The following is a 114653-nucleotide window of genomic DNA, read 5'->3' as shown; positions in this document are numbered from 1 at the left end:
GCCACAACAAACGAGCGGAGCCAGAGGAGATTGTGGTCCTCTCGTATGCTTGGCGTTGGAGCGTTTGACGACGGGAAGCATCAAGTATCTACCTCCCACCGATAGAGATAGAGCTGCAGTAGGCGTGTGGTTTCGGCATTATATGGCTAAATCGATATATACGAGACGCTGCCTACCTGCATCCGCGTTATAAAAATGTCCATAAACAATTGGTAAGTTTATATACTTTTGGTTTGAAAATGTTTGGTTAAGTACCTAGAATTCAATAATTTGCTGTTTGTAGGTTTTAGATGTGTAGAAAGTGTTGTTGAGCAAATGTTTGGTTTCTGCAGGTTAATCTCAGAAGTGAACTGCGTGAAAATGATGTATGGCTGCAAAAGTTGATTCAATAGTTTAATTGATTGTTTTTTGATTGTTTAATTGATTTGTAAAGTTGATTCAATAGTAGATGATCGGAAATAAGAATTATTGCTTATTTTTTTATTGTTTAATTGATTTGTAAAAGATGATTTGTAAAAGTTGATTTGTGTAATTGATGCGAATATAATTCTTATTTGTGCTTGTTTAATTGATTGAATGTAATGGTTGATTTTGTTGATTTCAATCTGCATTATGTTGAAGGCAAAATTGACTATCGCAATGCGAAATGAAAATCGCAATGCGAAATGAAAATCGCAACGAGAGAATCGCAATGCGAAATGAAAATCGCAATGCGGAAATGAAAATCGCAATGGGAGAATCGCAATGCGATTTAATTTCGCATTGCGATTCTCTCGTTGCGATTTTCATTTCGCATTGCGATTTCATTTCGCATTGCGATTCTCTCGTTGCGATTTTCATTTCGCATTGCGATTTTCATTTCGCATTGCGATTATCTCGTTGCGATTTGCATTTCCGCATTGCGAAATGTAATGGTTGATTTTGTTGATTTCAATATGCATTATGTTGAAGGTAAAATTGACTATCGCAATGCGAAATGAAAATCGCAATGCGAAATGAAAATCGCAACGAGAGAATCGCAATGCGAAATGAAAATCGCAATGCGGAAATGAAAATCGCAACGAGAGAATCGCAATGCGATTTTCATTTCGCATTGCGATTCTCTCGTTGCGATTGTAATTTCCGTGTTGCGATAGTCAAATGCATGCCTAATAGTGATAACAACTGAATAACAAGAGTTGGTTAAGTCAAAATGGTTGGCCTGAGTCATTAATTCAACTGAAAATGTTAAAAGTTCACACATAAAATCCACATAATACAACGTTTGCATTTAAAAATTACCTAAGTTAACAGTCCCAAAAGGTGAAGCCAATTGTGATTGGGATTTTGAAGATGGTTGCCTTTTGCTTGACACCATATGAGCTTTGGATTTTGATGAGGATCCATATTTTGGTAGAGGAAAAGATGATTTTGATGGCACTGGTGATCCACATGTCAACCTTGTATGACCACTTTCCTTGCACCGACTACATGTCGATCTCTTCTTCTCTTCACCTTAGACGGTATACGATCGTGACTTTTTGGTCGGCCAGGTAGCCTTCTGTCCATGGCTGGTGGCAAAACTGTTTGTAAGTCATCTGGTATGTCCCACTCAGAAGGATGTGGAATAGGGTAGACAATCTCGGCATAAGTCTGTCGATAAACTTCTGTAGTGTAGCAATCCATAGCGTATGCGCTTGAATCATCTTGGTTTAAATGAAGAGCAACTTTTATAACATGGCCACACGGATAACCAGATGTTTGCCATTTCATACAACTACACGTCTTTGCATTTAGATCGACTAGCCCATTTAAGTTATTATCCAGTACTTGAAACAAAGTGTTTGAACATGGTTCAACTCTCCATGACGTTGACTTCACAACACGTTTCGTTATCTTTTTTTCAGTCCATGGTGTAACACGATGTTCCAATGTTCCTGTAAATTTAAATAAACAATACTTAGTAAAATATAAATATGATAAGTTACGAATTCAAAGAAATAATACCTGCATGGTTTCTTTTCTTGTAGTACCACTGTTGAATAGAGGCTCGAAAAAACTCCATTAACATAGTAATGGGTAATTTCCGGGAATGACGACTTAGAGCGTTGATTGATTCTGCACTATTAGACGTCATGAAACCATATCTTGCTCCAAGTTGATGTACTCTTGACCATCTTTCAAACCCGACATCTTCTAGTTTGAGCACACTGAGGCAAAACACGTCTTAAACAATTTATATGCTTATTGAAATCCACTTCCCGATAAGCTTTTACAGCCTTCCAGTATGTCCATTTGTGCTTTTTTATACCAGCAGACCTTGATTTTAGATTTCTATACAAATGAACACCACAAAGTCCATGAAAAGCATCTGGGAAACACCTTCTAACAGCGTTGTCAATTGAGTTTGCCCTATCGGATATGATTGTCAGATTGCTAATAGGACCTATGCAATCCCTAAGATGCCCCATAAACCATGTCCATGAATCAGAGGTTTCAGATTTGCCAACCCCGTAAGCTATTGGCAATATCCCATTGTTAGCATCCATGGCTACTGCTAATAAGTTTACTCCAAGGTATCGACCTTTCAAATGTGCTCCGTCAACTATAATAACTGGGCGTATGCAAGTAATAAACGAACGAATCTACAAAATAATATACACAAGAATATAATCATTTAAATGTGAAATGCATGTAACTAACAAAAATGAGTCAACAAAATTATATTGATTTACTAACCGTAGCACCAATGGCGATAAACAGCAACTCAAAGCGTCCATCTCTATCTGTTTTGATATGAGTTACCGACCCAGGATTTTTCAGCTTTAAATTGTGACAATAAGCCGGCAGTTGGGCAAACGATGCTTCTGGCGACCCCCTCAACAATTCCAAGGCATAACATTTGGCTCTCCAAGCTTGAGAATATGATATACTAATCTTGAACCGAGCATTCATGTCAGTCATAATTTCATGTCCCCGATATACCCTGCCATTCAAAAACATTAACTCAGCCAGAAAACCACCCAACACCTTTTTGTTTGCCTGTCTATGGTGAGGAAAAACTTGGGTTCTTGAACATGTATGTTTATCAATAAAAGTCCTAACTTGAAACATTTTGCAATCTTTATTCTCTTTGCAATCATACGCCACGTACAGTTTTTGTCAATCATACACCTTGTTTTGAAACGATCTTTGCTTGATTTGTTAACTTTTAGTTGATAGCCATCTTCCACACATTTCGTATACAAAGCTATCTTCAAGTCTTCCTTTGTATCAAAACAATCATCTTTCTTGACACGAATAACTTTTGTGTAACAATCAACTGCTTTCTTTGCCAACTCTTCTTCCGGTAACTGAAGTAATTCTGGCATATTCCAGTTATACTCCCGTGGCATTTTCTTTTCTTCGGGGACTTTTTCTTCTTCTTTTTCTTCTTCAGGATTATATGAATTACAGAATGGATGTTCAACATGTTCATTCACAGTCGTAACTTCCTCCTCATTATCATCAACAACATCTTCCTCGGCAACGGGTGTTTCATCATCAAAATTCGGGTATTGACCAATATTAAAATCATTACACACATGGTCTGTTTCTTCTTCTGAAACATCATCAAAATCCGTGTATTGACCAATATCAAAGTCCGGATATTGACCAAGACCAAATTTCGAATACTGACTAGTACTCACAATTTTTTCTGTTGGCTCATCATCGTCTAACTGGTCAATACGAAAACCGGAATTTGGTGCTGAAAGTTGATTGGGATTTGGATTAGAGAAAGGTTGTGGGTTTTGAGAAAAACTTAGTTGATTACTACCCGCTACTGACCCAACAATACTACTTCTAGGTTCAACAACATACAATGTAACATCATCTTGTGAAACACTAATGTAAGCAATGAATCGTTCAACATCTTCATTGTCGGTTAACAAATAAACTTTACCATTTCTCTGATAAGATAGCCTAAATCCACTTAGGGGCTCTAAATTCAATTTATTTGAAACACGTAGCATTAGAGTTTCATAAGTTAACTTTTGTAAAGACAATTTTAGTTGAAGATTCATGGGTAAAGGCATATATTGTAAAACACCATGAACATTATCCCATGACCCTCCAAAACACAAATCTATCCAAACATGATCAACATTAGATGATTTCATGGTTGTAAATTAATTTACTAAACAGACGAGCTGCGAAACTAAAACCTGTTGCCGGATTGGGAAGGATGTCGTTGGATATAGGAACGGATGTCGCCGGAGAGAGTGATAGATGGAGATGGAATGAGTTGCGATTTAGGGATTTAGTTTATGATTTCAGTGTTATATACCCAAAATTTCAGTGTTGTGATTTACAGATTCTCGTTGCGATTTACGGATTATCGTTGCGATTTACAGATTCTCGTTGCGATTTACGGATTATCGTTGCGATTTACAGATTCTCGTTGCGATTTACGGATTATCGTTGCGATTTACGGATACGCGTTGCGATTTACGGATTATCGTTGCGATTTACGGATACGCATTGCGATTTACGGATACGCGTTGCGATATACGGATACACGTTGCGATTTATGTGTTCGCGTTGCGATTTTCATATTCGCTTCCAAAATCGCAATGCGAATTTGTACTATCGCATTGCGATTTTCAAGAATCGCGTTGCGATTTTGGAAACTGATTTGCGATTCTGGGGATCGCGTTGCGATTTTTATTTCGCGTTGCGATTTTGTTGGTCATTTTGGCAAATCCAAAAAAAGTTGGTTAAAATCGTATATTATAACTTTTTTTTGGTCACTGAGGCGATTTTCTCTAAATAAAAAGGTTAATTTAATTTCAACTATAAAATTTAATTAAGATATACTTTAATTGTAATTCTAAATAAAATTTATAAATTATATAATATCAAAAATTCATTCATAACGTTTATTTTAATAATTGTTTTAACCCTTATTATATATTTTTAAATATTGGCCCTCAACATTTTAATTAAGTAAAATGACTTTTTTTTATAAAAATCGTTAATCAATCAAATGTCAACAGGCAAAGAAACCGGCGGGACTGCTGCAACCATTGCTCATTCCGGAACGTCCATGGGAAAGTATTTCCATGGATTTTATAATTGGTTTGCCCAAAACTGATGGACTTTCAAGTATCATGGTTGTGGTTGACAGGTTTTCGAAGTATGCGACGTTCATACCTGCATCTAAGGTGTGTCCAGCTGTAGAAGCCGCTCGACTTTTCCTTAAGCACGTGGTGAAATACTGGGGAATGCCGAAAACCATCATTAGTGATCGGGACACACGGTTCACTAAGAGGTTCTGGACGGAGTTGTTCAAACTGATGGGATCGAGCTTGAACTTTTCCACCGCAGTTCATCCACAAACCGATGGGCAAACTGAGCGAGTGAATGCTCTGTTAGAGATCTATTTGAGGCACTATGTGAGTGCCAACCAACGAGACTGGCCAAAGCTGTTGGATGTGGCCCAATTTTCCTCGGTGATACATTCACATATATTTATTTATTGAAATGGAAAATCATGTCAATAATTTTTATTTAAAATTTTAATTTTTATAATTATAATATAAAATATATTTATAAAATAAAATGATATACAACAACTGTGTTTTATTTCAGAACAAGTCAATTCCTAATTTTATTTCAGAACTTTTATGTTTCTTTACAAATATGTTGACATTCCAATCAATTTCTTGATATACAACAGCTGTGTTTTAATACTAGTTCCCATTCGGAGGTCTATTCTATCCGATACCTTGGCAAGCAAGAATGTTCAGAGCCATCGAGAATCATGTAAACCCTGGTTATGCACGGTTCATGCTACGAAAATCATGTAACATATGACAGGAACCGAACCTGTGCCACCGGTTACCGGGATTTATGTATTCGATATCTGTTGTTTCGGCTCCTACAGAAGATGCTGCAGGATGGTGTATGTCGTCTCCTCTCATTGCAACAAAATTTGATTGCCTATACCTGATATAGGTATACTACCATCCTCACAATGCTGCAATCCTAAAGTGAGAGAGACGTTACTTCCACTTCCGAACCTCCGCAATTCCGACATGTGGTAAGAAGTGGTAAGGGATTTCACAAAACGATCACTAGTGCCATTGGAATGAGAAACTGAATCAGAAAAGAGACTAGAGTCATCCACATTAGGCCTCTGGTCCGTCCTCAGCCTCAGTAAGCAATCCTCGGTTTCAGCTTCTCCATGCGTGGTATATTGGAAACCAGCTCCGGTAGTTGATCCTGCGATATTTACGTCTGGAATGCGGTCGGATTTGGAATCTACCAACTGTCCAGTGTTACATCTCTCTGTGGCTGATGAACTCCCACTTTGCTGCAGATCATCACCCCTGTCCTCCAAGGTCCTTGTATCATCTTTTCCTGCTTTGATTGCATTTTCAGATGAAGAAATGGAGTCCATTTCTGAATCCGCAAGTTCTTCCTTGTACATCTCTTCCACCATAGGCTTCCAAAGACGCACTCTCGCATTTATAAACCAATTCGAAACCTGAATAGATGTAAACATGTCATCAAGGCAACAATTATGTAACATACAAAAACGAGCAATACGAAAAGAAAAACGGAAGATATGGCTAATATGCCACAGTTTGAGGCTATGGTCTAAAGAGATGCTTATGAATTCAAGCCATGTTTACAAATGGTATGGTAGTAGGATTTGTTTGTGATTACCTGACTTCTAGTTAAGCCTGTTTGTCTTTCTAGCATGATCTTCTCGGAATCCTTCGGGTAGCTGAACAACAACAAAAATAGCGAATAAGTATGATCGAGTTACAATGGCATCGGGATCTTTTCAAAAGATGGGAGTATCATGTTAAAACGTACGGATGAAGAAAATGCTCAAACAGCCAAGCGCGGAGAATCGAAACAGAGTTTTCGGGCAGCCCTCTCTGAGGCCTCCATGCATGTTGTTGCATGATACGGAGCTGCTGAAGAGCTTTCCGTTGTCTCGGCTGCTTCTCAACATAACGCAGACGAGCAATTCCTTCTCCTTTACCATTTTCTAAAGCATCTTGCTCCCTGAGACTTTTACGTGTTACCCGAATTTGACCGTTAATTGCATCCTTCAATCGTCGAAAATGACGGGATATAGTCTGCAGTGCAACTGCAGTGTACGGCTTAGCAGCTCCACACCCGGCTAGCACATCGAATGATAACACTACGATCTGCATCTGATGATAATACTGCTTATACCTACTATCAACCTGCAGCAACAAGTATTAAGCATCAGACACTATCTATCAAACAACAAAAATAACAAAGTGATCCGAATCCGATACTAACATTATCCAACATGAACAATAGCTTTGTTAACTTGCTTTTTTGTTCTCGTCTTTCGGCATGCGAAATCTCATTTTTATCGGAGGGTTCTTGCTGGTTCGAAGGTGCATTCTTTGATTCTGCATCCTCCTCCTTGTAACTCGTCGTCCGGTTATCTTGTGAGCTTCGATTTCTCTCCTCATCCGGCTGCTTTAAAGCCTTTGGAACATTAACAGCTTCTTCAAGCAATTCTTGTGCTGCCTTGAGATATTTGGAAGTCGGAATCGTCCTCGACGTACTCAACATTCTGTATGCATAGAAGTCCCCTTTATTTGAGCCTTGATTAGCTCCAGCAAAACCATATGGTAGATATTCTGCATTTCTTGATTGTTCATCTCTAGTAGAGCTGTTCCTGTTGCCACTGTCTCCCGTAACCGACGGATTAGGACTCAAGAACGAAGTGAAACCGCAATTGGGATTTCGGTATGGGATAGAGGGCATTCGAAATCCAAAGGGAATTTGAGGACCAAGGCTTAGTGACAATGCTTGACCTTGCAAGTTCTGACCATTGTGAAGGATATTGGCAGCACCATCCTTTGGATGCATAACTAGAATTTCATTTCTGCCATCTCTCCAAGCACCGAAATCATGTTCCACGACTCGTGATCCGTCGAGGCTCGACAAGATTTCTTGCTGCTGCGAAGTCGAATCCGAAGCCTCCACGGCCTGAATCTCGATGCAGTTTTTTCGTTGCTGAGGATTCCCAGAAAATGCCCCTGAATATGACCCGGAATTCATATACATCATCGTATTTGCCGGAAGAATCGGTGCCTCTGAGTACAAACCAGGCATTGATTCTATCGTATAGATCATCGCAGCAGTGTCTCTTTGGTTATCAGAACCTGTGTAATAAGCAGACATATTTCAACTCAGATTACATGGTAACCCCGATTAACTGAAAACTGGCAATTGAAATTACTTCCATTAGAAACAATTTCAAACACAATTCGTATATTTATAAATGAAAGAGAAAGTCAAAAATTATATATACAACATATATAAAAAAACTTACGGAGTACCTTGGAACCAGCAACATGAATTCTCAAAGGCACCTGCGTATCTGATGATGGTAACAATAGTCTCAAAAGATCAAACACTGGTGATCCCAAGAACCCAGAACAACAACTACTACTACAACCTAAAACAATTCACTTTTTCATCAAACTTTTTGCAGACTTCAAAAATTCATAATATTAACTTCTTTTCAGTTTGTACTTTGTTGCTTCAAATCAAATGTAATGATAATTTCAAACTCAAAAGGGTAGAGAGAGAGAGAAGGAAAGAAAAAGCAATGAATGAAATTATATCACTTTTTTCTGCTCCTTTTTCACTAATCATGCATGCATTCTCTATCCATCGTCATTTCCATCAAAACCCCACGTAAGAATTACACAAACTTGAACCCACTATATATACGTATATAGTTTCTTTTTCTTTTTTGAAGTTCTTTCTTTCTTCTGCTTCTTCCTCTTCTTCTTGTTAGGGGTTTTGTAGAGGATATGTGTTTGGTTAATGAGTTTCTATCTCAATAACTACCAGTTGGTGGAATTTCTCCTTCTTCTTCTTTGGGTTTTGTTGCGGGAATTTCTATCTCTAAACTACCAGTTGGTGAACCTAAAAACCTCCTCCAGGCTCATGGAAGGTGCGCTCTCTCTAGTTTTTATTTACTGTGCAATATCCACCATATAAGATTATTAACCCATATTCTACTCTCTTATTTGCTACGATATAATATAATAATAAAATTTAATAAATTTAGGGGTAAAGTATAGCAATGGTCACTGAACTTTTATAAAGCTTTCATTTAGGTCTCTCAACTTTTAAAACTTGTAATACAGTCCTCTAACATTTAGTCCGTTTGCAATATGGTCCCCGACCATTACACTGTCGTTAGTACATTTGCAATATGGTCACTGAACTTTTCAGGCGCTTGCATTTAGGTCCCCCAACTTTTAAAATTTACAACACAATCCTTTAATTTTATTCTAAACCCCAAATTCCTTTTCGATATCGAATTTCCTTTTTTTTTCTCTCTTCTCATTTCCAGCGTAATTTTCAGCAGGGGATGCATGGGAAATTCTAATCTAACTTTGAATTATGTGTAGGTGTTGACTTGAATAAGGGTCCATTGAGATAAGACACGACCAAATGACTATCGGGACCATCAATGATTCAAGGTGTAATGTTAGATACATGTCATCTCAAGTGAAGCATAGATGTTCGATGAAATGCTTGTGAGAAAAAAATGGGGTTAGAAATGCAAAGTTGACAAATACTACTAAAATGAACTAAGTATCATTGTTGAAGTCACCCACAAAGATTAAATTATTTTGTATAAATGGCATATAATAATTTCTTTGTTTAATCCTTATGGTTAAAGATTTTCCAACAGATGATCAAATATAATGAAATCCCAAACAACACATTCACCTCTCAGTCTTTTTCGCTCACATGCACTCTCGTTTGGTTTTTGTTCTTCAACTTTCCACAATGTAAAATTATAAACCTAAGCAGTGCACCATCTTTCAGCTTTTTTTTACAAAAAAAATGAGGAAGAATTAATGGAACGTATATTTAGAGCAGCTACTTGATATGTTGCCCGGTCATTGCACATTTGCACCTTCATTTCTGGCATGTATATGTTTGTTGCAGTGTCCTCTATGTTTTACAATGTATTTTATTGCTGACATGCCATGAATTTACAAGAATTATGAGGTTTTATGATTTTAGTTCCGCTATCTGCTTTAGATTCTCATCATGTTTAGCTATTCAGGAACATTAAACATGGAGCATTAGAAGTAATTATATGTTAAAAGGGTAGGCTATTAATGCATTTGCAACTGGTAATGTTATATTTGAAATCTAATGTCTATCTTAAACAACCCTCCTCCAGGCTCATGGAAGCTGCGCTCTCTCTAGTTTTTATTTACTGTGCAATATCCACCATATAAGATTATTAACCCATATTCTACTCTCTTATTTGCTACGATATAATATAATAATAAAACTTAATAAATTTAGGGGTAAAGTATAGTAATGGTCACTGAACTTTTATAAAGCTTTTATTTAAGTCCCCCAACTTTTAAAACTTGTAATACAGTCCTCCAACATTTAGTCCATTTTCAATATGGTCCCCGACCATTACACTGCCGTTAGTACATTTGCAATATGGTCACTGAACTTTTCAGGCGCTTATATTTAGGTCCCCAAACTTTTAAAATTTACAACACAATCCTTAATTTTATTCTAAACCCCAAATTCCTTTTCGATATCGAATTTCCTTTTTTTTCTCTCTTCTCATTTCCAGCGTAACTTTTCAGCAGGGGATGCATGGGAAATTCTAATCTAACTTTGAATTATGTGTAGGTGTTGACTTGAATAAGGGTCCATTGAGAGAAGGCACGACCAAAGGACTATAGGGACCATCAATGATTCAAGGTGTAATGTTAGATACATGTCATCTCAAGTGAAGCATAAATGTTCGATGAAATGCTTGTGAGAAAAAATGGGGTTAGAAATGCAAAGTTGACAAATACTACTAAAATGAACTAAGTATCATTGTTGAAGTCACCCACAAAGATGGAATTATTTTTGTATAAATGGCATATAATAATTTCTTTGTTTAATCCTTGTGGTTAAAGATTTTCCAACAGATGATCAAATATAATGAAATCCCAAACAACGCATTCACCTCTCAGTCTTTTTCGCTCACATGCACTCTCGTTTGGTTTTTGTTCTTCAATTTTCCACCATGTAAAATTGTAAACCTAAGTAGTGCTCTATCTTTCAACTTTTTTTTACAAAGAAAAAAAGGAGGAAGAATTGATGGAACGTATATTTAGAGCAGCTACTTGATATGTTGCCCGGTCATTGCACATTTGCACCTTCATTTCTGACATATATATGTTTGTTGCAGTGTCCTCTATGTTTTACAATGTCTTTTATTGCTGACATGCCATGAATTTACAAGAATTATGAGGTTCTATGATTTTAGTTCCGCTATCTGCTTTAGATTCTCATCATGTTTAGCTATTGAGGAACATTAAACATGGAGCATTAGAAGCAATTATATGTTAAAAGGGTAGGTTATTAATGCATTTGCAACTGGTAATGTTGTATTTGACATCTAATGGCTATCTTAAACAACCCATTAAACACTGTCAAATGGCAAATTCATGTTCAAAATTCCAAAACACTTCAATTACATTCTAAACCTCAAATTCCAAAATACTTTAATTACATTCTAAACTCTAAATTAAAGTATTTTAAAATTTGGGGTTTAGAATATAATTGAATTATTTTGAAATTTAGGGTTTAGAATGAAATTGAAGATTGTGTTGCAAGTTTTTAAAGTTGGGGGACCTAAATGCAAGCGCCTAAAAAGTTCAGTGATCATATTGCAAACGTACTAATGGCATTGTAACGGTCGGGGATCATATTGCAAATGGACTAAATGTTGGAGTATTGTATTGCAAGTTTTAAAAGTTGAGGGACCTAAATGAAATCTTTAAAAAAGTTCAATGACCATTACTATACTTTACCCTAAATTTAATTATCACTTTTATAATATTTAAAGATTATTTTGTAATTTAATAATTATTTTGTAATTTTTAAAAATGTAATAATAATTAAAAAAACAACATTTGAATATAATTTAACGACTTATTTGCTTCTTTCACTTTATTTAATTTCTCTATTATAATTTTAAGAAAAAATAATTCATATAAATTATAATTAAACTATTCCATCCTATACCCTCCGACGGTACATATAAACATCAAAGAAAATAACCGAAAGGGAAATTATGGAGTGGGGACAGAAAGGGAATTTTTTACTGATTATATTTTTTAAAAAAATCTAAAAAGAAAAAAGAAAGCAAGAGGGGAGTGCAACAATTTGTTATCCTCATTGGGAATACTCGTCAACTGGATGCCAGAATCTGTTGAAAAACCACATAGAATCAGCTTCGACGGCATATCCGTCATGGTTACGGTGCCAACTATAACGAGCATGAGTCCGATTCTTTATATCGAAAATGGCATGTCCGAAACTGGCTTCTCGATACGCTGAATACTCCGGTTGGGGCTCCGTCATGCTACGATTGCAGATAAAAGAGAGATATTCCGATCAAAGCCTTGCGACAATCATGCATGAAACAGAAGGAAAAATGTATGATATGATAAAAGAAAATTCTTTACTTGTTTGCTAAGCCTTCAATGTTCCCCCCATCACCAATAGTTATGTATATAGGTGCGGATTGATCCTTCACGGGCCTGCATTGACCATTTACGATATTGTATGCAATGTTCGATATACGTTCCTGTAATGTACAAAAATCAGTACCGAAGCAATTCGGAACAAGCCTTTCGATGAGAACGATAAACAAATCAATTTAAAAGACATGAATGAATTAATCATAGTCGGTTTTCGGAATACTAGTGCAGATATGGTGAAAAGACAGCTTACGGATCGTTCATAAGCATGGACATGACCGGCAAGTACGATATCGACTTTGTGCTCCACAAACCATTGCTCATACATTACTCTCATGGTTTCTCCTTCCATGTAGTGGTAGTTGTAGCTATTGTACCATGGGGAATGCATAAGAACGATTAACCATGGGGTTTCGCTCCGGTTAACTTTTGGTAGCTCTTGTTCAAGCCATTGGTATTGAGGGGTGCATTTACCTGTGGGAAAAATGATTGCAGATATTTATCAGATGAATCCAACATACGTCTCTGCTATATCAATCAAGTCCACAATTATGCAAAAAGATTGATATTCTTTACCATAGGCTGAATATGAAGATAACACTATGATGTAAGCAGAAGCTCTCTTGATTGAATACCAAAAGGGAGCAGTGCTTTGTGATGCTCTATACGGAACATGATATCGATGAGTGTAAGGCTTAAAAGGCTTGGTTTCACCCTGCACCAGAACCATAATCATGTTATTGTCAATTCACCCTGCCATATTATTCGAGAGTTCGAGAACAAAGAAACAGAAAATGCAGATAAACACGAATCAGACACAACAAGGTACGATGTTTACAAGCTAATCACACTAAGAACAAAATGCTTACAATTTCAGGGGCGAAGTCAATTTCGTGATTTCCAGTAGTCCATATCCAGGGTTGATATGCAACATTTCTCTCAACAAACCTTGCCCATGTATCCCACCTTACATTGTCATGATTCGGATGGTTATCGGCATACGAAAGATCGCCAACAAACAATACCGCTTGACCATTCTTCGGGTTTCTTTCATAGTGAGTGAGTGTGATATTCGAATCATAAGTCTGCCCAAGATCCCCTGCATAACCATTCCCAATGTCAAATTATCAATTGATCGAAAGACAAACAAGATAACCCCAGAAATATTGCACTATCACTTTCCTAAGTCGTTGCAGGCATTATTTTCATATGCCGGTTTGCAATGAAGACGCAAATGCAGCCCATACAAGTCGTCACTGTGCCGACATTCGGATTGTGACCCGAATGTACAGCAATACTAATACCTTAACCCAATTAAAGCAGTAAGCAAAGATTCATTTACCAATTATACCGAACGTGTAAGGGACATCAGGACCAACTGGAGGAGGAGTTGTAAACCAGAACTTTCGCATCGATTTACGATCACCAACCACGTAGTAATACTTAGTGTCATACTGTAAACAAACAAATACAGAGACTCAATCAAAATGCGGACCAATCAAAGCACGACGAAATAAAACCTAAACGTAAATCACTGCTTATATTTACCTCCAGATTTCTGATGGTGCAGTGATGAATGAAACCAGAGGTGTAATTGTAGAACTTATAAGTATAGACTTTCCCCACAGCCTTCTTCGCTTTGCAGTTCTCACTCCAGTAAACCACTGTATTCGAACCGGGTTCATCCGGGGTCACCCATGAAACAATCACGGCCTTCCCCACATGGTCGCCTTGTGTTATATGAACCTTGAAAAAACCAAAACACCGACATCACAAAACACACAAATAAATTGAATTGTCTGGATTTAAAACAAAACCCTCACCTGTTGGGGTGCGTTGTAACCGGGTGGAATTTGAAAGACGTCACTGTGAAGCGGCATCTCCACAGTTTTCTCCGCTTTCCTCACATAGATACTGGTCTTTCCCCCATTGCATGTTAACAATGAATTGAGAAGTAAAACAGAAACGATAACAACGAAACAAAACGAAGAAGAAGAATCCATTCTTTCTTTCTTTTTCAACGCCACGCTCCTTAGCTACTGATTTGCCGAATTTATACTGCTAAGAGTCCAAATTCAAAAAGAAAGGTCATCTTGATTTAATAATTTTAGTCACGGGATTCTGTAATTTTCTCAGTGAACTACAAAGAATATTCCTATGCATATATAGTAATACAGATTATGTAGTATTGAATCTCAACATCATGACAATTTAATTAATTTTTTTATACTAACAACAAAATCAAGTAAATTAAATGAATGAATTATTTTAATTATGTCTGTTAAAATAAAATTGAATTATTTAAAAAATATTATTTTTCATTCCTAAAGTAATTATTATGAATAAAAAATTATACATATATAACTCCATTGTTTTAATAATTAAATAATGTTTACACTTTTTGTTCGGAGCTTAAATTACACCCCTATTCTAATTATGGAAAAAATGTATATAATAATTTAATCACATTCAATTACAGTCGAAGTGAAATATTTAATTTTAGATAGAAAATATTATTATATTAATATTAATAGTTATTCAAATAAATATTGTATTTTCTGCTTTTTTTTTCAATTCACTTTCTTTTTTCAACTCATGTCCATTTGGACAATTTAAATTAAGAATTTAGACATTTAAAGATGTCTGATCGGTTCTTTTATTAATTTAGATTTTATATATTATAATAATTTATGGATTAAGATATTAAAATTATTATGAGATGTGAATTAGGGATGTATATTGATACACCTTCAGAGTTTCATTCCATTATTTGAATAAGTATTAATTTTATAGATTTTGGTATTTAAATTCACTTTTAATTACAAAATAGATAATTTATTACTTCTAATAGATTTGAATGGGTTAATGTCATAATTAGTCCTCCAATGTTTACTAAAATGAAGATTTTGGTCTCTATTCTTTTCTTTTTTTAGAAGTAGGTTGGCCCACCATTTCATTTTGGGGCAAAAAATCCTTCTGTGAATGAAAATCCTTAGATATCACACGGTTAACACTCTAAAACATGAGTCTTTTTACCCTAAAATAAATTGTTGAGGGTCAAAACGCTCCAGAAAAAATAATAAGAGCTAAAGTGATTATTCAGTCAAACGTTAGAGCCTTACTGCTATAAAATGAAAAAATTGATGCCAAAATGCTCTAGAAAAAAATAATAGAGGCTAAAACATCCATTTTGATAAACATTGGATGTTAATTTTGACATTATGCCAATTTAAATTTTGGTCATTCAACTTTTAATTAATCTGACTTTATGCGAATTTTGATATTCAAAAGATTATTTAAAATTTAAAATTTAATTGTTAGTGGATACGTATGTCTAACAAAGTAATATTATTTAATGATAATGATTAAATAATCTACAAATAAAAACTAAATTTAAACTTTTAAATAAATATATAAATTCAAATGTTTTTAAAATTTATAAATATTCAACCCTCTACCCTTCCTATCTGTACGAAGAATGTGAGTTAAGACTTAAGACGCTTTAAGAAGTGATAAAGCAAAGTGAACAAGAGGAAGGTGGGCGGGCAAGCCACGAGCAGTGGACCAGAACCCACTCGTTGACTGACCAGATTGGCCGGTCCATGATCGCTCGCCAATCACAATCACTTCACGCTCCTTCCTTTCAACGTGCTTTCGTATTCGTTTTCTTCTTCACATTTCGATTCCATTTCCCTACTTCACGTTTCTCACGCCTTTGTTTGTTTTCTCCTTTATGCATGTAGCATATCTAAGATGCTTTAACATTATTGCAAGATTTTTCGACCACACAACTCTATATATGATAAATATTATTATATATTCAGATATTTCAAGAGCAAATGATAAAATTAAGAATTTTATATTAAAGACATATAAAATTTAAAATTTTGTATTTGAATGATCTAATTTAAATTATTAATTATTAGAGAGGAGTAAAAGTATAATTTTATCGTATGAAACAAGAGAGATTAGAATATTTACGTATTATTCGGATTTGAACCGCTAAAATTTATATATCATATTACATATTAAATCAAAGTTGATATATAGTTTTTTAAACTTAATCTATTAAATTACATTAACAGTGTATTGGTGATATTCCAGAGGATATTTTCAAGGATCAGAAGTTATCATTTCGTGGTGGAACTTAGGGCTGTAAATGAGACGAGACAAATCGCGAGTTACTCGAGATCGACTCGATCAAAGATCGATAAATACTCGGATCGAATGGACTCGACTCGAGCTCGAGCTCGACTCGAGTTCTTAACGAGCCAAAACGAGCTACTTGATATTCAACTCGAAAAGCTCGTGAGCAGTTCGAAAATATAATATATTAAGATTTTATTTTTAAAAAAATAAATTAGTAATAATATTAATATTTATGTATTGATTTTTTTTAAATACAGTAAGATTTTCATGTATTTAAGGTTCAGGTTTGAGTTTGAGGCTTCAATCGAGTTAAGTTTAAGAATTTTTTTTCATTTCGAGCCTTTTCGAGCTGTTCACGAGCTTCAGTTCATGATTTCGAATCGAGCTTTAAAATTTTAAGCTCACGAATTTTCAAGTTGAGTCGAGCTCAATTTCAGAATTTTCGAGTCGAACTCGAGTATAGTCGAGTTCAACAATACTCGAGCTCGACTTGGCTCGTTTACACCCATAGTGGAACTTGCCTTCGAATAGATTAAAGATGACCTTAGCCCTAAACAAATGCAAAAGTTGGCACAAAGCTAAAGGGTGAGGAAAAGAGAAAGCTGTAAACTAAAGACAAAGTTCTCTTTCGCAGAAATATTATACATTTGTGTGTAAAGGGCTTTGAACCCATGACCTAATAGTTCCTTGAGAAACATTATACATTGATAGCCAACTCATACGCGATATGGGCCGGAGATATTGGATGCGGTCTAATCTCTAAAAAAATCATATAAATTAAATATTTTTATATTTTATTAATATTTAATTTTATATTTGTAAATTGTACATAACTTTATCTAAAACGTCGAGAATGTTAAAGAAAACAAAACTATGACCCACGTTGCACATAATTCCATGTCTGCAGTGTCAACAAGAAATAAAACGAAGCAGACTCGACAAAGGTGACCCAAAATCCACAATAAAAAAACCCAACATTACCATTTTCAAGGGATTCAATTATTTTATACGCTCAACCGACCCAACAAAACCCAAAAGCAACTGTCATTCGATCCTCACACTCCACTCAACCACGTGGCTTTTCCTCCTTGGCCACTCTTTCCCTTGCACTAAAGCAAACCTTCCAAGCCCCAAATACCCCCCATGACCGTTAGTTTTGATCTCAGTCAAATTCTGATTTTGCTCCCTCTAATATACTTGAAGTAAAATTTAATCCTTGCACTTTAAATCAACACAATTCGACAGTTTTATTTTTATAATGTTATTAGGGAGTTCGAACAATCAGAAAAGGAAACGTAAATTTATTTTATGACATATGAACTTAGAAAGTTATATTAGAAATATGATTGTATCCTTTAATATTCTCTCAATCCATTCCCACACGAACTATAATTGATCGAATAGTAAAATATAATTTAAGAGATCGAGATGATTTAAGATAGTGACATACCTTGACTAAAGAAAATACCATATTAATATTTTATTTGAAGTAGCTAACGGTGTTAATTGTTGAGATTAAATGATGACAATAGTAAAATAGAGATTAAATTATATTAAACTAAAGAACAAGGATTAATAATTAAGTTTTAGCATAATAAAGGGACTGAAAACGATTTTAACCTTTAGAGAACCGCCTCGATAACTATGTCAGCTATAAATAACGCACCTTCGTATATTTCCCTTTTTAAAAAAGAACGAAAAATAAATGGCTCATCACATTGCGTTTTCTCTGTTTGCTATATCCTCCTTTTTATCCGTTAGCTTGATTTCATCGGAGACTTTCTCGGACGTCGGATCGGAAGTTGATCCATTGATCAGGCAGGTAACGGACGGTCAGGATGGAGCCGAGCCACAGCTTCTGACCGCAGAGCATCATTTCTCTCTATTCAAGGCACGGTTCAAGAAATCGTACGGGTCGAAGGAGGAGCACGATTACCGGTTCAAGGTTTTCCGGGATAACCTGAGACGAGCAGCGCGTCATCAGAAGCTTGACCCGTCTGCGACTCACGGTGTGACTCAGTTCTCCGATGTTACTCCCCGCGAGTTCAGGAAGATGTATTTGGGATTAAGGAGATTGAGACTGCCTAAAGATGCGACCGAGGCACCGATTTTGCCTACCGATAGTTTGCCTGAAGATTTTGATTGGAGAGAAAAAGGAGCTGTCACGCCCGTCAAAAATCAGGTTTTTTTAAATCTGTAATTTGTGTATTTTTTAAAAAATAAATGAATTACATTTGAAATTTGTTTATGTTTGTTTGGTTGGTTAGGGTTCATGCGGATCATGCTGGTCTTTTAGTACGACAGGAGCCTTGGAAGGTGCTAATTTTCTGGCAACTGGGAAACTCGAGAGCCTTAGTGAGCAACAGCTCGTAGATTGTGATCATGAGGTTTGAATTCATTTTACTTGCTTTGATGTTCTTAATGTTAATGTATGCTTCGACTTATGGTTTTAGCCGGATTGTTACTTGTTTCGATTTCAAATTGATGTTCATTAAAGCTTTTTCCCTTTAATTTGTACTAAATGGTATGCATAATTTAAGATGTTAAGTCTCATTGAATTTGAAACATGATCAAAATTATTGCGTTGACTTGTGGATGATTAGTAAAACTACCTTGTAAGTTTGCAATTTGAAGAATTGCATTCGAAACTTGCTTGTTAATTTTTTTTTCATTGTTTAACAGGATAATGACATGGATATTATGAATACTTGAGGAACTTGTCACAAGAAAAAGAACCGATGAACTTTTAGGTTCTAATTATAGGATAATTGTTTGGTATAATGGCGTTCTTGTTTGTTTAATTTCATAAGTGGGAATAAACAGGCACGGTGGCATGATTTTATGTCAGGGGTGCGAACCTAAAAATTATATTAAAAATCTAAGGATACGAAATTACAAAATTTCAGGGGGTGCGAAATTAATTCATCGATAGAAAATACAAAGAAAACACCTAAATTAGATAGGAATTTGAAATTTTCAGTGGATGCGACATCACCCCTCGGTCCATCATTGGGAATAAGAAATTGATCATTTGACTTATTCATTGCTAAGAAAGTATGTAAATCTTCTTTGGTTTGTAGTGTGATCCGGAGGAAGCAGGTTCTTGTGACTCAGGATGCAATGGTGGGCTCATGAATAGTGCTTTGGAGTATACACTCAAAGCTGGTGGACTCATGCGCGACGAAGATTACCCTTACACTGGCACTGATCATGGGACATGCAAATTTGACAAGACCAAGATTGCCGCAAAGGTGGCTAATTTCAGTGTTGTTTCCCTTGATGAGGATCAAATTGCTGCTAATCTAGTGAAGAATGGCCCTCTTGCAGGTAAATCGATACAATATTAACCCTTCTTTTCCTCTTAAATAATTAGAAAAATCAAACAAGAAAATTAAAAATAATGTTACTATTACAGCATGATGGCTTTGAGGTGTGAAGAACATTTCTTCAAGACTTGATACAACATATCCCTTGTCACTCTATGCTGACTAGTGAAAATGACTAATAGAAAAATATTCTATTTAGATAACAAATAGATTTATCTTTTAGTAAGATACCCGTTCATTATCTGGTTTATTTACTTTTTCACTCCCTATCGATTTTGATATTAGTGAAATTAAGCCCTGATCTAGGAACTTTCTGGTAGTCATAATCTTCATTTTTTTTCTTTAAATACTTCTTGGGAGGTCCCTGCTTAAATTTCAACTGGTTTTATCTGACTGACATCATTTTTCGTTGATGGATTACGGGTTTCCATTTCGCATCGTTAATTCTCATTCATCTGCTTCTTTTTCAATGGCACAGTGGCTATAAATGCAGTGTTCATGCAAACGTACATCGGGGGTGTTTCTTGCCCATACATTTGCTCTAAACGTCTTGATCACGGAGTATTGTTGGTGGGGTACGGCTCGACAGGCTATGCTCCGATCCGGTTGAAGGATAAACCATATTGGATCATTAAGAACTCATGGGGACCAAACTGGGGAGAGAACGGGTTCTACAAAATCTGCAGGGGTCGCAATGTTTGTGGGGTTGACTCATTGGTCTCAACTGTTGCGGCTGTTAATACCAACTCTGAATAGTGTGTCTGCACAGACTATTTGGGAAACTTGATGTGTGTTTTTTACATTAAGCTTTGTGTGTTTCATGTCTCTGGATTGTGTTAAAATATATTCTTTTAGCATTTTACAATTTATATTATACTCAATGTATTTATATTTATTTTTCCACTAATGGAAATGATGATATGTGTCCCTTATTGGATGATATTAATTTAATTAAAAAATTGAATGATATTCATTTGTATTCTTATTGGAAGTTAAAAAGAGCGATGAAATTGGCATTGGCAATTAGACCAATACGAATTATGATTTAGTGAGCTGACGGGTATGACTGTAAACGAACTTAACGCACACGAACGGAGGTATGTTCATGTTCGTTCATTTAATAAATAAACGAACATAAACGAACACGAACATAAATAAACAAAATTTTTTGTTCATGTTCGTTCATTAAGGAATATAGTTGTTCATGTTCGTTTATTTAAATGATAAACGAACACAAATGAACGAACATAAACGAACAACACAAATACAAAAAACAAACTTATTCAAACACAACAAATGAATGTAAAAAAAAAGTAAACAACAAGAATAACAACTTAAAATTCATTAATATAACCTGTAACTTTAGAGTTAATTTGTTCGAATACGACAAAAACATACATAAATCATAAATAAGCTATATGAACATAATAAAGTCTTAAAGTTAATTTGTTTAACAAAACAATCTTCTTGAAATCCAAACAACTTCAATAATCTTCGTAACATATTCAACTTGCCCTCTGTTTGAACATAAATGAACGAACATAAACGAGCATATAATCGAACGTTCACGAACGTAAATGAACGAACGTGCCCTTTGTTCGTGTTCGTTCATTTAATTAAACGAACGCAAAATCTTGCTCGTGTTTGTTCATTTAATAAATAAACGAACATAAACGAACTTCCCACCTCACGATTCATGAACGGTTCGTTGAACGTTCAGTTCATTTACAGGACTACTGACGGGGCAGGGCGTGTAATTTTGAAGTGGAAGATAGGCTTTTCTCATAGCCCATTAATTCTCAACTAAAACGAGACGAAAAGACAGCATTATTAGGCATCACTAAATCATAAGCCCATGGACTGGACAATATATTATTAAAAAATAAATTAAATATATGTTTCCCTATAAATTTCTACACTTTAATTGTTAATTAAATGGAACCATTTTTAAAAATAGAATTCATAAACTTATACATATAATTTATATACTTTTAGTATATAAATTTATTTACAATATTTTTTTACTAATTATCAGTTAGTTTAATGAGATAAAACGTTTAGTATTTTGAATAAATTAAATATTTAAATTATATATTATAAATGGAGAAAATTATATTTATAGACACAAACAATATTAGTGGATCAATAAATCAAAGATTAATACTGATGAAAGAAAATGCTTTTAATTTAAAAATATATTTAAATATCAAAATTTTAATGGGGATGTATGTTTTTTAATAAATAAATTAAATTGTACAGATTCGGATGAAATAATAAATCAAAAAAGCCTTTGCCCGTGAAACCCTGCAGAATCAAGGGGAGGATTAAATAAGCATAACCAGTGGATTGTACATCAAAGCAGTGGTTACCAGAATCTGCAGGTTTTAACCATTTGCCATCAATGACCTTGAGCTACTTTTAGGGGATAAATACAAATAAAAATATATTTTTTAAATTCAAATAAAAAATTGAATAGTAAAGATATAGAATAAAATTGGTTGGGTGGAGGTTGAATTATAAAAGTTTGGAGATAAATTAGATATTTTCTATTCAAAATGGTTAAATTGAATTATTAATTTTTAAAAGCGACTAAAATTAAAATGTTTACACTTAATTAAGAGTTTAAAACACTTCAATTGAATTTATAGTTTTTTAGAGGAGCTAAAAAGTATTTTTTCCCCTTTTAATCAAGAGGTCTAACATCATTATTTTTTTTAAAAAAATATTATTTATTTCGTTAACCTTATTTATCTATTTTTAAGGATTAATATTTGATACAATAACAATTTCTAATTGTGTATATCATCAATAAATTAAATAATGATATGTCCACATAATTTTAAAATTAAATTTGCGCTAATTTTAATTTTATATTTTTTCATGTACAATATGTGAGTTAGTAATTTATAATAATAAATTTTAGTTAAAGAATTACTTAATATATCAACTAATGAGAGTTACAAGAGAGATATATTGACTTTTTTTCTGATAGTTGGAAAGTTGAAATCTTGTTGTGTCATAAAATAAATTAAAAATAGAAAAATCTGATGTTGATAAAAAAGGGATTAAATTAAAAAAATAAGTTTAGGGACTAAAAGTTGATATATCCATTTAAACAACCACTTTGAGCTACAATTCAAATAAAGTATATTAGAGATTATTAAATTATATTAAAATAATTATTCTGATCAAATTAAAATTTTAAAAGTTGTAAAATGACCAACTTCATCAAATTGTTATAAAATTATCATTAAAAACTGTTATAAAATAATTATTAAATTTTATCAATTTATTATAAAATGATCAATAATAAATTTTTACTTCCCTGGTAACTCTTTTTTTTTTTACTGTTATGACCCCGGTTCTAGAAAGCAAAGGGTTTTGCTTACGTACGAAATTAAATCGAGTCGGAATTTATTTTGAAAGATAAATTTTTTGAGTCATTATTTGATTTATTGACTGATTAATTTGGATTGACTATTGCATACATTCATTTAGGAGGGGCAATCGTTCCAATTCACAATACCGTCGTTAAATTTTTTATCTTGCTTAAGAGATTTAGTATTTTATTATTAGATGAATTGGTTCAATCAATGAGTATTTAATTAGCACTAGAGGTTCCTTAATTAATTAAGGTCATGCACCAAAATGTATGGTTCGTCCACAAGTTTTGTTTTATAATTATTTCGTCCACCTTTCGAACTATAAAAGGAAAGACATCCTAGAAATAGAATATAGGGAGGAATCCACCCCATATGTTAAACTTTACGATGGAATTACTTAGATTCTAGATGCATTCCACTTTTAATTTTCTATATTGTTTTCTTCAAGTGTTAACAATTTTTCTTTTGGCTCGAATCTTACGTTATCTTGTAATCACATGAGTTTCGATAATATGTAGAGTGTAACATGATTGAAGCTTTAAATTAAAGCATAAAACTCTTCTAAATTTAATTCTTCATCTATAAAATTCGAATCGAGATATTACTTAAATAACATCGAATCGAGATTCGATCTAAGAGATGTTGGTGGCGGCATCAACGTTTTCATACATAGAGTTAGTGTGACTGTGTCTTTACCATAAAGAATCAAAGCTTGTATAATATTGCTTTCAAATTAATGTCATTTATCATTTAAAAATCTATATAAAGATGATTCTATATCATAATCTTTTTTATCAATTTAATTAAAAATATATCGTATCTAACTAAAATTTTATATTGATTTAACTATATCAAACTCTGTAAAAATCTATTGTTTCATTATCAACGTGTGTTGGCACAAGTGGTTGAAATTTAGGAATTTCAGCGTGTAAGACCAAGTTCGAATCTTACCACCGTCACTTTAAGTGAGTAATCTGTAAAGTCCTATGTAAATCTCAACTGAGTCTTAAGTATGCCCTGGACTAAAGAAACCATCTCTTCACTAAACTTTTATGTACAAAAAAATCTATTATTTCATTTACAATGTCAACGTTCAAATCTCTTATCTTACTGAACCGACTAGTAATGGATAGGTTTTATACTATATATATATATATATATATATTATTACACACAAACACACATTACACATAGGAAAGATCTCAGAAAGTTTGAGCACAAATGCATGGAGATGGAGATAAACTTAAAGAAACATTACACAATTTCTTAAAAATGAAACTTAGCAAACATCGAGTTCTTGCAAATAGTTAATCGATCATATTTCAAGAAATAAACTTGAATGGTGTTGTTAATATCAAATTCCTTATCACCCCTCAACGAACATTGTCAGTTACCCTAATTTTGATTCCTATGCATTGGGAGATTTAAACAACACAGAACCTTAAGAATATTATATATATGTAAGCTGATCATCTTAAGCATGTTAACAAATGCTTTAGTTTTGTTTTTGTTAGGCGGTAGGGTGGTGCCTAAAGCAGCAAAGAAACGGGAAATCTGGGAAAAAGTGGGCAGTGGAGTTGATAATCAAATCAACAAAGATATCAAAATGCAGATTCAAACTCAAGTTCACGTGAAAATATGAATAAAATAAGTGAAGAAGAAGACAAAACAGCTAAACCCCAATCTTTAATATATTACAGACGATCAAATGATTGCAGGTTTTGGGGTTTCAAAACAAGATTATATAGAATTTTAAATCATTTAATTACTTTTTTTTTCTTTGGGTTTTAGGTTGAATATATCAGATAATGCAACCTCAATGAGCTGCAATGGTTGAAAGTGGAAGAGAAGAAGGGTTTTTTGCTTAAGATTTTGGGTGGAGGAAAAATGGCGTACCAGCCAGGTGAAACGAAAGCAGTAAAAGGAGATGCATAAGGGGGAGGAAGAACAGTAGTCGTGGTGTTAGTTGTAGCCATTGTTAGATCGCCGGCGGAATCGATTTGATTCGGCTGCTGCAACCACGGCGGCTGAAGAGGAGTCTCTCTTGAGGAGCATTCTCCGAGCGAGTAATGGCCACGATCCGGTCCTTGATCATAGAGAACACCCTTGAAAACATGTCCTCCAATCATCACCGCCGTTCGATACGCGTACTGGTCGGCCATGTCTTCGATGGAGCTCACTCGAACACATCGAAATGTCACCGGCGATGTCACTTCGGCTGGAAAATCCACCATTTCCAACCCTAAAGGAAACAAATCAAATCAACCTACACCAATGAATAGTTCATGACTTCATGCACTTCACTTCCCCAAAGTAGAAAGCTGCTAGGGTTGCTGTAAAAAGGCAAGCTGGTGGTGGGTTAGGGTTTCACCTGAAGAAGGATTGTTTTCTCTAAGTCTTTTAGGGTTTCGTTGTTGCTGATGATGATGGCGGATTCGCCTCCGGTATACCGGAACCCAAGTGCTCTTTATGCGTGTTTGGCACTCGAATCCTTTGCTCCGGCAACAAGTCCGGCAACTCATGTAAGCACAATCTTTCTTGGCTATGTTCCCACAATCTTGACACCTTGTGCCCCCAAGTCCACCTTGCCTAGTACTAGTACTCGACATCATCGTCATCATCATCCCTTGTTTCAGCTCCTCCTCCTTCTCCTTCTCTTGCGTTCTTATATATACAAATATAGATGTATGTATGTATGTATGTATGCTACACTGAAGTGGCAAGGTGTAGGTAAGTGGTGGAAATGATGGGTTGTGGTTTATATTGATGAGCTTTGTCTATTTGGATTAATTAGACTGAGTTCATGGCTCATAATTTTTCTGGGGAAATATCTTTATTTAGATTTCATTTCTTATCATATGCAGAACTCAAGAGATAAGAAATGGAATCACAGTAATGTTTTAAAGGCCATCATAGGATCATCACCGGGGTTTTAAATCACAATCCAAAAACGTAATTTTATTCACGAAATAGTGGTTTCGCTGCCGTCGAAGATACGTTTAAGAATATTAAAATCTGTACCATAAAAGATGTAAGTCAATCTAGGTAAACAAGTTGTTAGATGGTTTAAATCTTTAATTTTAATATTATGAATGAAAGAAAAGATAAGCTTCAATTTAATTTAATTTAAATATGTATATAATTAAAATTTATGTAACTATCTAATATCAAAAAGGTAATAAATAAAATACTTGAAAGGAATGGTCCATATGCTCCCATAGCTTTGAAAACAGTACTAAGTGAATTTTATCATCAGTTTAAGAGTCTAATATGATTTGATTTAAATATAATTAAAATTTGTATGGTTATTTAGGGATGATAATTTGATTTGAATCTGACAGTTTCTACTCAACCCGACACTACATGATCATTAAAAAATATTAGGATTGGGTTGGGCCAGTGTTGTAAAAGATGAGGTCGAGTTGGATTTTAGGTGAACAATTTCCAATTTAACTCGACCTAGAATAATAGTATAATTTTCTTCTATATATATCTAAGGATAATTACTATAATATTCATTTCTCTATGATTTTTTCAATTGTGTTCCTATTTTTCAAAATAAAAAATCTATATTGATATTAGATCAAGTCACATTTGAGTTTTCACCCAAAATTTAAATCAATATTTGAATCGAATGTGATATCTTAATTTAAGTTGAATTAGATTCAACTGAAAAAAATAAATTTCTTGAATTGGATTGACCGAAAATCTAACATGTTAGCATCTTTATGATTACCACGTAGGCACGTACTAGAAATCGACAAAGAAGAAGGAGAAGGAGAAGGAGAAGGTCCATGCTCCATATGCTATGGAATCAGTCTCTCATGTATACATATAAAGAAGAGTGGGGCGGGGGGCAAATATTAAAGAAGTGAGCTGACATATTTCACCTGTGGAAATGTGCTTGCAACCCCAAAAACCCGCCTCTACATCCCATCCCACCATATATGACCTCAAATTATGGCTACATCCCCCCTTCACTGCCCCTCCAAATTTTTTACCTATATGCTTGTACCATCTAAGAGATAGATTGGTACCATTAATGGGATTTCCTTTTATATATAAAAATAATAATAAATCTTAGTTATCTATTTTCACTCATCTAATGGTATAAAATATATGTAAAATTAAAGAGTTTTATATTGTGTGAGTGGATATATGGATTAGGTTCCACTCGCACAATGCAAAACTCTTTAGTTTTACATAAATTTTATACCATTAGATGATCGAAAATAAATGATTGTGATTGACTCCATTTTTTAGTGAATATATTATGATTTCCTAATATAAATTTCAGTCATCTTTTTACTAATTCAACGATCCTAAATATGTGTAAAACTATATATATATATATATATTCTATTTCATTTAAATTACTGAAATGTAATTATAAAAGATCAAAATGCTAGGAATATATTGAGATAATAGAGTATCTTTTTCAATGAAACTGAAGATAATTTAATGAATGAAATGATTTATTTATTTTTATCTAGTTCTTCTACTTCACTGATATTGCAAATACCAGCCTTTCTGTTTTGATTTATGAGAATTTAATCATCTTACTTTATAAAAATCAAGAAGCTGAATTATTTATGTAAAGTTGTTTAATTTTATCGTTAAAGTTCATGCCAAACTCTGTATAGGTTTAAAGTAATATTTTTTAAAAATACATTTTGGATTAACTTTTGCAAATATGTAAATTTTTATAAAACATTAGATATAATTTTATTTAAAAAGGAATGTACTTGTAAATGTATAACTTTTAAGAAAATGAAAATTAGGTTAATATTTATAGAATAAACATAAAAAATAATGAAGGAAAAAAAGTAAAGTGAAATATAACCCATGTGAAAATGTCTGAAGATAACTGTACACACGTCACCATTTCTTTCTATTTCCTTTTGTTTCTTTAGCACACCACCATTTCTAGCAGCAAGCTACGTTGGACTGTCACGTATTTATCCAAATAAAAAGGAAAACATAAATAATGGTGGCAAAATGAGGGTAAACAATTTTTTTTCTAAATAAACAATTATAAAATTATGTACTTTTTGTGAACCATGACAAAGTTATAGTTTAAAATAATATTTATATCATTATTAGAATTAATTTTCATAAATGGTAAAATAGATAAGAACGACCCTTTATATTTCTTTTTATAAGTTAAAATTTAAAATTATATAATAAAACAATCTTGAAAATGGCAAAATGAACTGAATTGTGACAGCTGATGTTTGGATGAGCTCAAAATTGCCAAAAAAGTGGGCAAATAGTACGGTCAATTCTCCTAGGAAAGGTTTTGTCTCCCGATTATGTTGTCCATGAAAGAAGAAAAATCCAAAATTCCCAAAATTGTTTTTTACATCTGAACATTATAATGGAAAACAAAAGGCAAAAATAAAAGTAGACGGTGCGAATAAATGAAGTCGATATCAAATTACCTGCAGATGGGAATCAGTCGTCGTGATTGATTCGGCTGCTCAAATGACGAGCAATATTGAAGGAACAAGCCTCGATCAATGCCAGCCCGGTCATCGGATTTGCGATGGAGAACAGAGAAGTCCTGAAGCATCAGCTCCAACGATGGCGAGATCACAGACCGTACACAACTGTCCTTCCTGGGTAGGCACGAAGCGAGTGGTACAGTAAGGGCAAGATACATCCTTCTGTCCTCGGTAAATAGGAACATAGGTTGCTCCACATGGGACAAATGGGTTCCTGAAATCATAGTTCAACTGGGACGCATCGGTCATATTCCTCTCGGCAGCCTGAAGTACTTGCCTTGCCGTCTTTGAATGGCTCTCGTTTGTGGGGTTTGTTTCTAGAAGACGCCTGGCGAAGTTAGCTGCCGTAGCCAGGTTCTTTGCCTTGTAGCAGACTGTCATTGCGTTTAGCAGAGCAAGTCTGAGATGAGGCAATTGAAGGTTGCAGTGGGTGAAGTAGGCAGCAAGCTCCTGTTGGCGTACCAGATTGTCTTTCAACTCTCTACGCTTAAGCTCCATCTGCAGACCAAGAACATACTCCTTGGCGATGATAATTAACTCTTTGACTTCATCAACTTCCCTCCTTGACTCCACGACAACTAATGGAATTGTATAAAGAATGCAGAGGAAAAGCCGAAGAGCATCGGTAAATTTTCCAGCTGTTGTGGACTTGTATCCAGCCTTCAACTTTTCATCCAGCTGAGAAAAATTGAATACTAGGGCTGGTGGACCCCTGACATTAGGACTAGCAGACTCATTCCATCCCCTCTCGACCGCCAAGCTCACCACTGGAGCAGATGCAGATGCCCAAAGATAGCTATGGCTGCCAGTGTAGAGATCGAGAAACATGGATTTTAAAGGAGCAAAGTTTTTTATTCCAAGTTGCCTTCTCAGCAAATGCATAGATGTATCAAAATTGCCAGCAGCTGCATGATCTGCAGCAAGTGACGATCTATGTGTCCAAATTTGACTCACAGGCATACCAGGGGACGGAGCCACGAAAACAGAAGAACGAGCATTGGAAGAAACCTTTGGTGTCTGTACCTCAGGGGGTAGTTCCAAGTCTTCGAGGTCCCATCCACCCTCTTCATTTTCTTCACCCACTTCCCCGTCTTCCAAAATTGCAGTAACATCTCCATTCTGTAAGCCATCAACATCCACTATATCAAGATCTTCACCCCAATCACCTTCTGCACCATCCTCCTCATCACCTGCAGCGCCCCTACCAATATTATCAAATCCACCATCAAATATGCCTTTCATTACTCTCAACAGGGGCCAATCACCACCACAAATAACTGGTGCTGGAGGCATTAATAAGGAAGGTTTTTTCCCTTCTGGCAAAGAAGGGACATCATCTCCCAACTCAGCAGCTAACCTTTCGGCCACATCATGCAGCCCATGGACTGATGCTGTAACATAAGCAAGAGGCAGATGACCAGCATTCTCCAAGATCTTTACACGTTCTTGGACATCACCGAGATATAAAGCATTGTGAAACTGGCCCATAACATCATTCTTGACTTCCGCGATTTTCAGCATCTTGGACAGCTTATCCAGATTACCATTTATGAGATAAAGAAAAGACAACCTCTCAAAGTTCTTTGTCCTCTGGTAGGCATATTCCACTATACCTGCATTGCCTTGGCGAAGGGCTTCCACACCCAACCTATACCAATGATCTTTGTCATCAATCTCCTTAGCTGATGCAACAGCAATTTGGATATTCCCACTCTCCAGAGCCAAGTTAAACCGGGTTCTCTCATCTTTGACAAAATGGAGAGCCACTTCAGGGAACCCCTTCTGTTGAAGATAAGCAATCACAGCCTCACCGCAAAGCTGGGAGTTTCTTATCATGCTCATAACATGATCATACCTCTTCCGAAGTAAAGAGAGCTTGAAAATGTATTCTGTGGCATCAATGACCAGAGTCTTATTCTTTCCATCACGATCCAGGCAAAAGATTGTATATCCGGAAACCTTGGTTATGTATATTGGAACATCGAGGGTTCGAATTATTCCACTATCTCCGTTGGGAAGGCAGTATTTTATATGATTTAGAGTGGTGTAAATGAAAACACCATTTTCATCCCAAGCCCCACTCTTAACACGTATTGTCTCATGAAAAGTGCACTGGTGAACAAGCTTCTTGTTAGTAATTATAATGGAATGCTTGCTCAGCAAAGCAACACTCTCCATGTCATTAGACCAAACAACATACTTCACAAAAGGAGTTTGTAGATCACCAATAACAAGCCTCTGTTGCAGATCAAAGACAGCCACTCTATCATCTGATCTACACAACAAATTACCTGTTCCAGCATAAAATATTGCGTCCGTAGGCACTGGAAGGCCACTCTTTTTAACAACCTCATTTTTAAGATTCTTGATTAAGACTTGATTGTTGCTTTTCTCAAGTACAGCAAACCGGTTCCGAGCCACAAATATAGCAGAATTACCAGGACCTTTCTTTGCCTCCTGTAAGTCACTCCGACCAATGCTGTCTTTTGGTATCAAATACAACTCATAAGTTCCTCCATCAACATCTGAGCAGATAAGAACAGCATTTTCTGTAGGACTATAAGAAAGAGTTCTTGGAGATTGATTCAGGCTGGTAGAACCAGGCCGTCGAATTGGAACTACTTGTGTCTCTCTTTGAGTAGTAAAGTCATAATACCTTAAAAATCGGTCCTTGGCATAAAACAGAGAATCCCCACTTACTGCAAAAGCAGGTCGTTCTCTCTCTAGCTTAAATACAATCATGCCACTGTCATGTCCAGCTGCCAAAAGATTGATCTCAGGATGAGCTGCAAGAATCCAGAACCTGTCATGTTCTCGACGGAAAGTTTGAAGTCCAGTTCGCTTTGTTGCATCCCACACACGAATACTTTTATCCTCAGAATTAGACACAATGATGTCCTGTTTGGCATGGAACATAACACATGACACGTTATTCATGTGTCCTCTCAAGGTATCTACTTCCCAAGCCTTCGTATCTGAAAAAAAAAAACAATTTACTCAACCCCACAACAATTCGAGACTCTAAATTCCATGCTGCACAAAATTTATCCACCTACTTTTTTCGGGTTGTATATACACAGCCAAAATCATAAAATAAAATGGAGAAGCTGAGGTAGCGGGATCAAATACCAAGGGCCATTATATCCAACTTGGGGGGGGGTGTAAGTGCTTATGAAGATTTAAATTGGTAAATAAGAATGCATACAAAAACTTTAATCAGTGTATCTAAAAAATGCGCAGCTCTCGTACTTACCATTCATACGCCACAATTTCACTTGGCGGTCATCAGCACCAGAGACTATCAAAGGTAAGGTTGGATGAAAAGCGGCCCAATTTACTCCTCGGTCATGACCTTCCAACACATACTTCACAACAGCATCAACACCACCAAAAAGATCGGTGTTCATCTGGCTCAACCGTAAAATATCATCTGCTGGGGAGGCAACCTTCTTTTTCAAGGAACCAATATCCCAAACTCGAACAGTCTGGTCAAGGGAGGCAGACACAACAAGGTCTTCTTTAGGATGGAATGAGGCGCACATAACATAATGATTATGACCAGTCAACACAGAGATGCAAGTTCGAGACTGCCAGTTCCATATGCGAATAGTTTGATCATCACTGGCACTCACAATCCATGGATGCTCATGATAAAATTGAACAGTACGAATATAATCAAGATGTCCAAGAAGGGTGAAAAGACATCTATGCAACTTGTAGTTCCAGACCTTTATCTTGTAGTCATCTCCTGAAAAATAAAATAGTATAATTTGAATGGCACAAGCAACTACGCTTTGTAACAGAAAATCATAGCACAAAATGAAAAATTTTGAGCCATTTTCGAATTCAGACTTCCGTTGCCCAAGTTGATCAATTCTAGGCAATTGCAAATATAATATTGAATCTATCTATTTATGATTCCTTAATTCTAATGATATAATCACTAATAGAAGTGAAACATGAATCTCATAAAAATTGTAAATAAGTTGATATGAAATTCTCTACATTCCAAACTGTCTGTATCTACAAATTCTAAATGTATATATGCTCAAATATTTAAAGCCATTTACCACTTGTCTTTCTTCAAGCTTTATATAAAAGAATATTCATCTAAAACCCTTATTTATAGTAATTTGCCCTACAAAAGGCATCAAACAACCAAACCAAAAAATATCCATTCCACAAATCATGGTTTTGTTATAAAGATTGTGACCATCTTATAAAAGATATCACAGGCTGTACTAGCAGTTGGGCAGTTAAGAGACTTCAATTAATCCAGGTAGAATGATCAATAAGTTCAACTAGCTTTACACTGCATCCATGTGGAAAGGCAAAGAAGGGAGTGGCAAGGAAGCCAATGAGAGATGAGACACGGTTGCTATCCTAAAGGGAAGGTAGTTTTGGGCTGAAATTTTGAGGACTTGACAAGCTGCTTGTATCTTAAGGAACATCTAGTCTTATATTTTGCAAATCAGACTCTTTTCGAGGGATATTGTTGTAAGCTTACAACCTTAAAAACAAGTTAGCAGATCTTGACCCCAAATTCTTACAGTTGCATTGGAGAATGCTCTTGCATTAAGGGTACAGAGCCAGGTCTTTAATTTCTACTGGCCTTGACTCAGATGTCCACATCAGGGAGACAAAGTTCTAAGCAAAATCCAACTACATAAAATCTATATAATGAACCTACTTCCAGCAAAATATCATTCGCATTGGATTTCTCAAATGCCATACAGTTACAAGAATAAAAGAGCTCCGGAATCTAAGCTAACACATCCCAATCAATAACCAAAATCCAAAATTTGACACCCAAATCCATAGATCATCAAAATTAATCAACAAGATCCATTGAGCAGAGATAAAATTGAGGCAAAAAGAAAAGAAATCCGAACCTCCAGAGACAAACAAAGGCTGAGACATGTGAAAATGGACACCGCGAACAGGGCCGTCATGTTCGTCGAACCGATCAATCAAAGTCCCCATTCGATAGTCCCATAACTGGATAACGCCACTGTGGAGACTAGCTAAGATCCATGGCCTCTTAGTGTGGAAACTTAATCCCTTCACTCTATTACTCTTCGTCTCGAACTTCGTCAACATTTTGTTTCTGTATCTCAATCTCTTGATTCCCTCCACAAAATCAAACCAAATCAAATTTCAACGTCTAGAAATTAAGGATCCGCGTAACCAAACAGGGAGAATCCGATTTGAAATTCGAACAAAAGATATGAAATGAAATTACCTCAGATCTGATCCGGCATCTAAAATTAAGAACAAAAAATGAGAAGAAATTGTATTTGGGTTTAAATGAAGAAGAAAACGGAGATATTTGGATCCTCTCCCTCTATGAAAATTCTGATTTTAAGATCCGAGCCTGGAATTCTAGGAATTTTATTATTGTTTGTACAGTGGTTTTCCCTAACTTGGAGCTTTTACGACGACGTTTCTGTTGGGGTAAATAGGTCTGGTTCCCAGGGTACAATCGAATAAAAAATATTAGATACAATTATTGCGCAAAATGTAATTTTTGGTCTTTATATTTTAAAATTAATAAATAGTTTTTATATAAGAAAATTTGAGAAATTTTTTTAATGTTTAAAAATATTAAAATGTAAAAATAATTTAAAAAATAAATTTTATATTTTAAAGTGATATATCACGTCTATAACTTGGTTCAAAAAATTATATTTAATCGAATATGATTATAGATTTTATTAAATAATTAACATGTGAATTAGGAATGAGCATGGTTAAGTTAGGAAGGAGTTATAATAGACTTGAATTCGAGTTGAGTATTATATTTTTATTTGATATAATTCGAGTTTAGTAAAACTTTACTCAACCCGATTTGAGATAAAAATTTACAACCGATTCGATATAAATCTAAAACAGTGACCTAATTGAAAAAATATAGAGAGATGAATAACATTACAATTATTTTTAAATATATAGAGATAATTATCTTATAATTTTCGGGTGAAATCGAAAAATTTCACCATAAATCTAAACTCCCCATAGCTGAAAGCTTTGTGCTGTGCTTTCCCCAGGTTGTCCGTCTCTTACCATGTTTGAGAATTGCAATTTTCCTTGCAAATAGACCTCTCCATGTTTCTGAAAACTACAGTTGTACCTATGGATAATGGCAGGCATGGCCACTGAACTATATTAAAATTTTCAATTTAGTACACGTAATTTAGAAATATACATGACATAATTCAACATGGTGATGCATTAAGTAGGGCTTCACTGTTAAAACAAAAATCATTGTTATATAAAAGTAATACACATAGGAAGAACATCACTATTCTACTTTTGGGCCATTTCTATGAAAAGAAATAAGAAATCTTTGCTAGCAGCAAATCAAATATGCACAGAAAGATGTATGGGATGTGAAAGCAGTGAACGGCATATGCACCAATTGATTCCAAAACAAAGATGCTCTCGTCTTCTTCACCTCAAATCGTGTCAGATCTTCGGAGTACAGGATGCCATTTGGAGGAAGAAGACGTTGGAGGGCGAGGGAGAACCGAGCCTGAAAATATGCAAATTTCAGCTTTTCAAATTATCAGATATCAGTGGCCAGATGCAAATGATAAGAGAGGTTAGTCTTACCCAATGAAATCCCACAAGTGCAAACCAGCAGCCTGCCAAGCCAAATCCTCTAGCACTCAAAAAAGCTGTTAACACGTGAAGTTGGGATTATTCTACTGCAGTAACAGGTGAAGTGGTGGAAACGGGAAGGTTGGAGAGAAACAAGAACAAACCTCTTGTATGACCTTTATATCATGTGTAAATATGTTGGGGAAAAGACAAGGAACTGCCGTCCCAATAATCCCTAATACCAGTCCAAGTGTAGCACCAATAGTGACAAGTGATTCTAGCAGCATTCTAGCCTGTTTGACATGACAAAATTCACATGTTACGGGACAGCATCCAAGATGAAAGATGCTGCATTACATACACAATGCTACATATTAATGCTGTTGAGGCAGGGAAGAGGCAGTCGGCATAAAATTAAAATTGACGTAACAAACCTTTGGCAAATATCGATTGACTCCATATATCAACTCAGGCATAAATGACTGTGAGGTTTGAGATAGAGGCTCACCCCAAACAGTGCACATGCCACATATTTGAAGCATGATCTGATGTGAAACAGTGAATGGTTACTGACTTCAACAATGAAACATTAAAATCACAAGTGTGAGTAAATCTAACCTGATGAGCAGCAACAACGTGTGTTCCCATGGATGTGGCAAAATATATGAGAGGAGAGAGTAGAAAACTATCTAAAAGAACATCAAAGTGTGTCAGACGATAGCACATGGTCGTGGAGTACAAGAAATTGTTATTAACTCAAGTTGAATGTAAACCTTTGACATCAAAGTTACACTGGACCAGCAATTGCTAGCACGTTCAGCAGCTCATTAAACGATGGAATGGAGATGGCAAATGCATTGTAACCTTTCTTGTTTAAAGCTTCAATCATCATATAAGCTGCAACAACCTAAAACATATGCTGGTGATTGGCAGTGCGTAACAAGCCGGAGTATTTTGATGACATGATTATGGAAGTTGTCAACTTTTTTACTAATCAGTTTGGTATGTTTGACCGCGGGGTTAAAGGCTGTGAGGTTGAGGTCCTTAGGGACCTGCTTCAGTATTCTTTGCCTCTGAATGTTAGTGAGATTCTTGTTAGGGAGGTTACTAACGAGGAGATTGGTGGAGCTATTTTTTGGTAGGGTGATGATGATAAAGTCCCGAGTCCACATGAGTTGGAGACTAAATAAACAACAACAACAAAACCCTATTCCTATATGCAATGGGATAAGGAGAGGTTGGGTAATAGGCTACCCCCAACGCATGGTTGTGAGCAGCTTCCGTGGAAGACCTCCAGCAGTCAAAATTAAAATAAAGATAAAAGACAATGCATGTATAAATAAATAAATACATAGTTGAATAGTTTTCATATGCAGTCTTATTATAAAAAAACTTATCAAAAAATTAAAATAAAGATAAAATATAATGCATGTATAAATAAATAAATAAATAAAACATTATCTTATTATAGACAAACTATTATATAACTTCTAATAATTAAAAAACCTTAACAAAATAACATCAAATAATCGGAGACCATTTGTATATTTTTACTCTATTTATTGCATAAAGCTGGAAATTCAAATATTAATGTTATAAATAAAATAAACTAAATTAAAAATTCAATATATACTTATATAGTATCTAATATAAAATATGATATTAATAAAAGAATGTTCATAATTTTTAATATTTTAATATTAATAGAAGAAACTGACGTATATCCATAAAGATATATAAAAAAAGTAAAAAAGGTCCATCTAATTGTACTGGCCAACTAAATATTGCCAAAGTATTTTAATATCAACAAATTTTATGTTAATTTAATGAAACATTTATGTATTTATAAAGATACTAATAAATTTAAAATAAAAATAGAAAATAACAGAGCAGTCTATTTCTAGTATTTACCAACCAACTATTTCCAAGGGAAGTTTTATACTGTGATATTCTTAATATATAACTAAAAAAATGTATTATCGGTTTTGTTATTATTTAAATAATAAAATTAATAAAAATTACTTAAAATATTATTGAATTTTTTATCGAGTTTGGTAATATATCTGGTAAAGAGATACCTAAAATATTATTTTTTTCTATCGAATATATTACCAAACCCGATAAAACGCCCAATAATAACAACACCTGTAGAAATAATAATATTTCTGATAATTTTTATTAATTTTATTATTTAAATAATAACAAAATTAATAATATTTTTTTAATTATATATTAAAATTATCGCACGTGATCATTTTTTATTTTGAAAATAATTTAATATGTTAAATTAAAGAAAGTTTGCATTGTTCGAAGGGCAATGTAAGTGTCAAACTGCCAATCAATTTAGTAGTTAAACGTCACATTACTGAGAGTACCAATTCATTTAGTAAAGGGTAAATTATAAATTTGTAACTTTACTATCTATTATTTCATTTATTTTACTTTAAATCTTTTTAATTTTCTCGTTAAATTTAATGTATTGATTTTTTTATCATTTAGTCTTTTACTCATTAACGGCGACATTATAAATTAGTTGTTATATAGATATAAAACGACATCATTTTGATTAAAATTTTATTTTTTTTAAATAAAGTTATTTTAATACTGTTAACTATTTAATGGTGGAGTGATAAAAAATTTAATATATTAAATTCAATGAAAAAAATAAAAGTTTACAGTATTATATTGCTAATGACACTTATACATATGAAACAAGCTTGAATACTATTAGGGCTTGTTTGGATAATTAATGTTATCCCCCCTTTAAGTTTTAAGTTTTGAGTTTTGAGTTTGAGTAATTATATTTAAATAATATGTATATTTTTAATTAATTATTTTTTAAAAATATATACTACTCTACAATCAATTCAAGCTATTAAAAAAATAAAAAATAAAAGGGATAAAATGATATTTACTCCTTTAATTTTTAGTGTACAATAGTCCCGGAATTTGATAAAAATTTTAATTTGTCCCTCTTTCAAACTTGGATTTTATTACGGTGTGATGACGTGATTTTATTAAATTATACAACATTATCACTTAAAATTTTAGAAGTATATAAATTATTCTTAATTTTAATGTCACGTCACAATGAAATTCTTAATACGCGGATCAAATTAAGAAAATTATTAAATTTGGTATTAATATATATTAAGAAAAAAAGTTCAAAGATAAAGTTTTGTGTATATATATATATATATATTTGGTATAATGATCTATATTTAATTAATTAATTAATTAATTAATATATATATATGTGTTTAATATATCAAAAGATTATAAAATATATATATTACATTTATTATCATTAATTTTCTTTTATATCTATAATAATTTTGTCTTTAAGATTGATTAATCTAGATTGAACATTATTTTGCTCCAATTCAATTTATTTTATTAATTATGACAGGATTTGAATTTTTAACGGGTGTTTGGTTCAAGGATTGTGGATTCCTATGGGATGTGAATCCCACATTCCCATGTTTGGTTGGCCGGAAATCTCATTTCCGGTAATGTTTTATTACCAATAGTAGATTTTTGGAGTATATTACCCAGAATGTCATTACCTCCCTTCCCTTATGTATTATAACATTACCGGCGTTTTTGACTAAAATGCCCTTAAATTACAAATTTATCCTTAAATTATTTTAGATTTACAAAAAAAATCTATAATTAAAATTTTATATAAAGTTCAGGGTTAATTTTTTTTACCTTTTCATTAAATCTTTTTTATATTTTTAATTTTGTAAAAAAATTATATAAATATTATGAATTTATTTTTTTTTTAAAATATATAAATATTTTACAATTTATAATATTATACAAATATATAATAAGGACAATTTGATCAAATATATATTCAATAATCTTTTATTCCTTTAACCAAACATGATAATCTTACATTCCTGCTAAACCAACCAAACACAAAATACAACATTCTCAGTAATCTTATTCCTAGTAATCTTTTATTCCCACTGGTAATCTTACATTTCGGGAACCAAACGCACCCTACTAGATTTAATGTCTCTTTTCGCTAGATCAATGAATAAAATCTTTTTAAATAATATATTTATTTTATTTTATACAACTTAAGATCTCTAAAGAGAATAAAACTATTTTTAACCCGTGAATCCACTTAATAAATTAAAAAAAAAAAGCGAAAAAATTTAAAATTTTATAAAATAAAATAAAAAGGCATCTAATATTGTAATCCAAATACACCTATAAATAGTATGCACGATAGGGGTAAGAAAAACATGTTTCAACTTGAAATTTTAATTTTTTCTATCCAAATTAACTACAAGTTATAATTTATTAAATTTGAAAATTCGACTTACTCTACTAAAATTTTATAAATTTAATTTAAATTTGAGTTATAAAAATATAACCTATAAACTTAATTTAATTGTTTTTAAGTCAACTCAATTTAACTTGATGTGACAATCGCCCCTAAATTCCTGAAGTGTATAATTGCTGAAAAGATTGAATTTCTAGACAGCTAGAAAGTCCAAAATATTGTATAAATAAATCCCCATTTTCAACACTTTCAGAGCCACACGCTTTATGCCAATAGGATCATCAAAATTAGGTAGAAAACCAATAATAGACCCAAAAATCAAATTTGAAATCTGTTTAGGTAGCAAAGTAGGCCAAAACCAAGCATCATTTCAATGAAACTATAAAGACACCCGATTAGCATTTCCCCTCAGAAATCCAAACAACCATTTGTTTCTCCATATACCCAGATTTCGTTCTGTTGTTTTGGATCTGATTTGAAAACAAATCTTCACTTATGGGGAGTGTGGGAGCGCTTGTGAAACACCCAGATGATTTCTATCCATTGTTGAAGCTGAAAATGGCTTCGAGGCATGCCGAGAAACAGATCCCGTCGGAGCCTCACTGGGCCTTTTGTTTCTCCATGCTTCACAAAGTCTCTCGTAGTTTCGCCCTCGTTATTCAACAGCTCGACACCGAGCTTAGAAACGCCGTAAGCAAAAACTCTTTGAATTTCATATGGTGTCGTCTGATTTCGTAAATTTATTGTGGGTATTAATAATCCTTAAGATTAGATTAATTGTTGTTCAATCCGGTTCTTTGATTTTCCATGTTTGTGATTTTGCAGGTCTGCATATTCTATTTGGTTCTTCGAGCACTTGATACTGTTGGTTTGTTCATTGTCTTTCAACCCTTTATTTCCCTTTTCTTCAATGATATTAATATTATGCATTTCCTTTTCGAGTTGTTCGATAATAAGCTAAGTTTTGTTCTCACCTCTTTAGAGAATTACATTCAAGTGTTGATCTGCACTGATTTTTTTTCTTTTTTCTTGCAGAGGATGACACTAGTGTAGCAACATATGTCAAAGTTCCTATTCTCAAAGACTTTTATCGTCATATATACAATAGCGACTGGCACTTTTCATGTGAGCATCTGGAAATTTTTTTCTCCTTCAAAGGAGGGTTCTCGAATTTATGTGGAGTAGCAATATAGCACCGGAGTCGGGCTAATTTTATTGCAGGAAACTTTACTGGTTAATGAATCCCGGTTTGTTTGCTTATATAGCTTTATCTCTTTTTTCAGGTGGTACAAAGAACTACAAAGTTCTTATGGACCAGTTTCATCATGTATCTACTGCTTTTCTGGAGCTCGATAAAGGGTCGGTTATTTAAACTTTTTACTAGATCTTCCTTGTTTATGAAGATTTCAATGTGATGCTGATTTGTATATGTTACTTTATTTATTTTATGTCTTTATCTCATAACTAGGGTATCTTAGATAAGTGGTTCAAGTTGTTTTTGCTTGTGGATTTTGACCCAAAAGAGAGAGAGAAAATCTATAATTCTCAACTGATTCTGCAGTTATCAGGAGGCTATCGAGGACATTACGAAAAGAATGGGTGCAGGGATGGCAAAATTCATTTGCAAGGAGGTTTGTCATGCTTGCATTATTGAAATCTGGTTGATCTCTTCTGGATTGTCTCTTGCCATATATATGAACTTGATCTCTCAAGCTTAGCCACTATGTAGCAGGACTTGATCTGTTCAATATGCATGCAAGAATACAACTCTTAAATGTCTTCATATTATATTATATACTTGAACAAAAATATGTATATATATTATCTTTTATACGATCCCGGGAACTTGTGTTTTGCTGCAGGTTGAAACGGTTGATGACTATGATGAGTATTGTCACTATGTAGCAGGACTTGTTGGGTTAGGTCTTTCCAAACTTTTCCATGCCTGCGGAGCGGAAGATTTGGCTCCAGATTCTCTCTCCAATTCAATGGGTTTATTTCTTCAGGTATTGCTCTGATATATGAATGAAGCAACATTTCTTATGCATGCATTTCGGCAGTTGTTTGAAGACATGATTCTAAAACTGTGTGTTCTGGATCTAACAAAATGGCAGAAAACGAATATTATCCGAGATTATTTAGAGGATATTAATGAGATACCAAAGTCGCGAATGTTTTGGCCTCGCGAGATTTGGAGTAAATATGTCAACAAACTCGAGGTATGCCTCTGTTGCACCTTCTATCCTAAGTTCCAGATGAACCTGTAACTAAATTTTGTTCAAGTAACTTATAAATGTGTATTATTTTCCATAGGACTTGAAATACGAGGAAAACTCAGTCAAGGCAGTGCAGTGCTTGAATGACATGATCACTAATACTTTAATCCATGTGGATGATTGCATGAAGTACATGTCTGCTTTACGCACTCCGTCAATCTTTCGGTTTTGTGCTATTCCTCAGGTTTGAGACTGTATTCCATCTGTTTGTCTTCAATATATCATTCAAGTTGCATGCCATATCTATCAAATATTGATTTGCTCATCTTTGTCTCTTTTTCCCTCATGTCATGCTGTTACTAGGTCATGGCTATTGGAACACTAGCCTTGTGCTATAACAACATTGAAGTCTTCAGAGGTGTAGTGAAAATGAGGCGCGGTAAGCTTCTAGCCTCTGGAATTGTTTTCTTTGAAGCTTAGCACAGTTCTTAAAAGAGGTTTTACAGATTTCCTTAAACTTGTTTCCGTAAATAGAATCATAAAAACCTGATCTTGGCGTTTTTATCGTTTTATGTCAAACTGTGATCATTCAATCTTTCATCTTCAAGTTTTGGTTAAGGGAATGTAGTAGTCAAAAATAATATGGGCTTGAGTTTGTCTTTGGTCATGTTTTCAGGTCTCACTGCAAAAGTCATCGACCGGACAAACTCGATGGCTGATGTCTATGGTGCTTTCTACGATTTTTCTTGTATGTTGAAAGCTAAGGTATGTAGTTATTCTCGATATTCAGATAACAATATTCCACCGTATACCCAACCACTATAATTTCATCAAATGCAACCGTATTCGTATTGTTTTCTTTTCCGGGTTTAACGACACCGAAACTGCTTCTTCGGCTATTATATTTATAGGTTGACCATAACGAACCCAACGCACAAAAAGCATTGGGCAGACTAGATTCAATCCTCAAGACTTGCAGGGACTCTGGGGTCCTGAATGAAAGGTCTACATTTATATTTATTTATTTTATTTTCATATCTTCATTCTTAAAAAGACAATTTTGACCATTTTCCAAAAAAAAAAAATTGAACAGGAAATCTTACATTATTCCGAGTCAGTCCAATTACACTCCACTTCTGGTGAGTTTACTATGCCTTGTTCCTTTTGTCTATATTTCCAATGATATTTACTGATATTCTTAATTAACCCAATGCAGGCTGTTGTAGTTTTCATTATATTGGCCATTGTTTTGGCTAATCGGAGTTCAAATTGGCCTAACAACTAGTGAGTTTTATTACTTAATGATATGTGATGGTTTCTTAAGAAATTAATAAACTTCACCGTCAACATATCAAATAATTATTCAAAATTCTTTTGTTTCACTTTGTGCAGGACCATACTTTATTTTTGAGCAGTCATCTCATTAGCTGTCCAAGTGTTAGACTGCCGCAATATTTAGAAAATAATAATGTAATAGTTTTCTTTTAAAAATAAGGGATATTATGGTATTCTAATTATGCTCGTAAAAGTTTTTAAAAATATACATTTCATTTCGACAGAACTCTTCATGTATATTTGTAGTCAGCGTGAAGCTGATTTTACTATGTTTTTGTAAAACGGATAAAAATATTAAAATTGCACATTAATATTAGTTAAATATGTATTGTATTGTATAGATTTTGATTAATTATAAATATTAAAAAAACAAAATAATTCAACAAATTTTCATATTGATATAAACATAAAATGAAAGTTAAATAAATAACAATTTATGAAAATTAAAGGAAATTAAACTTAATGCCTATACAATTTTAATAATTTATGAAAATTGAATAAAATTAAACTTAATGTTTACGTACACGTATTAGACCAAAGTTTGTGTCATTTTAATATAGTTTAAGATAAATTGGAATGTTCAGAAAGTTTGAAATGAAGGTCATAATTTGAGGATGAAATTGAAAAGTTTAAAAGTTTGAGGATTAATTTAGAATGATAGTCATAGTTTGGGGATGGAATTGAAACATTTAAAATATAGGTCATATATTGAGAATACATGATGCAATTAACTCTTTTAATATTTATTATTATAAATTCCATGCTTATATTCTACCCAAAAAAAATACTACATATGCTTCTAAGTTGATATATTTTAGGGTACACCATTTGATTATTTTATTTGAATAAATAAATAATTTTAAAAAAATATACTATTAAAATTTTGAAATTGAAAACTTTAAAAGAAAATTAATGATGTTACAAATAAATAATAGCAAAATATGGAATATGTATATGAATAAGTAAATAAAACAGAAAATAAGGACAGAGAGTAAAATGTATTCACATATTGAGAAGAAAGCTTCTATCTGTGACAAATTCTCGAACTTCCGAGTACGAATACAAGCACAATGAAGCTACCAAAAAAAGAGAAGATGCACGTACCAAATCGTCTTCTCAGACACCGACAAGTAGAGAAAGTGTTAGAAAACTTCTGCTACTTTGCTCGCGAGAACACGTTCCCTTCTTTCGAATGTATCCGAAAGGGAACCAACCCGCTTTCCCCTTGCATTCACCCTCCGCCCACCCATTGTTCGTCACCTGCCAAAAACCCATCAGCTTTTACAAAGTGAATCCATGTTGGATTTACACTACATGCTCGAAAATCATATACGTATATAAAGTTGTTATCTCGAATATGTCAAACCTTTCGCACAACTACATAGTCACCAACTGACAACGAAAGCTCCACGTTGGATTCACCATTATACGTATGCATAACCTGTAATAATACATCAATTAGTAGGTCATTACAGATTAAAGTAACTTGTTGATCCCATTATGCCGATGGTACATAGGACCGAATTACAAACCATGCCTAAAAAGTAGTCCATGCTGTCTGTTGACCCATTACTTCCTTGAGAAGCATAAACTCCATTAATTTCCTCATATGATGGAGGTGGAGGCATAGTGTCCACACTTGGGGTGGGAGGTGCTTCAATTCGTTGTCGTTCGGATCTCATCTATTAAGACAGAGGAAATTTTATGGTAGTAATATTTTTTCTCAGTTTCAGCAAAAGAATATAGAGAAAGGATTCAGTAGCGCAATTCATACCTCGGCGTCAAGCTGATCAAGTATCTGTAGGACTCGTTGATGATATGTACGTTCAGCTTCAACCTTTCAGTCCAAGATAAAATAGAACAAAATGTTAAAATTAAGTTCCTAGACATCCAAAAATAAAATTAAGATTTTACATAGAAGGAAATTTGCATTACCAATAGCAATAAGTCTCTGAGTGTCAACCTCTGTTGTTGAGCTTCAACAGCGATCATTGCTGCAGCAGCTTCTTTCCCCAACATTGCCGTGTTTGACTTTAGATCTTGCAGTTTTGTTTCCGCAGATTCCAATTTCACGACATTCTCAGGATTTCCAAGTGTTTCCCTCACTCTTGCTTGGCGTTTCGAAACTTCGATTGCCTGTCATAGGTGAGGGTGTCAATATGCACTTGTAATACAATCAGCCTTTCAAGTTTAAGATTTGCTAAATTGTAAAACCTGTGCCTCAGCTTCTTGTCGCATTCTGTCATAACGTTGAGAAGATGTCGTGCATCTTCCAAAGGAGCTCCCTTACCATTGCTCTTAGTGGCTCGGCAACCTAACAGTCAAATCATTAAAAATAGCATCCAGATGATTTTATGCCGTGCTATATAATTAAGGATAAAGACGAAAAAATATATATGTAACGCCAAAAGTGAATAGTCCACATCCAGGCCACCAAATTGCCTATTACAAGTTTTCTTCCATAGATTCAAGAACATAGCAAACTAACTTGCTAGTATTTTATGTTATAGTAATACAAATATTAAACAAACCTGTGTGCCAAGAGCCTTCAACAGATTCCCGCGTTCCTTCTCCATTTGAGCACGAGCACGTCCATAACCTTGATAATGTGTTGCCGCTGGTACAAGTATTTTCAGAACCATATTTCCTGCTATCATCAGACAACTTTGTCCCAGTCAATAAAAGATGTAGATTGCAGAACAAAGAAGTCACTTCCTCTGAATTCAAAGTGGAAATTTTAAAAATTAACAAATGCTTCACCAACTTGCCAATTTCAACTTGCTTGGATCCAGTGACGATATATCCTTCAACACCGCGGACAATATCCCTTTGAAAATGCTGAAACACGAAATTTACAAAGGTAAATGAAGAAGCACACGAGAGAAATTGATGCAAGAGAACAACTTAGCAACCTTGCCAGCACGGGTCGAGACATAAAGCTTCGAGTTTCTGATGTCGCTGGAATTCTGCCTCATCAGTAATTACATTGTCTGAACCTCCATATCCCCCAAACTGTTTAAAGACAGCCTGAAGTAACATTCAGGGAAAAAAAGTTAAAAAAGTTCGAAAATCAATAACATAGTAACGCATTTGAGTTAAAACAAGCAACGCTCTCCGTAGGTGGCAATCTGAAACCAAAAACATACTGAGGAGTTTCATACTGATTTCAAAAGGGAAAAGAAAAATCGAACAGTTAACATTTATTTCCACTTTTATCATCATTTGATTGAAACGCAAAATTTAAAAAGACTACCGATCCAATTTCAAATTCCATCCTCCAACTTCAAAATTTTCAATTTAGCTAATAAAATAGCATCCAATAGCTCAGCATTTTCAGTTTAATATTTGATCCGATTCATGAATCATAGACGCGCTATCAGGCACACGGAAATAGATCCGACACTTGGCTGAAAATCGAGCACTGAATCGAAATAAAGTAGATTAACAAGAAAACCAGATCGAAAACAAACAGCTCTATATATATACATGAGAGAAAATATAGAGAAAGATGAAATATGAAGCTGATAAATAGGCGTTGACCTGGATCAAATGCAACTATGAATAAAAAGGTAGAGATTGAATTAGGAGATAGTAGAGATAGAGAGACCTGTTGTTGGCGGGCGACTTGTTCTCGGAGCCGCGTAGCTTGTTTTCGGATCGCGTCCATTCACCGGAGGAGAATCGGAGCTGTTTCCCTATGGATTTAAAGAGCTATAAACGAAGAAATCGGTAAACAGATGCCTTTGGTTTTGAGAGGGCGAGGGTGGTTCAGTGAAAGAGCTTGTTTGGTATATTGCCGTGGGCAAGACATTGTGATTTTGAAAAGTTTTGAAGACTAGCTAGAATCTAGAAACTAGGTTGTTATGGTGCGCGCGTTCCTATTTTACTCTCTGAGCTCTCCATTGTTTATGTTTTCTGAATTTTCAAATATTAAACAACCGATCTACCCTCTATGATTCTATTTTTATGTTGACTATTAAACTGGAATTCTTATTTAATTTTGTAAAATAAGGTGGAAATTAGTGGAATAAAAACTTAATTATTTGATCTATGGATTTTTTTATTGTATATTTCTTGTGTTGATAAAAAATCAATATTGTCAATTGATTAATAAAAAATAATGATAGTTCTAATAAAAAATCAATATTGTTTTTTATCGTCCTAATTATAAATTAACATTTGAGTTAAATATTGATTAATATTAATAATAATATATTAGTTAAACAACCTTGAATAAGCTTAGAGGGGCAACATCTTTTCCTATTTGCTCATGATGACTTGTGTCTAAAGCAAATTGAGACCGGCAAGGGAGTTATAATTAAAAGGAAGCCAAACTCGAATGACTATCCCCACCTTCAAAATTGGCTTCCATGTGAAGTCTTGCTTTTAAAATCTTTTATATTTTAAAATTAAATTTATAATTTATTAAAAAATTATTTTATGAATTGTATTTTTATTGTCTTCCTTGTTCCATATATTTATTCTAACTTAATCTAGATCGATCCATATCATGCACCTATTTTGACAGGTGAGTCTCCCAATAGAGATTTTTTGCATACACAAATACTCGAACTCGAGACATGTTTAAGTGATATTAAACTGCTTACCACTTGAACCAACCTGTTGATAATTATCAAATTATTTGTTCACATATAATAGACGATAAAATCTGATTCAAACGCGAACAACACTTCTTCTTGTATTTATTAAAATTATACATGAAATGATATTATATTAGTATTGCATATTTTAAAAAATAAAATAAAATATATTTATATAATATTAAAATGATATATATGTATATATTATATTATATATTAAATTAAAATTTTAATATCTCTTCATTAATTATTTATCATGTCTATTCAATTTTTTTTATTAGTACAGAATGATTGCAAAGATGATTTGAATTTTACATGTCTATCCACTTTCTGAAGACTATAAACCAGGGTTGATTCATCCTATAGTTGATGAAGCACGATCCATTTGATTATGGAGGAGGTCAAATGGGTCCAAATAAGATCCATTTATGTCATGGAAATCACAGTATCACACCTTGTATCAGCTTCCTTTCTTCGCTGGGCTATATAACAGCACTGCCATCAGCTTAATGACTAGGGTTGCACAAACCCAGTGTTAAGTTTATATATATATATATATAGGGATAGACCGAGGGATAGAATGCGGGTAGTAGTTTCTTTTAAAATATTAAATTATTATATATTTTAAATATTTTTTATTGATAATTTATTTTATTCACTTTTAAAATTTTAGAAATTCACCATTCTTAACACAAAAGTATGTGTATGTTGTTGTATATATACACATTCATAAATTAAGTTGGTATACTAATTACAAGGTTGACATGTCCGGTTGTTGGATCCTTTCAAAAACGTTATTTATGATAAGACTTAATACGCACACCACACACATAGAAGCAATGACGCCTTCTTTTAAGAAAAGAAAAGAAAATGCATTTTGGGGTCCATCGTGGATATGTGGATGAGGGTCATCGAACAATCGTGTGTTGCTTGCAGTGTTTGCTCAACTTCTAATTCGATGAAGCATTAAATATGATACGATACGAAAACTAGGTAGTGGAGTTGTAGTAAGTGATGATGATAAAGTACCTAACTGAACATGCAATTTGATAAAAGAATAAACTTTTCCCGGATATGAAATTAGGGTAAATTAAATGTTTAGTTTTTTAACTATCACTTCTGTTCTGTTTTAGTGTCATTTTGGTCATCCACTGTTAAAACAAATTTAACGTAATGCATCGAAGGACACGTTCTCCCCTCAAAGGATTGTTTCAAGTACCTGGGGTCTATGATACATAAAGATGGGGTATAGATGATGACGTTACACACCGTATAAAGGTGGGATGGCTAAAGTGGAGGGCTACAACTGGAGTTTTGTGTGGCTAGACGGTGCCTCTAAAACTTAAGGGAAAATTTTTATAGAATGACAATAAGACCAGTGCTGCTGTATGGATCAGAATGTTGGGCAATCAAGAAGGATCACGTAAGGAGGATGGAGGCCGCAGAAATGAGAATGCTTCGATGGACATGTGGTAGGACTTTGTGTGACATGACACCAAACCCTGCAATTAGGAAGTCCTTGGGGGTGGTGCTTGTATCCGAAAAAATGAGGGAGTGAAGACTACGGTGGTTTGGGCATGTCCTTAGGCGACAACCGTCGGATGCGGTCAGAAGGGTAGAGTCAATTACACTCGACGGAGCCAGAAGGAGAGGACGACCAAGGAGGAAGTGGGTTGACTGCTTGAGATCTGATTTGAAGGAATTAGCTCTTACCGAGGACATGACCTCTGATAAGAAAGTATGGAGACTCAAGACCAGGGTACCCGAGTAGTGTAGCATCTATGTCTTCTTTTTAATGCCTTTATAGTAATCTCCATGACTTCTATTTTTTATATATTTCTTCGATTGGAATTTATGAAGGCTTAAAATTAGGATAACGAAGTAGTGTGACCTTAGTTTAGGATTTAACCCATTTGACTTTATTCATTATTGTAGCTTGCTATCGCTGACTTCTGTATATCATTCTCTTCATGTTTCCTCTTTTTAAATTTAACCGGGACTTACGTTTCTGTCTATAAGCAGAGATTTTTACGCAGAGATTTATTTGCAGGGATTACTTCCCATTACATACGCGCATATGAAGACTGTTCAATTGTGTATTTATTGATTTATTTATGCATGCATTGTATTTTTTATTTTTAATTATCTTACTGCCGGAGGTCTTCCACGGAAACTGCTCTCAATCTGGCGTTAGGGACAGCCTACTACCCCACCTCTCCCTTACCCCATTACATATGAGAATAGGGTTTTGTTGTTGTTGTTGTTATTGTTGCTAATGTATCACCATAAAATAATGTTATGTAACGTCAACATTGAAAAAAAATTAAAAAATATGTCACATCAATAATTCTGTTAATTTTTTAACAATGTGTGACTAAAATAAAACAAAAATGTAATTTTAGGTATGATTTTAAAAAAAACAATAGCTAGGTGACCAAAAGAAAATAAAAGTGGTAGTTGAGGTACTAAATGTAAATTACCCAAGAAATTAAAAGATGCATTTGTATTATTTTCACTAATCTTTCTATTTAAATACAATAACAATTACATATCACTTTATATGTATGTTTTCTATTTATTTTATTTTTAATTACAAAATAACAAAGATTTAATTATTTTAAATTAGGTCCATATATTATTTTTGATCTTATTTTACAATTATTAATTTTGATTATAATAATTTTCTTTTATTAATCTAGAGTTATTGCAAGTAATATTTGTTTATTATAAAAACTCTCAACCATTTAACAATGAACGTTAAAATTCTCTGCAGTTGTTGGTGCTCGAACTTAAGAGTTATAGGAATAACAACCATTTTTTTAATCATTGATGCTACTCAGTTCGTACTTAATAACAATTTAAATATATTTATTTGTATTTATAATTGTATACACAACTACACTTTTAACTTTAAAAAAAATTATTAAATATAAAAATAAATTTAAAAATAGCAATGGCTAGGTTCAATTTCACATCTACCCCACTTGTCCTCTATTTATATTGTTGTTCTTATCATCATGTATAGCTAAATTCCACTATTTGGATCACACTTCTATGATATTGTCGTTATTTTAAATGTAATTAAGACAACAATATTTGTGAAGTTGAAAAAAAATCTGAAAAATGTTAAAAAAAAGGAAAAATAATCTAAAATAATATTAAATGAATAGATGTGATTATAATATAAAAAAATATATAAAAACATATAATAATATTCAATATTATTTCATAACAAAAGCAATGCAAAACATTTTTTAAATAAAAATGTTATTTTTAAATTAATTTAATATAAGGTAGTGTATGTTTAAAGACTCTCAATCATGTGGTATTGAACACTCATATCCTTGCATACGTAATGCTCGAGCCCGATATCTCAAATGATAACAACAATTCCTTAATCACTAAGATCGCTTAGTTCGTGCATGAATGTTTAATAACATTTATCTACTATTTCACTACAGAAGCAATGCAAAACATTGTTTTATTGAGATTAAGAGTTACTTCTCCGTTGTTTTTTAAATAAGCTTTTGGAATAACAGCATTTTTGGATATGATTTTGGAAAAATAAATAGTTGAATAATCAAAACATAAATCAAAGAACAAATGAGTGACCAGATAGATATTTTACCCTATTTTATTCCACAATGCAATTACCTTTGCATGCGTGAACTTTTGGCAAGCAATTTTGCCACTAAATCAAAGAACCCTTAGATTTGCCAATACGTGAGATACATTCGAGTCCTGAACCGTCCGATATAGAATCTGAAGCGCTAGAGATTGTTGGATTACACACGCTCGATATCTGTCGATTGACAACAAAACCCCTAAAATTAGAAAAGGAATAGGCGGGAATTGTTAAGCAAAATCCACCGGAAAAGGGCCGAAATTGATGCTGCAAAGCAACCTAATACTGTAAATCAACTCAAAGCCAGGTGTCAATTTTGAGAAATTAATGAAAGAAATAGATAATTTAATAACGGATTATTATTTAGAGTTAAAAGTAATTTGCAATTTGTTTGTTAGAAAAAAAAAGAAACTAGATTTATATGTACCATAAATACAACACAATTTAAATATGAAAATATAAAATATGTGAAAAGAAAAGAAAATCTTCATTTGAATATATGTGTAAACTTTCAAAGAGAAAAAAAAAGCATAATAATTATTAATAATTTTTTTCTCTATTTAAAAATGAAAACTAGACGCAATATTAACGTAGGTGAAAAGATTAAGAGAATCAATATAAGAGATTCATATATGAACGTTTTGAATACATCAACAAATTATTGCAAAAGAAATCTAATTATAAGAGATTGTCGATATTTTATAATAAGAATGTATGTCATGATAAATACAACATGAAACGTCAAACTATTATAATAATAAACAATACCGTGCCTTAAATTGATACTTGAATTAGTTATCTTAAATATAAATTTTATATCTGAAAATTTGATTTTGATTTAGGCACGTTATTTTGAGTTAAATACTTGAAAAAAATATTTGTAAATTGACACTTGAATTAATTATCTTCTTCCAATTTGATATTTAATTTTTTTTAAAATATATTGAAGAAAAGGATAATATTTGTTATCTTATTTTTTTTATACATCTGTTATCTTAAATTATCTTAAATACATTTTTTATTTAAATATATTTTTTAAATATCGAATGTGATTAATATATTTAAATACCAAATGCACTTCATAAAAGAAAAAGATAAGTGTTGTCTTCGTTTAACGGTAAGAATATTTTATTGGAAATTTAGAGATTATATTTTATAAATTTTATTATATATAAATAATAAATGTGTATTTGATTTTAAATTTATTTTAAAGTAAATTTTTTAAAATTTCACTTTGATATATTATGTGGACATGTAAGAGATCTTATAGCTAACTCACATATTATAATATTCATATATTCATAAAATGAACAAAAGAATCTATCTAAGACTCTCAATTAACAGAAAATTAATAGTTTTTAGAGGTGATCTTCGAAGATAATATATATATATATATATATTAAATTTATAAAACTTCCATAAATAATATTATTTGAAGCAAAGGGAAAGAAAGAAGAAGAAGAAGACATATGTCAAAAGGAATCCAGTGAACATGAAAAAATCGAAAAGAAAAATCTTATGGAAATTATTGGATTCGGTCCAAACAAGGCCACCACAGAAAAGTCAAATCTCTTCCAACAAGACTTTTCTTTTTATGGTATAAATAATTTCACAAATTGAAAAAAAAAATTGTTGAGTGAGAGACGGTAAAGAAGATAAATTCCATTAAACTGTGTGTCAAAGTTTTAGCATTAGTCTCGCCCTCGAACAAGCCTTAACCAACTCCTCACCTTTCCCTCTTTCTCATCCTTCATCTGTATCAGGTAATTTATTTAAATTTTGTAATATATATATAATCCTTTATCCTTTTGGTTTTCCTGTTGCTTTTAAATTTCTGGGTTTTATCCAATTAGTAATTTTCGGAATTATTTAACTAAGAAAACAAGGTTTTGTTTGTTTGGGTGTAGATAAAATGGAGTTCTGCATGGAAGAAAGAGCGTTGAAATCAAGTGTAAGGGGAGAATTAACCATGCAGAAGAACAACCAGCATGCTGTTTTCGATGATTTATTGTGCCTGAACGGTGCCGTTCCCGGCGAAGATTTCTCCGTCGATTGTTTCTTTGATTTCACGAACGGAGAATTCGATAACGAAGAAAATTCTGGTTTTATTCTCTCGCAAGAACAACGTCTAGCAGATGATGATAGCAACTCGAATTCCAGCAGTTTCTCCTTTGATTCTGTTCTCACCAACGAATTATCTGTACCGGTAAATTTCTATTTTCTTAATAAATTATTTTAAATTACAAAAAGGAAATAAAACCCTCTTTTCCATGCAAATTTTTTTATTATATATATATTGGTCTTTTTAGGATGAAGAAATTGCAGGGCTTGAATGGGTATCTCAGTTTGTGGACGATTCGGTTCCGGAGCTTCACTTTCCATGCCCGGTTTTCAAAGAGAGCCAAGCAAAAGCTCGGTTTGAATCCTCGTCGGCACCCGTTTTTGTGAAAACGCCGTGTTTTTCGTCACCGGTACCGTCTAAAAGTCGGAGCAAAAGGGCTAAACCGACCGGAAAAGCATGGCCGGTTGGGTCGTTGCCTCTTTCCGAGTCATCGTCTTCGACGACGGCGTCGTCGTCTTCAAGTGCTTCTTCCGGATTTTCCATGACTTCGGCTCTGGTTCTCAAAACCGAGCTGACCAACGATTTCTCCGAGCAGCCGACGAAGAAGCAGAGGAAAAAACCGGGCGTTCAGGCTAGTGGTGGGAGCGCTTTCCAACGAAGGTGTAGTCATTGCCAAGTTCAAAAGACTCCTCAGTGGCGAACTGGTCCACTCGGTGCCAAAACCTTGTGCAACGCTTGTGGGGTTCGTTACAAGTCCGGTCGGCTCTTTCCCGAGTACAGACCAGCTTGTAGCCCCACTTTCTCCGGTGACGTACACTCCAACAGCCACCGGAAAGTTTTGGAAATGAGAAGAAAGAAAGAGGTAGCGGAAGGGAAGGTATCGGATGAGTTGACTCGTATGATTCCGAGTTTTTGAGAGTTTAGGAAAATAGCAAAGCTAAACCAGGATTGAACCGGGTTTAATTTAACTCTTATTGGGCTTAGCTTAGTTTCTAGATTTCAGGGTCTAATTTCGGAAATTAGGTAGGGTTTTAATTCCTAGTATTCAGTTTTTATTTAATTTATTTCTAGACTTTTTTATCAATTTATTTTTGCAGCAGATTTTAAAATTACAAGTTTGAATTTTATTTATTTCTACTATTATTAGGATAAAATTCACTCGATGATAATTGAAATATATTCCAATCATTTTTCAGTTATTAAAATTTAAAAAAATTATAAAATTATTTTAAAATTATCATTAAACGAGTATTACGAGGTCGTATTAATTTTTTTGATAAATTTTAATAATTTTAATGATTAATTTTTTATAATATAATAAATTTAATATATAAATTTAATTATCATTCTATAATTTTTATTTTATTAATTGAAACATTGAAAGTGTCACTTTCTAGTGGTTTTTGACACGTTCAAAATGATTCAGCCGGCCCTTGCTTCCTGACAATTTCCAAGGCAACGGAACGTCAAATATTAAGAGTTGAATGTTAGACACGTATGAATTAATATAGTATTATAATCGAATTTTATAATAATATATCATTAAAATTATACGAATATATACTGTTGGTAAACCTGAAGATATACTTCTATTTTAGTGTTTTAAAAATTTTAGCTGACAATTTTTATACATAACTTTATCTTTGAATTTTTTTTAAAATTTGAATAATTTTTTATATATTTTTTATAAAAATCAACTTTTTTTTAACTTTTAAATTGAGACCACGAAAAGAAGGCCAAGTTGTCGAGATATCTGAATCAAAGGATTAAAATGGGGCCGTGTGAGTCATTAGAGCAAACGTCACCATTAACAAATTGACAAAAGAAAGTGTCTTCTAATACCATTTTCAGTGGACCACAGTGATGATCACATACACAGAATAAAATTAAAAAAAATGGTGCACTTGGTAATGGTACGGTTATTATAACATTTTATGGTAAAGGCGTCAAGTTTTTAGAAAGTTGAATTAAAAATTAAGACACGTGTTATAAAATTTTAGAACGCACAATTAGGGTATGTATTATCGGATATCGAATATCTAAAAATTTCGGATACCTAAAGTAATGATCCTATCGATCTAAAAATTCGATATCAAATTTCGGATCAGATATCCAAATATCCGGATCCGAATCCGATTTTGACATTATATAATGGTCTAATAATATTTTAATAAAAATAATATTATTTATGTAGACTGACAAATTCTTCCTTCTGATTTGAACTTTTGATCCAATTAAATCTTGTATTTTGAGGACACTTGAAGAACATCTGCATAAGTTTCCTTTAAAAGACAATACTGGCAAATTCTTCCTTCTGATTTGAACTTTTGATCCCCTGTAGTTTTGCTTTCATGCTCATTTTTTGCATAATATAAATGTTGTACTGATGTATACTAGTATTGTATATTCACAGAAGCTCTTGTAAACATATACGGTGCAATGCAATGGGTACCGAATAATGCATTTTTGTGTTATGGCAGGTATGTCTCGAGCTTTACCATCTCAATCTTCGTTGTCTTCCTAGCGTACAAGCTTTAGCAACGGCTAAGGTTCAATCTGTCTAAGGCCCAGATTTGTTGACAAAATCAAATGAATTATCATGATAGTTTGTAGATGGTGTCATGATTGTTTTTCTTACGCCCTCTGAACTAAGCTCGGCTACACAATCTACAGACTGTATCCTCCTTATTTCAACCTTGTTGTGTTGTTTTTTAAGTGAATTTATTTTAAAAAATGTTGATAATTTGAGGTGATAACAAATTAACATATGTTCGTAATCTTTCTTAACTATTGATAACACATACATATCCTACAAATGTAATTGTTCAAATCGAAAAACTCAAGGAGAACTACTCCTTTTAAATTATAAAACCATTCAATAAGTTTATTTTATGTTTTCTCAAAATTGAATTCGACGACGCTACTAAAAATCAAGATGAAACTTATTTATAATTTTATTGATATTCTCTGTTATGAACATTTTGATTAATTTGGATACACGATTTTACGTTGTAGGTAGTTTCTTACGATGCTTGATTCTGATTCATGATTCTCGATAAATTTCAATAGCTTAACCCTTTTGTGATTCATTTGCCATGTAATCAGATTTGTTCGTATTATTTTTTCGAACCTTTGGCTAAATTAGGTTTATAATTTTTTCATGTATGATCCAAATTGCTAATTTTAATGTTATTAAAATATATCAAAATTATATAATTATTTTATAAAGATAGTTGTAAACTCTTATTATACTTTTATATATTTTTAATTTTTAATAAGACTAGCAAATTTTATTAAAAAGACCCCTCAAAAGTTTTGAATTTGTTTAATTCTGAATAGTCGAACAATTACATCAAATCAGTTAGTTGAAGGAAAGAGTATCATTTAATATAGTCATGTTAATAAATATCTTGAAATAGTATGATAAATTTAATTATTAATTAATCAATAAACAATAACTTAGTATATAGAAAATCTAACGACCGTTTTTCCAAATAAAATTAAGCAATAAAATAATTAATTTAACTTTCTAGTACTCCCACGAAAAAAAGTCAACAAATAACACTTACATTTCGTTTTTTACCTTTGCATGTCTCATTACGCTGTCAAAATAAATCTACCAATCACATTTTAGAATAATTTTATCATTTCTCTTTGTCAAATATCTCTTAAAATTATGTACATAATCAATATAAGAGACAAATTATGGAAAGAAAAGAGTAAATAACATAAGAAATAAAATAAAACTATTAGTTGTGCAAATTCACATTTATGTCTAACGTTGTAGCAAATTACTTGAAGTAATTACATGCTAATCAACTTGTGTGATAATATATAGATAATATGTATCTTCCAAATATAGAGATGAGTTTTTGTTTAATAAAACCTATTTAGAATATTATTAAATATAAAATCTATTTGAGAATTGCAATGGATATTCTATCCATCAATAGAAAAACAACAAAATTCTTAACAATTTAGCGCACTACCGAATCAAAGTTTGAGTTTTGGAAATGAACAAGCTCCATCAGCAGCAGCTACTTTCATGTATACTTGACAAAAATGTGTTATAATGATAGCAGTCAAATGCTTCATCTTCCAGCGTTGAAAAAAGGGGTTTAATCCATAGCAAAAACAAGACAAATACAATAGAATTCCTTATTAGAATGCATACGATCATAAGAGTATTCAGAATTCTCACTTTGGTCGCCTATACATAATGTCGTCCAGAGTTTCTTTGATGCGGTTTCCGATTTTATTCACATTCTTGACAACACCCGTTGCCACGAGGCCTGCGTTCCTTTTAAACCTGCACGTATATTCAGTACTCACAATTTAGGATTCTCGCTACTTAACTATATATATATATATAATGAAGAAACGTGAAACGATGCGTAATCTTTAATGCATCTAAGAGTGTTCCAAAATCTCAATCAGTGCTTGCCTGTTATAGAATTCATCTCCTGTCGACGGTGTTGACCTCTGGGTTCGAGGTTGAGGAATCGCATGACTATCTGCAAGTGAGCAAATACAAGAAACACTATATTAGAGAAGAGTTGAAACCTAATAACGAGGTTTCCCTCTCTCATTTCTCGGCTACTTATATTCTTCTCTTTTCCCTCTCTTGTTCTCCGTTGTGTATCTTCCTCTCTTCAGAATACCTTTCCTAATGAATCACCAAATCCAAACAAACTTCTCCTCGGAGCTTTCAGGATCACTGATTTTGATTACATCATCTCTGCTTCTAATTTTTAATGAAATTGCTCTCACGCATCTGGTTTGATAAATGCTTGAACTAAAACTTTTGAACAAAAAGTAATCATCAAGAATTTTAACCGATGATTAACTCGAGTCTAGGACTATAATATATCATCAATGAATAGCATGCAACAAGAGATAGAACCCAGAAATTTTCTTTACAACTTACATCAAGAACTACTGCAAAGAGGTCGGGATGTTAGAGTTTGTGACTCAAATTCCATTGTGGCCAGACTCAAAAAGTTTGCGATCTTGGTTAATAAATAAAATTGGGAGAAAATAGGGGATTTGTGGTAGAGGCAGAGCCCATGCAGTATGATACAGTTTTAATCAACTAGGGTTTTGTATCTGTACAATTGGTTCTAGGGTTTGATGTACTCCCACGAAATCCTCCGATTTTTCATGTAGATCCGTGTTCCTGTTCACGATCTTGTTTGTTTTCACACTATTATAATCCCAATTATCGTAACATGGGACTTTAAGTGAACTATTGGTGTAACATTATTCTCATACTCACGACTGTTTCCTCACACATGCCTGAAAAAGACAAAAAACCCAAATGAAATGACTTCAAATACCTTTGTTTTTATGGATATTCGCAGGAACATGGTCATTCGAAGCAGCTGTTCTGTCCAACAATACCTGAAGCAACAGGTAACCAGAATAGTGTATTATTTAACTGAGGACATACACGAGTGTCAACATATTCTATAAATGTGGCGAAATACATTTTAAAACTGTTAAGACGGTGCTCGTGATTTGTTCCAGTCCTTGAAAAACATACACATAAGTGTTATCATATTCCATAAAGCGATGAAATATATTTTATGCGGTCAAATACCTTTGTTTTTATGGATATTCGCAGGAACATAAGAGAATTCATACAGATTAGCACTCATGCAGTCATAAAAATCAATAATCCCCAAACAGTTCAAATCTAAAATGAAATACATCTAATTTGTAGCCAAAACCCACAATCTCCAAACATGCATTAGGAATATAAAATAACCAAAAAGGGATAAAGAAATACCTCAAGACCGACACAGAAGGGTAATTCAACCGGTTTATCAGACTGGTTATTATCAGCTGAAGAATCTTTATTATCCAAGAAAACCGAGTAACCGACACAAGCATACTTGAAATCCGTAAGAGTACGGCCTTCCTTGGAAGCTTCCAATTCAGATTCCCCAATTATGTACCTAGGTACTATCATACCTTCCATTCAGTTCATACCGTTTCCCCCCAAGTTTTAACAAATAAATTCAAAAGAATCAAGAAATGAAAAGAAAGCATAAGAAACCAAGAATCATAAGAACATAATAAAAGTATATGAAGGGAGATAGAGACCTTGTTGGAGAGTTCTGGGGATGCCGACGCAGGTTGGGTTTTGGGATTTGGATTTAAGAGCGGAGGAGTAATAGAGGCAGCCCTTGCATGATTTCCCTTTGGATCCTCGGATTTGATTTTGATTGTTGGGGTTCGCGCTAGAGTTGGGGTTTTGATTTTGGGTTTCGATTTTAGCCTCTTCCTTGTTCATCTTCATACGTCTACTCTCTGCAACTGAAATGAATGTTAGGGGTATTTTGGAGTATAAATAGAGCAATTTTGCAATTTCCGTCCTACAAGTTAAATTCATTTGTATTTCATCCTCAAAATTTCTCATTTTAAAATGAAAATATTTAAAATATAATTTTATATTAATATCTATATATTTACATAATTAAAATCAATAAAACTATTTTAAAGTTAATAAAACTATGTTTGAACCAACCAGAGGCTATATAATCTTTGTCCATGTTAGATCTAAAATCAAATTGAACCAATCAGGTCACGCGGCCTAGAAGAACTACCTCCACCGCCGAATGATGATTGCCTACTCCAAGGTTTCTACCCACCGAAACCGGATTCACATCCCTGGGAGCTCATGTCCCTTTGATCAGCAAACTTGTCTCCGTTGTGACTCGGTTCGTTTCTCCACATGCCACTTGTATTTTTAGAGGGTGCAGCATAACCAAGATTTGCAATTCCTGGTGCTGCTCCTTGACCTGTTGCAACACATCCAGAATTTGCATTATTAACAGTGTTGGGTCCTTGTCTAGGTGGTGTCCATCCTTGCATTGTATTCCCAGGTCCAGTCCAACCTGGATTTGCATTCGGCCAGGTGCAGCCCAATTTTGAGTTGCATTAATAGACGCTGAACCCTGACTAGAGGCTCCCCAATTCATATTTGTGTTTGCAGGGACCGGTGCACCCCATCCCATGTTTTGATTCCCTATCATTGCCCCCCAAGCAGGGTTCTGATTTCCGGATCCCCTTCTCAGGGCAGTACCTTGGTTATCTGTGACAGTCATACCCAAGGTAAATTAGGTGGAGCAGGAAGCTGAACATTTTACTGAACTGGACCGGCAGGTCTCCTGGAATTCGTGGCATCATACTCTGTTGGCCAGAAGTCGGAAAAACCCCAGTGGGATTTCCTGGGTTGAAAGGAGTTGACTGGATTGCGATGCATCATCCCAATGACCATAAGCAGCAGGTTGAGCAGGCATGGCACGTGACGGATTTGGCTCTAACTTCTGAGTTGAAGCATTTGCCCACCTCTGAGTTCCAGTTGCAGGTATGGAGGACACAGAAATTGCTTCTTGCCTTGAAACTGGACAGAACCCGGTCCATGAGTTTCGGCAGAAGGATTATGAGCACCCATAGATTGAACTAAATTCTGGATAGACACAGCTGCATTTTTTTTATATCAGCACCTAAATTAACTGAAGCCTAAGCATTGACCTGTCTCCTGAGTGATTCACTTGACACCATTGTATGTGAATGCACTACAGGAGCGGCTGGCTCCCACTCTCTGGAACAACAGTAGCAGGTTGCATCCCCTACTGCAACTCCTTGGAATGGACTAGCTACTGGAAGAGAACCCGAAGGCTGTGCGGGAGTAGGAGACCATTTGCTTTCAAACGCTTGTCCCCTTATTCCCACCAGAGAGAGTTTGGTTCGGTGTGGGAGAAGGTAGATTTGTGTCAAAGCCCCATGTATCTCGAGAAAGCTTTGGGATCTCAAGTGAAGATGGGGCAGGTCGGTCTGACTGTGGAAGAAATGACTTCTGTTTGAGATTTCCAACTTTCTACGACAGATTGACCTGGCGAAGCCAAAACACGTTGAGGACTACAAGCTACATGATGTTGATCAAGCCTTGATCTTTCTCCTACTTGGCTTTCCATTCCTTGTTTCAAAGTTGCTCCAAGAGAATTCTCATACAAGGCCATTTGAGCCTTGGGCAGGCTATTATCTTCTACTGGAGGAGGGTCTTTCTGAAACTTTCCAGCCAAGGCATCAGTCAAAAGTATAGAATCATCTTGCGTCTCATTAGTTCTCCATATTTTAAATCAGCAGGGAAATATCATCTTCCTCCTCGTAACTAGGATCATGTTGGGGTCTACACGTATCAGGAAACACCTCTGATCTACGTTGTAGCTCTTCAGGTGTCTTTAAAACCTGTAGTTTCTCTACTCATTCTCTAAGCGTGAGCAAAAGTCAAGGTCTACAATAAAACAGTCGGAGACGGTTCTTTCCATTAAAAGGAAATATGTCTAGCACATAGTAACTGTAGGTTCAGTTCATCACTCAACCGCAGGAAAGTAGTCCCTAGCAACTACATCAAGAAGTGTCATCAATTTCCCCCCTTAAAACATAACTTATTTTCAGATTGCACCAACAAGATGATCATTTAGTGTATACTTTTCAATTGCATGCACTATGATTATACATTATAATAAATACTATTTGAAAAAGGATAAATTTTATCTAAGTAAAACTATTTAACAAGGCATCCTACTCCACCAAATCCCCAATTTGGACAGTTCATACAAATTGAAGGTCTTCTGGTTTAGCAGGGATATCTCTCCCTTTTAAACCTAAAAGATGTTTTGAAATAAAGGTGAGGTTACTGGTCCTCCTCCCTTCCCTCCCTCAATCAAGGCATCACAGTCAAGCCTCTAGCATGCCCAATGTCCAAAAATGTTGCAACTCATTAAAAACTAAATGAAAGCATCCAATTGCAATTGAAGAGAATTATAGTGCAGAAACTAAAATTATAAGCAAAAGATATTCCTTTCTACGTCCTAAATCACTGGCTCGATCACGAAGATGACTGAGACGCGTTATCTCTGACTCTAACCACTGCATTTTGGTAACAGAAAAATTTTGGTTGTTCTTTTTTAATAACACAAACTGATATGATACTACCAATGATACTACCCAAGCAGATCAAATTCAGGATTAAGAACATGATCCTTTTTTGCATATTATCCATATGTAAGAAATTTCACTCTTTTTTGTATGAGGCATCACACTTAATCAAGACTACCCACCATAAACTTGTGCTTCATGATTTTCAAGATCACGGAACATACTAATTAGCCATTCTCAACAACAAAATGTCTTCACGTCTACATGCATACATATAACCCTAATTGAAAAGAAAGATATTTACTAACAATTTGCACTAGCCTGTACAAATCTTGCTTTTGACCAGCACCAGATATTCTTGTTCTCACAAAAGAATCACCAACCTTGTCATGGAATGTTTCAGTGTCTTCAAGCAATTCCTCCACCAAATTTCGTCACAAATAAATTAGATTGATATTATGCATATCAATGTCAGCATAATCATCCACATTCGATTGAAGTCCCCTTGCATCAACCTTCTTATGATTCTTATGTTTATTATCTTTTCCGGTCTTTGTCAAAGCATCAGATTTCTAATCAGCCTCAAGTTGATTAGCTTCTGCATCAACAACACTCCCTTGGAAACCATCAGTCTGAGAATCCTCCTTCGTGAAAAATACGCGAGGGTCAAGAAGATTGTTCAATATGCCCCATTCTTGATTTCCCAATCAGATTCTTAAGCTTTGTGTCACAAAATGTATTGTGATGATCTCGAAGCTTGTACTTGTGAATGTAATCAAATATAAGTTGACTGAGCTCCATTCGAGATAAAACAGATTTGTCTCTGTTCCTCATGTTCATAACAACATCCAAGAGCTCTTTGATGCCCTCTCAGCACTTTCATCTGTAGATGCCTCTTCACCAGTAGATGCAAGAGTGCTTGGTGAATCGCCCTCCCTTGCACGTGCCTTTGATTGACTCCTAGTCTTTCTTCGTTTAGAAACAGTTACTTCCACATTCCCAGAAGAATGATCAGAAGCAGACCCTCCAACATCATCAAAACCATGAAGTTCATCCGCTGATTCCTGTTTGGCCGCACCGTTCCAGGGATTTTTAGCCTAAGAAAGTTCATCTAAAGTCATAGATAACCTCTCTTTTAAATCAATCCAATAATCCTATTCCCAGCTCATCAAAATCTATTTGTGTCTGCAAAAATAACAACAAATATTCTGGATAACCACAAAATGGAGAATTTCCACCAAACTAGCAGCTAGAGAGAGAGAGAGAGAGAGAGAGAGAGCCTAAAACCCCAGACAAGGAATGACTCAACATTCATATGTGAATACAGCCACAAAATAACTAGTAATCTGTTGAATTTTTTTTACTGAATCAAGACAAAATATTGATACATGTTTCTTGATTTTCCTTTCAGCTCAGGCTCAGCACATTCTCTCAATCTGAAAGACTTTAACATGTGATGTTCTCCGGTGGACACTCTTTTCTTTTGTTCTTACAGACTCAACAAAAAACAGAAACCATTGAAGAATGCAAATGAAAACAATGTCAGTATGAAGGTCAAGAGTCTGGTATAACCATACAATTCAAACACGTTGACTATTTTTATTTCAAGATGATGAAACATAGACTTGAGACATTCTATAATGAAGCATGCTTAAAAAAACCCAAAATAAATCATCCTCATAAAACAGACTAAAGAGACGGAATAACCCCCCCCCCCCCACACACACACCACCAAAAAAAAAACAAATACCAAGAGGGAAAAAAGAGCTCAAGATTGATATTAATAATTTTAACATTATACGAGGAAAGAAAGTTGATGCTACGAAATCACCTGTTACATATTTACAACTTACCCCATAAACAACCCTATTAGGCTAAAAATATATAAAAATAAACTAAATTTTGAAACACAGTATATCAGAAAATTGAGATAAATGCAGAAATGATTCCAAATATAAAATTCCCACAATCAAATAGAATCATGGAAACATACTGCAAATACAAAAGACGACGTCAGGAGCTACACATTCTTAATGCATATATGGCTAAAACAACATACTATCAAGCTCACAACGTTCAATAATAAAACAATAATGAGATATTGCAAATGCAAAGAATAAAACAAAAATAAAATGGAAATAAAATATCGGTATAATAATACCATTTCTTCATTTACCTGATCCTTCCTTTCAATCAACGTGACAAGATTCTTGCATGACTCGCAGCAACCTTTGTTACCCTTAACACATAGGATTACAGCATCTTTGATGCAGCCCTTGCACAAGGAAAAGGTACATGTGTAACACATATAATGGGCATTCTTCTTACAGTTGCTATACAGATGCCAACCTAATTCATAGAAAGCACAGCTTTAATTAGAAAAGAGAAGTAAAAAGTAACACAGACATTTTGTCTATACATAAAAATCAAAGTTGATAAATGAAATTTATGCATAGAATGACAACAGAGAAATCAGACCACGGTGTCGACCAACATATTTTTTACCTACAGCATCTTAACAGAAAGTAACAGCAAACAAGTAGTCACATAAATAGGCAAACAAAAAGATATTCTCGAATGCACATTATAAGTCCCCAAGTGCCTATGCCCCCTTAACCCTTGAGCAAGCACCCTTGCATAAAAAATTCTATCAGCTTATGAACCAGTCTTTCTTTCTTCAGACATTGAAAAAAAAAATGCAGACAAATGCAAGCTACAAAAATCATATAACCTTGAACATGAATATTTTAGTAGACCCTTTTATCACACATTATAGAATGTTCATCATTCTTTGATGATCCCAAACTGTAACATATGCATATAACACGGCTGTCACTCAGTGGATCTTACCTACAAAGTTAGCTTATCCTACCATTTGTATCCTGAAATTTATATAACAAGTTCTGTCAACTGTTTTGGTTATTGCTCATTCAAGCCAAAAGGTCTATTTTCCATTGGGGTCTTTTCCCTTCATTTTTCTCACAAAAATGTTTTACTTCCGTCCTCACTGCATCTTCTCACAAAGTCAAACTTTCTCAAGGACTTTTATCCCTCATGAAAACCTATTGTTGATTCCTGACTAAAACTCTTGACTTAAGAAATATTAGGAAACAAGGATAAAGGCTAACCGACTAAATGTGCTTGCTCAGTTTATAATTATACTTTAATCAACCGATTTAAGTCTTAAGTGACCTAATTTATTGGACTTCAGAATTAATTCATTTGGTTAGTTAGTCAATTTAAACTATAAGTTTCCATTTTTTTGTCTTATTTCTTTTTTAAGTATGAGATAATAAGATACAAAGAAGTTGACTTATTTTTTTATTAAAATTTATATATTACATATTTAAATATAATTAAAAATAACACATATTAAATGTTATTATCCATATCATATATAATCAAATAGAATAATTTAACATATTTTAATCTCATGCAAAATTAGGTCAAATTCAGTTGAAGGGCCTGATTGAATTGAAACTGCATCTTCATGATTATGGCCCTCAACTTCAATCTTAGGATGATTATGGATCGAGTCATTTTTTAGTTGACTCAAATTTAGTATGAGTATTAAACTTTTTCGATATATGATTTGATTTGAGTTTAAGAACATCCAATCCAATTTAAAATCTGATCTGAATTTTATAATTAAAACTCGTACTCAACCTAACATAAATATAAAACATTATTATTTTTATTCAGTAAAATAAGAAATTAATTTAATTTTTTTAGAGAAAATGATATTATAATAATCATCTCTATATAGATGATAATTATATTATTATTTCGAGTCGCATCAAATTTTATTTACTTTAAATTTGAATATGACCGAGCTAAATCTCATTGCCATAAAACCGGACCCAATCCAAACTCAATTATTTTTAAGAAACAACTCTATAAAATCATATTCGAATTAAACTCTATAAGATGATAAGTTTGATGTCGTCACTTTACTTCAATTGTACCATTAAAATCGTTCAAACTTCCTTAATTCTATAATTTAACTTTCATTATCGTCCAATTGCGACCTTCGAAACTGTATATTTTCTTAAAAATAAGAAATAAAACTCATATAATTTATAATAATACTGTCCTAATAATATAATACATTGTTATTAAAAATTTTCGACCGACTGAATCTAAAGATCATTCGATAAATACATCCTTCCACAGAAATGTTGTTTAAGGAGCCAATAGTAATTCAACAAAATTATATTTTTATTAAATTTTCCTTTCAAAAAGAATTGGTCGTGTCTGAAATTTTCAACGAGACAGATTAATTCCAGCTTTGATTTTGTTTTGTTTTCTTTAGCTTTTTGGGATAATCCAAGAAGAGTCGTGTGCGACATGGAACCAAGTCACTGATTATTTTGATTAAATATAATACTAAAACCCCTTTAATTTATTTTATATTTTAAAAATAAATTTCGTATTTCTGAATATTTCATTTTCATCCTTCTAATTATTTGTAAAAGTCGTCTTTTAAAAAATTTAGGTTTCATTTGGTTTTAGAAAACAAATATAATTTTTTATTTTACAAAAATCAGAATATTAGGAAAATGTGTTGATTAAAGTTTTTGAAAATAGATGTTTGTTTTATACAATTTAAAATTTGAAGGAAACAAATTAAACTAATTTTGTTGTGTTTCGAAAAATAAAAAATCTATGGAGGTGACCAAATTGAGTGCACGTTGAAAGAATGTCCTCTAAATTAATAAATAATGATCTCTCATTTTGTTAGTTGCAATCATGGACCTACCACTCTTTCCAAATTCCACTCATCCTTTGACAAATTTTATAATGTTTATTAATATGGTTGAAGTGGTTAAATAGTATATATATATAGGATGAGTTTGGAATTCAGATTGATCGGTTTTGATTCGATTTAATTTTATAAGAGTAAAATTTTTTAGGTCGAGTTTTTTCAAGGATAATATTAGATTATTGATTCAAGTTAGGATAAAAAAAATTTATGATCGTTGGATGAGATTAACAGTAGGAAATGTGAAGATATTCACTGAAAAAAAACAGAGAGTAAATCTCATCATTTGATTTTCTTTCATCTGACGATCCTAAAAGGGTGTAAAATTAAAAGTTTTACTCTAGGTTTAAGTGGATCCTAACCCTAGTATAATTACTTCTTATGTATTTAAGGATAATTAAAATAATATTTTTCTTTATATATTTTTATTTAATTTATTGTTTTACCAAAAAAAATTTGAGTTGTTTTACCAAATTCGAAACAAATGACGGGTGGTGAAATATAATATTCAAATCAGATTTAGATGACAAAAACTCAACCCGACCTGATATATATATATATATATATATATATATATATATATATATTAAATTTTAATATAGTTTAAATATTTTTTACTTTTTATAAACTAATTCATATTTTATAACCATGAAAATGATAAAAATTGGGAAAATATGCATATCTTGTAATTTGCTTCAAAAGATATTTAATGATCCCATGTGTATGTACACTTTTGATACTTTATATTTATCAAAGATCCCCATGGACCTTTTTCTATTATTACATGAGATAATAAAACAATATAACATATAAATAAAATAAAAACTAAATTCAATTTACAAAAAAACATAGAGGAGAATCTTAATATTCTTAAATTTATTTATTTTCCATTATTATATATATATATATAATAGAAGCTAATAGTTTATTAAAAATAAAAAATTATAGCAATTACAAATTTACAATGAAAGTTTACCACCGCAACCGTAAACTAAAACACACAATAAAAATATTTTTCTATAATTATTAACACAAGAAACTAGCCACTTAAGATCACACAAAGACCATATAAGTAAAAGATTAAAAATTAACCAAATAAACTCGAATAAAAGTTAATTACGAACAAATCTGACCACATCGGCAATCGGAATCACAAAAAGGAATCAAGTTATAAAAATAACACTGATAAATCATAAATCAGAATCGAGCGAAATGAGAAAACTACCATCGAACACAAATTACGTATCCAAAACCAATCCAAGAGTCCAAAGCAGAGAAAACAACACGATAATAAATGAGTGCCATCTTAATCAGTCGTGATGATGTCAAATCTAACCCTGAGAAAAATGATAAACAAAAAATAACGACCAGTGACCTAAAACGTGCCAAAAGGGAGATAAAACGTATCATAAAGATAAAAAAAACGTACCATAAAGACAGAGTTATTAAAAATTAAAAACAATAAAAAATAAATATATAGTATAATAAAATAAAAAATAATGAATACTAATAGTCGACAATCAACATTAAGACTAATATGGTCTTCAATTAAAAAGATGAAGAAGAAAAAAAAAACAATGAATATAAAGAGAGAAAATTAAGATTAAAAACTAAAATATATATATATATTTGGTATACAAAAGTTTAGGTCATGGTGGCTCTCAGTTTAGGTCAGGGCATACCTAAGATCCAATTGAGATTTACATATAAAAAAAAAAAATAAAAAAAATCAGATTAATATTTTCAACAATCTAACGGTAACAAAACTCCGATGGAAACGGTATGATCTGACAAATACACAAGGACCACGTGCCTTCCACCGTTCACATTACAAAAGAAGGCAAGGGCGAAATCGTAATTGACTTACACAAAGGAGTCGAAGGGCCAGGCCAAAGCCAAGAGAAGAAGCTTCAAAGGACGTTGACGCTGCATCAGATTTGCAGGACCACCGGTCCCGGTTTCCATCTCCAAAACCCAAAACAAAACCCGGCTCCTTCCACTATCTCTTCTAGTTCTCAAGTAATTGCCGGTTTTATTTTAACTGTTCCATCATCTCCATTTCGCTCTTTTTCTCTTGGTTTAATTCTGCCCTAAGTCTCTTTATTCTCCTGGCTTTTGAAATTTAGTCCTCTAATTATAATTCCCCCAAATGTCTCCATTTATTTGGTTTTAAAAATTGTAATTCAATTAATAATAATGTTAATGAATAGTCATTGAATTTAAATATGTGACATTTTAATATTCAAACATGTTAGTTAAATTTAACTCAAATTAGTTTTTAATGTCATTTGTTGATATTTGATAGAAGAGATGATCATTATTAGATTAATCGATTGGTTAATTATAATTTATCCTTTTAATTTAAATAGATCGCCGTTGATCGTGGTGGTTTAAAATTCGCACATAATAAGTAATTTGGGAGCACAGATAATAGCTAGAAGCGTAAATGAGTCGAGTTTGAACGAATAAGATTGTGTTCATGCTCGTTTGTTTATTTTTTAAGATGTTCATATTTGGTTTAGATTCATTTAATTTTTTAATAACATATTCACATTCGTTTATTTATTTTTAAAAATGTACTTATTCGTTTATTTATTATTCGCGAACATGTTCGTTTAACGTTCACGAACATATTTGTTTAATATTCACGAACATGCTCGTTTGAATGTTGAGAAATGATAAAACTACATCACTATTCCTTTAGTTATCTAGGTCTCACAATTTGAACTCCAAAATTTACTTTGTGTTCAATTTATTTCATATCTTCATCAATGTTTAAAATGTAAATAATAGAAGGAAAAAGAAAATCAGATAAACGAGTCAATAAAGCTTGTTCGCGAATATAAAAGAATCAAACACTATTTTATTTGTGTTCGCTTGTTTATTAAAAGAACATACAAATTTTGTTTATAGTTATTTTATTTAATAAACAAACATAAACAAACGTTATACTAGAAATTCACGAACAACTCATCGAACTTTATGTTCGTTTACACTTTTAGTAATAATTATGGTTTTTATTGATGTATTTTATTGGATCTTATTAATATTTTTATTATAGGTACAGCATTATCAATCGAATATTTATTTCTAAATCAAGCGAATAAAAAAATAAATTTAATGAAAATAAATTATTAATATTATCGATCAAATTATATCTTATGTTATATATTTTTTTATCTAAATTTAAAGATATTCACATTATTAATCTAATTTATTTTTTAAATAATTGTTCTGATGATAATTATATATTCACATTATTAATCTAATATTCTAATTGTATTTTGCAAAATTGTGATTGTAACGACACTTGTAACTTCAAGAAAGAATCCTTGAATTAAAAGTCAGAAGAGTACAAGGACCGGGAGCTGAATTATACATTGTTTTCGCTTTCTATTTTCATCCTTTATTTAGATTGGCATTCACGATTTTGTCCCTCGCTATTCAGCTTTAAATAAAGTAATAGGTACCTTTGAATTTTTTTCCATTTTGCCTCTGTTTTCTGCTCTTCCTGTCAGGTCTCTCTTCTCTTCTTCTTCGATGAAATCCGTAGCGACTTTCATTTCATGAAAAAGCTTTAAATTAAGTGAAGTATTATAATTTATTTTAATATATTAAACATTGAAAAGTGGATTTTGTTTTTTTTTTCGTACATTGAAATGCTCTATTTTATCGTGTTTTTTGGATTCAAACTCTGTTGTTTTTTGGATTTTGTAGAGCTCGAGTTTCGAGGTGGAAGACAGGAAGAGTATGGCTAAGGGGTTCAGATCAGAGAATAATGGAGGGAAAACGACAGTGTTTTGGGACTAAAGTTGATGCCGTCGTCAGTTCTTTTAACTGAACCACCGTCCTTCTTTTCCAGGTATAAAAGAAGCAGAAATGAGAAAATGAATTAAAATTTTTAATTGTTCATGTGTACAAAGTTAAATATTGTCGTTTAACTTGGCATATAAGCATATTTGGTGGCCACTACGGGAAATTTTCAGTTCTTTTAATAATAAAAAATCATTGTTTTCGTTATTTTTAATAAAAAATATCATTATTATTTTGGGTGTGGGGTTGAGATTAGGGAGGAAGATTTTCATCTTAACTACCAGATTTGTTGCCATTTGTTTTCTTTTTACAATTTTTATTTGTTTTTTACTTGATGTTTAACTGTAAAATTAAAATATTAAAATGTAATCATTTTCAGATTGGTTGGGAGAAAACCTTATGATTAACTCGTTACTGATATAACCCCGTGATTATATTTTTATACTCATGATCACAATAAAATTTTCTGTAATTGGTTGGATTGGTAATCTTTATTAGCTTCTTGTTGCAGATAGATTATAGTTGTGACTGCATGGGCATAGGCTTAATATTTGTTTGGCAACCACGACAAACTCGCTTGCATTATAGGAAAGCAACAGTGAGTTTGTGTATTTGACATCTTTAGTTTGAATTTTTTGGGGGGCAACTGTAAAAGAGGAGTGTGAAAATTGGGGCAATTGGTGGGGAAGAGTTAAAGTTGGAGAAGGTGCAAATGGCAGCTGCTCGTGAGGAGAAGATTCTTGTTTTGGTGAGGTTGCGGCCTTTGAGTGACAAGGAAATTGTAGCAAATGAAGTTGCCGACTGGGAGTGCATCAATGACAATACTATCCTATACCGGAACACCCTCAGGGAAGGATCCACGTTCCCATCTGCCTATACTTTCGGTAAGCAAACTTCTTCTGTCTTCATTTTTGGTTGTGGTCGAACGAAATTTGTTGCATTAAACTATGAAAACTGGCTTCAATATTTTCTCAAGCTGACATTTCTTTTACATTGGTAAATGATACTAAAATTTTCCTTTAATAGCCTGGCTAATTGAACCTAGGCCAGCTTAATGAAGGAAACATGCATTGTTGGCTTATGTTCTAAAATCAGGTTTAAAAGCATCAAACATGGAATATTTCTGTTATGTGCTTGGGGGATTAACAATAGTTTTGATTAATAGACTGTACCTTTTTTCTTACCACTTATGGTGGGAACAGATAGAGTATTTCGGGGTGACTGCTCGACAAAGAAAGTGTATCAGGATGGAGCCAAGGAGATTGCTCTTTCAGTTGTTAACGGTATTAATTGTAAGTAGGGGAATTGGCATCTCGGCATTTGTTCTCTGTTTATAAACTTCTTGGTGAATAAGAAGTTTTCTCTAACAAATTTCCTTCATCTGTTCCCCAGCTAGTATTTTTGCATACGGACAAACTAGCAGCGGGAAGACATACACTATGGATGGAATAACTGAGTATACTGTTGCAGATATATTTGACTACATAAACAGAGTACTAAAAGTTTTAACTCATTTGTGTTCCATCATGTTGCATTTTCTTATGGTTATTGTTTAAAAGTGTTTTTTACATAGTACCAATATCATCATTCCAGCATGAAGAGAGAGCATTCGTTTTGAAGTTCTCAGCAATTGAGATATATAATGAAGTTATTAGAGATCTTCTAAGCTCAGATAACACCCAACTTAGGCTGCGTGATGATCCTGAGGTGAGTAGCAACATCCATATTAGAATATTAGTGTCATTTCCTTGAGTTTATGATTGCTCTAAGACGTTCATTTTGTCAGAGAGGAACTGTGGTGGAAAAAGTCACAGAGGAATCTCTGAAGGACTTGAACCATTTGAAAGAACTCCTTGCAATTTGTGAAGGTAAAACATTTTAAAGAGTGCTCTGTTTACTGGATGATGTTGCACATTTATGTATTATAATTAATTCTTAATACATTGCACTGTTTCAGCTCAAAGAAGGATAGGAGAGACTTCCTTGAATGAGAGAAGCTCCCGATCTCATCAAATTATAAGATTGGTAATCTCCTCTGCCCGTTCTTTTGACATTGATTGGATATTAAGTTGCTAACAGTTTGTGTAATGATGTTAAAATTTTACTTTTCTTTTTTAGCTTACCATGGTGTACGTTCTAACTTTTGTAGACAATTGAAAGCTCTGCTCGGGAGTTCCTAGGAAAAGAAAATTCAACAACCCTTGCAGCAAGTGTGGTATAGCTCTTGGAATTTACTTTCACTTTCACGGTTTGCTAGTTCTCAAATGAGAGAAAAAAATAAAATAAAGTGATACAGTTATTTGGGTGCAGAATTTTATTGATTTGGCTGGAAGTGAGCGAGCATCTCAGGCCTTATCCACTGGGACAAGACTGAAAGAGGGTTGCCATATAAATCGTAGTTTACTGACTCTGTCAACTGTTGTTCGCAAACTAAGGTTGGTTGGATACTTGGATTATCATATGTTAGAGTGCTCTTGTTTTTCATTTCAATCATCTGCAAGAGATTGTTTAATGTCTAATTTCTTTAAGCATCTATATGTAGTTATTTTGTTACTGTGAGGTTGAATGAGTTCCTATTTGTTTCCTTTATGGTTATCAATTTTCAATTTTAGACTGAAACAAAGCATTTGGGGGTTAGTTTTTTGATGGTTTGCTTAATTAGATTCAGATCTGAATCTTTCTCGATAGCACTAATGTTAAATCACTGTTTACTATATTTTTGAGTGTTTGTTCCTTCAATCCAGTTGGATTTTTAGTTATAATTACCATAATAATGTGTTCAAATACAGAATATTTTATGTCGTAGAAAATGGCAATGTCTTGTTAAACTATTGCCACCTACTAGATTGCTCAACTCATCAATGTGGTACTATGGTGGATGCAGTAAAGGCAGACAAGGGCATATCAATTACAGGGATTCCAAGCTGACACGGATACTGCAGCCTTGCTTGGGTGGTAATGCCAGGACTGCAATCATATGTACTTTGAGCCCTGCACGAAGCCACATTGAACAGACCAGGAACACTCTTCTGTTTGCTTGTTGTGCAAAAGAAGTTACTACAAAAGCTCAGGTCAATGTCGTCATGTCTGATAAGGCCTTAGTTAAGCATTTGCAAAGAGAGTTGGCCAGGTTAGAAAGTGAACTCAGGAGTCCTTTGCCTCCTCCTTCCTCTAACAGCGACTATGCAGCTTTGCTGAGAAAGAAAGATCTTCAGATCGAGAAGGTAACCATTCCCTTTGGGAAATTTATAAAGGATGTCAGGGGGTCCTCTTTAATGGACAAAATTGATTTTTTTATTTAATTTTGGATTAGCAATTTACTTAGCATATGCAATTATCTCTATTTTTTTTTGTCTAGCATGATAACAATGAACAATAACAAGTTGGTGAATCATGCATTCTGTGTTAAAACTTGTAAAGTTTGGGTGATTTAATCATATAAAATTGGTGAATCAAGCAGACTATTATTTTCTGATTAAGAAGCCTACAACATTGGGGGTGTCTGACATGTAAAATATAGGAGGGAAAGCTTAGGCATTTACATTTTACATGTTGCCTAACATTGATTGCACGACTTTGCACTATTCAGCTGGAGAAGGAGAATAGAGAGTTGACTAAGCAACGTGATCTTGCTCAATCTCGGGTCAAGGATCTGCTAAGTATGATTGGGAACGATCAAGATTCAGGACAATTGGTTTGTGTTTTGCCTATAGTATCTACATATTCTTTTCACTGAATACAGTGCCTAGTTGCAATATTATTCACTATTTTCTTCTTGAAATATTTTTCGTTTGATTTGAATTCCTTAATGATTGATTACACTTCTTTCTCTTTCTCTCATCAGGCAAGAATCAATTACCATTCCGATCAACGAGCAGGCGATCATGGGAAGATGACTATTCAGAATCAGTCATCATGTTTGGCTGATTCTAATCAATTTGCTGCATGTGTTAGAAAATTTAATTCAAACCATTGTTATGACAGAGAGAGGGGGAGTCATCGCAGGCCTTGAACAATCATGAAGATCATTCATGCCTCCAGCTGAACTGCTGATGATCCTGATGATACTGCAAGGACGATTCTGATGGACCAGGCAGGGAAAATAATGATTCTGAATCTCACGCTACCCCAAATGGTGTAAGTGAAGACGATTAGCACCGACATTAATAGAGATGATGGCTGGCCACGAACAATGAATGGACATAGAGAAGCAAATCGCATTCAAGAGGACCAGAGTGAGTAGAAGCTGGAGTTGTAGAGCAGATGTCAGGGTACATCTTCTCCATATACAGGGAACATACTGAAAGCACCCCTCCTAACGCGTTCGAGAAAAGCTTTCCTGGAAGACCAGACAATTACCAAATGAAATTTCCTTCATTAAATTTTGGTCCCGATAGTGGGAGGCTCTCCAGGAATGATTCTCTGTCTTCTCTTGGGAGTGCTTCGATTGTAGATGAGCAAATTACTAGCATTCATACTTTTGTAGCCGGACTGAAGAAACAACTTGCCAGTGGTCAGGTGAGACTATCGACTATTCCCCCTCGACCTGTAGGCAGAAACTTCAATATATGCACTCTGGCATGTCTCGTTTGATTTCTTGGCAAATGTGTGGTACTTTCTCCATAGGTTCAGGGCACCGGCCTAGAAGCAGGTGAGTCTGGAAGGAGCATCAGAGATGCTGGGTTGGATCCGATGTGTGAAGCACCAGGATCTCCTCTGGATTGGCCACTGGAATTTGAGAGGTTGCGGAGAGAAATACTTGAACTTTGGCATGCTTGCTATGTTTCCTTGGTTCACAGAACATATTTCTTCCTCCTCTTTAAAGGTGATCGAAATGATTCAATTTACATGGAGGTAGAGCTTAGGAGACTTACCTTCCTCAAGGAAACATTTTCTAAAGGAAACCAAGCAGTAGAAGATGGTCGCACTCTCACACTGGCTTCAAGGTTCTCTCTCTCTCTCTGTCTCTCTCAACCACCGATTGTCTAATAGGCTTTGAATGCTGTATGGTGAAACCTTGCTTGAACACAGGACATATGTGACATAGTATCTGGTGTCAATACTGAATGTTGTATCCTGAAGTGTGCTTTAGTTTTCTTGTTGAGGATCCTGTTACAGCCTTAGTAATTGTGTGGAGTTCGACTCAGTCGACAACACATATTCTGTTTTATGTATACTTCCATAATGTGTTATATTATCCTTTGCATGTAATTTCTTAAAAAAAAAATTCGTACTCTGTTAATTTGTCTGGCACAGTGTAAGAGCTCTAGCCGCGAGAGGCAGACCCTGAGCAAGCTGATGCGGAAAAGGTTTTCAGAAGAAGATAGACAGAAACTATACCAGAAATGGGGCATTGACTTGAACTCGAAGCAGAGAAGGCTGCAGCTGGTGAATCAGTTGTGGAGCAATAACAAGGATATCAATCACGTCACCGAGAGCGCCACAATTGTCGCGAAGCTGATCAGGTTTGTAGAGCAGGGGCGTGCCCTCAACGAAATGCTCGGCCTTAGATTTATGCCTCCGCGGCCTATGCGGAGATCCTTTAGTTGGAAGAACAGCATGGCATCCCTTATATGAGCCTGTGTTTTATGCCTTTGTTAGCACCTGAATACAGCCATTGAGGTAATTTGTTGAGTCATAGTCCATGATGTAGCATTCTTCTAGTGATTGAAATTGTTAACAGATTGGAATGACCACCAGATAGAATGGTGTATGAATGTAATTCTTAAGCCAAAAACTGGCTTGACGAAATTGCCCGTGGCGAATTCGGGTTTTGAATGTATTTCTCTTAGGTGACACGGATTTGGAAATACTGCTTTCTGGTTTTGCCATTCCTTTGTGTATTCATGTCGTATAAATGTTTTTTGTGTGTGTGTGTGTGTTATAATCATGCTTAAGATCTTATATTTATGTAAGTTTTTTTTATATAAAATTATCTTGGTACGTTAATCTTATCATAGTAATGAATATATGTTATAGCATTTGTTATAATCTAAAAAAAATCGAAGAAATGGAAAGAATAAAAGAGAACGCAAGAGAAATATTATTGATTCTGGAGATTATAATAGCTTAAATAAACATTGTTTTTGACTTTTAATAGGAAAAATTTTGAATAAAATTAATCTCTAAATTTGATAATTTTTTATAAAAATTTAGAGGATTGATTTGATTAAACTCGTCAAGTTCATGGATTAATTTGACTAAACTTATCATTCTCAAAGGTCAATTTAAATAAAAAAAATTAAGTGTTAATTTGATCGAACTTCGCAAGTTCAAGGACTTTTGTGTGTCGTAAATTTTTCTAAATCATGTGATGTAGGATCTATTTGGGTGCGTGATAAGATTAGTTTCGGTGAAATTAAAAACAGAATAGTAGAATTATAAAAAATATTTATGTAATATTATAATTATGAAATTATATTTATATTAAATGAAAATATATATTAAAATTTTGTTTTTATTAGGATAATTAAAATTATTTTTAAAAAGTAATTAGACTAATTATTGGGGGCTTTGAAAAGGGAAAACGCTGTCGTTTCATCATCAACGGGCTCCTGTCCACATTCATAGATCAATTTAAAGCTTCCATATCTGAGCGGAAGTCGAGTGGGGAAATACCCTGAGAGAGAGAGAGAGAGAGGGGAGTGTAGAGTCTTAAAGAGAAATCAATCGCAAAAAGGCCACCGAAATGAGCGGAGCCACGACGGCGGCGTATTTAGCTCGACGAGCAGCGCAAAAGGAAAGGATTCGGATCCTCTACCGCCGTGCCCTGAAAGACACCCTCAACTGGGCCGTCCATCGCCACCTCTTCTATCAAGATGTAACTCCTCAAAATTTCACAATCTTATTTCCTCGTCTTTTTTTTTGAACTGGATCTCTATTTTATTTAATTTCATTTATATGTTTAGGCCTCTGACCTTCGCGAGAAATTCGAAGCCAACAAGCATGTGGTTCGTCCTCCTCATTTCTCAATCTTCAACTCAAATTGATTTTACAGTAAACTTGAACGAGTATTTGTTGAATCTCAAATTTTCTTTTTACCGTATAGTGATTTGCGAAGCATATCTTTTTTTTCGTTTGTTCCTATGATGATGATTTGAGCTTATTGACCTTCTGCATTGAACTTATAAAGGAGTAAGGACTCTTGTAGATGATGTTTATAGTAGTTGAACGGTTTAATTAATTGGTTTAACTTGAGGCTATTTTGGTTTTCGTTTTACAATTTGGTGTGTTTTGCAGGAAGATCTTGACACAATTGACAAAATGATAGCTGCAGGTGAAGCAACTTATAATAAGTGGCGGCATCCCGATCCTTATATCGGTAGGTGTAAGAGACATGGTTATTATATAAGGCGAGAGAAATATGGAGTGGAATTTGAATTTTATATCATGTCTCAATAATTATCACGTGGAAGGGATTTGTAAGTGAAATTTGGGATTCATAAGTTGTTTTGAACCTTTCTTTTCAAACAATTTAGAGGCGAATAACACAATTTTGATAAGGGATTGAAATCTTGCTGGCAACTAATTAATTATTATAGGATTTTAGTGTCTGATGATGGTTTGTTGATACAAGTTAACTTCCAATCATTGTGTGAAACAAGGAAAATGAGAGCAAAGGTTTGTGGAAGTAGTTTAAGAGATGCTACCAAACTATTACTATGTCAATTCACCTCTCATTGCTTTGTTGCATTGTTTTCCACTTACATTGTTGTGCGTGGTTCACCTCTAATTGGTTATTACGTTCTTGTGTCTGGTCCACCAGACCATTACCATGTTAATTCACTTCTTTTATTTCTAAATAAATTTTTTATTTCATAAGTTCACTTGAACTTTCTTTTCTACAATTAAGAGGATAATTGCTCAAAATTCTGAAGGTTGGGTGAATCTCATAATAATTAATCAGTTATAGGATTTCAGTTCTTCTTCGATGATGATAGTTTGATGATACCAGTGAAATTGATTGTGTGAAAAAACAAATGAGAGCCAAGGTTGGCAGAAGAAGGCGAAAGGAAATGTTACCACACTACTACTATGCCAATTCACTTCTCATTGTTCAGCGGCATCTCTTTTCCACTTACATTCTTGTGTTTGTTCCACCAATAGTTTTTTTTAATAGTGTTCCACCAATAGTTAATTATTGCTGATTATGTATCACTTTTGTTATGACATGCTGATTGACTGTGATATAGGTAGGTTTCTTATAAGGGCTTAGTTTCCTGTTTAAACCTAGTATGTTGTTTGAAGCTCGTGTATTAAATTCATTTGCAGTTCCTTGGGCTCCTGGCGGTTCCAAGTTTACTCGAACCCTGTCCCACCTTCTGGGGTAAGTGTTAAGCTAAACATTTCTTGCAATGCATTCTGCCAATGCCTCTTGTACACAGTTATTCACTAGTCACATTGTTTATCAACCCATTATACAAATTATATACGGCAGATCAGAAGAAAACTAGTAAAAAGAAATTAGAAGCCTTTTTCTTGTCTTGTTTTACTACTTGATAGCAGATAGTTTGGTTATTTCTTCCTTTAAGTAGGTTTTATCTTTATCTTGATCAAGCATCGAAATTTATCTATTTGGTGGAGAAAGGTGTGGTGAGTTGAAAAGTCAACTTGTCTCATAATATGCATAACCTCCTAATACATGCAGCACTGTGTTGTTTTATGTTGTTGCTTAGATCATTTGTGTTCTGTCAGCTATTATTACTAAATTTCTTATTGGTCTCATTGCTTTTTATCTGGTTCTGATTGTTCGCTTTTGATGCAGATTGAGATTGTGTATAATTATGGTCGAGAAGAGAATGATTAAAACATCCATCTTTTCATATCCCAAGCAATAAAGGTTAGCCACATGCTTCATATAGATTCTCCCCCCCCTATTTTTTGATAAGGGATAGGTGTCGTCCAAAGACTAACCCAGGTTGTTGTCAACTGTGAACTTGATAACAAGTCCTTGCCATTCCACCAATGGTCCAATACATACTTCATTTAGATATACATCATCCATTGTATAATTTATGGGATGATTCTACATGTTTGTCTCTTCTAAATTTGGACGATTTTTGCACTATCACCAAGGCAGTAATGGAAAGAGCCTCTCTCGCTTGCTCTGCCCATTTAGTTTAACTTTAATGTTGAAACTCTTAATTTTTGGTTGATGCAGATCTAAAGGATCCTCGAGTGCGTAACAGGGGGTCTTGGACAGCAACTACTTTGCATTCTTTCAACCTGAGATAAGACTTTCTAATAAATTCATGTTGATGATCTTTGCTCTTTTGTGGTTGTTGTGTGTCTGGTCTAGTGTAACAAATGATCATTGGTCGGATTGAAGATACAAAAATGCTGTTGACTTGGCATATATTACAATCTGGAATCTTTCTCGTGACAAACTATTTTCTCTAATTTTATATGACGTCGTTTGTCATTCCGTTACTATTGTTGGTTGGCAATTGAGCGTGACGGAGACATTCGGATCGGAGATCCGGTTCCCATTCACAAATAGGAGCAAAAAAGAAACCCGTTTACCATACCTTTTGCATAAATCAGATCAACGACACCACTTACTTTAAACAATATAAATCAATTTAAGTACCCTTATGTTAAGGATGCACTTAAAACCCATTCTTAAATAAAACTCTCAAAATTTCTTTTAGAGGGTGTCATGTTTCTCCCAAACATTGGAGTAAAATTGCAATTGCGATTTATTACATTGGAGGGTCTCGAGTTTTGCTAGGTTTAAATTTAGGGAGATTGTCTTAAAATAATTACAAAAATCTCTTATATATTTGTGTGTTCACACATTATCAATTAGATTTTGACAAAAAATGTGAATGAAAATTATGTTAATTCAAATCCTATCATCATTACATTTCGAGTAAAAATATTTTTGTTGTAATAATCTAAATGACGTGGGTTTGACTCTTAAGATTATGCAAAATACGAATTAATTTGATTAAAAGAGCACTTCTTATACATTAATAAAACATATTAAAACAAAATTTATGTCATGTTCATATAATTAAAGATAATAAAAATAAATTTTCAATTACTTAATTTAAATTCAAGTTAGGCCACGTGAGTTCGGCTCGAGGAATAAAGTTCCTTGCTCAGTCCGGGGCAAATCTATGGGCCTACGAACCATCGAATATTACTTTCAGAAAACATAATCAACAATTGGGATATATGGATCGGACTAGGGGCGTAAATGAGACGAGCCGAGTCGAGCTCGAGTATTACTGAGCTCGACTCGACTCGAAAACTTTGAAATTGAGCTCGCTCGAAAACTCGTGAGCTTAAAATTTTTAAGCTCGGCTCGAACTTGAAATCCTGAACTGAAGCTCGTGAGCAACTCGAAATACTCGAAGTGGGAAAAAAATTCTTAAACTTAACTCGATTGAAGCCTCAAACTCGAACATGAACCTTAAATACATGAAATCTTACTGTATTTTTTAAAAATATCAATACATCAATACATAAATAAAATTTATTAATAATATTTTTTTTTAAAAAATATATTATATTTTAGAACTGCTCACGAGCTTTCGAATCGAATATGAGTAGCTTGTTTCGGCTTGTTAAGAACTCGCAGTCGATCTCGAGTAGCTCGCGATCTGTCTCGTCTCATTTACAACCGACCTGTCCATTAACAGCTTGAACTTCAGCAGCATTTTTTTTCAGGAAAACTCAATTCTATTCTATAAGGGAAAAATCAACCATCAAATGAGTACTCAAAAGTAGATGTTTTAATCAATAAATAACTGGACTTGCTGTTTAATCGGAATTAACCCAAGCACGATCGAATAACAGTTCGGATACAGTGATACCTACATAAGCAATATAATTAAGAATACTATGCAGCTGCACGAGCTTATTCTGCTCTAGATTGGCCAGCTCTAGAAGACAAGATGATGCCGACGATAAGGCCATAGAGAGCCAAAGCTTCGGCAAAGATGAGGATAAGGATCATTCCAACAAAAAGTTTCGGCTGCTGCGCGTTAGCTCTGCAAAACAAAGTCGTTCGTTCGAAGTTTCAGACTGAAGATATATGCCAAACGTATGATATGTTCGATTTCATTAAATACTCAAAAAACATTTTCGACGATTCAACAATAGATATGAGAGAGATGCACAATGTGAAGGTCACAGCAAACTTGGTAAACTGAAATTCTATCTTTGTATTGTCAATACACGAACGTGTATATGCATATATGTGCATTAGTAATATGAATGATTTACTTATGGTCAAAAATTAAAGAAAATAACGTTAATTCAATCAGGACTTTTTCATGCCTGGTGCACATCATCAGATGGGCACTTACCCAAGGGTCTAAGTTGCTTTTCTTGTCTAGTGCTAAGGTGCAAAGAGCATAATGAAACTGAGTAATAGAAATGCTATCTTTGTAACATGCTAAGGTGCAAAGGGTTCGAGCAACCGTGTTGCAAGGAGTGTATGTGTTTGCCAATGATTAAGAAATATTCTGAACAAATATTATCTTATAATTAACTCTAAATTATATTATATAAAAAAAACCCATAGATTTAGACTTCACTATCTCAGAAATTTCAAGCCTGCCTAGATGAGGGAGGGCAGCTTGGGTTTCAAAACTGACTCAAACCCAATAGGGGAAAAAGGGCTGCTATGATATCAAAATCCACGAGTGCATAAAGAAACCGTGAAAAAAAAAATCAGACCAGCTGGTGTTAATTAACGACAAAAATGTCCCATGGAAGTTAAAGCAGATATATGACACCATCATCCCAACAATTCCAATTGCCATTCCAGCAGAAGACCAGCGAGGCCAAGCAAGACCGAGGAAGAGGGGCGTAACCATCGAAAAGGTAATACGGTTTGGCCTTAGGATTGATCCCAGTACTAATAATAACAGCAATAATCACCCATAAATACCCAAAACACAGCCATAACCACCGGTACAATAGATTCATCACCAACTCAGGCCTCGTCACACCCATTGAAGCCACTCCCACACCGCTTTTGCTGTCCCGTAGGCAGCTCCCATACCTAAATTCACAAATTAAAACTTTTCTCAATTCAAGCGCTTCTGAGCTTATTTGGATGCAGTATCCAAATCTAAATTCTGCCATTTAAGTCCGATAGAAAGTAAACTTTGACAGCAATATTATAAAGTCAAATCCTGTACTTAAACAGTATCAAAATTCAGTCTCTGTACTAAAAAAATGAAAACCAAGTTATATTACTTTTTCAAATTAAAATTTTTAGTCCAATCGTTAACACTGTCTCCTATCTATCAGTATGCGTACTGAGTTCGTACCATGATTCGTTTCGACGTTAGTATAATTCAAGTGATATTGATGGCAAATTTTAACGAAAAACACTAATTATGTCAACAGGTGAACTAAAGATTCTTAAATAAAAAAAGGTAAGACGATTTAATTTTAACCAAATAATAATTTATTTTATAATTATTCATATCACAAATTCAAAGATCATGTCAAATACCATTAAATTTGTACGTAATTTACAATAAAAATGGAAATTTTCTTCTTTTTCTTTTTAAGCGGTTCGCTAAACGAACATATAAATAGTTATCCATGAATTCTCTATCAATGGAAATTAAAACAGGTCTAATATTAAAAGAGATAAGATAATAATTTAAAAGAAAGAACAAATAACGATGAAATTATAGGGGAGAGTGATGAATAGTTACAGGAGAAGACGAGAGCAGCAGCGGCGCCGAGGAAGCCGAAGAAAGGTGCCGTTTCATCGCCGCTGAAAACAGAAGCCATTGCGGATCTGGAACGTTGTCGTTTAGATCTGAGGATCAGGGGGGAAACGAGTCGATGACTCGGGAAGTTGCTTTGGTACGAGCCGAGTATTTATGTTGATAATTATATAAGAGTACATGATGACCCAATTATCTATCATGTGTGATTGGCTAAAGTAGGAGTTCTTGAGAGAGACGAAACTAAAGAATTATGTTATATTTTTTTTCCGGTTCAACAACAATTAAAGTTTTTATAGGCTTTATTATATAGAATTGGCTTTATTATAAAATTTTATTATTTATATTTTTTTATATTTTTAAATTCATTAATCTAATTTATATAAATTAAATCTTTTTTTAAAATTATAGGATAATAGAAGATAATATATGTTCGAAACTCCTTGCATACGCAATGCTAGAGCCTAAAATCTCAAAGATAACAACAAATTCCTTAATAAATCTAGTCTCAATTAGATATTAAGTTTAAATAAATCTTTTATGTTTTTTAATTCATTAATTTAAGCAGCAGAAAGAGCTTGGGTTGGCCTTTTAAGAACCTTTTAGTGGATAATTTGTTTAAATAATGGGGTTGAAAAATAATATGGACATAGGTGGAGAAAATATATTTCGTCAAATGATGTTTGTTATAGTACTCGTGAAAGTCGTTTGATTCACACTACAATATCTAAAAAACCGTCTGAATCATACGACGATTTTTGGAGTATAATTAACTATCTATGCTATCGTGTATACATAAAGTGTTTGGAAGTCGATGTGTAGTTTAGGTGTCATCCAAAAATCATTATACTCGGGTCGATTTTCATAATATTATAGAAAACATCTTATTTGAAAAAAATAATTTATCCAATATATATATATATATATATATGGAAAAATATTGTTCTTTTAACACATTATTGAATCATTTTACCATTTTCAATGTTTGATTTTAAAGTCTATCTTTTATGTTGGTAAAGACGTAGCACAATCCCATAATAATTGTAGGTATAAAATTTGTGGGGATTGAACTCAATCCAATCTAAACCTAATTTGGTATTGGAGAGCCCAACATGAGGTCCATTCTGTACCAATGGAGAGCCCTTACTTCTCCCATCCCAAATAAACCAAGTGGAACAAAGACCAATGTGGTGATAGCAGCGATAATGAAGCGGAAAGCAGTGCGAACAAGAGTGGAAATAGTGCATCACTAGGTGGGATGAATTCATCTGAGAAGAGGGAAGGGATCAAAAGGAGTGCAGGAGGAGACATAGCTCCTTCTTCTAGACATTATAGAAGTGTTTCAATGGATAGTTTCATGGGGAAGTTGAACTTTGGTGACGAGTCGCCAAAACTACCACCTTCACCGGGAACTCGTCCTGGACGACTCTCACCGGGCAATTCAATTGATGGAAATTCATCTTCCTTTAGTTTGGATCTTGGAAGTGGTGAGTTCAGTTAGGCTGAAATGAAGAAAATTATGGCAAATGATAAGCTTGCGGAGATTGCAATGACTGATCCGAAGCGTGCAAAGAGGTATCGTACTTTTCAAGTCTGTAATAACTTTTTTGATGATCCTATAGCATCTCACTTAACTATCGGTTGGTACTTTTAAGGATTTTGGCTAATCCCCAATCAGCTGCCCGTTCCAAAGAAGGAAGATGCGTTACATTTCAGAGTTGGAGCACAAGGTTCAGACTCTGCAGACCGAAGCTACCACATTGTCTGCTCAACCAACACTCCTGCAGGTGGAAAATTTCGAGCACGTGATGTTATAGTTATATTTCCTACTTTTCTTTTCCTCATTCTCAACTTTAAATTGACGCAGAGAGAATCTGCCGGGCTCACAAACCAGAACAACGATGAAGTTTCGTATTCAGGCCATGGAGCAACAGGCACAACTTCGTGATGGTGTAATCCAATTTTCATTTTGTTAAATCTTTTAGTCCTCTACTTTTGGCCGAAAAGTATCTGTTTACTGCAACTATCATGGTGTCTCATGCTTCATACTTCATGCTTCTTGGTACCTCATGTTCTGTTTTTTGTAACTGCAACTATCCGCTTCTACTTTTACGGTACTGTTGAGAACGAGAGATTCTTAAGACATGTGCGTGCAAGTATCTAAGATATTCATATCTTGTATAGGAAATGTATGGTTTGTAGCTAAAATCATTGTGCATTGATAGGAAAAATATCCGGCAACGGATATTATGTGTTTGTATAGTTCTATTATCACGTTCGATTGATATTCATATATTAGAATAAACATGTTACCTCTGTTCACAAAGTCTCATACTCGGGAAACAATTAAACCTGCTGAACTTTATGTTTAGCCTGTCTCAGAGGTGGAGATTGTGGTCTGCATATATTGGTCGTATTCATTTATCTGTGAAATTTTATGCCTCAATAACTCGACCCTTGTGTTGCATTTGGACAGCTCTCAAAGAAACATTAACTGCCGAGGTCCGGCGACTAAAGCTTGCTACTCGAGAGCTAGGTGGTGATTCTGATCCGCCCAAGGGGATGGTTTCACAGCAGCTTCCTGTTAACCACCAGATATTCCAGCTACACCAGCAGCAGTCTTCCCAGCTAAACATTCCCCATCAGTTCCAGCAGCAGCAGCCGCAATCACAACAGCAGAACGGGAACACAATGACAAAATCCGAGTTGAAACAGTAGCTTGCGACTTCTCGAGGAGTTGAAAAGTCACAGTGCCTATTTCAGTATGTTATTGTTTCATATTTTCTTCACCTGCATCCATTCATTGGTTTTCTAAGTCCGAGTTCAACGAGTCCGGAGTGTCGCGGTTCGGATATCCATCTCTGATCACGGAATAAAAACAAAATATATAGCTGGAAACAATCATATACCATCCGTTGTTGGATGTAAGCATTAAGTTGACATTATTTGTTGCATTAACATTGGAAGTTTGACTTGTCCGTTTGTTCTATCATTTGGCTTAACTACGAATTGAATCTGGACTTGCAAAAGTAATTTATCGAATCGAACTAATTTAATATGACGTTTTTACTCAATTTGAGGTTTCTTCAAATGTTATAATTTTCATGTCGTTTGTAATTTCCTTTTATCAAGAAGTGTTACTAGAAAGATAGAACCGTAATTCAATTAACTTTATTTTAGATAAGCATTTGTAAATTTAGGGTTGTAAACTAGTCGAGTTTGAGTTGCTGAGCTCATTTTGACTCGAAAACTCTGAAATTGAGGTCGACTCGATTTGAAAACTCGCGAGCCTAAAAGTTTCAAGCTCGACTCGAACTCAAAACTATGAATTGAAGCTCAAATAAGCTCGAAATAAAAAAAATCTTAATCCGGTTAAAACTCGAACCTGAATCTAAAGTACATTTATAATGTATTTTCCTAAAAAAATCAACACAAAAATGTTAATATTATTAATAATTTAATTTTTAAAAGATAAAATTTTAGTGTATTATTTTTTCGAGTAGCTCGTGAGTTTTTTGAGTCGAGTATGAGTAGCTCGTTTCGTCTTGTTAAGAATTCGAGTCGAGCTCGAGTTGAATCCATTCAAATTAAGTATTTATCAAGCTTTGACTGAATCGATATTAAATAGCTCATGATTTAGTTCGTCTCATTTACCGTCATATATGTTTGATTAGAACCGTGTTGAGAATCCGATTTGAATAAAATATACATAGAGGACATTACTGAAAAAGTTGTGGTGGAGCTGCTTAAATAAGTGTTTGACCTTTACGTAAGTCACAGACTGCATTAATCTTTGAGAGTGAAAATAATCGCCCTCTCAATTTTTGCTCCCCTACTTTCAGGTATTTGAAACGGGGATAAACATGAGCCGGTTTAATTAAGTTTTTGATCGATCTAAATCTAATTTGAGTATCATATATTTTTACCTATGAACTTATTCGGATTTAGTAAGATTTTATGACTCGACATTTGAATTAGATTTTCGTACTCGGTTTGATTTGATTTGACATAAATATATATCATTTTTATTAAGTAAAATAGAGATTTAATTAAAAAGTATAAAGAATTATATTATTGTATTTTTTTCAAATATATAAAAATATTATTATTGCATGTAAGAAATTTTTTATTTTAAACTGAAATTAACTTAACCTAATTTTATTCCTTTTAAAATGTCTAACACAACTCGACATGAATCTAAAATTTAAAAAATATCATTTTATAAAATCAGATAAGATCAAAATTCATCTATACAGCTAACATATCTATCCCTAATTTAAAAGGTCATTATATGGTGCCCATACCTAATTGGGGGAGGAACGAACCTCACATGACCTATATCTGAGTTGGAGTAGTAAAACAAGGCGGTACAAAGAAAGGACAAAACGTGACTTAGGGAACTGTTGATTTAGTACAATTTTTTAGGTACTGAAAAAAGATTCCAAAACAGTGCAGTTTACAGTTTTCAACTGACGGTCGAAACAACCCATGCTTTTGCGGTTTGAAGCAGTTTGGGGAAGGAACGAACCTCACATGACCTTACTACGTTGTCTTCATAACACTAGAAATATTCTCGTGTGACAGTCTTAATATAAGATTAAACTATAATATTATTAGTTTTGTTATTGTTTATATAATAAAGTCAGTAAAAAATAATTGAAAATATTATTAGACGCTAAAAAATAATTGATTTTATTATTATTAGGGTTTTAACCGGATTTTCAAAAAAATGATCAGAAATATTATTAGACGTTAAAAAATGACCAAAAATATTACTAGGCACTAAAAAATGATCGAAAATATTAAAAAATTAATATTTTAAATAAAAATAATATTATCAATAACTTTTTACCGATTTTATTATTTAAACAATAATAAAACTATTATCACCTTATTTTAACCTTGTATTAAGGCGCGATACTGTAGAAATGCCCTCACAACACAGTTTCGTGGCACCACACTAACATGGCCCTCACGTCCTAAACCAGAAACCCAATGTCTTTTCTTTTTTCCAACTATTAAAGAAGAAGAAAAACACTGTGCCTCTCCTGGTTCAACAGAGCACCGGTGAGCAGTGGTGGACCTTTCGTAATTGTTTTTCATACAGTTTCCCTTCAGAGAACATGCAGATGTGGCTGTCATAGATGGTGACTCGTGGGGTTTGATTTGATTGATGTTCTGTTCTTTGTTTTCGCCGTAAATCATGCAATTTAATCCCCCAAAAATTTCCTAATTGCCGATCCGTACTATGATGCGATTTGGTCTTTGCTTTCAGCTGATTAAGGCAAGATTTGGAATCAGTTGAGGAATTGACCTATATTGCATTCCAGTTGGCCTGAACGTTTTAATTTAGATTTTTGAATATTTTTAATTAAATCTAAAAAAAAATATAACGATATTTAATTTATTAATCGATTAATCTATATTAAATATTATAAAAGTTAATTATAAAATAATATTGCAAATTTAGTTTTCTTCAGTTATGATATCAAAATTTAAATATCTTACTTTCATTTAAAAAAGCTATCGCATTATTCTTAAACCATCCTATAATTGGTAAGTTTTTAATTTTTTTTCATTAAACCTCCTAATTTTTTTTAAAGAATAATTAAACCGTCAAAATTTTAAAAGTTCTTATTAATTTTTTTTCTTAAGGCTCTAAATTTTTTAATTAAACTGTCAAATTATATCATGAAGATCATCCATTATTACTATATGAGAAAAAACAAAAAGATATATGAAAACGACATGAAGGACATTGCCGTATAAATATTAAATCTAGGATTTCTTTTATTACTTAATGAGCCATAGAACATGGAGGATCTGTGTTTGTGAAATGGAACTAGGCCAGCCCTAGGAAGATATAAGTGGTGCATATTTGAAGGGCACCAACTACCTAAATAGGCTCTTATTTTGTTGGTGGACCACATGCAATTGAAAACACATCCGCCCTTGGGACCTTATGTCTAACACTGCTCTAACAAATAATCATATTCCAATTAACATTTAAATTAGCGGATGAGTTGATAGAAAAACTTAACCAAAACATTTTAAAGTTTAGGGAACTTTTGTGTAATTAATCCAAAAAAAGAAACATGATAACTTCTTTTTTTATTAATTTCATATTCACAAAGTGCGCCCATGCATTGTTAGTTTGCGCAATTTGCTGTTCGTTGATAGAATAAACTATGGAGTACTGGCATATTCATTTCAAACAGAGCATTATTTATTACTAAACAACTACAAGTTACAAGGTACTGTTGTCTTCTAGGTCAAGCATCTTTCTTTTCTTCATTTTTAATTGCATATATGTATATGTATATGTCATTGGCTCTGCAATAAACAATGCCATAAGCCCAGAAGTTGCAGATACAAAGAGAAAGAAAAGGGTTTTATTTTATCACCAAGTTGGCCTGACCTAGTTTGCATTTCTTCAGATGAAATATGATCAACTGAACTGACCACGTAAAAGAAAATTGCAACTGTGGTCAAAACCTGCAAATCCAGCAGTAAAAAACCACATGGGTTTCTGTTTCTTCTGCCCTTCAGACAAGAAATCACAAGACAAAGTAATCGCAAAGATCCAAATGTTCAAACCAACAGAACCTGTTGTATTTCCCAGTGAACTCATCATCGGTCCGTGAATTCAGGTAGGGGGGAGAGAGAGATTATAGGGTTTAGCAGATTAATTAAAGCTATATGCCGCGTATTTAAGATATCTTTTAGGTTTTAAAAGATGACACTTTTACTGTAATAAGATGCATGGGGCACATGTTGGGAAAAGTAGAAGGGACAGAGGATTTTCATTTTTGTTTGTCTGGTAAGAGAATCTAAGATTGATTTGAACAATGAAGTATTATTATTGATTTGAACAATGAAGTATTATTAACAGAGACCTAGGGGATTGGGATCCTAAACAAAACAGCATGCAAACGTTGAATGTTATGCTCTCTACTATTACTCTTCAGTATCTTTACTTACCTTATTTTCATTTGTTTATATGCTCCATTTTGGTATATATATATATTTATTTGATAAATGTTCAAGATATGGTAATTTAACCCCTCTTTTTCTTAAGAATTTGGTATTGATTTTTGTTTGATTTGATGCAAAAATAGTTTATAATATGGCTCGTTTGATATAAAAACGAGGATTTATTATAGATTAAGGACGATAATAGATCAAGTTGGGTCAGATTTATTAGTTGATCGAAACTCGATCCGACTATTATAATCCTCACCTGACACACAATCTGACTATTATAGTCCTCACTTGACACTCGATTCAAAATTAGGGAGAAAAACTCGACTCAAATATAAAAAATACCATTTTTATTTGGTAAAATAAGGACCTAATTAAAATATATATTGAGAGAAAATGATATTATAGCAACTATCATTAAATATAAATAAAAGTTATATTATTTCGGGTCGAGTTGAATTATATATTTTTACTCTAAACTCTACCAAATCAACCTCATGTCTTACAAAACTTGACTCGACCCAAACCCAAAATTCAAGAAAAAAGACGAAGAAAAGAAACTCATAAGATGAAATTGGATTGAAACCAATTGAATTGGAATCAATTTATTAGATGCAAATTAAATATAGTTATATGATTTAATATACTTGATGAAATAAGAAAATCAAGTAAGGGATCCAATATTTAATTTGACCCCACTTGTTGAATTAACCGAAATTCTGATTTTCTATTCAACTAGGGGATACAATATGATCCTGTAGCCTTGCCCTTGTCCTAGTACTGCCCCCACACTCTCACATGACTCGAACTTCATAAATAAACACCCCGGTCTTCTCCTTCTCAATCCTCCCACACTCCTCTATCTTCTCCCCTCCTTTCTGCTTCAAAGAACTCATCAATGGCGATCAGAAAATCATCCAAGCTCCCTCAGACCCCAGTTCTGAAGCAAATCCTCAAGCGATGCTCGAGTCTAGGCAAGAAGCACGGCGGCTACGACGAAGACGGACTCCCTCTCGACGTACCGAAAGGCCACTGCGCCGTTTACGTCGGCGAAAAAAGGAGCAGGTACATTGTGCCCATCTCGTTCTTGACTCACCCCGAGTTCCAGTGCTTGCTCCGACAAGCCGAGGAAGAGTTCGGGTTCGACCACGACATGGGTCTCACTATCCCTTGTGAAGAAGTCGTTTTTCGCTCTCTCACTTCCATGCTTAGATGAACAGCAACAAAAACAAACAATTGATTTGTTAGGTGAAGGGATGTGGGTTGTCTTTTGGAGAAGATGAAGATGGCTGAGAGAAGCATATGTAGCAGCATTGTATGGCGCTATGCTTTTCTTTTCCTTTTTTTTAAACATCGATTCTTCTGGGATTTTCTTTTTATTTTCTACTATTTTGAACCCATTAATCTGGGTTTTTCTTCTTCTTCTTCTTCTTCTTATGTGACTCTAACTTAGCCCAAGAACTATGAAGTTTTTTTCTTTCTTTTTTCTGGGTTTAATAAGCTGTACAAAGTATCCTCATTGTTAAGAAAATCAAATTTATTTAAGAGAGTCCTTTTATAATTTATTTAAGAGAGCCCTTTTATAATTTATTTTTATAATATTTTATTTGAATTATTTGATTGATATTATTAATATTAAAAACACTATTAAGTCGAATTCATGGACATGGGTCAGCGTTGGTTGAGGTTTTGGTTTATCTTAATTCCATTCGAGTATTATATTTCTTTATTCATCATTTGAATCGATTTAGGTTTAGAGATACTTCATTTGACATAAAATTTAATCTAATTTTTGAGATAAAAATTTGACCTGTTTGGACAATATATATAATTTTTATTTTATAAAATCATGACCTAATAGGAAAAAAATATAAGGAAATATTATTATAATTATTTTTATTTAAGAGGTAATTATATTATTATTTTGAGTTAAATCGGATATGATGTTTTTTCACACAAAATTCTAAGCTACTTTGTTTTAAAAAAATTATTTTCGTAATAATGTAATATATGTTAATACTCATATACTTTGAAAATGTAGCGATTCAAATCCAAAATCTCGGGAGAACAACAATACCTTTAACTATCGAGACCACTTAATAAATTTTGTTAAACAATTATTTATATAAAATCAGGCAAAATAGAAGTTCACGTAAAATATTCATCCACTCATAAATGAGAGCAAAACCTACGTTTAGTAAACATTGATATACATATAAAATTTTAAATATTAGATATAATATTTTGAGATATAAACTCTTCCATTATTATTATTATTATTTATTTATAAAGATTAAATTTAAAATATATATTTTTTAAATGAAGCAAAAGCTAAAGAGAAAATACATCAATGAAGCCTTAAAAAAGGAGGGCCATGAATGTTTTGTTGAAGGATGGAATCGAGCCCGTTCTGTAGGGTACTGAAGAGAGCCCAAGTCATCATGTCTGATAGTGGACTTTGCCATGAAGTCTGCTGCACGTTTTGCTTCTCGCTTGATTAGACTGAAGTTAACATGCCAAGATTGGCAGAATAAGGACGAAATCTTGCGAACTTGCCAAAAAGGAAAGCCCATCGAAGCATAGAACAAAAGATAATACGCTTCGCTGTTATCAGTTTGAACCAAGATACTCTCAAAACCTTGGGACCAAGCTAAGTGTAGACCATGACAAATACCCCAAAGCTCAGCATAGGGGACCGAAGAGAAGCCTAGATCCTTGTTGTAAGCCGAGATGAAGTGACCCAAGTGATCACTGAAAACACCACCTGCAGCCGCTTTTCCAGTGGACGTCGAGACACCTTCAATAACCTGTTGCATATATATAAGTTAGATTTATTTATACAATATAATTATTTTTTTTAGTTTTACACATATTTAAGACTGTTAGATGGGTAAAAATAGACGGTTGAGATTAATTTCTTATTTTTTAATGCAGTTAATTGTTAATATCTTCTCATTTTAATCTTAGTTGTCTAATTTTATCAATCTTAAATCCGTATAAAACTTAAAAAGTTATACATTGTGTAATTGAATCCTATCTCTATATATTAATATAGACGTAGAAAGTTTCATTCTTACAACAAACAAGGTACAATCAGCATGATCGGGACCATATTGATGGAAGCATTTGAGCCATATTTATTTATGTGAAACTGGTTTATTCCAATACATGGACCAGTGTTGAAACCAAAGGCCGTGTCTGATAATTAGCTGGTCCTCAATGTAATGCAATCTTTCTTCTTTCTAAATGTAGCCACGAAATGCCTACCCACATCCACACCATCATCTTCGATGTGTAATGCTTCTGCAACCTCCTCATCACCCATAACAATATATATATATATATTGAAGTAAATAAAATTAATAAATGAGATTAGAATTTTGTAAAAAATTTTCTATTTTTTTATCCGTAAAAGTTTAATTTTTAGCTGTATATCTTAATTATTAATTTTAATTAATTCGATGATCCTAAATCAATATTAAACAAAAGAAATTTATATAACTGGATGTTAAACTATTTCGGTAATTCTTCGATTGTATGACGTTTCCCCCCTCATTTATACACACTGGCTTCGAGACCTTTTTATGCCATTATCTTTGAACCGATATCAGTTTACTGATGGGTCGATATTTGAAAACGGGTCAATATACATCGAGGTCCCAGCTTGTCAACTATTTTGGTTTACAAAACAAAACAAAACATAGCAAGTGCACTCTCCTTCGACACCGTTGATGCTTATGAGACTACTTGCCAGCAGATCTTCTCGCTTTTCGCTCTGCAACCAGTTTCTCAAGCCTGCTAATTCGAGCTTCTAATCCTGGTATGTCGATCACATAGCAAGTGCTTAGCATTTCCTGAACTGGTTGTTCGGGGTTGTCCTCCTTTTCGTGTTCTGCCGTTCTTCCTGATTCTCTCATCAGGACTTCCTCCTGCACCATCTTTAGTTCCCTATGGTCCTTGTGTTAGTGTATGTAAATGCATGGCATATATGTTCACGTGCAGTGCATGATGGTTGTGCAGCTGAGTTTTGGTTCACTGCAACAGATCAAGTAGTTAGTTTGTTGTGGAGTTAGTTACATCAGTTATAGCTATAGTACTAGCTATAAATACTCCCCTTGAGAGTTGTAATACTCACGCTTGATATAATGAATTTCAGAAGATTCATTTCTCTCATTTGTTTTCTTTCTTGTTTACATAGATTAGACAATTGTTTATAATCTTTACATGGTATCAGTTGCCAAAACGGTCCTGCAGTTTCTGTTTGCCTCTTTTCTTGGAGGTTCTTGGAGGTTCTTGCCCTTCTTTGAAGATGGTGGACTTGCAACAAGCTGATGTTCAGTCTCCGGTGAATACCACAGTTACCTCAACGTCATATGGTTCTTCTGTCATATCCAGTGTACAACATATACCCAAACAGGATGTCATAAAGCTTACCGAGGCAACATACCTTCTTTGGAAGCATCAGGTGACCCTTATAATTGATGGCTATGGAATGTTGGCTTACATCTCTGGTGATAATTCTGCTCCATCTCAGTTTGTTACAAATGAGTCTGGGCAGCTTGAGGAAAATCCAGTGTATCTTGTGCATAGGCAACAAGACAAGTTGCTTGCTTCGTGGTTGTTGACAACGGTTAGCATGGAGGTTTTGCCACATCTTACAGGGCTCACGTCCTCTCGCACAATCTGGAATGCAGTTTCAAGATTGTTTGGAGTTCGTTCTAGTGCCAAGATTTCTTCTCTCAGGCACAGTTTGCACTCTCAGAGGAAAGCTGGCTTGACTGTGAGTGATTATTTAGCCAAGATCAAGACAATCTGTGATTTGTTGAATGCTGCAGGTTGTGTTGTACCTGAACAAGAACAAGTAAGTGTGATTCTTGCTGGATTGTCAATGGAATTCGAGTCCATTATTGCTATAGCATCTCGTGATGTAGTGTCACTAGATAATCTCACTGAAATGCTCTTGGATTGTGAGGCTAGGCAGAAAGCTTTTTTAAGCGATGGTATTGCTGCAAATATGGTTGTACAGCCGAAAGAAGAGAATGGGACAAGGTCTCAGGCTGCCACTGAAACAGATGGAACAGAAAAACAGTTTTATTCGGTGAAAGGACAACAGGGAAATCAGTAGGGAGGCTATCGTGGTAGAGGCAGAGGAAGATTTAACAACTCAAATAGACCACAATGTCAGTTGTGTGGAAAGGTTGGGCACATCGTTCAACGGTGTTATCGTCGCTTTGATCAAGATTTCACTGGAATTAGCAGTGAAGATCAGTCTGCTGAGCAGTGGAAGAAACCAGCTGAACAGATAGTTCCTGTGAATGGACATGCGTATAGTCACACGCTGCAATCTCCTGTCTTCTACCACTTTCCATCCAGCTCCATGCATGGTATGCCCTATGCTTTGACTCGTTTCCCTGGGGACTGTGGAACTCATCCTGCAAAAACAGAAGGACAAGAGTCATTTGTTCATACTGCACCTATAGCCTTTGTATCCACTGTGCCTAGTATGGCAGCAGTTTACAGTGCTCCAAACCACTCCAATGCTCTGTGGTATCCAGACACGGGTGCCACTCATCATGTATCAAATGATCTTGTACCGTTCAATTCAGGTATGACATACAAAGGTAACAACACTCTTCTAATGGGTAATGGTCAAGGAATTAAAATTGATCATATTGGTCAAGGCTCTCTGTCCTCTAGCCTCAGACCTCTAGTATTGCAAAATATGCTACATGCCCCACACATTAAGAAGAAATTGCTGTCAGTATCTCAATTCACTCGTGATAACAATGTGTTTATTGAATTTCATCCTTTTGAGTGCTTGGTGAAGGATGCACAGACTCGGAACATTCTGCTGAGAGGGAAGCTCACTCATGAAGGTTTATACCAGCTGCTACCGTATGAAGAGAAGAAATCATGTTGCATGGTGAATAATGTGTCCAAGGCCTCAAGTAGTTTGGAACTTTGGCATAGGCGCTTAGGACACTCCTGTGAGAAGACTGTCAAAGATGTTATGAAAATGTGTAATGTTTCTAGTAGTGAAAACAAATTGAACAATGTTTGTTCTGCATGTTTACAAGGCAAGGCTCACAAGCTACCTTTTTGTAATTCGTTGACTGAATACAAAGAAATTTTTCAGCTGGTTGTGTCAGATGTGTGGGGACATGCTCCTGTAGTTTCAACTGAAGGTTACGTATATTATGTATCATTTATTGATGTGTTCAGCAGACATACCTGGGTGTATCTAATCAGAAAGAAATCTGAAGTCAGCCAGTGTTTTCTTAATCTTGTAAAAATAGCAGAGGTTCAGTTTGGGAAGAAAATCAAAGCATTGCAGAGTGATGGTGGAGGTGAATATCAGGCACTGAAGAGTTGGTTTTTTACCAATGGTGTACAACATCAGATCTCCTGTCCCAGCACGTCAGAACAGAATGGGAAGGCTGAACGAAAACATCGCCACATTATTGAGATGGGACTAGCCATGTTAGCTCAAGCATCACTGCCGATAAAGTTATGGAGTCATGTTTTTACTATGGCAGTGTACATCATAAACAGGCTCCCATCTGAGATTATTTCAGGCAAGACCCCGTTTGAGGTTCTTTATCAGAAAGCTCCTGACTACTCGGGAATGAGAGTGTTTGGGTGTGCTTGTTTTCCCTTCTTGAGGCCGTTTAATCAAAATAAATTGGATTTTCGGTCAAGGCAGTGTGTGTTTCTTGGGCCCAGCACCTCACATCACGGATACAAATGTCTAGACAATGATGGCAGAGTCTTTGTGTCTCGACATGTGAGGTTTGACGAGCAAGTATTTCCTTTTGATAAGAATCAATGCAAGTGTCATAGACAAGATATTGTTACCACTGGACAGTTGCCTATAGTTTATAATAAGCGTGGAGCCATACCGCTTGGCAACCATAATAATGCGCATGGGGTTGGGGTCATTTGTAATGATGCACATGGAGCCACCTCGTCTTTTGCACCTGGTGATAATCTTGGGACCACACCGTTTGGAGCTATGCGAGATAATAATTATGACCATGAGACCACGTCGCTTGGAGGTATGCGAGATTTTGTGCATGAACATGGGGCCACACCGTTTGAATTAACAACGGTTCACAACAATACGCATAGTGGTGTGCAAAGTGCTCTTGAACGTGGTGCGCAGCCCACTTTTGTTGAGAATTTAACAAATGCAAGCATTGAAGATAATGGGAGACATGGTGTGGTCCACGAATTAAATAATGGGAGAAGTGGACATGGCATGTTCCAAGTGGAGGATACTGGTGCGACAAATAATAATGGGACTAGCCATTATTCACGTGAATTCAATGCTCTTGCACATGGGAGTAGTGGAAATGGAAATTCACGTGGGGTCCAATATAGTGTTGCGCCAAATTCAAATAATAATGGGAGTAGTGAAAATGAAAGCTCACGTGGAATCCAAGGAGGAAGTTGTGATGGTATGGCAAGTGGTGGTGGCTCACCTGTTGAATTAATTAATGATCTGAGTGGTGCACATGGGGAGCAAGGAGGAAATAATGTGAGTGTTGAAAGTATGCATGGTGCACGTGAAGAATTAAACAATGGTGATATGCGTGGTGCACATAGGGAGCAAGTTTCGGTCCTAGTAGAAAATTTGAATAATAATGGTAGTGCGGCCATTTTAAATAATAATGACAGTGATGCCAGCTCACATGGAGTCCAAGAAGAGATGGGTACAGTAGAAACGTGCGTTGAAGTTCAACCTGGAGTGGGGACTGATGTTCCACAACCAGTCTCCAATGTGCATCCCATGATGACCAGGAGCAAGCATGGAATATGGAAGCCAAAAGCTTATAACGTTGCAATTTCAGATCGAGAGCCAGCCAATATCAAAGAGGCATTGATGAGTCCTCTTTGGAAAGAAGCTGCACAAGCAGAGTATGATGCACTGGTGAGGAATGGCACATGGACACTAGTTCATCTTCCTAGAGATAGGAAGGCAGTAAACTGTAAATGGATTTTTAGAATAAAGCGAAATGCTGATGGCTCGATTTCAAGGTACAAAGCACGCTTGGTGGCGAAAGGTTTTCTTCAAAAACCAGGAATCGACTTTGATGAAGTCTTCAGCCCGGTGGTTAAGCCTGCAACGATCAGGGTAATCATTTCCTTGGCGTTGTCACGGGGGTGGAAGCTGAGACAAGTTGATGTCAACAATGCCTTCTTGAACGAGCTGCTCACTGAAGAGGTGTACATGACTCAACCACCAGGGTATGAGCAAGGCAATGGTGAGCTGGTATGTAAGCTACACAAGGCGATTTATGGGCTGAAACAAGCACCGAGGGCCTGGTTTGAGCGACTGAAGGCATACCTGGAATCTGAAGGTTTTTGCCTAGCCAAGTCGGATGCCTCTCTTTATGTTCGAAAGGCCTCGGATAGCTTGGTGTACTTACTGGTGTACGTTGATGATATCATCATAACAGGGGATAAAGAGATGGTTGTTCAAAGTGTTATAGACAGGATAAATGCTCAGTTTTCGTTGAAGGATCTTGGACCATTGAGTTTTTTCCTAGGAGTGGAAGTCAGTTATGAAGGTGATGGTGTTGTTTTGAGTCAACAAAAGTATATCCAAGACCTTTTACAGAAGCATGGTTTTGGTGAGGTGAAGAGTCTTCCCACCCCTATGGTCTCTAACATCAAGCTGTCTTCCAAGGAAGGAACACCACTTGAAGATGTTGCACGATACAGAAGCATTGTAGGTGCCCTGCAGTACATCGTGATCACTCAACCTGATGTGGCATTTGCTGTGAACAGGGTGTGTCAATTCATGCAAGCCCCACTGGATGTTCATTTTTTGGCAGTCAAGCGAATACTTCGTTACCTACAAGGTACTGTTGACTTTGGACTGCGTTTTACACCCTCCTCGAGAATGGCTTTGACTGGTTTTGCATATGCGAATTGGGGTTCTGATGTTGATGATAGACGGTCAACCTCAGGGTTCTGTATATATTTTTGTGGGAACCTGGTCTCGTGGAGCTCTAGAAAGAAACAGGTTGTTGCACGTTCAACTGCTGAGGCTGAATACATAAGTGTGGCTTGTGCAGGTGCTGAGATGGTGTGGCTTCGATCGTTGTTGGGGGAATTGCATGTAGTTTCACATGGCAATGCCACATTGTGGTGTGATAATACAAGTGCAGTTGCAGTTTGTGCTAATCCTGTACTGCATTCCAAGTTCAAACACGTTGAGTTAGATCTGTTTTTTGTTCGAGAAATGGTGGCTATGGGACAACTACAAGTGCATGAAGTTCCTGCAATTGAGCAGGTTGCTGATGTGTTGACCAAGCCTTTATCAGCACCTCTGTTTCTCAAACACAGACAACGATTGCTGGTGGTGCAGCTTAAGAGCAGATCAGTTTGAGCTTGAAGAAGGATTGAAGTTGAAGATTGCAAGGGGAATGTTAGTGTAAATGAACTTTCATTTCATTTTGGGTTTGAATGAGCATTGATCATGTTTGTGCTTCTTGAGCTTGAAGAAGATTTGAAGTTGAAGATTGCAAGGGGAATGTTAGTGTATGTAAATGCATGGCATATATGTTCACGTGCAGTGCATGATGGTTGTGCAGCTGAGTTTTGGTTCACTGCAACAGATCAAGTAGTTAGTTTGTTGTGGAGTTAGTTACATCAGTTATAGCTATAGTACTAGCTATAAATACTCCCCTTAAGAGTTGTAATACTCACGCTTGATATAATGAATTTCAGAAGATTCATTTCTCTCATTTGTTTTCTTTCTTGTTTACATAGATTAGACAATTGTTTATAATCTTTACACCTTGTAGGGACCTTCAAAAGTTTCCCCTAATCTGAGAACGGATTCGTCCTCAACCACCTTTTCTACCAACGTTGCTAATGGCTCCAAGTATTTAACAACCTTGTTATCTGCATTTGTCGATGAAAGACCTTGGGAATGGCCTGATGGGTTTCCATCATTGTCGGAGTCTTTAGTTACAATAATGCGTCGCTTCTTGCAGGATCTTATTATTTCTGCAATTGTTGGGTCATAATCCTCGGTAGAATCCTCTGCTTCCTTTCCTTTAGAGATACGCTCAAGACCGATAGGGTCCAAGGAACTGCATTCGTTCTTTCTTTCTATGGTGCATGGTGACTCTTTTGCACTCGCTGAAGGTAAAACATGCGAGGCGACATCGCTGCTGGCTTCCTCCTTGTCTTTCATAACTGATGCTGGATTTTGGGAGCTTCCGAAAGTGGATCTAGAAGAGGCAGACACAGGGGTATCTTTCTTCATTCCTTTAGATTTCTCTGCAGACTTTTTCATGCGTTTTTTGCTCAAACTGGGAGAAGCAGAATCAATGCCGTCTTTCTTCTTTCTTTTCAAAGTTCGTGCTAATTCTTTTGAGCTTCCTGACGGAACATCGGGAGAAGCAGAATTGCCGTAGTCTCTCTTCTGAGCTTGCCAACTGAACATTGGGAGAAAAAGATTCTTTCCTGCCCTTTTTGTTTCCTTTTGGATTCTTCACTGATTTCTTAGAGTACTTCCTACAAGAAGTAGAAGAAGTCGATTTGTTGTTGCACATTTTCTTTTCTTCCAAAATCTGGGATACATTCTTTGATTTCTTAGTCTCGATGACATTGTCTTGTTGTTTCTTTGAGCTCTTCAAGGTGCAATTAGGTGAAACAGATGGATCATTAGCTCCCCTCTTTCCAAGGAAACTCTATTTTCTGATGAAAGCCAGAGCAACCCGAAGAACTTTCCGCTTGCTTCTTTCCTTTGGCGATTTCTTCAAACCCTTGGCTGTGCCTTTGCTCTCGAACACTGAATCCTTCCACCACTTCAGGTACCGTGCTGTAACACCAGCTTTATAGAACCGAGATGGAATGTATAATTTTACTCCAGTCAGTGATTCACAGTAATTGAGCCACGCAATCTCAAGAGTCTGATTTTTCGATTGAGGAACACAACCTGGGATATCCTGATCCATTCCAAATTGCCTTGCAACTCGATGCGAAAGGTACTGTTCTATGCAATCAACTCCCACTAGCTCACAAGCCTTCAAGCACCGGGCAAAGGACTCTAGTTCTTTATCGAGTCGTGCAGTGATCCATATACAAACTTCATTCTCTCTATAAAACTTAGGTTGTTTCCAGTTATCGACCTGCATAGTATAAGGACGCCATTCGAAACTTCCACCAGCCGACTCTAGAGCTAACCTCACATTCTCAACCTTGCAACTCACATCATGCCATTGAACCAGCCTCGGCTCACCTTTTGCTATCGGATTCGGCGACCAAAGAGTAAGCATAAACACCTCTTCTTTCCCCATTTTAGTCGAAGTAGTGATAGCATCTTTCAACAAACACAAGTCTCTATAAATACTAGCAAGCACAGTAGGTGCTAAAGCAAGCCTTGTCCCTCTAGCTAAATGAACTGCAATGGAGAAAACATGTTCTCTAATCGTTTCATAGGCATTGGTGAAAACATACCTCGAAAGCCAAAAGGCGAGGAAAGCTTCGTGCTCGAATTTTCTGCCATTGTCCATGAATCTCTGCATCCACAAACTCGGGCAGGCCTTTTTAGCTTTGCTTCTCAGGATTTCGATCCGAGCACTCTTTAAACTCTCGTCGATTTCCTTAGATTCTTCGGTATCGAGCTCGGCGAAAACAGGGGAACCCAAAACAGAAACCCCCCCCCCCCCCGAGAATCATGACATCTTCGAGTGTAACACTGGTTTCGCCCCAAGAGAAAACGAAACTCTTAGTTTCAAAACACCATTTCTCAGCTAACCCAATAACTAAATCAATGTTTCGCTTAATCTGGTAAGTGGAGTTCAAGATGGCATCCAAGATTCCAGCTTTCTTCCAAGTAGATTCATGCAAAACCCTCATTTTGTCAACCCAAATGGACCAGCTACTTGCCCTGCATCTCCACCCATGGAAACCGATACTCAAAGGCAGATATTTGGGTTTAAAAGAAGATTGTTCGAGAGACAGGCTTGGGAAGTGGGGTTTCGAGGGAACTGAAAATGGGTTTGAGGAAACAAGCTGTTTTTGAACAGGGGTTAAGGGTTTCGCAACCTGGTGCAACCATGACCTCTTCTCTTACTTCAACCAAGCTGGTTTCGGGTCCTTGCATGGCTGAATTTTGGACAGGGTATTCTGTTCGAACAAAAAAATGGTGCATCACTCCAGGTGTTCGAAATATTTTTATTAAAAAAACTCAGGTGGATAAACTTTTTTTTAAAGGATTTTTTACCACGGTATCACTTTGCCTTGATTTATTTGTAGATTTGGGCGACAGACGGATGGAATAACCCAAGCTCTTATACGAGAGGGGACACGACACGACATGTTTCACTCTTGAGGTTTAATCTCGTGCAGTTGTTACCATTTTTAAAATGTTTGTGGAAGTTTGCGTTTAAACGACAACGTTTCAGCTCCTTTTTCTCGCTATAAATTTGGCGTCGACGTTGCTAACGTTGAAACCGGTCAAATTGTCGAGATATTGTTGTTAGAAAAAAAAAATTATGAGATAAGGTACATTAGAGATTATTTTTTTATTTAGAGTGAAATCTACAGTAACAACATAAAGATTTTATGATTGTATGGCGTCTTCAGGTCAAATGTAAAGATTCTAAGAGTGCACGACGTCTTAAGGTCAATAGATAAAATTCTAGGAATACACGACATCTTCAAACCATACACAAACAAATAGGTAGACAACGTGCACTCTTAGAGTTTTTACGTTTGGCCTGAAGACGCAAAGTAATCATAAAGTCTTTATATTGTTACTGTAGATTTCACCGTAGATGAAAAAATAATTCTGGATGTGGCTTATATTGAGATTTCCCCACCCCACAACAATATCTCATCCATTTTCCTGTTGAAATCTTAAAATCGTTTTTTTTTTAAAATCACCAATTCTATTCAAAATAAGAAATATCCTAAATTACAGTAAATATTATCATAATCGTAATTAAGCATATAATTAAAATAATTTTCTATAATTATTGAAATAAAATAAACATCTTAAGATCACATAAGGACCATATAAGAAAATATTAAAATCTAACAAAAAACACTCAAATAAAGATAAATACAAACAAATCTGATCGAATCAACAAACAAACCACAAAAGAGAATCAAACTACTAAAAGACCATCGACAAATCGCAAATCAGACTCGAGCGATGTGAAAAGCTATCCACGAAAACATAACGAGTATCCAAATCCAATATGAGGGTTCAAAGTAAGAGATATCAACAATATAACAAATAAATACAATTTTGATTTGTCGTAGTGATGTCAAATCAACCCTTAGAAAAAGATAATTGAAAACAAATGACCAAACAATAGAAAAAAATGCCAGATGAAAACGTGTATACATACAGACTTATTGAAAATAAAAAACAAAACAAAATAAAAATATAATATAAGAAAATAAAAAGTCAATAAAAAATACCGAAAATCGACAACTAACATTAAAATTAATGTCACCGAATAAAAAAAAAGATAACGATTTATTAATAAGAGAAAACTAATTTGAATGACTAGTTAACCAAGAAAAGAAATAATTTAGAAAATGAGAATATCAATATTAGAAAATGAGATAATTTAGAAAATAATCAACCTTTCTTAATAACTGGATGAAATTGTATCTGTTTTCTTAATATAATTAAATTTAACATTTGTTTTAGGAAGAGATAATTTAGAAAATGAGAATATCTTGTAACTTGACAGAGAAATTCTAAAATATCAATATTTTTCTTTATTTTTTATTGATATTTTATGGGGAAGGGAAGGAAGAAGAAAAGAATGATGAAACTCTCTTTCAAACTTATCTTTACATGATATTCTTAACTAATGTTTGGATGAGAATCAATTTTTTTATTGATTCGCATTTATGGTAAAATTATTGTTTTATCTCTCAACTTTTAAAAAGTTGTAATTTAGTTCAAGATTTAATTTCGACACTCTTTTATTGAAAATAAAGTATCTTAACTCTCTTAGTTCAATACTATTTATTATTATAATAATAATTTGATAAGTGATATTTAATAATATCATATTTGGACACGAATCAAACGACCTCAATGGTAAAATAATTGTTGTTAATAATTTGATAAGTGATATTTAATAATATCATATTTGGTAATTTTTATTTTTTTAAATATTATATTATATAATTCGGCAAGAAGCTAAAATTTGACAACAAAATTTGATTTATCATTTTAACATGCCAAATATGAAAGGAAAACAAAAGGGAAACAAATTTATTGTACAAAAGAAGAAGAAGAACGAATGTCAAATTGTACATAAAGTCCTTATATTATATATTTTGACGAATTTGATCATTCAATAATTCGATCATTTTTTCTTCGAATTCTAAATTCTGCATTTTCATCCTTGAAGCCTACCTTTTCAGTTAATTTCAAATAATTTAACGTGTATTATTTTTTAAACGTATGGTGGTGATCTAGTATATAAATGTTTTATTTGAAAAAAATAAAAGATAGAAAATATGAGGACCTTTTTTGCTATTATTCCTAAATAAAAATATAAGGACTAAATTTGAAATATATGAAGAGTATAGGTATTTTTCGCATATTTTAACCACTTTTAATGGATTGAGAATCTTCACTCGCACTGAGTCTGGTTCTCTCCTTTTTGAAGTCAAAAACCTAGAGAGAGAAAACAGGGTCTGCATTTTTAAAACCATATTCCTCAGTTGCGTTTTACTTCCACTCATCTCCTAGAACTGCACAGCAAGCATCCATGGCAGCCTCCGCCAACATCTCTCCTTTGTCTTCTTCATCGGCACTATCAAAATCCGTATCCAGAAGCCCCTCCTTTTATCTAAACAAACCTAAAAAAACTCCCTTTTATATCTTCCCAAAAACCCTTACAAAACGCTCTTCTTTCCCTTTCAAACCCGTTTCCCATCTACAGAAACCTCCGTTTGCCATCTGCTCTAAAAACCCCACCTCTGACTTCTTTTCGACGAACAAAACAGACCCGGAGGAGAATTTTGTGCTTTCTTATAGTGATGATGGCGAAAAGCTCCGTGAAGAGTGTGGTGTCGTGGGCATATTTGGTGATCCTGAAGCCTCACGGCTATGCTATTTGGCCCTTCATGCGCTTCAGCATCGTGGACAGGAAGGTGCAGGTATTGTAGCGGTGAATAATAATGTTCTTCAATCTATCACCGGTGTTGGTTTAGTTTCTGATGTGTTTAATGAGTCTAAGCTTAGTCAATTGCCTGGTGAAATGGCTATTGGACACGTGAGATATTCGACTGCTGGTTCTTCTATGTTGAAAAATGTGCAGCCTTTTGTTGCTGGTTACAGGTTTGGGTCTGTTGGGGTTGCACACAATGGGAATTTGGTGAACTACAGAGCTTTGAGACATATGCTTGAAGATAATGGTTCGATTTTTAATACTAGTTCTGACACTGAGGTTGTGCTTCACTTGATTGCTATTTCGAAGGCCAGGCCTTTCTTTTTGAGGATTGTTGATGCTTGCGAGAAGCTTGAAGGGGCTTATTCGATGGTGTTTGTGACAGAGGATAAACTTGTTGCGGTCCGTGACCCCCATGGATTTAGGCCTTTGGTTATGGGAAGGAGAAGTAATGGTGCTGTTGTGTTTGCTTCAGAGACTTGTGCTCTTGATTTGATTGAGGCAACATATGAGAGGGAGGTGAATCCTGGTGAAGTTCTGGTGGTGGATAAGAAGGATGGGGTTCAATCACTTTGCTTGCTGCATCACCCTGAACCAAAACAATGCATTTTTGAGCATATCTACTTTGCTTTGCCTAACTCTGTTGTCTTTGGAAGGTCCGTTTATGAGTCACGACATGCTTTTGGAGAAATACTTGCGACCGAGGCTCCAGTTGATTGTGATGTTGTGATTGCTGTGCCAGATTCCGGAGTGGTGGCTGCTCTTGGTTATGCAGCCAAAGCAGGGGTGCCATTTCAGCAAGGGCTGATCAGGTCACACTATGTCGGAAGAACTTTCATCGAGCCTTCGCAGAAGATTAGGGACTTTGGTGTTAAGCTTAAGCTTTCACCGGTTCGTGGTTTGCTGGAAGGTAAAAGAGTTGTGGTTGTCGATGACTCGATTGTGAGAGGAACCACATCATCAAAAATTGTTAGGTTGCTCAAGGAAGCAGGGGCTAAAGAAGTTCACATGAGGATTGCAAGCCCACCGATTATCGCCTCTTGCTATTACGGAGTGGACACACCGAGCTCAGAGGAGTTGATATCGAATCAAATGAGTGTGGAGGAGATTCGAGAGTTTATCGGATGCGATTCACTTGCTTTTCTTCCAATCGATAGTTTGAAGAAGATGTTGACTAGTGATTCTCAAACTTTCTGCTATGCTTGCTTCTCCGGGAAGTACCCAGTCATGCCAAGGGAGGTTAAAGTGAAAAAAGTTGGTGATTTCTTGGACGATGGATTGAATGGACCTATGGATTCCATTGATGGAGGATGGGTTAAAGGTCCAACAAATGTCAATATCGAGAAAGAAATCGATCCAGTTTATCAACGGAGCAAGATTTAGCATTGTTTCAATCTTTTATGCGTGGTCAGTGATAGATAGTTTTGGTTTCTTTGCTGTTAACAATCTAAAGCCTATACAGTTTTGATTTCTTTGCTGATGAACAACCCAAAGCTTATACAATCATTTATGTCCTCATTTATGTTTGATTCAGTATGTTTCAATAATGAAAAGGGAACTATTTACAATGAAGTAAGCTTTTTTTTTTTTTATGTACAATATCTGTTAGTTGGCTCCTGTTATGATCAATTCAAGTGAGAAATAACATCCAAGAATTCATCTTCATTGCAAGGAATTGTAACACCTCCCATCGGATGATCGAACCCGAACTCTTCTTCGGCTTTGCTTAACAAACCTTGAAACAAAGGTTGATTCAAGTAGGATAGAGGAATCAAAAATCTCTTCTTTTGGGATTCCCCAACATAAACAGGAAAGAAGCCCTTTGGTACATCCAAAGATGCTGAACATCTTTTTGCTTGTTGTTAGAGCAGATTCGAGGAGGATATGCTTAGCCGCACGAGGAAGACAAATTGCCATTGCTTTTCCTTTATGTTTTTCTCTGAGAGAATAGAGAATGTGAAGAAAGCTTTGAATTTGTAATACACAAACTGGATTTGGCTGTGGCTCGTCATCAAAACATATATATAGAAGGATTATATGCGAAAGTCCTTTTAAAATCTTTGAGTGAGCGGCTGTGAAACAATGGGTTAGGACATTGCTGGAGAGGGTGTCACATGGTCTTGTCTTCCAATACTTCCACAAATATTAAGGCTTGAAAACCATACTGTTGCATGTTGACAGAACAATGTGGCCTACAACTTATAAAATAAGTTGATAAATAAAAATCCTGAAGTGTGGTAATGTGTGGCACTGCTTTGGCTTAAGAGTTCTCACATGGCTCTGTCTTCTTACTATTCTATAAGATTAAGGGCTAAAATCATACTGGAGTCTGTTTGTTGACAAAACAATGTGCCCTACAATTAGAAAGGACTGGTTGGATACATGGATTTAGATGGAAAGTAAATGGATAGAATTAGATATGGATATAGATGCAGAAGTAATATACCGACATGCTTGCGAGCCACTGATGGATTTTTTTAATGCAAAGGAGACCTTAAAGGCTGCAGATATTAGATTTGTTGAATGTTGTTTCTTAAGAGTGATTTCATAAACCAATATTTCGTAGTGCTAAATTTTGGAAAATTGGAAGTTGGGTGCCTAAGATTTCAGATGCAATTCTCTTATCTTGGCCAGGACATGCTTTAGAAATGAAGCAAATGTATACAAGCATAGTGTTGGATGCAATAGGGGATTTTCCAGATTAGCCGTATAAGGGAAAAATGAAAGAGAAATTATAGGATAATCCGTACAATTGGAATATAAATATCAAAGATATGTAGAAGAAGATAAGGTAATCAATCTAAGTTAATTAAACAGTATCATCTGCAATTTACCTTGGTCCTAGTATTATCTGTACAGTGGGAATGATCACCCTTTCTACTGACATATGTAGAGGAAATGATAAATCATATGAAGAAATTTTGGAACAAGGTGATTCATTTACGGTTAAATTAAAGATGAAAATAGAAAAAATGAGGAGACCATAGGAAGTTATGAAAAGAAGTAAATTCCAATTGAATGATGCGTTTACAACCATTTTCCATACTGTTTAATAGAAGTAACAGTATCCACCATCTCTAGTTTTCCATTTAGAAGACTTATATCTGCTCCACAAGGCAAAAAGGATGGGAAAAAGTGTTTACATAGAATTATATGTTTGCTTTACAAAATTGTGTTAGCTGGTTTGTGCTAATTCTCTCACAATCAATTCAAGCGAGAGGTAACATCGAGAAAGGTGTCTTCGTTGCAGGGAATTGTGAGACCGCCAGTGGGATGAGTATATCCAAACCTTCTTCTGAAATGCCTAACAAATCTTGAAACGAAGGCTAGTTCAAGAATGACACCGGTATCACAAATCTCTTCTGGTTCTCACCAACATAAACTGCAAAGTAAACTTTGGGAACTTTCTTAGAGCTAACGATATGAGGCAGGCGGATAGCCATTGATGTTTTCGATGGATGTATAAAAGGGAAGACGGGGAAGATCTCAGAGAACTAGAAAAGAAAAGGTAAATGATCTTAAGTACTTGAGAATGTGAAGGTAGGAGTTGCCAATGAACTTATTCTTACTTGTATATATAGATGTAAGGGTCACAAGGAAATGTTGAACCATCAAGTAGGGAATGTGGAATGAGTGGTGAAGGGACAATTTCTGGGGTCTGATCAGTAATGAGAAAGGCATAGTTTCATGAGATCACATGGTTTTGTCTTCCTATTCATTATCAGGATCAAAGACTAGCTTGCCTACCCTTTCTGGCAAAACAAACCGACTGAGGAACCACTCAAATATGGATGATTTGGATCCTTGTAAAACTTCTTCACAGTTTGAAGAGCTACACTACTTCACCATTATTGATATAGGCAACATTAGAGACAAACAATGACAACAAACATGTAAGATGGGTGACCTTGACATCCTATTGCAGTCTGACTTTAATGAAATAAAATGGAATAGAAAAGTGAAAACTTTATATTAAAAGTTGATTGTATTAGGGGGTGGATCTTCTTAAACAAACCCTTCTGAAGAGCACATGAAGTGTGTCCAACAGGCTGCAAGTTTGCAACTAGTCGTTACCGTAACCCAATTGTTTACATTTTGTCCAGTTTGTTGTCTATGCTGTGCTGCAATCAACTTTCTTGGAAACTTTCTTGGAGCTCAAGAACGAGGATGGCGGATAGCCATTGTTGTTTTTGATGGATGTTTGCTTCTGAAAAGGAAGGCAGAGAAGATCTCAGAGAACTTGGAAAGCGAAGGTAAAAGATCTTTAGTACTTGAGAATGATGTGAAGGTAGGTGTTTCCAATGAACTTGTTCTTACTTGTATATATAGATGTATAGGGTACACAAGAAATCATATTAATCTATTATTTAGTGGGAGATGCGGAATGAGTGGTGAAGGGTAATTGCTCTGGTCTGATCAGTACTGAGAAAGGCACGATTTCATGAGGATCACATGGTGTTGTCTTCCAATTCATTATCAAGAATTGAAACTTGAAAGAATAGTTTGCCTACCCTTTCTGGTAGTCCAAGGACACACTCGAATATGGCAGACTGAGGCGATAATGAATTGGACGACAACTCCATGTGATCCCAGAAATTGCCCCTTCACCACTCATTCCACATCTCCAGCCTAATAATGGATGAACATGATTTCTGCTCTATCCTATGCATCTATATATACAAGCAAGAATAAGCTCATTGGAAACACCCACCTTCACATTCTCAACTACTTAAGATCCTTAACTTTGCTTTTCGAGTTCTCTAAGATTTTCCCCGTCTTCCCTTTTATACATCCACTGAAAATAATAATGGCTATCCGCCTGCCTCATACCGTGAGCTCTAAGAAAGTTCCCAAGGGTTACTTTGCAGTTTATGTTGGAGAAAGCCAGAAGAGGTTTGTGATACCAGTGTCATTCTTGAACCAGCCTTTGTTTCAAGATTTACTTGGCATGTCAGAAGAAGAGTTCGGATATACTCATCCTATTGGCGGTCTCACAATACCCTGCAACGAAGACCTCTTTGTTGATGTTACCTCTCGCTTGAATTGATTGTGAGAGAATTAAGAAAAATCAACCTATTTTGTAAAGCAAACATCTAACACAATGTAAACTCTTTCTTTCCCGTCCTTTTTTTCCCTTGGGGAGCATATATAAGTCTTCCTAAGTGAAAAATTAGAGATGGTGGTTACTGTAAGTTCTACAAGTATGGAAAATGACTGCAAACACATCGTTCAATTGAAATTTATATATGTCCAGGTCCCATATTATATCTATGTCCACAACTCGAGTACATATTAAATACACTTCTATAATGTTCACATATATGAATATATGATTTAGATCATATATCTCTAATGAGTACCTCATTATACTTGTTAAGTTCACTAGTTAAGGTACCCTTTGGTATTACAGTACTCCACCATATCAATATGGCTTTTCGCCAATATAGTTACCCAGGGGATCATAATTACAAGTCATGAACACATCTCCGCTGTCACAAACCACTCGAGCACACCCGATTCTTTTGGTATTTTTCCAAACAATTTGAGTGTAGTGGCCGCACATCTGTCCCTCCTGGCACGAGTTAGTCACGTAGTCATAATATTTTTCTTCCTCGGACCATGCACGCACTGCATCATTCGGTCTCCACGTTGAGCCACTACCCCAATATATGTTCTCTCCCAGCTTGAAGTCACCTTCTGGAAATGAATGTTGTAGTTTGCAGTCTGCTTTTCTTTGGGACGCCCACCATCGGGCATATTTCTCGAGCTGGAAATCCCAGAACAAGAGTGGCTCCCATTTGGTTGCCCTCACCAAGTTGTGAGCGAATAGGAACTCGAGTGACTCGCCAATACAACCCCAACAGAGTTGCTTGGAGACTTTGTATATTGTTCCGTTGTCGAGTGCTTTGGTTTGAGTTCCAAGAAGAGGAACCGTGAGACTGCATGATAGAATGAAGAAAAAGAGCAGGAAGTTTCGTTTCATTCTCTCTTGGCCAGTTATGTGGTTTGGCTCTGATTTTGAAGGATCAGTTCTTTTTATAGGCATTTATATATATATATATATATGATTGAAGTTTGTCTCGTGAACTTGGGGAAAGTTTAGCCCGTGAACTCTGTATTGTTTGTATTAGGAGACAGTGTCCCCATCTAGTTTACACGCGTATCAAACTTAATTTAATTTTTTGTAGTTATGGGTCCATTTTCTCTGTAGAAGAAATTTATATATTCAAATGGACAGTTCAAAATATGCAAAGAACTCAACAAACATACCACTAGAAATGTGAACTATATATATATATAGCGACTCATACCAGAAATCCGGTGAGCTGTAAGGCTTAATATTGTCATTCTCCCCCATGGAACTGTTTGATTGCAGCACGGCATGGACAACAATCAGGATAAAATGCAAACAGTTGGGTTCAGATGAGGACTAGTCTTATAGCCTGTATGATACACTTCAGGTGCCCTTCACAAGGTTTGTCTTACAAGCTAGTCATGGAAAGAATACATGACTAACTTGATAATAGGAGGTCAGGGTCACCCACGTTACATGTTTCCTGCCATAGCGTGACAAATATATGTCTCTAAAGTAGCTTCTTACATAAATAGCGACATAGTACAACTCTTTTACTTTGAAGAAGCATTTTACAGGTCCTGATCTTCAATATTTCGGGCGGGTCCTTGGTTGGTTTATTCTACCGGAATGGATAGGCAAACTGTTCTTTCAAGTCTTAGCCATGGAATTCTTGATAATGAGTTGGAAGACAATTCCATGTGATCCTCATGAAATCGTGCCTTTCTCATTACTGATCAGACCCCAGCAATTGCCCCTTCAATTATTCCACATGCCACACTTAATAATAGGACATGATTTCCGCTCTATCCTATGCGTCTATATATACAACCTCATTGGAAACACCTACCTTCACATTCTCAAGTACTTAAGATCATTACCTTTGCTTTCCGAGTTCTCTAAGATCTTACCTTTTATACATCCATAAAAACAATAATGGCTATCCGCCTGCCTCGTATCGTGAGCTCTAAGAAAGTTCCCAAGGGATACTTTGCAGTTTATGTTGGAGAGAACCAGAAGAGGTTTGTAATACCAGTGTCATTCTTGAACCAGCCTCCGTTTCAAGATTTGCTAGGCCTGTAAGAGGAAGAGTTCGGATATAGTCATCCTACTGGCGGTCTCACAATTCCCTGCAACGAAGACTTCTTTCTCGATGTTATCTCTTGTTTGAATTGATTGTGAGAGAATTAACACGAATAAGCAAATACAGATTTGTAAAGCAAATATCTAACCCTTTGTAAACATTTTTTCCCATCGTTTTCCCTTGGGGAGCAGAAATAATCTTCCTTGGTGGAAAACCAGAGATGGTGGTTACTGTAACTTGTACCAATAAGTAAAATGACAGTTTGAAGCACATCAGTTGGAATTTTATTTCCTTGCAGAATATATTTTTATTTATTCATGTTATTTCCATCATTAGTTAATCTGTAAATGATCTATCTTGTTCTGAAAGTACTCCATACGACATGCTCAGTTATATGGAGTTGGACTCTTCATTTTCTTTAAATTACTTGTGTCCGACAAATTCAAACACGATAAAAAGTATCATCCTCCAAATATAAGGAAAATCTTAATGAAATTTGATCTTCCGTCTTCAATACTCGACCTCAAGTTCAGGTAGCATAGGCCATAAGTACTCTTCAGCTTATGTAAGAAAATATACAAATGACTGAATATACCTTTATTTTGTTAAGTAGAGAGATATTGCAATTCCAAGACAAATGCCAGGATTCCAACCCACACAAGATGGGAATTAGTTATTACATGTAATATCGGATAGTCGATGTATGTGGACTCAACAAACATGCCATCGGAAATTTGGAGTGAAAACAGGTTCATCCGTAAGGTTGTACATATATAGCAACACATACCAGAAATTTGGTGAGTTGTAAGGCTTAATATTATCTTTCTCCTCCTTGGAACAATTTGATTGCAGCACAGCATAGACAACAACCTGGATAAAATGCAACCAATTTGGTTGTGTTGAGGACTACTTGCAGACTGTAGGGCATACTTCATCTGCTCTTCACAAGGGTTTGTCTTAGAAGATCCACCCAACCCTAGCAATAGAAGGTCAAGGTCACCCATGTTACATGTTTCCTGTTATTGTAGGACAGATTGTATGTCTCTAAGGTTGCCCCTAACGTTAATGGAGAAGTGTTACAACTCTCCTACTGTGTAGAAGTCTTTTATGGACCCAAGATCTTTCGTATTTGAGTGGGTCCTGAGTCGGTTTGTCTGCCAGAAGGGATATACAAACCATTCCTTCAAGTCTTAGCCATGAAATTCTTGATAATGAATATGACGACAACACCATGTGATCCTCATGAAACCGTGCCTTTGTCGATACTAACAAGACCCCAGCAATTGCCCCTTCACCACTCATTCCACATCTCTCACTTAATAGATAAGCATTTCCTTATGGCCCTTGCATCTATATATACAAGTAAGAATAAGTTCATCAGCAACACCTACCTTCACATTCTCAAGTACTTAAGATCCTTACCTTTTCTTTCCAATCTCTCTAAGATCTTCCCTGTCTTACCTTTAATACATCCATCGAA

General features: G+C 34.6%; 15 protein-coding genes and 6 pseudogenes across 19 annotated transcripts in view; 10 read left to right on the top strand and 11 right to left on the bottom strand.

The window, feature by feature from the left end:
- Positions 1-5608: 5608 nt before the first annotated feature.
- On the bottom strand, positions 5609-8233 carry LOC120214806 (annotated as a pseudogene).
- Positions 8234-12148: 3915 nt separating this feature from the next.
- LOC120214807 (purple acid phosphatase 2-like) lies at positions 12149-14586 on the bottom strand. Its single transcript, XM_039212614.1, has 8 exons — positions 14375-14586; positions 14100-14297; positions 13894-14005; positions 13421-13650; positions 13128-13266; positions 12805-13025; positions 12537-12658; positions 12149-12433 (listed from the first exon to the last, which is right to left on the bottom strand). Exons 1-8 carry the CDS (start codon positions 14552-14554, stop codon positions 12244-12246), a joined length of 1392 nt encoding a protein of 463 aa, XP_039068545.1. The 5' UTR covers positions 14555-14586; the 3' UTR covers positions 12149-12243.
- A 3810-nt stretch (positions 14587-18396) lies between these two features.
- Positions 18397-20895, top strand: LOC120214808 (cysteine protease RD19A-like). Its single transcript, XM_039212615.1, has 4 exons — positions 18397-18882; positions 18968-19087; positions 19781-20027; positions 20505-20895. The coding sequence occupies exons 1-4, from the start codon at positions 18406-18408 to the stop codon at positions 20780-20782; spliced, it is 1122 nt and encodes a 373-aa protein (XP_039068546.1). The 5' UTR covers positions 18397-18405; the 3' UTR covers positions 20783-20895.
- Positions 20896-25196: 4301 nt separating this feature from the next.
- On the bottom strand, positions 25197-26018 carry LOC120214759 (protein SHI RELATED SEQUENCE 1-like). The gene is made up of 2 exons (XM_039212577.1): positions 25781-26018; positions 25197-25651 (listed from the first exon to the last, which is right to left on the bottom strand). The coding sequence occupies exons 1-2, from the start codon at positions 26016-26018 to the stop codon at positions 25197-25199; spliced, it is 693 nt and encodes a 230-aa protein (XP_039068508.1).
- A 2706-nt stretch (positions 26019-28724) lies between these two features.
- Positions 28725-34315, bottom strand: LOC120214805 (coatomer subunit alpha-1-like). 2 transcript variants are annotated; one of them, XM_039212613.1, is made up of 4 exons: positions 34156-34315; positions 33806-34043; positions 32167-32661; positions 28725-31888 (listed from the first exon to the last, which is right to left on the bottom strand). In XM_039212613.1, exons 2-4 carry the CDS (start codon positions 34011-34013, stop codon positions 28941-28943), a joined length of 3651 nt encoding a protein of 1216 aa, XP_039068544.1. In that variant the 5' UTR covers positions 34014-34043; positions 34156-34315; the 3' UTR covers positions 28725-28940. The 2 variants fall into 2 exon arrangements, with proteins under 2 accessions (XP_039068544.1, XP_039068543.1); XM_039212612.1 differs by having other exon boundaries at positions 33806-34035; positions 34156-34313.
- Positions 34316-35617: 1302 nt separating this feature from the next.
- On the bottom strand, positions 35618-36402 carry LOC120214758 (protein DETOXIFICATION 46, chloroplastic-like). Its single transcript, XM_039212576.1, has 4 exons — positions 36312-36402; positions 36132-36202; positions 35948-36058; positions 35618-35806 (listed from the first exon to the last, which is right to left on the bottom strand). The coding sequence occupies exons 1-4, from the start codon at positions 36400-36402 to the stop codon at positions 35618-35620; spliced, it is 462 nt and encodes a 153-aa protein (XP_039068507.1).
- Positions 36403-40121: 3719 nt separating this feature from the next.
- Positions 40122-43584, top strand: LOC120214804 (squalene synthase 2-like). 2 transcript variants are annotated; one of them, XM_039212611.1, is made up of 14 exons: positions 40122-40500; positions 40636-40678; positions 40846-40935; positions 41094-41169; positions 41372-41441; positions 41673-41816; positions 41925-42029; positions 42124-42270; positions 42390-42465; positions 42703-42791; positions 42938-43029; positions 43120-43165; positions 43243-43310; positions 43419-43584. In XM_039212611.1, coding segments are annotated over exons 1-14 (1242 nt in total). In that variant the 5' UTR covers positions 40122-40305; the 3' UTR covers positions 43420-43584. The 2 variants fall into 2 exon arrangements, with proteins under 2 accessions (XP_039068542.1, XP_039068541.1); XM_039212610.1 differs by having other exon boundaries at positions 43243-43314.
- Positions 43585-44488: 904 nt separating this feature from the next.
- Positions 44489-47148, bottom strand: LOC120214749 (annotated as a pseudogene).
- Positions 47149-53235: 6087 nt separating this feature from the next.
- On the top strand, positions 53236-54738 carry LOC120214803 (GATA transcription factor 5-like). Of its 2 annotated transcripts, none has more exons than XM_039212609.1 (3): positions 53236-53350; positions 53495-53793; positions 53897-54738. In XM_039212609.1, exons 2-3 carry the CDS (start codon positions 53500-53502, stop codon positions 54563-54565), a joined length of 963 nt encoding a protein of 320 aa, XP_039068540.1. In that variant the 5' UTR covers positions 53236-53350; positions 53495-53499; the 3' UTR covers positions 54566-54738. The 2 variants fall into 2 exon arrangements, with proteins under 2 accessions (XP_039068540.1, XP_039068539.1); XM_039212608.1 differs by having other exon boundaries at positions 53251-53351; positions 53498-53793.
- A 2863-nt stretch (positions 54739-57601) lies between these two features.
- On the bottom strand, positions 57602-59986 carry LOC120214800. 2 transcript variants are annotated; one of them, XM_039212606.1, is made up of 6 exons: positions 59755-59986; positions 59438-59613; positions 58986-59049; positions 58094-58163; positions 57815-57958; positions 57602-57734 (listed from the first exon to the last, which is right to left on the bottom strand). In XM_039212606.1, exons 1-5 carry the CDS (start codon positions 59948-59950, stop codon positions 57847-57849), a joined length of 618 nt encoding a protein of 205 aa, XP_039068537.1. In that variant the 5' UTR covers positions 59951-59986; the 3' UTR covers positions 57602-57734; positions 57815-57846. The 2 variants fall into 2 exon arrangements, with proteins under 2 accessions (XP_039068537.1, XP_039068538.1); XM_039212607.1 differs by having other exon boundaries at positions 57602-57739; positions 57820-57958.
- A 230-nt stretch (positions 59987-60216) lies between these two features.
- Positions 60217-69325, bottom strand: LOC120214757 (annotated as a pseudogene).
- A 1483-nt stretch (positions 69326-70808) lies between these two features.
- LOC120214756 (kinesin-like protein KIN-7F) lies at positions 70809-76983 on the top strand. Its single transcript, XM_039212575.1, is given in 20 exon segments — positions 70809-70878; positions 71078-71222; positions 71685-72057; positions 72376-72465; positions 72566-72666; positions 72767-72880; positions 72960-73041; positions 73131-73198; positions 73323-73388; positions 73484-73608; positions 74058-74397; positions 74763-74867; positions 75018-75154; positions 75207-75250; positions 75380-75439; positions 75442-75459; positions 75462-75691; positions 75800-76119; positions 76430-76440; positions 76443-76983. Coding segments are annotated over 18 exon segments (2391 nt in total). The 5' UTR covers positions 70809-70878; positions 71078-71222; positions 71685-71885; the 3' UTR covers positions 76751-76983.
- An 803-nt stretch (positions 76984-77786) lies between these two features.
- Positions 77787-80437, top strand: LOC120214801 (annotated as a pseudogene).
- A 4953-nt stretch (positions 80438-85390) lies between these two features.
- Positions 85391-86764, top strand: LOC120214755 (transcription factor RF2a-like). The gene is made up of 4 exons (XM_039212574.1): positions 85391-85446; positions 85550-85633; positions 85739-85821; positions 86348-86764. The coding sequence occupies exons 1-4, from the start codon at positions 85391-85393 to the stop codon at positions 86587-86589; spliced, it is 465 nt and encodes a 154-aa protein (XP_039068505.1). The 3' UTR covers positions 86590-86764.
- Positions 86765-91700: 4936 nt separating this feature from the next.
- Positions 91701-92357, top strand: LOC120214797 (auxin-responsive protein SAUR50-like). The gene has a single exon (XM_039212604.1). It carries the CDS (start codon positions 91751-91753, stop codon positions 92066-92068), a length of 318 nt encoding a protein of 105 aa, XP_039068535.1. The 5' UTR covers positions 91701-91750; the 3' UTR covers positions 92069-92357.
- Positions 92358-94595: 2238 nt separating this feature from the next.
- LOC120214754 lies at positions 94596-102941 on the bottom strand (annotated as a pseudogene).
- Positions 102942-105525: 2584 nt separating this feature from the next.
- On the top strand, positions 105526-107774 carry LOC120214794 (amidophosphoribosyltransferase, chloroplastic-like). The gene is made up of 2 exons (XM_039212601.1): positions 105526-105721; positions 105764-107774. Exons 1-2 carry the CDS (start codon positions 105615-105617, stop codon positions 107397-107399), a joined length of 1743 nt encoding a protein of 580 aa, XP_039068532.1. The 5' UTR covers positions 105526-105614; the 3' UTR covers positions 107400-107774.
- LOC120214798 lies at positions 107595-108040 on the bottom strand (annotated as a pseudogene).
- Positions 108041-110743: 2703 nt separating this feature from the next.
- Positions 110744-111226, top strand: LOC120214796 (auxin-induced protein 15A-like). The gene has a single exon (XM_039212603.1). It carries the CDS (start codon positions 110824-110826, stop codon positions 111061-111063), a length of 240 nt encoding a protein of 79 aa, XP_039068534.1. The 5' UTR covers positions 110744-110823; the 3' UTR covers positions 111064-111226.
- A 47-nt stretch (positions 111227-111273) lies between these two features.
- On the bottom strand, positions 111274-112077 carry LOC120214795 (pathogenesis-related protein PR-1-like). Its single transcript, XM_039212602.1, has 2 exons — positions 111435-112077; positions 111274-111284 (listed from the first exon to the last, which is right to left on the bottom strand). Exon 1 carries the CDS (start codon positions 112060-112062, stop codon positions 111439-111441), a length of 624 nt encoding a protein of 207 aa, XP_039068533.1. The 5' UTR covers positions 112063-112077; the 3' UTR covers positions 111274-111284; positions 111435-111438.
- Positions 112078-114559: 2482 nt separating this feature from the next.
- LOC120214799 (auxin-induced protein 15A-like) overlaps positions 114560-114653 on the top strand; it is a 528-nt gene continuing 434 nt past the window's right edge. The window contains exon 1 of the mRNA XM_039212605.1: positions 114560-114653. This exon is cut by the window's right edge and continues 434 nt beyond it. The gene's annotated coding sequence lies outside the window, so the exon portion shown is untranslated.

This window comes from Hibiscus syriacus, unplaced genomic scaffold (assembly GCF_006381635.1).
Source record: "Hibiscus syriacus cultivar Baekdansim isolate YM2019G1 unplaced genomic scaffold, ASM638163v2 tig00110108_pilon, whole genome shotgun sequence".
NCBI classification, from domain to species: domain Eukaryota; kingdom Viridiplantae; phylum Streptophyta; class Magnoliopsida; order Malvales; family Malvaceae; genus Hibiscus; species Hibiscus syriacus.
The sequence above is the reverse complement of the archived record's forward strand: the minus strand, read 5'-3'. Positions and strand labels throughout refer to the sequence as shown.

Bases quoted from the DNA above. Each gene is read 5' to 3' on its own strand.
- LOC120214807 (XM_039212614.1), bottom strand. From the start codon at position 14,554: ATGGATTCTTCTTCTTCGTTTTGTTTCGTTGTTATCGTTTCTGTTTTA. The intron at 13,651-13,893 runs GTAAATGAATCT...ATGGTTATGCAG, and splicing joins TTACACGTTCGGTATAATTG to GGGATCTTGGGCAGACTTAT. The intron at 12,434-12,536 runs GTAAAGAATTTT...CTGCAATCGTAG, and splicing joins ATTGAAGGCTTAGCAAACAA to CATGACGGAGCCCCAACCGG.
- LOC120214808 (XM_039212615.1), top strand. From the start codon at position 18,406: ATGGCTCATCACATTGCGTTTTCTCTGTTTGCTATATCCTCCTTTTTA. The intron at 18,883-18,967 runs GTTTTTTTAAAT...TTGGTTGGTTAG, and splicing joins TCACGCCCGTCAAAAATCAG to GGTTCATGCGGATCATGCTG. The intron at 19,088-19,780 runs GTTTGAATTCAT...TTTGGTTTGTAG, and splicing joins TCGTAGATTGTGATCATGAG to TGTGATCCGGAGGAAGCAGG.
- LOC120214759 (XM_039212577.1), bottom strand. From the start codon at position 26,018: ATGTCGAGTACTAGTACTAGGCAAGGTGGACTTGGGGGCACAAGGTGT. The intron at 25,652-25,780 runs GTGAAACCCTAA...TGTTTCCTTTAG, and splicing joins AGAAAACAATCCTTCTTCAG to GGTTGGAAATGGTGGATTTT.
- LOC120214805 (XM_039212613.1), bottom strand. From the start codon at position 34,013: ATGTTGACGAAGTTCGAGACGAAGAGTAATAGAGTGAAGGGATTAAGT. The intron at 32,662-33,805 runs GTTCGGATTTCT...TTTATTTTTCAG, and splicing joins GCCTTTGTTTGTCTCTGGAG to GAGATGACTACAAGATAAAG. The intron at 31,889-32,166 runs GTAAGTACGAGA...TTTTTTTTTCAG, and splicing joins GAAATTGTGGCGTATGAATG to ATACGAAGGCTTGGGAAGTA.
- LOC120214758 (XM_039212576.1), bottom strand. From the start codon at position 36,402: ATGATTGAAGCTTTAAACAAGAAAGGTTACAATGCATTTGCCATCTCC. The intron at 36,203-36,311 runs GTCCAGTGTAAC...ATGTTCTTTTAG, and splicing joins GAACGTGCTAGCAATTGCTG to ATAGTTTTCTACTCTCTCCT. The intron at 36,059-36,131 runs GTTAGATTTACT...GTTTCACATCAG, and splicing joins ACGTTGTTGCTGCTCATCAG to ATCATGCTTCAAATATGTGG.
- LOC120214804 (XM_039212611.1), top strand. From the start codon at position 40,306: ATGGGGAGTGTGGGAGCGCTTGTGAAACACCCAGATGATTTCTATCCA. The intron at 40,501-40,635 runs GTAAGCAAAAAC...GTGATTTTGCAG, and splicing joins ACACCGAGCTTAGAAACGCC to GTCTGCATATTCTATTTGGT. The intron at 42,466-42,702 runs GTAAGCTTCTAG...TCATGTTTTCAG, and splicing joins TGTAGTGAAAATGAGGCGCG to GTCTCACTGCAAAAGTCATC.
- LOC120214803 (XM_039212609.1), top strand. From the start codon at position 53,500: ATGGAGTTCTGCATGGAAGAAAGAGCGTTGAAATCAAGTGTAAGGGGA. The intron at 53,794-53,896 runs GTAAATTTCTAT...TGGTCTTTTTAG, and splicing joins CCAACGAATTATCTGTACCG to GATGAAGAAATTGCAGGGCT.
- LOC120214800 (XM_039212606.1), bottom strand. From the start codon at position 59,950: ATGAAGATGAACAAGGAAGAGGCTAAAATCGAAACCCAAAATCAAAAC. The intron at 59,614-59,754 runs GTCTCTATCTCC...AAGGTATGATAG, and splicing joins CCCCAGAACTCTCCAACAAG to TACCTAGGTACATAATTGGG. The intron at 57,959-58,093 runs GCAAGCACTGAT...ATATACGTGCAG, and splicing joins GGAGATGAATTCTATAACAG to GTTTAAAAGGAACGCAGGCC.
- LOC120214755 (XM_039212574.1), top strand. From the start codon at position 85,391: ATGGCAAATGATAAGCTTGCGGAGATTGCAATGACTGATCCGAAGCGT. The intron at 85,447-85,549 runs GTATCGTACTTT...ATCCCCAATCAG, and splicing joins GATCCGAAGCGTGCAAAGAG to CTGCCCGTTCCAAAGAAGGA. The intron at 85,634-85,738 runs GTCTGCTCAACC...AAATTGACGCAG, and splicing joins CAGACCGAAGCTACCACATT to AGAGAATCTGCCGGGCTCAC.
- LOC120214797 (XM_039212604.1), top strand. From the start codon at position 91,751: ATGGCGATCAGAAAATCATCCAAGCTCCCTCAGACCCCAGTTCTGAAG.
- LOC120214794 (XM_039212601.1), top strand. From the start codon at position 105,615: ATGGCAGCCTCCGCCAACATCTCTCCTTTGTCTTCTTCATCGGCACTA. The intron at 105,722-105,763 runs TTATATCTTCCC...CTCTTCTTTCCC, and splicing joins AAACCTAAAAAAACTCCCTT to TTTCAAACCCGTTTCCCATC.
- LOC120214796 (XM_039212603.1), top strand. From the start codon at position 110,824: ATGGCTATCCGCCTGCCTCATACCGTGAGCTCTAAGAAAGTTCCCAAG.
- LOC120214795 (XM_039212602.1), bottom strand. From the start codon at position 112,062: ATGCCTATAAAAAGAACTGATCCTTCAAAATCAGAGCCAAACCACATA.